Here is a 121,210-nt window from a genome sequence, read left to right as displayed (position 1 = left end):
CCTTTGGCGGCGATTATAGCTTTGAGTCGTCTTGGTTATGTCTGTATCAGCTTTGCACATCTGGATTTTCTCCCATTCTTCCTTGCAGATTTTCTCAAGCTCTGCAAATTTAGATAGGGAGCGGTGGTGGACAGCAATCTTCAAGTCTTTCCACAGATTTTCAATGGGATTCAAGTCAAGGACTTTCATATTTTTGTTCTGAAGCCATTCCACCGTTGCTTTGGCTGTATGCTTAGGGTCATTGTCCGGTTGGAACGCAAACCTTTGCCCCAAGGTCGTTTGCACTCTGAAGCAGGTTCTCATCAAGGATCTGCCTGTGTTTGCATCCATTCATTGTTTCCTCTAACCTTACCAGTCTCCCAGTCCCTGCTGCTGAAACACATCCCCGAAGCATGATGCTTCGGGGATGTGTTAGATGGGTGATGAGCTGTGCCTGGTTTTCTCCAGACATAGCACTTTGCATTCTGGCCAAGGAGTTAAATTTGCCTAATCAGACAACAGAATCTTATGCCGTATGCTCAGTCTTTCACGTGCTGTCTTGTGACATTTTCTCAGGAGTGGCTTCCGTCTGGCCACTCTCCCATAAAGCCTAGATTGGTGAAGTGCTATAGAGACTGTTGTCCTTCTGACTGGTTCTCCCATCTCAGCCAAGGAATGCTTTAGTCCTGCCAGAGTGGTCATTGGGTATCTTGGTCACCTCCCTGACCAAGGTCCTTCTTGCACGATTGCTCAGTTTGTCAGACGGCCAGGTGGACTCCAATCAAGTTGTAGTGATGACTGAAGGATGATCAAAGGAATTGGATGCACCTGAGCTCAATTTGCAGTGTCATAGCAAACGGGTGTGAATATGTAAATGAGAGTTCCGCATTTCATTTTCAATACATTCGCAAAAATGTCAAAAAAAAAATGTTTTCACTGTCATTATGGGGTAGAGTGTAGATGGTTGAGAAAAGTAATCAATTTTTATTTCAGGCTGTAACACAAAATGTGGATTAAGTCAAGGGCTATGAATACTTTCTGAAAGCAATGCATGTTGTATATAGACACTGCAACCTTTTCCCAAGATTGAGTACTTTATATTTTAATTTCAAAGGATATATTACTAAAGTTGTGTCAAAAAACAAATCTTAGTTTAGTCTTTTCTCTGAACCTGTGTCTTCTTGGCAGTTGCTGAGCAGTCAGGGAAAACATGAATCTGTGCAGGGGGTTGCCATAGCAGCAGAGGTTGTTGGTGCACTCTGTATCGCTATGGTAGTAGCCTTTATGTCATACTGGATCGTTGAGCCAAGGACCATTAGAGCCACGTCGAAGACAACACTACACAATTGACAGTTGGAGGATACTCTTAAGGTGGTTTCCTTTCCTAAGTCCTAGTTTTTAATGCTCACTGACCTAAAGGACTAGGTGGATTAGTACAATCTGGCAATAAATTAGCATACCAGTTGACTATATTGCTTTCATCCACACAGCTTATTCAAGTAAATAGCACATGGACAAGGATTTCACCTTCAGTTTTGGGACATGGGCATGGCTGGCTGGTCTAAACATGTCTAGGCTACTAGCCCTTGAGGAGACAGGAAGGTTTTTAAAAGTCCAAAAGATGACTGGCAAATTTCAGGCTGAAATACAAACGCTTATCCATATAAAAATATGTGTAACCTGCACATAGAGCACTGCATGTTTAAATAGTTAATTTCCATTAAGGCAATTAAAGTCTGGTATTGTTATTAGAATTAAGGGTTCTCTTTGTTTTAGGGACAAGTGTCAATGGATGCTATACAATATCTAGTATAATCACAATAATATAACCAAATGTCACAATTCAAAATGACATGTGTATTAGGGTTTCAAGGTCTCCTTTTTGATGCAGTCCATCAAATCATATTTACGTGTTATACAGCTGTCTTTTCCTAAATGTCCCAGTCTTTACAGATATCGGTGTACGTCTTTTATACAAGTGAAATAGAAATTGTCAATTTTTCCTTCATCTGTCCTGCTGCTCTTCAAATTTCGGTCAATTACATATTCACAGACGAATCTGGAATTGAAATGCAATGAAACGGAGAGAAATCATTACTTGATATACAGAATAAACCCTAGCAGCGTTTCAACAGTACATTTGAATATGATAGATGAGGCAGGTCTTCAAATACACAGCTTAATTTTAAAGACATGGATTGAGAAAAAAAATAAATATATATAATTTTTTTTTTTTACTATTAACAGTTTAGAAAGAAAAGCGTCGGCATCTCCCAATCCAGTTTTATTTTGTTTATTCCCCCCTCCTCACAAACCATCTGAGGTGATGCAAAGAACAGGAACCACACACTCCTCTGGTAGAGATTCAAGCAGCTTGAGACATGGCTACCATCTGCTTATTCTTCAGTCAGTGCAACAGTTGAGCAGCCCTCAAATTCATACTTCCAGCCATACAAAGACCAGGGTGGTGTTCAGTAGGGTACAGTAACCAAACATTATGGAACAGAATGATAATCAATCCCATTTTTTCACCTACTGAACACAACCCATGGCAGGCCCAAAACTGCACCTTGAGGTCAACTCACAACCCTTCCTGATCACAGAAAGCGACAAACGATGCAATTCAGAGTTCCAGTGGAGGAAACATTAGTCCTACCAAAACGAAACACTTCTGTTCTATGCAGGGCAAATATACAGTTGTCCAAGTAGATGGTTGCATGTGGGAAAGTATGCCTAAACCTGTAGGATAGTAGAATACAAACTTGAAGTCATGTCAGTTCCTCCGCTGGTTATTCCAGGCTTCGTCAGCGCTCCTTGCTCATGTCAGTAAGGGGGAAAGATGTTCGCCGCCGAGGGGGATGAAGGTGAACAGAAAGTGAGAACGAGAGGTAGGTAGTGGGAATAACACAGTTCAAGAAGTCTGAGCTGATCCAATGACTTTACGGTTTTCAAAATAAAAGGCTGGAAAAACAAAACCCCCAAAATATGTAGGAAACAATTAAACATTGTCAATAAATAATGAAATTTCTTTAGTTCCAGCTGTTATAACTCATCCCCTATGTGGTTCTCTGACTGGTTTCTCTCTGTTGGTTCTGAAAATTGGAAGGAGGAATACAATATTACACTCAAATGTAGCAGCACAGTATTACAAATATGACCAGGTATAAAACCAAAATAAAGACTATAGGACAAGACAACTAAAATGCCTTCCTTTTCATAGTTGCAGACAGTTGCTCTTGCTTGAATGGTATGCCCAATTCTTTTCCTTCAGATGCCCACTTATGTAGCGAGAAATTGTAAAGGCAACTGGGTGCCAATTCACACACGCAAAAAGGTAGTTTCTATGGCAGACACTGTTCCTATGACAGACGTACCTGTACTTGCAGTTTTATCTGTAGGCTGTGATTGGCTGGACGAGTCTGTGTTCTGTCTAGTGGGCTCTTTGATGGGCGGTTCCTCTTGCTGCACCTCAGCGCCCTCTGTTGAATGAAAACAAATGTCGCCAATGAAAAGAGGGGACTGATCAGTGATTAGAATGTTTTTAAAGGTATCATTGACAAGGTCACACATCATGTGAAGTCTGCAAAAACACTTCCTTTGCAAATGACATTCATTACAGATGAAACACATTGCTGAGGAACCCCCTTCATTATGTACCAAACAGAAGAAAAATGGTCAAACAGGGAGGAACTACCTGGATTTGTCCAATAAATGCTCCATAAACTTTTGCTACGTGTGCCTTACTGAACACAACCATATTACATACATTCTATGGCAGACACTTCCTATGACAGACATACCTGTACTTGCAGTTTTATCTGTAGGCTGTGATTGGCTGGGTGAGTCTGTGTTCTGTCTAGTGGGCTCTTTGATGGGCGGTTCCTCTTGCTGCACCTCAGCGCCCTCTGTTGAATGAAAACAAAGGCCGCCAAAGAAAAGTGGACTATGATTACATTTGTCTAAGGGATCATTGATAAGATATCACACGTCATGTGAACAAGTCTGCAAAAGCACTTCCTTTGCAAATGATATTCATTGCTGAGGAACCCCCTTCATTACATACCAAACAGGAGAAAACTTACTAAAACAGGGAGGGACTACCTACAGTCCATACACTCAAATTAGTTTCAAAATGTTTTGCTACGGTGTGCCCGACCTCTATATATGAAGCACATGTTCCATAACAGAAATGTGTTGGTTTTCCCTGCTTCCCACCTTCGTCTTTGGTCTCCTCCTTGGGAAGTATGACTTTCTCTTCCATTTTGCTGCTGTTGGCCTTGCTGCTCTCTGAGGTGGTGCTGTTATTGACCTTTGGCTTGGGCTTGGCAAACTTGGCCTTGTTCAGCAAGTAGTTTACCTCGCGGTCCAGCAAAGCCCACTTGGACTCTATTTCTTTGGACAACAGCACAGGCCGCTCCGTGGGAGAACTCTTCTCCTGCTCAGCTACTGTGTTGTTCTTCCACATCTGTGGAAGAGGGGGAGGTATTGGCGGTTAAAATTAAAAAATAAAAGATTACAAACGATGGCACTCAAAGTGAAACACTTCCATAGATTGTTTTGAACAACGTCATCTCAAATTTGAGCAATAATGGTCAATCAAAATAATATAATTGACAAATGAGCTGAGTAAAACAAAGATGACTTTGAAACATTACATACAGTGGTCTCGTTGATTACTTTTTCCAACGTCTTCAGCTCCACGTCAGTGAAGATTCGGTCATCCTCATGTTCAAGTTTGGCGCTCCTTAAGGAAAAACCACAGAAGACCCATTGTCATACCGATGCATTGTACATCTCATGATTCACCTCTAAAATGTTAAACTAAAGCTAAGCAGGGTCGATCCTGACCGGTCGCTGGATGGGAAACCAGATGCTGCCGAAATGGTGTTGGAGGGCCAGTAGGGGTCCCTCTTTCCTCTGGTCTAAAGAAAGATCCCAAATTCCCCAATCTGGCCACCTAATCATCCCCTGCTTCCAATTGGTTAATTCATCTCTAACTCTTCCCCAGGTCGTTGCTGTAAAAGAGATTGTTTTCAGGCAAGGCACTGCAGCTCAGTGCTAGAGGTGTCACTACAGACCCTAGTTCGATCCGGGGCTGTATCACAACCGGCTGTGAGTCCCATAGAGCAGCGCACAATTTGCCCAGCATCGTCCGGGTTAGGGGAGGGTTTGGCCAGGGTAGGCCGTCATTGTAAAATAAGAATGTTCCTAACTGACTTGCCTAGTTAAATAAAAACTTAGCTGGTAAAATAAGGGTAAATAAAACAGATCTTGGGTCAGTTTTTCCATTTTCCATTCCAGGTTATGAATGGTGAAGGGGAAGCCGATCCTAGATCTCTAAGAGCTGCTTTGACCCACCTGAGGAAGAAGCTGGAGCTGTTGAGCATGCTCTCAAGGGCGGCCAGGTGGCCAGGCCACTTCCTGCGCTCTTCCACGCGGAAGAACATGGCCTTGCACAGCTTCCTGAGATCCTGCAGCTTCTCCCGCAACTCCTTGGTGGACGCAGAGTAGCCATCCTCATCCATCCAGGCCGACACCTGACTCAGCTTGGCCATGATGGCTTCCTTCTCTTCCTCCAACACCACCGCCTGGTACTCCTCCTGGTACATCTTGTCCTAATGGAGGGGGGAGAGAATAAAGGAGGGGCGAGGGTAGGCTTTATATATACACTCACACGTGTGAGAGCCAGCGTGCCAGACAGAGAATATACAGATGTTGTACTGTAAAGGTACTGTTCTAACCTGGGTCTCAAAAAGGAATGCCTCGAGGCTGTTCAGTGTCTTCTCCCTCTCCTGCTTCTCCAGGTCTCTATCAGTCAGGTCTTGGAGCCTGACAGGAAGAAAACAAAAACATTATTGCAACGAATTTGGAGGTAGCAGGGACTCAAACCTGGGTCTATGCATCTGTCAAATAACTTAGCCATTACACCAACAGATTCAAAACCTCTGAAGTCACTAGGTGTTTGACAAGTCACGACACTACATCAATATCGGCATTATTATAGCTTGAAAAATCTATTTTCAACTACCCCGCCATTTGAGCCCATCTAAAATGTCAGAAGGAAAGAGCGACACACTTCTTGTTTGAGGTGGCGATGGCTTCAAAATTAGGGTTAAGGATGTCTTTCACTTGGAGCTCCACTGCGACATCCTCAGAGATCTTGGTTTTCTTCTGAGGCTTGGCTTTCTTCTCAGCCTCAGTATTTGCTGCTTCCTCTGTCGTTTTCGCTTCTCCAGATTTGGCTCCTTCCTTTTCATCCTGTTAAGTAAAATAAAATATTTAATAGTTAATGGAAACTTGGTTTATTCAAGAGAGCCTCATTTACATTACGGTAATGACAGTTATTTAATGTTCAAGTCAAACGGAGAATGAGAAATCCTTCATGTGAGGTTAGTATACACCCCCCCACTCATCTGCTTTATTGACAACATTCTCTTACCAAACATTCCATTCAACATTAACATTTTGGAAAGTTCATTAAACACAAAAGGACTGAATACACCCCAGGGCTGAGCTAAACAAACCAGGGCCACATTTAGAAGGCAAACATTGTGGAATGTTGCAGATAGATATGTCATGAATAGAGCTGTCCGGATTCCTTAAACATGCCAGAGGCATTTTTGTTCTCCATATTTCCATCTGAATATTCCACAATGTGGAAATAGGCACAGCTGAGCTAGGCCCAGCTACATCCCAGGCATTTGTGGAATCCAACTGAGCCAAGCTCTTACCTGTGGGTCAGCCTTACGGTCTACTCCCTCAGTCGTCTCCTGGGTTGGGGCCACCTTCTCCTCCTGCTGTTTCTCCCCAGGCTCCTGCTTCTCTTCCTGGGGAGCAGCCTCCTCCTGCTCCTTCACAGACTCCGGATGAACCTCCTCATCCTGGATTCAGAGACAATAGGGGAGAGGCAGAGAGAGTATGATAGCCATGAACTAGTGTTAAGGAGCAACTCTGGTGCTTGTTACATTAGGATGGTAACTGAGTCAAGGGTTACCTGAACTGGTTCCGTCACATTTGCGTTGGGTTCTGAGGATCCCCCTCCAAACAGGCTGGAAATTGTATTTCCCAGTTCTGACAAGTCAAAAGAGACCGCATTAAGAAATGGAAGCGACTATGATTTAGAGCTGGGACAAAAACCTGAAAATTATCGACATGACCATACAGATCCCTTATCGCAGGCATTTTGCTGATATAGTTCATTAGTTCATGGCCTATACTAGAGAAATGTGAAGCTTGAAATTAAATAAGTATGCTAATATGGGTGATTTTGAATTTGACAATTGATGGCTACAACCAAACTAGTAATTCAAAAGGCAAACTTTTTGCAGCTGCATGGCAACAATTGAACAAGATGAGGGAAAAAGGAAACCGCACACTGCTCTTGATAGTATCACTGATCTTTAATAAGCTTAAGTGTCGGCCTCACGGCCTTCGTCAGAGCCGATACGTAAGCTTAAAGATCAGTGATACTATCAAGAGCAGTGTGCGGTTTCTTTTTCATACAACCAAACTAGTAACAATATTTTAAAAGATCATTTAAAAATTGATGCACATTAATGTTATAAACTTATCGTTCTCGCATCAATTCAGGCAAATTTTGTCTGTCGCCCACCTCTACTATGATTTTGACTAAAGGGGTGATCAGATGTCCAATGATCACAATGTTAGCATAAAACCCACTTGTCAAAGTAGACTCCTCCTCCTCCACAATGGTCTCAAAGACAGACTGCACCTGAAGAAAACAACTTAGTTCAAGCGATAGGTCAAATAAAAAGAGATAACACCACAGGCTAATGTTAACGTCGATTACCCCAAAACAATAGAGTTCAATAGTGTCTAAATCAACTCAAAATAACTTCAAACCAAGCCAATTTCAATTGGGTTTATGTGGGTAGATTTAGGTATTACAAACCTCAGATGGAAACACGATGAGAATGTAGGTTTTACATTTAAAAGTCAATTGCGTTAAACCTTTAATGTAAAAATAAAGTATTATTGATGTATTTTGCAACCATCTTGAAAATGTAAAAAGCCTGATGTGTTTTGTATTTGAGGTTTAGTTGTACTTCCAGAGAGGAGCTCCATAAGCATTAGAGGATTGCACTGACCATAGAGTTCATATAATTCACATTCGATAAGTAATTATATGGTACTCACCCGGTCCAGGAGGAGCATGCCACTCTCGTCCATGTTGAAGTGGGCCTTGATGCCCTTGGACTCAGCACCTGTGTGCTTCTGGAAGCTGCTGCCCACCCCAGACAGCTGCACTGTGGTCAGGTTGAGAGAGCCAAAGACACTGGTGGAAGAAAGGAATGAGATTTATTATTTTTTTTATTTACAATTAAAATCAGACCCCTCCAAGTTAATGCAACAGGTAGGTTGCAGGTAAGTCACTTCCATTACAATTAAATTCAAAACAGCTTTATTTGTTCCCTTAGTGTCTATAGCCCTAATATAAATGGCCTAACGCTGCTATAGCATATCCTTAATTTTCCAGGCGGTCTACATAAAACATTTTCAGACCTTGCCGTTTAGCCGTGTTGGCTCACAGAGTGGGGTAAATCTATGGGCCGATTTCCTGGACACAGACTAAATCAAATCCTAAGCAAAAACAAAAAGTAATGTATTCTCCATTGGACCACTTCTTTACACATACACCCTTCCTTATGCCTTATCTGAAACTCAAGCTACTATATTCGCAGATGATCCTACAATTTATACAGCAAGACGACCGGTTCAACAGGTACAGCAAGCTTTACAAGTAGATCCTGGAAATAAATACACCAAGAAAACCAAGTTTATGTTGGTCTGTTCGGCCAGCAAAAGGCCAACATGCATGGGATACAATTAAGTATTGGGGGGGAACCACAAATTGAGGAAGTGTCAGAAACCAAACTACTACAGGTGCAGCAAGACAACTGCTTATGTTTTTTCAAAAAACGAATGTAAAAAAAACATTCAAACTGCATGCATGATCAGAAGGATAGCTACATATTTACCGGGAAAGATTATTCAGCAAACAACCCAAGCATTAATTGGGAGTCAGGTGAACTACTGTTCTGTGGTCTGAGGACATGTATCAGCAAGTGACATTAGGAGGCTGCAGCTCACACAGAACAAAGCAACAAGGATTGTTTTAAGGTGGAGATATGGTTCTTGTGTTGTAGTCATGCTCAGTGCGCTTGGTGTGTCATCAATCAAGAATTAAAAACGTGCTTATTTTATTTCACAATATACACCATTTAAAACAGCCAAACTATTCACAACAGTATTCAGTTGGTAAGAGACAGACATTCAGTAAAGACTAGGAATAGATTGTCCACCATCTATGTTTTATCCACACAGAAAAGAAATAGGCAAAAGAACATGATTTAGAGCAATAAAGAAATGGAATAACTTCTGCGCAAACCAGAAACCTTCCAATATAAATTCAAACAATACTTTACAACCATTTAAATTGGAAGGCTGTGCAGGACAATGGTAGATGATGGAATCAAACTAATTTCAATGTGTTTATCTGGTCAATATGTCAGCGTTATGTCAGTGTGTTGTATGTGAAAATGTGATCTTATTATAAATTGTATTTTAATGTTTAAGGACTTGTGGAAGATTAGTCCAAATGAAGACTAAAATAGATCCTAAGAAAATAAAATCCATTCAGCATGCTTTAGTCCATGCCTAGGCTTAATCTATGTTCAGGAAACTGGACCTAAATTCCTACCAATTAAACCCAACCTTATTTTGGGTGGTGTTCACCTGAGGTCTTCCTGGCCCAGGAAACTGAGATCTCCGTAGTTGATGTGGAAGGCAAAGTCGTCAGTGTAGCAGTTGAAGGTGATGACCTTGCGCATGGGGTAGGAGGTCATCCTCTGGAACAGAATACGCCTTTTGTGCTTCAGGCTCCTGGAGCCATCCTCCTCCATCTCCCTTGTGAACTCCACCTGGAGAGTGAGAGAAACAAATACAGCTATATGCTACAATCCAACATCAATGTAAAAGATGAGCACCATATGCCATGCAGTTGTGGTACTTAGCTTTTACATTCATTTTGGATTGAGGCAATTCAATTTTATTTTTTTAAGGGGTGGGTTTCAATGTTAAAGAATGGGCTGTGTTACCTGGATGGGGAAAACAGTTGCCTCTATAACCAGGAAGGGTTGGACTTTGAAGGCCTTGCTGAGGGCAGCGGCCTTGTACACAGCCCCCATGGCTGCAGCCTCATCTGCGTTGAGGTTCTTCCCTAGCTCCTCTCTACACACAGAGTCAGGTCAAAATGAAATGTCACTCTAAAAACAAGGTTGGCCAGATACTTTTTCAGACCTCAAAAGCAGGCAAATGGTTTGTATATCAAACTACATGCCTCAACCAATGTTCCTTCGAAGCTGCGGCATAGCCCAAGATTGCCGTGCAGCTCCCCGGGACTACCGCAGAATGGAGAGGCACACGAGAACTTCAATCAACTTTCTAGAGTTTAACCAGTTTGTTAACACCATCGTTTCCCTTTACTGCGGCAATTGTGATCAAAGCAATAGCCACTTTCAATGCAACATAATGTAACAAAACAAACTATGCAAGAGATTGCTGTAGGCAGACCGCGTTGGAGTAGGATGCTATTGCGCCCGTACTCTACACAGACCGGTGCAGCATAACCAATCAGAGCTGCAGTAGGCCTATATGCAAATAGACCATTGCCATATACAGATCTGTGACATTTTTTGAAGTGGACTGTTTACATGAGTAGATGTGCTTGTTTTGAGATCCAAGCAAGAGCTGCACGTGCACACATTTTATTAATATCCTTCGCTAGTTAGTGAATTATTAGCCCAGTTAAAGCCAATTTCTAGTCAGAAATAGGGGTGTCATTACTTCATACAAGAGCACAAAACATGTACATTTCTAGACATCGTTGAAAAGCAAGTCTTAAAAAAGTGTCTGTTGTATTTTGTGTCAGGCTTGAATAAGCTAAGTAGCCAATAGGCAGATGGTAGCATCATTTGTCTGATTCTTTATAATAAATGGTACGGGAAGAATGTAAAGTGGTTTCTTGCATCAACCACCACATTTTCAGTCACCTTGTCTGAAGGACAACTAGATAACAGGTCAATGTCAAGCCCTGCATGTTTCTTTCAATATTCTCATGGAATGTAGGCCTACATTGAACACCACACATTGGCTGCAACTGTAGGCTGAATGATAGAACTGCCATTTCCATGTTCGTGTTATGGGATGCATTTTCTCCATTGTTTTATGGCAGGCCACTCTGGTACAGTGGCTTGCGAAAGTATTCACCCCCCTTGGCATTTTTCCTATTTTGTTGCCTTACAACCTGGAATTAAAATAGATTTTTTGGGAGTTTGTATCATTTGATTTACACATGCCTATTACCACTTTGAAGATGCAAAATATTTTTTCTTGTGAAACAGACAAGAAATAGAAAAGAGAATCAGAACTTGAGCATGCAAAACTATTCACTAAGTCAATACTTTGTAGAGCCACCTTTTGCAGCAATTACAGCTGCAAGTCTCTTGGGGTATGTCCATAAGCTTGGCACATCTAGCCACGGGGATTTTTGCCCATTCAAGGCAAAACTGCTACAGCTCCTTCAAGTTGGATAGGGTCCGCTGGTGTACAGCAATCTTTAAGTCATACCACAGATTCTCAAATTGGATTGAGGTCTGGGCTTGGACGAGGCCATTCCAAGACATTTAAATGTTTCCCCTTAAACCGCTCGAGTGTTGCTTTAGCAGTATGCTTCGGGTCATTGTCCTGCTGGAAGGTGAACCTCCGTCCCAGTCTCAAATCTCTGGGAGACGGAAACCGGTTTCCCTCAAGAACTTCCCTGTATTTGGGGACATCCATCATTCCTTCAATTCTGAACAGTTTCCCAGTCCCTGCCAATGAAAAACATCCCCACAGCATGATGCTGCCTCCACCCTCCCTCGCGTTGGGGATGGTGTTCTTGGGGGATGTGTTCAGTTTCTTTGGACAAAAAAAGCTCAATTTTAGTCTCATCTGACCAGATGCCACTTCTTCCATATGTTTGGGGAGTCTCCCACATGCCTTTTGGCAAACACCAAATGTGTTTGCAAATTTTTTTCTATAAGCAATGGCTTTTTCTAGCCCCTCTCCCATAAAGCGCAGCTCTGTGGAGTGTACGGCTTAAAGTGGTCCTTTGGACAGATACTCTAATCTCCGCTGTGGAACTTGAGCTCCTTCCGGGTTATCTTTGGTCTCTTCGTTGCCTCTGATTAATGCCCTCCTTGCTTGGTCTGAGTTTTGGTGGGTGGCCCCCTCTTGGCAGGTTTGTTGTGGTGCCATATTCTTTCCATTTAATGGTGCTCTGTGGGACATTCAAAGGTTCAGGTATTTTTTTATAACCCAACCCTGATCTGTACTTCACAACTTTGTCCCTGACCTGTTTGGAGAGCTCCTTGGTCTTCATGGTGCCGCCCCAGACTCTGGGGCTTTTCAAAACAGGTGCACGCATATGCGTATACACATATTCAGATCATGTGACACTTAAGTCCACCTGTGTGCAATCTAACTAATGTGACTTCTGAAGGTAATTGGTTTCACCTGATCTTATTTAGGGGATTCATAGCAAAGGGGGTGAATACATATGCACACAACTTTTCATTTTGTAGCATTTCTTTAAGTATTTTTTTTTCTCTCACCAATTTGGACTATTTTGTGCATGTCCATTACATGAAATCCAAATAAAAATCAATTTCAATTACAGGTTGTAATGCAACAAAAATAGGATATACGCCAAGAGGGATGAATACTTTTGCAAGGCACTGTAGGCCTAATACATTATGATCAAATAGCCCTAGTAGCCTACTTGGCAACTTAAAACTTAAAGCAGGCACAGCCGGAAGTTGCACAGACTTTTCACAACATTCAAGTTCACGCTCAGCAGACCTGCAATTTGCTTAGTGCCCAAATTTAAGGGAACATTGGCCTCAACTCTAAATAGATATGAAAAAACATTTTCATATTAATTTACAATTAAGGCATATCTAGCTGATCTTCACAACAAATGGTGTACACCTTAGTCTAATTTCTATTTTTCAGGTCCCAAAACACCTGGCAAAGTTCTGATTTTGGGTCCAACTATCCCTTTATGCCTTTTCATCCCAGATGGAGAATTTCCAACATGTGAGTTACATACCATCACTCTAGTAGATACTACCTGTGACACTTTCAGGTGAAGCTCTTACTCCATTCTTTTGTGTTCCATTGTCTAGGGAGGTTTGTTTTGAATATGACATCTTACAGCCAAAACCCTGGACAATAGGGAGCATTCTATGTCCCTCATGTAGTGTAGAGCCCCAGGTATTGACAGTGTCAAGTGAAACTGTTGACATACTTCCCAACGGCTTTGAGCAGCACTTCTTGCACCTTAGGCACTCGGGTGGAGCCACCCACAAGGATCACCTGCTCGATCTCATCCTGTTGGAAGACAATGTTGGAAGATATACTTACAGTATTTGCAAATAAACAGACGTGTTAGTTCAATCTTTGTAGAAATCTCTGAAGGCTTGACATGCTGAAACATGTCAAGAGTTTAACCCCGTAAGTTCAATGTCCACGCCCTCGTGGCAATCTAATTAGCAGAATACAACAATCCCATAACAATCTTGTCAGTTTAAGCTAGAAATATATTTTTTGCATTGGATGTGTCTCAATCAACCACATCCGCCTGTCGCACTTCTACATTGGCAGTGTTCGTCAGGCCATGCGACATCCCGCAAATCAGTCTGACAAAAGTCTGTAGCGTCCAAACGGGTTGGCCAACAAACTACCGAACAAAAATATAAAACGCAACATGTAAAGCGTTGGTCACATTTCAAAAAAAGATCCCTAAAAGGTGCCACACACAAAGCTAATTTCTCTCAAAAGTGCTAAAATGTGTATATCCCTGTTTGTGTCACAAAACACAATCTCAAATTGAGGGAGCATGCAATTTGCATGCTGACTGCAGGAATGTCCAACGGAGCAGTCGCCAGAGAATTGAATGTTAATTTCTCTAACATAAGCCGCCTCCTTCGTTTTAGAGAAATTGGCAGTACGTCCAACCGGCCTCAACTGCCGACCACGTATAACCACGCCAGCTCAGGACCTCCACATCCGGCTTCACCTGCGGGATCGTTTGAGACCAGCCACACGGACAGCTGATGAAACTGAGTATTTTTGTCTGTAATTAGAGAATCTGTCAGTATGTCCAACTGGCCTAACAGCTGCAGACCATGTGTACAGCATTGTGTGGGCGAGCGGTTTGCCCCATGGTGGCGGTGGGGTTATGGTATGGGCAGGCATAAGCTATGGACAATAAACAACTGCATTTTAAATCGACGGCAATTTGCATGCACAGAGATACCGTGATGAGATCCTGAGGCCCATTGTTGTGCCCTTAATCCACCGCCATGGCCTCATTTTCAGCATGATAATACACAACCCCATGTCTCAACGATCCGTACACAATTCCGGGACGCTGAAAATGTCCCCGGTCCTTCCATGGCCTGCATGTTTGGGACGCTCTGGATCGACAGCATGCTCCAGTTCCCGCCAATATCCAGCAACTTCACATACCATTGAATTGGAGAGGGACATTCTACAGGCCACAATCAACAGCCTGATCAATTCTATGCGAAAGAGATGTCGCACTGCATGAGGCAAAAGGTGGTCACACCAGGTACTGACTTTTTCTGATCCATGCACCTAATCTTTTTTTTTGGGGGGGGGGGGGCGTCTGACCAACATATGCATATCTGTATTCCTAGTAATGAGAAATCAACAGATTAGGGCCCAATACATTTATTCAATTGACTGATTTCCTTATATGAACTAAACTCTAATTAAAATAGTTGAGTTTATATTTTTGTTCGGTATATTATGACCCTCTATGGAAAGTTGCTTGTTTTTCCTCTTCGACCCCCACAAGCGTTTTGGGACTCATCTGATGTCGGTACAGCCGATCTGCCAAGTTCTGTCTGTAGCGTCAAAACAGTTTGGGCTACACACTAATATGACCCCTCTTTGCAAAGGTGAGACTCAAACACGTTGGTTGTTTTGCTCTAGGACGCCCACAGGCCTCAAGACTCGCCTGAAGGTCACCTGGTACCAGTTGAAAAGAAAAAAAATGAATGGAAGTATATGGAGACTTCAGTGCCAAAATGAAGGGGTAAAAAAATCTGTTTCCCAATCTGTCATCTCAGATCAACGACACTTCAGAACAAAAATCCTTTAGTTCTCCCCCCCCCCCAAAAAAAATCTGTTACATTTATTGAATCGGTTATTCAATGCATTTGTATGGGCTGATAGCAAGGCCAAAACTTTTTATTTTGTCCCCAAAAAATGTTTATACTTTAATGAGTCTTAAAATTCAAATGATCCTTGGTATGAACTTAAAACAATTTGATATAGTTAGTAGAACCCCCCCCCCCCCCCAGCTTAGACTCTTATGGGTTTAAGATACTGTTCCACTGAACATTGCACCACAAAGGATATTTAATACCAAACCTACATCAAAGTGCAACATTTTGTTCCCATAGACCTCAGGCATCAACTATTCTACTTTAGTTTGATTTTACTATGCAACTGACAGGAAACAGTATTCTCTGAACATCCTAAGGAGCATAGCCATTCCACAGATCCAGGGGCTTGGGAAGCTCCAGCATGATCTTGTTGATAATGCTGGTTTTCCTGTGACTTTTCATGCTTTTTTCTGTCGTTTGTGCATAAAAAGTCCAATTCTCCCCAAAATGTAAAATAAAGTTAGTGACTGCTTGACTAAAAGATCAATTGACAAACAAGCGTCATGTTCATTAAGCCACTCAATGGGAAATGTTTAACGGTTTGCAACGGAAATCTAAAAATCTACTTATTGGACAAATCTAGGGCGTCCCTTCCTGTTTAAGTCCATTTGGTGCCTAATGAATGCACACAAGCTGCAGTGACTCACCAGGGACATCTCTGCAGAGCTGAGGGCATCCTGTACAGGGCCAGGCACTCTCTCAAAAAGGTCAGCACACAGGGTCTCAAACTCCACACGGGTCACCTTAGCCTTGAAATCCATGTCATCCAGCAGCCCTTCCACCTGAACAAAGAGTGAGTATATTTGGTTTAGATGTACTGTAATACACATCTACAGTAGAACACTATGGGTAACTGTAAAAGTTAAACAAAACTTTTCCCCAGTTGAATGGGTGCTTACTTTCAGCTCCAACACACCTGACAGAACATCAAAGCATAAGAAACGTTACCAAAAAAAGACCATACTTCTCTAAATGTGCAGAACAGTGTAAGACTGGAAGTGACAGGGAATGGAGGGATAAAGAAGCCATGCGATGGCTTCACCTGTGTAATTATTTTACGAGGTTACACATCTACAGTAGAACATTATGGGTGACATGGGAGTAACCGGTAACTACTCTCAACTGCCGCAAAGGTAAGGAGAATGGTGTACGACTGGGGTCAGCGAAGGTCCCGTCACCTGTGCCACGTATTCAGCGTTAGCGCTCAGCACAGTCTTGAGTCTCTGGGCCTCCTTGAGGAGCTTGGCCATGGCGCGGTGGTTCTCCCTCACGTCCTTCTTGGTCTTCTTCTGCTCGTTGAACAGCTTGGCCAGGTGGTCCTGCAGCCGCAGCTCCATCTCAAAGCCCCCCAGAGAGCGGTCAAACCTGACCGGAGACAGAGAACATTGTTAGGTTAGGAACATTGGAGAAATGTGCTTGTCATTGCTCCACAATAAGACATTGAAAATACAAATACCTACAGTGAGCTCTGAAAGTATTGGGACAGTGGCACGTTGCTTTGGCTCTGTACGCCAGTACATTGGATTTGAAAAGATACAATGACTATGCGGTTAAAGTGCAGACTCATGCTGACCAGACACGTCGCAAAATAAATGTAGAAATCCATGTTCTGTGATGCCAAGGGCTAAAATAGAACTCCTATTTCTGAGGCAGATCACGCTGCAAGTCCTGCCTCTCCCATCTCCTCATTGGTTCATATAAGCAGGTACCCACGTGCCATCTCATTGGTTATACCCACGTGGGTGATTAAAAGACAATGTTTTTCCGGTTGTCGTGGTAAAAGTGTAGATGCCAATCACCATATAAGTTCAAAGATGAAAAAGCCTGGGGGGAGAGATGACTAGAAACGATGCGGTTGGCTGTTGTGTGGATTAACTGTCAGAGTAGAGGACCTTGTGCATTTCAGGTAAAATAACAACTTAATGTTTATATCCCAGGACAAATTAGCTAGCAACAGCAAGCTAGCTAAATAGGACAAATTAGCTAGCAAGTGCAAGCTAAATTGCCATACATGTTTAATGCTTTTCGACCTGTCCCCAAATTAATGTCATTGATTCAGAGTTTGTTTTTATATTTTAACCTGTGTGTCGTGATAACATTTGGTATAGGGGGACAAAATAAATGTATGCACAATAGCGCACGCGCGCATTCGGTTTGGGTTCTGTGTAAACTTTAATTTGAGGGTATTTTCAGCCATATCGGATGAACCATTTAGGTATTGGGCCAAATTCACTTAAGGTATATTAAAAAGTTAGGGTTAGGAGCACAAATAAACACTGAAGACATGCAAACCTCACCATTACAATAACAGGGTAGGTTAGCATTTTTTGGGGGGGGGGGGGGGGATATAATATTTTTGTAATAACATTCACGACACATTCAGGATTATCTGTAATCATGGTAGCATCCACATGAATGTCGAAGTGTTTGGAAACATTCTTAGTTACAATAAAATTACACATTTACAATTCATTTCGATTGGTCACAAAATAATCTGAAACAACCTAAACAAACAGTAAAGGCAAACAAATGTGTCTAGTCAAACTTGATGTGGTAATTGCGTACCATGAATACGAGACCAAATACTTAACTACACAACAGAATTAGTCCCAATTCCTTTGGTTCCCTAAAAAGGGGGGGACTACATACAAAAAGTGTTGTAATTTCTAAACAGTTCACCCGATATGGATGAAAAGCCTTAAATTAAAGTGGACAGTCCGCACCTTATCCTCATTTTATCGTTCTAAAGTGCTTGAGTAGAGAGCCAAAACTTTTTTTTATCAATGTCCCAATACATTTGGAGCTCACTGTATATGGAATGAAAACAAAACTAATGATTAGAGCAGAGTGCTAGGCGTGTGCTTTCCCCAACATCCTGTGTTGCAGAGTGTGTGTGTGAGTAAAAGTGGGTATACAGGTCCTTTTGTCTCACCCCACTCCTCGTATCTGGAGCTGTGGCTGGGAACCCGACTCTTTGGTTTTGACCGTCTGGTATGTGACGATGGTTGCCGTTGTGCTGCCTGAACCCATGTCATAGAACATTATGTTCTGTAGCGAGAGAACAGGAATTTAAGACTAGGGTTACACAAAGCAACTTCTGACCCACAAAACAACTTATGAAGCTCATATCAAAAAGACTAAACCTAGTTAAATAAAAAAACGCATGTAAAAGCAGCCTAGTTAGCGCACCTGAGCTGTGCTGTTGATGTCTTTTCTCCTGAAGACACCGTAGTTGAGCGCCACCGCCGTGTTGTCGTTGATGAGCTGAAGGACTTTAACACCTGCCATCTGTGCGGCCTGCAGGACTGCTCTGCGCTCTGCCTGATTGAAAAAGGCCGGGACGGTGATCACGGCATCTTTGATGGGCTGCTCTGTAAGCGAGAGTAAAATGCATTCAGTAAGGGAGGCTTCAAAATAATTGCACAACAATGTTGAAATAGAGAACCTTTCCCCCTACTACTAGTGAACAGACAAACCTGCAAAGTCCTGAGCAAGTCCACGTGAATAGTTCAAAACCATGCCCAGGAGCTCCTCTGGAGAGTACTGCATTTCTCTGAAGGAAAACAGAGTAGACATTACAGGCAAGCACTTTCATATATTTTTAACCCTTTTCTCCACCCCAATTTCGTGATATCCAATTGGTAGTTTGTCTTCTCCCATCAACGCAACTCCCATAGACTCGGGAGAGGCGAAGGTTGAGAGCCATGCATCCTTCCAAACATAACCCAACCAAGCCGCACTGCTTCTTGACACTGCTCGCTTAACCCGGAAGCCAGCCGCACCAATGTGTCAGAGGAAGCGCCGTAGAGCTGGTGACCGAAGTAAGCATGTATGCACCCAGCAGTCACTAGAGCGTGATGGGACAAGGACATCCCAGGCGGCCAAATCCTCCCCTAACCTGGAAGCTGGGCCAATTGTGCGCCGCCTCATGGGTCTCCCAGTTGTGGCCGGCTGCGACACAGCCTGGGATCGAACCTGGATCTGTAGTGACGCCTCTAGCATTGCAATGCAGTGCCTTAGACTGCTGCGCCACAGTGCCTTAGAGAAACGAGGCCCCAGAACCAATCACTCTTATCCACAACTACAGCATAGGACATACTGGATCAATGACATTTTAAACAGCCTGTGACAATGTGCTATTTGGGCAGTACGCAAAAGGAATGTCGTACACTGACAAACAAGTTAATGGGTCAGCATTTTGCCCCATATCGCTAATGGCCCATAGAAGTCAGTATTATTAGTACTCTTCAACAAATCACTTGGCTCAATCACCTCCTGCTAAACAAAGGAAAAGGGACCCAACGAGAGGAAATCAAAAACGACTTACTCTGAGTTGCTAAAGAGAACTGTGCCCCGACTCTCATCTGTCACCAGATGGTGCTCGGGGAAGCGTTTCTGATAGACTGCCACCTGTGGGTTGTCATGCTTCTTGCCAAGGAGGCTCTGAAGATGCCTATAGACAAATTTGGGGTTCTTCACAGACTGCGGGAGAAAGAAAACCAAATCAATGACAGTGTAGATACTAATTCATGAACTTCATTGATTCCCATGGGGGAGTACAGAGCACTAACTATGATAGACATTTTAAAACATGTGACCTGGTAGGTTATGACAATGTGCCTTACCACTCCCAATGCACCGTCTCCAAAAAGTCGCTCATTTTCTTTTAAACACACAGCTACTGGCGTTTTCCTCCTGGACTCCCTGTGCAACACAAAGGATAAGACAGACTATTGAAACATGTTAAAGCTTTGAGAATGCTTTTTTCTTAATCTTAATCATGAACCGACCCTTAGTTCTGCCCATGTTCATTCACTATTCAGCACAGGCCCATTTAGATATTGGCATGTTAACATGCATTGTAAACACTAAAGAACAGCTAGCGTACTCACACATTAGTGATGAGTATGATAATTATGAATACTTATCAAACATGAAATGGAATAGGGATTTCTGTCTAAAAGCACAAAGTCCTAAACCCATTGCGATGACATAGCTAGAGACACTGAAAATGGCAATACTCACTTGTTTAGAGCAATCTCCATTGGCACGCCAGGTTTTACTATCGCTACTTTCATCCACTCACTGCCCAGGTCAACTGACATGACTGCAACAGAGGCTGTATGGACAAAATAATGGGTATGATTATTCCATTACCTGTACTTTTGTAATAACAAAGTGATGATTACAGACTAAGTGAGACAATACTAAAGGTGATTAGCTTCAATAATTTCTCACTGGCTTCAGTGGTATGGTGGCAATGTGAGTGATTAATATCAGTCTTTTGCATCAGTTGACATTGAACTTAATCAATGTTCATCCGTGCATCAGTAAATTCATGTGTAAATAGGTACAAATACAGACCATGCATCATATTGTAATGTGACAGATTAATTATAACCTCTGCACGTGTCCATTTTCTTCTCCCACTCAAAATGGAGGCATTCAGATGTACATTGAAATTTGAATTTGGTGTTAAGCGAATCTGCCGGTGCTTGATGCAGGCAGGTGTCTTGGATGGAATAACCATGTGTAGTGTTAGTACCTGTTTGTGAAGGCAGCAGTGCCAAGACAAGGCAGAAGTGAGCCCATAAAGTCAGCTTCCTCCTCATGGTGACCTGTACACACAAAGCAGAACAAAAACAGATATTCAAACGCTAACAGCAGCCTTCCTGGTGACATGGTAAGTGTGCTGAAGAAAATAATTTGTTGATTATTTTGAGACCTCAAAGATGCATTCTCTGACTCGTTTTTTTCATCTTGTACAAATCCATTAGCTACAAATGTTGTCATTTGTTTTAGAAGTCTTTTTTGGGGATCAAATATCAATTTGGCAGGTGCTTAAAAAAACAAATGCGCAAGAACATCGATTTCTCTATACAATGCATATCAGCAAATAGTAAAAAAGTTCTGTTTCAGAAAGGAAATAGAATGAGCACATCCTCCGGTAGCACATTTTGGTTTTTGCCCTAGCACTACACAGCTGATTAAAATAACCAACTCATCATCAAGCTTTATTTGAATCAGTGCACCCAGGGGGGCCCCAAGACTGATTTTGGGCAAACCCTGCTCTAGAGTGTTTTCACTCAGGCCCCCCTTCCAGAATTGGGGACATCACACACCCCTCCCACCGCACACCATGTCTTTATGTCTTTCTATGGGCAGAAGTCCTGAACGTGACACATTGTTCACACCCCTCTTGTTGGGGGAGAGAACATTTTGCAAGTTCAAAGCTTATTCCCTGCAGTTCTACACATCATCATGCCTAATGTTTATTTATGTGATATTTCTGTGACTCAAACATTCCAACAAAATCTATAGGCAAAAAAACATTGCTAAAAACAACTGACATGGGCTAGTTCAGCTGGACATTTCTAACAAGTTACAAATAGCTCTAAGGTATGCTATGACTGGCATGAGAAGAGGAACACTGATGCACTACCCAACTTCGAAATAGCACCTTGTGAATTCTACTATTACAACTTGAAAGCCGGGTTGAGCTCCAAAAAAACCTTGCGCCCCACAGTTTGGGAACCACTGCTCTACAGCAGCAAGTAAAGTAAAAGGAACATCTCAAAGATGACTCCTGCCCATTCCGTCACCTGCAGTGTTGAACAGGAGGAGAGGTGAAAGCCAAAGCCTGGTGGTCATACACCATATTGCTTTCACCTACACAAAACTTTTCATACCAGCGCAGATGTAGGAAGTGCACTAGAATATTTAGATAATGCTCTGCCATTCCTCTTCAGCACGAACCCAAACCGGCTGCACGCGTGCGCCATCGTGCATAAATGTATTTTGTCCCCCCACACCAAACGCGATCACGACACGCAGGTTAAAATATCAAAACACTGAACCAATTACATTAATTTGGGGACTGGTCAAAAAGCATTAACTTGTCAGGGATAGGGTCTAGTTTCCTGAATTTCCGCCTGACTGACGTACCCAAAGTAAACTGCCTGTTACTCAAGCCCAGTTCCTAAAACTGTTAAAATAATGTCTGAGACTAACAGAATTGATATGGCAGGCGAAAAACAGAAAACCAACCAGAATTCTTAATTTTTTTGGGGGTCCCAGGCTCCATTGTTCCTATGTAAATCCGTCTCCCAGATTGCAATTCCTATGGCTTCCACTAGGTGTCAAGTCGTTATTCAAGGTTTCAGGCTTGTTTTTTGAATAACAAGCAAGAATTTTGTTTTGGTTAGGAGAGCACCGGTACAATAGTCTTTCGGCACGCGAGGAAGAGGGCGCGCGCTTACCAATTTTGCTTTCCTATTGAACATACTACTTTCCGTATGAAATATTCGTTTATTTACATTTTAGAGTACCTGAGGATTAAATAGAAACATTGTTTGGATGAAGTTTAGCAGTAGCTTTTTGGACTGCTTTGTCTGCATGTTGAACGAGTGGATTACTGAAATCGATGGCGCCAACTAAACTGACTTTTTGGGATATAAATAAGGTTATCTAACAAAATGACCATTCATGTTGTAGCTTGGGATTGCAAACAGAGGAAGATCTTCAAAAGTAAGTGACATATTTAGTCGCCATTTGTGATTTTATGAAGCATGTGCTGGTTGAAAAATATGTTGATGTGGGGCGCCGTCCTCAGACAATCGCATGGTATGCTTTCGCTGTAAAGCCTATTGTAAATCAGACAGATTAACAAGAAATTATTAAGCTTTTAAATGATAAGATACTTGTATGTTCATGAATGTTTAATATTCCGATTATTTATTTTAATTGCGAGCACTCCAATTTCACCGGATGTTGTTGGCTTGTGTTCTGCTAGCGGGCGGTATGGCAATTTAGCTAGCTAATTTGTTCTGGGATATAAACATTGAGTTGTTACTTTACCTGAAATGCACAAGGTCCTCTATTCCGACAATTAATCCACACATAAAACGGTCAACCGTATCGTTTCTAGTCATCTCTCCTCCTTCCAAGCTCTCTTTTCTTGACTTTATATTGCGATTGGCAACTTTCATAAATTAGGTGCATTACCGCCACCGACCTCATTCGTCTTTCAGTCACCCACGTGGGTATAACCAATGAGGAGCTGGCACGTGGGTACCTGCTTCTATAAACCAATGAGGAGATGGGAGAGGCAGGACTTGCAGCGCGATCCGCGTCACAAATAGAATTGACTTCTATTTCAGCCCTTGGCAATGCAGATGCTCGTTGGCGCGCGCGAGCAGTGTGGGTGCAATAATTGAATAATATACATTTTTAAATGTATTTTGCAACGCGAGCTGTGTAGTCAGCCTGTAACGGTTCTTCAGACTTCACAATTCCAAACTAGAGTTGGGGACAATATGCCACCTTCACTGTCCAGGTGCATTCAGGCAGTGGTGTAAAGTACTTAAAAACAATTCAAGTACTACTTAAGTCATTTTTCTGAATCTGTACTTCACTATTAATATTTGACAACTTTTACTTCACTACATTCCTGAGGAAAAGTACTTTTTACTCCACACATTTTCCCTGACACCCAAAACTACAAGTTACATTTTGAATGCTTAGCAGGACAGAAATGGTATAATTCACACACTTGTCAAGAGAACGTCCCTGGTCATCCCTACTGCCTCTGATCTGGCAGACACAAAAAACACATGCTTTGTTAGTAAATTATGTATGAGTGGGAGCCTGCCTCAGGCTATCCGTAAATAAATATTAAGTGGCCATCTGCTTTGCTTAATATAAGGAATTTGAAATGATTTTTACTACTTTAACTTGATACTTAAGTACACTGCAGCAATTACATAAAGTTAACAAAGTAAAGTATATTTAAAACCAAATATTTTGACTTTCACTGGAGTATAAATAAAGATAACTTAATAGAAAATGACTGAAGCATGATTTTGGGTACTTTTTCTACCACTATTCAGTTAAGTGGATGTTTCATGACTCATGCCCTTTGATCAGTTTACTTGTGCGACTCAGTTTAGTTGTGCGACTCAGTTTAGTTGTGCGACTCAGTTTAGTTGTGCGACTCAGTTTAGTTGTGCGACTCAGTTTAGTTGTGCGACTCAGTTTAGTTGTGCGACTCAGTTTAGTTGTGCGACTCAGTTTAGTTGTGCGACTCAGTTTAGTTGTGCGACTGTTAATTCAAGTGCTGATGAAAAGTCAGGAAGCATGATGAAAACGTGAGGCAATTATTTTTCTGCCTACGGACTAGGGCACGTGTCGCGAAATAAAGGATATATGCTAGCTAATGTCTATATCAAGTAGAAAACAATAGGCAATCAGCAAGCTAATGGCTTTATAGCATGTAGTTATTAATATTCAAATACCCTGAGCGTGGAAACTTCTAGCCCCATCATGGAGCACTGGCGTACAGTATGAATACTACGGACCGCCCAGCGCAGGTGATGCCTTGACCATTCATTCAAAAACAAAAAGAAGTCTTGGGTTCTGTAAACGGGTTCCGTCTGCTAGTTAGGTAGGTTACTACAATACAAATAATGCTTTTTAGAAACACTACCTAGAATACACCTTTAAAATCCCTCAGCCATTTCATTTGAAATGAGAGACTATGTTAGCAAATAACCGGTAGCTAGGACTGCTTCAATGGATCCCATGAACAACAGTATTTGCTGGTAATTAGAACATAATGGAAAAACAATTACTTAACTAGTTAGGCACATTGCTGACAGAGCAGAAACTTACCTTCTCCACTCCAGCAGTTCAGTTTTTGAAGCAGACTGGTTTAAACAACAATATGAACAAAATGAAAGCGCACGCCTTTACTTGCAGCGAGCTAAACGGTATTATTTTAGGTGATGCTTCTTACTGTTGGCTTGATCTATTAACTGAAAACCTCTTCGTAGCCACTCTAATAAAGATTTCTTGATTTTTCCCTTGCTATCACCTGCTTGTTCTCGCCATAGGGCCCAGAACGCGGCGTGATCTCATTGGATCCACTCGAGTCGGTCGACAGTAGTTACCACAGACACAAAGTCATAAACCCCGCCTATTTCTACAATGTATCTTCTTTAAACCTGACCTTAACCCCAACCTTAACCAAACGGCTAGCCTTATGCATAACCTTAAATTAAGACCAAAAACCTCAATTTTGCTTTCATTAATTTTTACGATATATTCGATTTTGACTTTGTGGTTGTGCTATCTAGTGGAAACCACTAGAGTCGTTGTTCCGCGAGTACAGCGATGACTCTGTTGGTGCTTTCAAGACTATTGGGGACTCGGAAAAAACAAGGTGGAATCAAGACATCATTGATCTTCAGGTCGGAAAGAGGTTCCCTATTTGGGATTCCGAGTTTGATGACGGTTTTAAACGATTTTCACTAGTCGGGGCTCGTTTTTTTTCCCGAGGTCGCAGTTGTTCTGAACGCACTGATGTCGGAAGTCAGAGATTTCCGAATTCCCAGTTGTTATGAATGTGGCAAGAGCCCGTCGTCCACATTCCAAGTACTACAGAGTGATAGGTCCTTTCGGTGAAGGCTGTCGAGAACATAATTTTTGTGAATATGTGATTGGTCCACGTTCAATTAATGGGCGTAAATTATATGACATTGTATTAAGGTGACCTATTGTGTCGTCGAGTACTAGTTGTTGTAGTCAAAACAATGTGGAAGTCAATGTAATTTTTTTAATGTTATTACTGATTGATTGATCTGTTACTTACTGGTACGCGTTTTTCTTGATTTGAACGAGTTCTTAGCTTTACTTTATGTAATTAATGTTTGTGACGCTAAATGTTGTTTTAATATGTGACACAGGGACTGCAGATGAAAATTAGCCAACGGGCAAAATAAATAAGTGCGGGGGGAAAAGACTATTGAATGGGTGATATTTCAAAATGAACATGATCAACAGTTTACCACTTTATTTTGTGACCCTCGCCCTTATTGCCTGCCACCTACATTGATAAACATATTCATTTCGTGTGTTGATTGGCTTTTAAAAAAAAATATATATATAATTTACAATTCTCTTCTTCCTCCTCCCCCTCTCTCACATGACTTGTGATGTGTATCACATGATTTCTTCCCTGAGGATACAGACAGTGCAAAGAAAATGGCCGCGTTCTTACAGTGGAGACGATTTGTGTTTTTTGATAAAGAGACGGTGAAGGACGCTGGAGATAATGGGAAGAACTTCGTCCTCCCCGTTGGCATATCTGCATGTGACTCGGGCCGGGGCCACATCGTTCTTGGAGATATCCTTTCGGTGGTTTCCATGACGTTAACATAGCATAGTTAATTTAGTTTGTCAATTCTAGCTAACGAACGTGCTACCCAGACAAGCAGTCTTGTCATTTTAAGCAAGTTAACTAATAACGTTAATGAAATTGAGTTTATATGCCAAAATTATGCTCATTGGCTAGCTGCAAGTAAGGAAATGATTATTGCTATACATGCTAGTCATACGACTAAGAAGAGTACATATTTACATTGCTTGTATACATTACACTTCTTATTCCTATGGCAAATTTATATACATTTTAAGAGTATTCGAACATGGCCCTGCCTTTGTAATTGTCTCCTCTATCCCTAACCATGCAAATGCCCATTTGTCTCTGATTTAAAATGATGCTTCCTTGAACCAGAATAAATTACATATGGACGGTCAGATCTGGTTTTTGACGCGCTCCCTACAGTTGTCCTCCTTTCAGGCTTACAAGCTGAGAGTGACCCACCTCTACCAGCTCAAGCAGCACAGCATTTTGGTCACGGTTGGGCAGGATGAGCAAGGAATTAACCCCCTGGTAAGACATTTAGTAGGATATATTTAATACTAACTATCAAAAAACAGTATTTTAGTTTCCTTGGTAGTTATTTGTGAACTGTTACTAGAAACCCAGCTGTGTTACTGTTTGCCAGGTGAAGGTATGGAATCCGGACAAGCGTGACAGCGGGAATCCTCTGTGTACCAGAATATTCCCAGCAATTCCTGGGAACAAACCAACAGAGGTGTCCTGCCTCAGTGTACACGAGAACCTAAACTTTATGGCCATTGGTAAGTGGCATTTCTTCAGTACTACCTATGTCACCTATAGTTTAGATTTGGTTTTGACATTTGTGTTTGCTCCCTGTTATAAATTGATAATCCCCATGTCATTGCAGGCTTCACAGATGGCAGTGTGGTGTTGACAAAGGGTGACATAACCCGGGACAGGCACAGTAAAACCCTGACACTGCATGAGGGCACCTGTCCAATCACAGGCCTCGCTTTCCGTCAGCAGAGCAAAGTCACTCACTTATTTGTTGCCACTCTGGAAAAAGTCCATGTAAGTCATTTGAGCTTTTCAAATGTCACTCTGATAAGTGAAGTCCATAGAAGCAAGTTTAAGATCAATTCAGGTTATTCATGTAAATTACAATTCAATATTTGAAAGTGTCATATTTTCAAGGAGGATTTGAATTGATAGATTTGAAATGGCATTGACCCCATGCCTGTCGCCATACTACTTTTCCCTTGGAGCATGAGCACTAACTTGCTTCTATTTCATTTGGTGTTGTTTCCACCCCATGACTAGTGCTACACTTTGTCGGTGAAGGAGTACCCTAAACTGGAACTGGACACCCACGGCTGTGCGCTGCGTTGCTCTGCGCTCACAGACCCCTCCCAGGACTCCCAGTTTATTGTCGCGGGGGACGAGTGTGTATACCTTTACCAGCCTGATGAACGGGGTCCCTGTTTCGCTTTCGACGGGCACAAGCTACTGGCCCACTGGCACCGGGGCTACCTCCTGCTGCTCACCAGGGACACCAAGTCTCCCAACAAGTAAGAACAACTCTCTGATGGTGGCACAGCAGCCATTTCTTTTGAACGGGTCCCCTAAGGTTCAAGGCCAGGGTCAGTATGAGTCCTTATAAAGGTCAAAGGTTAGCCAAGTGTCATTTCCTTTTTTTTATTGAAATGAAACACAAGTCATTTTATACTAAATCAATTTATGTTGACTGTAAGTATAAAGAAGAAAACAGTAAATTGTTTTTTGAGAAGAACACCCCTTAAACATTCAACCAAACAGGCACATTTTTAGGTGATATATTAACTCCTATGACAATGTATTGAACACAAGTTCTGTACTCAGGTCTGAATTTGGGAGTAGAGAGACAACTCCTTCGGAGAAACAAATCTTGACAATCTACGACCTGGACAACAAGTTCATTGCCTACAGCGCTTCCTTTGATGACATCATCGACGTTCTGGCCGAATGGGGCTCCTTCTACATCCTGACTCGGGATGGAAAGATGTTTGTGCTGCAGGAGAAAGACACTCAGACCAAGCTAGAGGTTAGCCTAAAATACGCTGACTGACATCATGCCTTCTTTTCCCCTCCAATGTATTATGTTCAACTCAGCACCAGATTGAACTGGAAACTAGAAGACTACAGGTTTCAGATCCCAAGTATTGTTTACTACCATTGTGCCCTTGAGCAAGGCACTTAACACTTCAATCTGTCTTTAGATGCTTTTCAAGAAGAATCTGTTTGTGATGGCCATCAACCTGGCTAAGAGCCAGCACTTGGACAGTGACGGGCTGTCTGAGATCTTCAGGCAATACGGTGACCACCTCTACGTGAAGGGGGACCACGATGGAGCCATCCAACAGTACATCCGGTATGATATCACCCAGGGGTTGATGTATCTAACTTCATAATAATAATAATAATAATAATACATCCAGTACCAGTCAAAAGTTTGGATACCTACTCATTCAAGGGTTTTTCTTTATTTTACTATTTTCTACATTAGATTTCTTAACTATTCTACGAACTATGAAATGACACATATGGAATTATGTAGTAACCAAAAAAGTGTTAAGCAAATCAAAATATATTTGAGATTCTTCAAAGTAGGCACCCTTTGCCTTGATGACAGCTTTGCACACTCTTGGCATTTTTTCAATCAGCTTCATGAGGAATGCTTTTCCAACAGTCTTGAAGGAGTTCCTACATATGCTGAGCACTTGTTGGCTGCTTTTCCTTCACTCTGCGGTCCAACTCATCCCAAACCATCTCAATTGGGTTGAGGTCGGGTGATTATGGAGGCCAGGTCATCTGATGCAGCACTCCATCACTCTACTTCTTGGTCAAATAGCCCTTACATAACCTGGAGATGTATTTTGGGTCATTGTCCTGTTGAAAAACATGATAGTCCCACTAAGCGCAAACCAGATGGGATGGTGTATTGCTGCAGAATGCTGTGGTAGCCATGCTGGTTAGGTTTGCCTTAAATTCTAAGTAAATCACTGACTGTCACCAGCAAAGCATCCCCACACCATCTCCTCCATGCTTCACGGTGGGAACCACACATGCACAGATCATCCGTTCACCTACTCTGCGTCTCACAAAGACAAAGTGGTTGGAACCAAAAATCTCAAATTTGGACTCATCAGGCAAAGGACAGCTTTCCACTGGTCTAATGTCCATTCCTCGTGTTTCTTGGCCCAAGCAAGTCTCATCTTATTGGTATCCCTTAGTAGTGGTTTCTTTGCTGCTATGTTTACGAACTTGGTTTTACTGAAAGCTACCCACCCTCGTCTTATCCAATCAAGTCCTGTTAACATGATCAACAAGTTGCTTTTTTGCTAATCCTTAAGCATTTAGATTGTCAGTTGGATTCTTGGGGGAGATTTGTGAGAGGTCAGTGTTCCCACTACCGTTGTATAGGCAAGGTGGGGTCTCCCAACTCAATTGCTTTAAATCCAACATGTTGGTGTCAGAGAAAAACAATGAAATGGAAAACCTACCTGTGTTTAATTAAAAGAGAAAATGGGTTTTGTGCTCCAACAATGGGAGTAGATTGGCTGCCTGAAGTAAGTACTGAATGCAGACAGAAGGCAGCACCAAAAGCCTCTGCCGTTGTGTTCCATAAAATGTCAATTGAGAACGCAACCTTTTTCCCCTCCCTCCCTCAGCACAATCAGGAAGCTGGAGCCCTCTTACGTAATCCGGAAGTTTCTGGATGCTCAGAGGATCCATAACCTGACGGCCTACCTCCAGGCCCTGCACCGGCAGTCGCTGGCCAATGCCGACCACACCACCCTGCTGCTAAACTGCTACACCAAGCTCAAGGACAGTTCTAAGCTTGAAGAGTTCATCAAGGTTAGCAATTAAACTGTAAGCCAAGGGTTACTTAACAGTGTGTGCAGGGGAGTTAACTGTGTGTGCAGGCTTTCATTCCGGGGCTTCAGATAATCATGGTCCAGACTAGAGGTCGACCGATTATGATCTTTCACTACCGATTATTGGAGGACCAAAAAAAGCAGATGCTGATTATTTGGACGATTTTTATATATAAATACAGTTGAAGTCAGAAGTTTACATACACTTATGTTGGAGTCATTAAGACTAGTTTTTCAACCACTCCACAAATTTCTTGTTAAAACTATAGTTTTGGCAAATCGGTTAGGACATCTACTTTGTGCATGACACAAGTCATTTTTCCAACAATTTGTTTACGGACAGATCATTTCACTTATAATTCACTGTATCACAATTCCAGTGGGTCAGAAGTTTACATACACTAAGTTGACTGTGCCTATAAACAGCTTGGAAAATTCCAAAAAATTATGGTATGGTTTTAGAAGCTTCGGAAAGGCGAATTGACATCATTTGAGTCCATTGTGGATGTATTTCAAGGCCTACCTTCAAACTCAGTGCATCTTTGCTTGACATCACGGGAAAATCAAAAGAAATCAGCCAAGACGTCAGAAATAAAATTGTAGACCTCCAAGTCTGGTTCATACTTGGGAGCAATTTCCATATGCCTGAAGGTACCACGTCCATCTGTACAAACAATAGTACGCAAGTATAAACACCATGGGACCATGCAGCCGTCATACCGCTCAGGACCGACTACGGTTTGGAACTGCACATGGGGACAAAGATCGTACTTTTTGGAGAAATGTCCTCTGGTCTGATAAAACAAAAATAGAATTAATGACCATTGTTATGTTTGGATAAATTAGACGAGGTACGATCACGAATATCCTACAAACCGGACATCAACTGTAAAAACGTATGTTTCACGGAATTGTGGCTGAAGGATGAAATGGATATTCAGCTAGCGGGATATACGCTGAACCGGCAAGATAGAACAGCACACGACGAGGAGGGGGGGGGGGGGGGGGGGTGGTGGTGTCTGGTGGTGTCTGTGCATATTTGTAAATAACAGCTGGTGCACAAAATCTAAGGAAGTCTCTAGATTTTGCTTGCTTGAGGTATAGTATCTCGTGATAAATAGCATACCACATTTACCACCACAGACGATGCTGGCACTAAAACCACACTCAGTCAGCTGTATAAGGAAATAAGCAAACAGGAAACCACTCACCCAGAGGTGGTGCTCCTACTGGCCAGAGACTTTAATGCAGGGAAACTTAGAACTGATTTATCTCATTTCCATCAATGTGTTAAATGTGCAACCAGAGGGGAAAAAACATTATATCACATGTACTACACACAGGGACGCGTACAAAGCTGTCCCTCGCTCTCCATTTGGTAAATCCAACCACAATTCTATCCTCCTGCTTACAAACAAAAATTAAAGCAGGAAGCGTCAGTGACTCTGTCTATAAAAAAGTGTTCCGATGAATCAGATGCTAAACTACAGGACTGTTTTGCTATCACAAACTGGAACATGTTCCGGGATTCTTCCAATGGAATTGAGGAGTACACCACATCAGTCACTGGCTTTTTCAATAAGTGCATCGAGGACGTCGTCCCCACAGTGATTGTACGTACATACCAGAAGCCATGGATTACAGGCAACATTCGCACTAAACTAAAGGGTAGAGCTGCTGCTTTTAAGGTGCGGGACTAACCCGGAAGCTTACAAGAAATCCTGCTATGCCCTGCGACGAACTATCAAACAGGCAAAGGGTCAATACAGGGCTAAGATTGAATCATACTACACCGGCTCCGACGCTCGTCTTATGTGGCAGGGCTTACAAACTATTACTACAAAAGGGAAGCACAGTCACGAGCTGTCCAGTAACACGAGCCTACCAGACGAGCTAAATCACTTCTATGCTTGCTTCGAGGCAAGCAACACTGAGGCATGCATGAGAGCATCAGCTGTTCCGGACGACTGTGTGATCACGCTCTCCGTTGCCGATGTGAGTAAGACCTTTAAACAGGTTAACGTTCACAAGGCTACGGGGCCAGACGGATTACCAGGACGTGTGCTCCAGGCATGTGCTGACCAACTGGCAGGTGTCTTCACTAACATTTTCAACATGTTCCTGAACACGCCCAAGAACACATATAGGCAACCTGCCTAAATGACTACAGACCCGTAGCACTCACGTCCGTAGCCATGAAGTGCTTTTGAAAGGCTGGTAATGGCTCACATCAACACCATTATCCCAGAAACCCTAGACCCACTACAATTTGCATACCGCTCAAACAGATCCACAGATGATGCAATCTCTATTGCAGTCCACACTGCCCTTTCCCACCTGGACAAAAGGAACACCTATGTGAGAATGCTATTCATTGACTACAGCTCAGCGTTCAACACCATAGTACCCTCAAAGCTCATCACTAAGCTAACGATTCTGGGACAAAACACCTCCCTCTGCAACTGGATCCTGGACTTCCTGATGGGCCGCCCCCAGGTGGTGAGGGTAGGTAGCAACATCTGCCAAGCTGATCCTCAACACTGGAGCCCCCCAGGGTTGCGTGCTCAGTCCCGTCCTGTACTCCCTGTTCACCCACGACTGCATGGCCAGGCACGACTCCAACACCATCCTTAAGTTTGCAGACGACACAAGTGGTAGGCCTGATCAACGACGGTACAGCCTATAGGGAAGAGGTCAGTGACCTGGCCAGGTGGTGCCAGAATAACAACAGATGATTGTGGACTTCAGGAGAAGGAGGAACGAGCACGCCCCCATTCTCATCGACGGGGCTGTAGTGGAGCAGGTTGAGAGTTTCAAGTTCCTTGGTGTCCACATCACCAACAAACTATAATGTTCCAAACACACCAAGACAGTCATGAAGAGGGCATGACAAAGCCTATTTCCCCGCAGGAATCAAAAAAGATTTGGCATGGGTCCTCAGATCCTCAAGGTTCTACAGCTGCACCATCGAGAGCATCCTGACCGGTTGCATCACCGCCTGGTATGGCAACTGCTCGGCATCTGACCGCAAGGCACTACAGAGGGTAGTGCGTACGGCCCAGTTCATCACTGGGGCTAAGCTGCCTGCCATCCAGGACCTCTACACCAGGCGGTGTCGGAGGAAGGCCCTAAAAATTGTCAAAGACCCCAGCCCACCCCAGTCATACTGTTCTCTCTAAGTGCCAAATCGAGGACAAAAAGGCTTCTCAACAGTTTTTTAATTTTTTTTATCCCCAAGCCATAAGACTCCTGAACAGGTAATGAAATGGCTACTCGGACTATTTGCATTGTGCCCCCCCAACCCCTCTTACGCTGCTGTGCTGCTACTCTCTGTTTATCATATATGCACAGTCACTTTAACTATACATTCATGTACATACTACCTCAATTGGCCCGACCAACCGGTGCCCCCGCACATTGGCTAACCGGGTTTTCTGCAGTGTTTCCCACCACCCTCCAACCCCTCTTTTACGCTACTGCTACTCTCTGTTTATCATATATGCATAGTCACTTTAACCATATGTACATACTGCCTCAATCAGCCTGACCAACCGGTGCCAGTATGTAGCCTCGCTACTGTTATTTTTCACTGTCTTTTTACTGTTGTTTTTAGTTCTTTACTTATTGTTCGCCTAATACCTTTTTTGCACTGTTGGTTAGAGCCTGTAAGTAAGCGTTTCACTGTTGTATTCGGCGCACGTAACAAACTTTGATTTGACCTCAATCCTATAGAACATTTGTGGGCAGAACTGAAAAAGCGTGTGCGAGCAAGGAGGCCTACAAACCTGACTCAGTTACACCAGCTCTGTCAGGAGGAATGGGCCAAAATTCACCCAACTTATTGTGGGATGCTTGTGGAAGGCTACCCGAAACGTTTGACCCAAGTTAAACAATTTAAAGGCAATGCTACCAAATACTAATTGAGTGCATGTAAACTTCTGATCCACTGGGAATGTGATGAAATAAATAAAAGCTGAAATAAATCATTCTCTCTATTGTTTTTCTGACATTTAACGTTCTTAAAATAAAGTGGTGATCCTAACTGACCTAAAACAGGGAATTTTTACTAGGATTAAATGTCAGGAATTGTGGAAAACTGAGTTTAAATGTATTTGGCTAAGGTGTATGTAAACTTCCAACTTCAACTGTATACACTTGTAATAATGACAATTACAACAATGCTGAATGAACAATGATCACCTTTATTTTAACTTAATATAATCCTTCAATGAAATCAATTTGGTCTCGAATAAATAATGAAACATGTTCAATTTGGTTTAAATAATGCAAAACAAAGTGTTGGAGAAGAAAGTAAAAGTGCAATATGTGCCATGTAAAAAAGCTAACATCTAAGTTCCTTGCTCAGAACATGAGAACATATGAAAGCTGGTGGTTCCTTGTAACATGTCTTCAATTTTCCCAGGTAAGAGGTTTTAGGTTGTAGTTATTATAGGAATTATTGTACTATTTCTCTCTATACCATTTGTATTTCATATACCTTTGACTATTGGATGTTCTTATAGGCACTTTAGTATTGCCAGCCTAATCTCGGGAGTCGATAGGCTTGAAGTCATGAACAGCACATTGCATCAAGCATTGCTAAGAGCTGCTGGCAAACACAGGAAAGTGCTGTTTGAATGAATGCTTACGAGCCTGCTGCCTACCACCACTCGGACAGCTCTATCAAATATCTAATTATAATATAATAAACACACAGAAATGCGAGCCTTTGGTCATTAATATGGTTAAATCCGGAAACTATAATTTCGAAAACGAAACGTTTATTCTTTCAGTTAAATACAGAACCGTTCCATATTTTATCGAATGGGTGGCAACCCCAAGTCTAAATGTTGCTGTTACATTGCACAACCTTCAATGTTATGTCATAATTATGTAAAATTCTGGCAAATTAATTATGGTCTTTGTTAGGAAGAAATGGTCTTCAAAGTTTTTAGCGGCCCAAACTGCTGCTAATACCCTGACTCTGCTTGCACTGAACGCAAGAGAAGTGACACAATTTCCCTAGTTAATATTGCCTGCTAACATTAATTTATTTTAACTAAATATGCAGGTTTAAAAATATATATACTTCTGTGTATTGATTTTAAGAAAGGCATTGATGTTTATGGTTAGGTACATTTGTGCAACGATTGTGCATTTTTACCCGAATACGCTTTTGTTAAATCATCACAGCGTTTGGTGAAATTGAAGTAGGCTGTGATTCGATGAGAAATTAACAGGCACCGCATTGATTATATGCAACGCAGGACAAGCTAGTTAACCTAGTAATATCATCAACCATGTGTTTGTTAACTAGTGATTATGTGAATTCTTTTTTTTTTTTTTTATAAGTTTAATGCTAGCTAGCAACTTACCTTGCCTCCTTGCAGCCACAAGGTCCTTTTGATGTTGCATTCGCGTAACAGGTGGTCAGCCTGCCACGCGGTCTCCTCGTGGATTGCAATGTAATTGACCATAATCGGTGTCTAAAAAGGCTGATTACCGATTGTTATGAAAACTTGAAATCGGCCCTAATTAATCGGCCATGCCGATTTAATATGTCGACCTCTAGCCCAGACTAAAGTCTGGGAGTAGTCGAAGCAGATGTGTTAGTGATGGCCTGGAACAAAAGCATACACACCGAGTAGCTCTCCAGGATCATAATCATTGCCCTGAGAAGGATTCCAGAGTTTCAGAATACTATTTTGGATTACAAAATGATGATAGAAAACCTATTGCTGTATATGGACAATGAATCGACAGATACTGTATGTATGTCATCATGCACAGAAGGTCTCAACGCTCTGACATCTCCTTTCCCGTTTGACCCCCCCCCCCCCCTTCAGAGCAGCGAGAGCGAGGTCCACTTCGACGTGGAGATTGCCATCAAGGTGCTGCGCCAGGCAGGCTACCACAGTCACGCAGTCTTCCTGGCCGAGAGGCACCAGCACCACAAGTGGTACCTGAAGATCCAGCTTGAGGACCTGAAGGTGAAAGAGACTAGAAAGTAATAGTGGATGTAGTAGTGTTAAGATGAGCCGTCTGAGTTAGATAAATGGACACCGGGTCCCCCCTGCTTACATGGCCTAACTGCCAGATCTCTTAATTTTCTCCCTGATAAAATAAGATAGAGCTTTGAGGCTGTTTCAGGCTGTTGGACAATGTTGAAATGCGCAGCAGTGTCATTTGACTGTGTTTAGATTACTGAGTCAATCTACATTTAAGGATAGTTTAAACATTTATCACATTGAGGGAATAAACACATTTTGCAATTGATGATTTAATTGGACGAAGAACCTCTAATACCCTTGGGTAAAGTCTACCTGATTCGAACGAGCCTTTACTGAAATTCAAACCCCTTTGTCTCCCTCTATGTTCCATACAGAACTACCAGGAGGCTTTGCGCTACATTGGACGACTTCCTTTTGACCAGGCAGAGAGCAACATGAAACGCTACGGCAAGACCCTGATGCACCACGTCCCCGACGGCACCACACTGCTTCTCAAGGGCCTGTGTACCGACTACCAGCCCAGCCGGGATGCCATGGAAAGAGACAGCCTGGACAGAGGTCCGGCAGTGGCCAAGAAGGTCAGCCGTTTAACCTTAACGGGCGACCTCACCTCCCAGGCAGCTGAGCACATTAGTCCTAGTGTTACTAGTCTAGCAGCATTAGTACTTTGGACTTGAGATCCTTTCTTTAATTAAAGTGGCTTTATCAATTACGTGTAAGTAATACAGCTTATATTGATAAGGATGGTACTACTTCTAATGGTAATGATGAAACAATGATGATAAAATGCATGTATCATGGATAATAATGGTGGTAATAGTACTAGCACTCACTGTACTTACCTTTATCTCCCAGGCAAATTCAGAGGAGTTCATCTCTGTGTTTGCTAATAACCCGCGGGAGCTAAGGGCCTTCCTGGAGCACATGATTGAGGTGGAGCCCTTCTCCTCTCAGGGGGTGTATGACACACTGCTAGAACTACGGCTGCAGGACTGGGCACATGAACAAGACTCTGAGGTGATGGGAACACAATAATTTGTATGGAAAACTGCCACGTGTTCACTATCATTCGTTATCATTTACCAAATGTTTCATATTAGATGACATACCTGCAGCCTAAATTATTTATTACATTTTCCGAACAAACACCTTTCCTTACCTTTTTGTCTGGAGTATCAAATGTTTGGTTTTGTCTGGTCTATCTGACTGTCTTCTTTCTATTTTGTCTGGCAGAGGAAGAAGGTCCTGCAGGGGGCAGCACTGTCCTTGCTGAGGAGCGACAACACCGTATTTGACAAGGCCCTCGTCCTGTGCCAGATGCACAACTTCAAAGAAGGGGTCCTGTACCTCTATGAGAAGGGCAAACTGTGAGTATTCCTGTCTCTAAACCTCTCCAGTCCGAAACACATGATCCCAATTCCAATATTTCTGCTTCCCCCTGAAGTTTACACTCATTCACTCCCCCCCAGTGGATTTAAAACCATGCGATTCTTGAGTAAAAGTATAGATACCTTTTTTTTTATAGAAAATGACTGAAGTGAAAGTCACCAAGTGTAATACTACTAGAGTAAAGGTATGGTTTTAAATATAATTAAGTATCAAAAGTAAATGTAATTGCTAAAATATACTTAAGTATCAAAAGTGCAAGTATAAATAATTTCAAATTCCTAACTTCTTATGGGTACCTGGGACGGTAGCGTCCCACCTGGCCAACATCCAGTGAAATTGCAGAGCGCGAAATTCAAAAATACTCAATTCAAATATTTAACATTCTTGAAAATATATGTATTATACATCAAAATAAAGCTTAACTTGTTGTTAATCCAGCCGCCGTGTCAGATTTCAAAAAGGCTTTACGGCGAACGCAAACCATGCGATTATCTGAGGACAGCGCCCCGCATACAAAAGCATGAAAGTCATATTTCAACCAGGCAGGTGCGACACAAAAGTCAGAAATAGCGATATAAAAAATGCCTTACCTTTGATCTTTGTATGGTTGCACTCACAAGATTCCCAGTTACATAATAAATGTTTGTTTTGTTCGATAAAGTCCCTCTTTATAGCCAAAAACCACAATTTTGTTGGCGCGTTTTGTTCAGTAATCCAATGGCTCAAAGGCAGTCACAACAGGCAGATGTAAAATCCAAATAGTATCTGTAAAGTTCGTAGAAACATGTCAAACGATGTTTATAATCAATCCTCAGGTTGTTTTTAGCCTAAGTAATCGATAATATTTAAACCGGACAATAGCATCGTCAATATAAAAGAAAAACAAGAAAGGTGTGCTCTCAGTCAGGGAAAATGTATGGAGGAAAAAGTATGTTACTTTCTGTAGGAATGTTGTAAAGTAAAAGTTGTCAAATATAAATAGTAAAGTACAGATACCCCAAAAAACGATTTAATTGGTACTTTAAAGTATTTTTACACAAGTACTTTACACCACTGGACTTTTTGGACTTTATTGGTGTACTGATATTGTCAATGATGTAATTTGATTGATATAGTTGATGATGTCCCTCTTTCTGTAGGTACCAGCAGATCATGCATTACCACATGCAGAATGAGGAGTATGGCAAAGTGGTGGAGGCCTGCAAGCGCTACGGCGACCAGGAAGTATGCTTGTGGGAGCAGGCGCTGGGATACTTTGCCCGTAAAGAGGAGGACTGCAAGGCCTACATCAGCCAAGTCCTGGAGCACATCGACCAGAACAACCTGATGCCTCCCCTATTGGGTGAGCGTGAGCCAGTGGCTATATTTGCAGTTTTTCTCTGTATTTCTCCTTCTCTATTAATGAAGACTGGGGCTTTCTGTAGAGATGTGCCTACTAATCACTGCTTGAATTATATCAGACCTCATCAACTTAAAAGAAACTCAAACTTTCTTTGGGGTCTTTTGCTTCCACTTCCTGTCATTTGAATGTCTCACTGGCTAGAGTGTTCTATTTTGACGTCACATGCGCAAATCCATGATAAACTTGCCAGGTTAAGTGAACCTTAACCCGGAAGTGCCTTCAGAAAGTATTCACACCCCTTGACTTTTTCCACATTTTGTTGTTACAGTCTGAATTTAAAATGTGTTAAATTTAGATTTTGTCACTGGCCTACATGCAATTCCTGAATTAATGTCAAAGTGGAATTGTTAATTTTTTGGGGAACAAATTCATTAAAAATGAAAAGCTGAAGTGTCTTGAGTCGATAAGTATTCAACCCCTTTGTTATATTCAACCCCTTTGTTAAGTTGCATGGACTAACTCTGTGTGCAATAAGAGTGTTTTTCCAGATTTTTTTTAAATGACTACCTCAACTCTATACCCTGCACGTACAATTATCCGTGAAGTCCCTCAGTCGAGCACTGAATTTCAAACACAGATTTAACCAGAGGTTTTCCAAAGCCTCACAAAGAACGGCACCGATTTGTAGGTGGATAAAAAAAAAAGGCTGATATCCAATATCTCTTAACTTATTAATTACACATTGGATGGTCTATCAATACAGGCGGCCTTCCTAACTCCGATGCCGGAGAGGATGGAAACAGCTCAGGGATTTTACCATGAGTCCATTGGTGACTTTAAAACAATACAGAGTTTAATGGCTGTGATAGGAGAACAATGTTGTTGAGCCAGCCTCCGTTAAGTTACTCCACAATACTAACCTAATTGACAGTGAAAGAAGGAAGCCTGTACAGAATAAAAATATTCCAAAACATGCATCCTGTTTGCAACAAGGAACTAAAGTAATACTGCAAAAAAAATGTTTTGTCCTGAATACAAAGTGTTATGTTTTGGGAAAATACAACACATTACTGGGTACCACACTCCATATTTTCAAGCACGGTGGTGGCAGTATCATGTTATGGGTATGCTTGTAATTGTTAAGGATTGGGGAGTTTTTCAGGATAAAAAAAATAAATGGAATTGAGCTAAGCACAGGCAAAATCCTACAGGAAAACCTGGTTCAGTCTGCTTTCTACCAGACACTGTGAGATGAATTCACCTTTCAGCAGAACAATAACCTAAAACAAGGCCAAATCTACACTGGAGTTTCTTACCAAGAAGACTGTGAATGTTCCTAAGTGGCAGAGTTAGAGTTTTGACTTAAATCTGCTTGAAAATCTATGGCAAGACTTAAAGGGTTGTCTAGCAATGATCAACAAGCAATTTGACAGAGCTTGAGGAATTTTGAAAAGAATAATGGGCAAATGTTGCACAATCCAGGTGTGCAAAGCTCTTAGACTTACCCAGAAAGACTCACAGCTGTAATCGTTGCCAAAGGTGATTCTAACATGTATTGACTTGGGTGTGAATACTGATGTAAATTAGATATTTCTGTATTTAATTTTCAATAAATTAGCAAAAATGTCTAAAATATGTTTACACTTTGTCATTGTGTGTAGATGGGTGAGGAACAAAAATATATTTAATCCATTTTGAATTCAGGCTGTAACACAGCAAAATGTGGAACAAGTCTTTGGGGGTGTGAATACTTTCTGAAGGTACTGTATATGCTCATAGGAAAAGTACTTGGAGCATTATTATAGCTGAGTGGGATCATTTTATTGGGCACTGTTGCTAAGTTTGTGTGTGTGCACGCATGTCTATGCACGTGTTGGTCCACAGTGGTGCAGACGCTGGCACACAACTCCACAGCCACGCTGTCGGTCATCAAGGACTACCTGATCAACAAGCTGCAGAGGGAGAGCCAGCAGATTGAGGACGATGAGCGCAAGATCCGCCAGTACCGTGAGGAGACGGCCCACCTCCGCGCCGAGATCCAGGAACTCAGAAGCAGGTGAGGGACAGGACCATCCTAACCAAAGTCCACTCCTAAAACAACACCTATCCCCTAGAGCTGGGTCTTGTTCACAAGTGGAGTTTCCTCCGTGTTCCATCCAGTTCATCTGACATGTATAAGGGGTGAGAAGTGTCTAAGAAACACAATCTCAATTTGTTTGGTGGCTGCACTTTGATGCAAATTGTTACTGTACAAGGCTCCACATTAACGATTCCCCTGCGCATGTAAAACATTTTTTTGGACAAGCACATTATAGATTTAAGTTGTCTGAATGGACAAAAAAAAACACTCAAATCACAACGACAAACAATTAGGTTCCTCCAATCACAATTGGATCAAAGTGTCCTCCGGATGCAATGTGTTGCACACTGTCCTCCCAATCTCTGCAGAGCGCATCGGAGTAGAATTTTTGTAGGCCTGCATTGACCTGCACGAGCGGTCTTCAATCCTGCAGTCGCAGGATATTTCTTTATTTTTTTGACCAACGTGAGTTGATCATTGCTAGTTAGTGAGTTATTTGCCCAGTTGTAGCACATTTTATGTCAGCACAGAAAATCCTGGAAAAGTCATGGTGTTTGCATCACCTGAGTGTGTGCGAGTGAGAGAAAGAGAGAAAGAGAGATTGCAGCAGCAGGTAAAATATTGGTATACAACAGACTAACTAGATAACCAGCCAAACTACACAATATGCTTTGAATTGGCTGTTTTGCTGGTTAACTATTTAGCTATTTGCATATATTAATGTAATTGTCATGTCCGGTGTCCGAAAACTTTCCACCGGCACTCGTGTATAAGTGCAAATGGCCGACATTTGTGCACGGGTGCACAGTTGATGATACCAATGCTGCATACTCCGATTTGTAAAACTCTCTCAAGCTCTCAAAATTGGGTGTTGAAAATGTGTTCTGACATTGTTATAGAAAGCTGGCATTCTCCTCTATTCAATATGGGCCATTTACTTCTGGCAATGTAAAAAAAAATATTCTTAGAATAGCCTAATTGATTTTCCGAGTGGCACACCGGTCTAACGCTAAGAACACACCGACAGCGTCATTGTATTTTTGTACACCAGAATTACATTCATTTCCAATGAAACGCTGCGTTTGCCAAATATCTTGCAGTATTGCTTTGTAGAGGCAGTTGCAGTGCGTTCGGTGTGGTGCATACATTGGGTTTATCGAACGTATGCGTCAAACTGTATGCGTAGACAGCTTGACAGAAATGGTAGAAGTTGAAAATAAAGGAGAGCCGCACACTCTAAGAGCTCAGATGCAAAAATGTAATGTCCAACGTTTCGACAGGCAAGCTGTCTTCATCAGGGTATGATCACAAACACTGCAGGGTGACTCGTTTATATAGTGTCAAAAGACACACACACAGGTGTCTGTAATCATGGCCAAGTATGGCCTAATATCATTGGTTAATTCTCAAATATTAAAATGACATGCAAAGAACATATAAAAAAACAAATGAATAGCATGCGATCATAGATTCAATTTAGACTACATAAGCCTACAAACAATTATAATGGCAAAGTCACAAGAATGGCTTCAGATCAAAGTCTACGTTGAGACTGAATGGAGCAAGGATCTTTAAATTAAAGCTCCGGGCAGCCTCTCGTTTTAACAATAAGTTATCGAGGTCACCCCCTCTCCTAGGGAGGGTGACTTGTTCGATGCCAATATAACGCAGAGACGAAATCGAGTGGTTTGCTTCAAAAAAGTGGGCCGCAACTGGGTAAGTCGAGTTTTTGCACCTAATGGTGCTACGATGCTCTGAGATACGTACTTTTAATTTGCGCTTTGTTTTACCCACAATTTTTACCACAAGGGCAAGTTATAAGATAAATAACTGCCTTAGTGGCGAACGTAATAACACCTTTGATTGGGGTCTGTTTCCCTGTTTGGGGGTGTTTGAAGGATCTACATTTGTAAGTCCCATTGCATTGAGCACAGCCATTACACTTGTAGTTTCCATTCAGTAGGGGCGCAAATACACGTTGTGCAGGGATATCTTGGGGTGGTAAATCAGTGTACCAATTGGTCTCGGAGATTTCTGCCCCGCGAGAATACGACCAAGGGAAGGTCCGAAAACACATTACCGAGACTATCATCGGATTTAAGAATGTGCCAATGTTTGAACGATTTCCTTAATTTGTTCAGAGCACTTTGAATAGCGGGTAGTTAGAACGCAAGAATGCTTATTTTTACGAGACTGACCTTGAAAAAGGTCATGTTTTGAATTTTCTCAATGGCAGTATTAATCTGATCATTTTTGTACCCCCTCTCCTTGAATTTTCTTTGCGTCTCAGCTGTATTTCTGTCAATCTGATTGTTTTCTGCAAATTCTTCTGATTCGACAGAATTGGCTGTAGGGCAACATTTTTTCAAGGGAAGTGGGTGACAATTGTCAGCCCTCGACAAACTGTTATGATCAGTAGGTTTCCTGTAAAGATTAGTGTATGGAACATTATTTTCACACAAGATCAGAAGATCAAGAAAACTGATTTGACGTGTATCAGATTGCATAGTAAATCTCAAATTGAATGTTGAACTTTTGTTGCATACATATCCAGATGACAATGCGCACTATTTTGCGCAATGACACTATCTGTGTGTTCAAAGCGTAAGGCACTGCATCGCAGTGCTTGAGGCGTCACTACAGCCCCAGGTTCAATCCCAGGCTGTATCACAGCCGGCCGTAACCGGGAGACCAATGAGGTGGTGCAAGATGGGCCCAGCGGTGTCTGGGTTAAGGGAGGGTTTGGCCGGCCGGGATTTCCTTGTCCTGTCTCGCTGTAGCGACTCCTTGTTGCAGGCCGGGTGCCTGCAAGCTGACTTCGGTCGCCAGTTGGACGGTGTTTCCTCCGACACATTGGTGTGGCTGGCTTCCGGGTTAAGCTAGCAGTGCGGCTTGGCAGGGTCGTGTTTCGGGGGAAGCATTGCTCTCGACTTTCGCCTCTCCCGATTTCCGTAGGGGAATTGCAGTGATGGGACAAGACTCTAACTACCAATTGGATATCCTGAAATTGGGGAGAAAAAGGCGTAAAAAGTACCTAAAAGAAAAACCTAATTGATAAGTAACTCCTATGCTGTCAAGGTCTCCCCTGAAAATGTAATATTCTGGCCTTGTAAATATACTGAACAAAAATATAAATACAACAATTTCAATGATTTTACTAAGTTACAGTTTATATAAGAAAATAAGTCAATTGAAATATATTAATTAGGCCTTAATCTATGGATTTCACATGACTGGGCAGGGGTGCAGCCATTGGTGGACCTGGGAGGGCATGTGCCTAGCTCCCCAGTGGGTGGGGAGCCAGGCACATGCCCTCCCAGGTCCAGCCAATAAGAATTAGTTTTCCCAACAAAAGGGATTTATTACAGCCAGAAATACTTCTGTTTCATCAGCTCTCTGGGTGGCTGGTCTCAGCTGATCACGCAGGTGAAGCAGCTGGATGTGGAGGTCCTGGGCTGGAGTTGTTACCCATGGACTGTGGTTGAGTCCGGTTGGACGTACTAACATATTTGATAAAACGATGGAGGCAGCTTATGGTAAAGAAATGAACATTCAATTCTCTGGCAACAGCTCTGGTGGACTTTTCTGCAGTCAGCATGCCAATTGCACGCTCCCTCAACTTGAGACATCTGTGGCATTGTGTTGTGTGACCACTACTCATTTTAGAGTGGTATTTTATTGTCCCCAGCACAAGCCGCACCTGTGTATTGATCATGCTGTTTAATCAGCTTCTTGATATACCACACCTGTCAGGTGGATGGATTATCTTGGCAAAGGAGAAATGCTCACTAACAGGAATGTAAACAAATTTGTGCACAATTTCAGAGAAATAAGCTTTTTGTGTGTGTGGAAAATGTCTGGGATCTTTTATTTCATTTCATGAAACATGGGACTAACACTACGTGTTGAGTTCATATTTTTGTTCAGTATAGATTAACTTGTTTTAGTTAGATACTTTGCTTTGAAGTCGCTCACCTTAGCCATTTGATCCCTGGTTCATTAAATGAGGGAATTACTTTATAAAGACAAACAGTATTTGGTTGTAATTGTAATGTTGCAGGGTGGCCAACAATCCTCCAGGAAAGTCCAGGAGTGCTACTGGGTGTGCAGGATTTTGCTCCAGCCCTGCTCTAACACACCAGATTGTAAAAGAAATCAGCTGCTCAACAGGACCTTGTTAAGCTGACTCGGGTATGTTTGAGCAGGTTTGGATCCTGCACACCCAGTAGCGCTCCAGATGGAGGGTTATATACAGTAGCCTATCAGTGCAGTATTTTACTTCATGGGGGGTTAAGTGCCTTGCTCAAGGCCACACCGGCAGGTGATATAATACATGGGATCAGAGACCAGCAGCTTTCTATTGTCAATACCAGTGATAATAATAATTTTTATTTTGTGAAGTGGTTCCTTGTATCATACAACACAATTTTGTCACCTTTTTGGCCCATGGTTTTACAGACCTTTTTTGGGGAGGAACAAGTGACTTGAGCTTTCGGACAAGTAAAAAATGTGTCCTACTTGTCCAAAGAACAAATGGCTAAAGAAAGTTCATGTCAAGCCCTGTTGTATTTTGAATGCTTGATTTGACCTCACGAAGACCATTACATGAAACTGTTCTGATTTTCTCTTTTCTCTCTCACAGCGCAAAAATCTTCCAGAAGACCAAGTGCAGCATGTGCAACAGCCCCCTCGAGCTGCCCTCTGTTCACTTCCTGTGCAATCACTCCTTCCACCAGCACTGCTTTGAGAGCTACGCTGAGAGTGAGGCCGAGTGTCCCACCTGCACACCGGAAAACCGTAAGGTCATGGACATGCTGCGGGCCCAGGACCAGAAACGAGACCTGCACGACCACTTCACCAGACAGGTGAAACACACACTGACAGCCCTAGTCACTCCACTTTCTTCTTTGTGTGTTTGTTGAGCTGCCCAGTGATACGAGCCTACCAGATGAGCTAAACTACTTCTATGCTCACTTTGAGGCAAATAACACTGAAACATGCATGGGAGCACCAGCTGTTCCGGAAGACTGTGATCAGGCTCTCCGCAGCCGATGTGAGTAAGGCCTTTAAACAGGTCAACATTCACAAGGCTGCAGGACCAGATGGATTACCAGGACGTGTACTGCGAGCATGCACTGACCAACTGGCAAGTGTCTTCACTGACATGTTCAACCTCTCCTTGTCCGAGTCTGTAGTACCAACATGTTTTAAGCAGACCACCATAGTGCCTGTGCCCAAGAACACTAAGGTAACCTGCCTAAACAACTACTACCGACCTGTAGCACTCACGTCTGTAGCCATGAATTGCTTTGATAGGCTGGTCATGGCTCACATCAACACCATTATCCCAGAAACCCTAGACCCACTCCAATTTGCATACCGCCCCAACAGATCCACAGTTGGTGCAATCTCTATTGCACTCCACACTGCCCTTTTCCACCTGGACGTAAGGAATACCTATGTGAGAATGCTATTAATTGACTACAGCTCAGCGTTCAACACCACAGTGCCCTCGACGCTCATCAATAAGTTAAGGACCCTGGGACTAAACACCTCCCTCTGCAACTGGATCCTGGACTTCCTGACGGGCCGCCCCCAGGTGGTAAGGGTAGGTAACAACACATCTGCCATGCTGATCCTCAAAACAGGGGCCCCTAAGGGGTGCCTGCTCAGTCCCCTCCTGTACTCTCTATTCACTCATGACTGCACGGCCAGGCACGACCCCAACACCATCATTGAGTTTGCTGATGACACAACAGTGGTAGGCCTGATCACCAACAACGACGAGACAGCCTATTGGTAGGAGGTCAGAGACCTGTTCGGGTGGTGCCAGGACAACAACCTCTCCCTCAACGTGATCAAGACAAAGGAGATGATTGTGGACAACAGGAAAAGGTGGACCGAGCACACCCATTCTCATCGACGGGGTTGCAGTAGAGCAGGTTGAGAGCTTCAAGTTCCTTGGTGTCCACATCATCAACAAACTAACATGGTCCAAGCACACCAAGACAGTCGTGAAGAGGGCACGACAAAACCTATTCCCTCTCAGGAGACTGAAAAGATTTGGCATGGGTCCTCCGATCCTCAAAAAGTTCTACAACTGCACCATCGAGAGCATCCTGACTGGTTACATCACTGCCTAATATGGCACCTGCTCGGCTTCTGACCGCAAAGCACTACAGAGGGTAGTGCGTACAGCCCAGTACATCACTGGGGCCAAGCTTCCTGCCATCCAGGACCTCTATACCAGGCACTGTCAGAGGAAGGCCATTAAAATTGTCAAAGACTCCAGCCACCCTAGTCATAGACTGTTCTCTCTTCTACCGCACGGCAAACAGGAGCACCAAGTCTAGGTCCAAGAGGCTTCTAAACAGCTTCTACCCCCGAACACCTAATCAAATGGCTACCCAGACTATTTGCATTCCCCCCCCCCCACTCTTTTATACCGCTGCTACTCTCTGTTGTTATCATCTATGTATAGTCACTGTAATAGCTCTACCTACATGTACATACTACCTCAACTAACCGGTGCCCCCGCACATTGACTCTGTACCGGTACCCCCTTGTATATAGTCTCGCTATTTTAATTTTTCTGCTGCTCTTTAATTACTTGTTACTTTTATTTATTTATTTTTCTTATCTGTATTTGTTTAATCTGCATTGTTGGTTAGGGACTCGTAAGGTTTGACATTTGATTTGATATTTTGTGGTAACTGCTGAGGGGGTGACTCAAGTGAAAATACCCTCTTTGCTTGCCTTTTCTTATTCTCTCTCGCTCCCTCTTTTGTGTTCAAGTATGTTTTATTGGCCATGACTTGAAACTACAACAAAGTTTTGTATACTGTAGTAGTCAATAGTCATTCAATAAGACGTAGTAATAGTGCAACACTTAATCTATCAAGTCCAAAGATCAATATAAAGTTCACTACTATAAGAGGAAAGCTAATTTAACACAAAATATCATCTTTTTTTTCAGAACGGTTGTGTACGCTATCATTTCTTTATCCTGGCTCAATTATTTCTATGCATTTCAGCTGCGGTGCTCCAATGATGGTTTCTCTGTGGTGGCGGACTACTTTGGCCGTGGGGTGTTCAACAAGCTGACCCTGGTCACCGACCCGCCGGGAGGCAAGGTGGGGGCGGGAAGCCTGGAGGCAGACCTGCAGAGGGACCTACTCATCCACACCAAGAGGAACGCTTGAGGGCCACAGGGCACAATGGATACAACAGCTTGCAACCGTACACTATTACCCTTTTCACACTATCATGCTGACCCAAACCAAGCTGGCTCTGATATTTTATTTTCAGATTGTCCTTTTTAGCACAGTTGGTTTGTGTGGCTCGGCTTGGCTCAACGCAGTTGTGTGAAAAGGCCTTATGTTCTGTGTTTTACTGTCTGCTGCTCAAGCTAAGAATAAACTACTATACCCAGCTGCAACGGGGTCCCTGACCCATCGTGCTTTGTTCTGTAGTTCAGGATGCCACAATATTTAGTCAAGATGAATCAGTCATGCTCCTGTCGCAACACCAGTAAGAGATGTTGCTAGTTTCTGTTTCTATGCCAGGAGTTTCATGAATGTGTGATCGTGTTCTGATGCATGTTACTTAACACGTCTGTGCATCTGGGTTGTGTTTATTAGGTGAAATGACGGAAAACATTTTTGCAACGTGCAATGAATATGAGCATTACTTATTGTACAGGTAGTTGCTGTTTTCTTCAATTTGGCACCTAATAAACACAACCCTGGTCCAAGCACGGAGCACAGAGGTTCAGAATGAAGGGTTGTTGGGTGAATTTAGTTTTTATGCACTTGATTTATGTGTATTGTGTAATGTCTTTGAGCACTCTGTTTGAAATTTGCAAACTTAACTTAGTTAGAATTTGTATTTTTTAAAAGAAGACTAACTCTTGAAATAAATGTGGCTTATTGATACTGGGAGTGTACAGATAGATGCATTTTATTCCTTGTTGTGCCTTCTTGAAATGCTGTGTGCATGTATTTTTTCCATATGGGATGTGTCATGCCATCTCGTATTTGGATTTTATACCATGGCCTTGTTTAATACTCGTTTCTGATTGGCTTGAAGGGCATTCTCAAGCGTGCATTATTTCCCTATAAAGCACGGTATATCAGCACGTATAATTAAATCGCTATAGTTCATGCTTACATGTTTTGTTTGAGCTGCTTTTGAAACCAAAAGTCGAATTGAAAACATTGGCATTGTTGAATTTGATGTTCATAATAGCAAGCTAGGACTGATGGTTTGGTTAGCTAAACTAACATGTCTGTTTGGTTACCATAGCAACTACTGTGGCTATCTAGTAAACTTACTAGGTACGTCAGTGGATGTTGAACACATTTCTACCAACACATTTCTACTAGTGGAAACTGTGTTAAATTATATCCATGGTTTAAAATGGATAATCAACTCCGGGCTCTATGCATCCTCTGTAAAATATTGCAACTCCATGGACGGTCAGTTCCACTCAGCTAGGGCATAGTGGAACACACCTTACATGTTGTTCATTATCTTCCATAGAACGCATAGCCCCTCGTTGATTATCCCTTACTTATACAAATGTAGTCCATCTCACACTTCACTTTTTAAAGTCTGAATTTGGCTACCCCCAAACATCATTATCAATGTCTTTAATACACTTCTCTTCAAGGTGATTGCCAGAAATGTGCATGTTGTGGCTGGTGAGACATTTTGCCTAGATAGTGTGGTATCAACCAGTGATTCTGTAATGTCTTTGTATCAATCCACTTCTGTTGTATATAGATTTGACCTGCACATTACCTGAATAATGAATGAACTAGCTATATGTCAAATGCTTAGAATTCTAGTTCTATGCATTAGCATACTTGAAATGTCACAAATGAAATTTTGAAAAATGTTTGTGCTTATCTAAATAAATCTGCACAGATATTCAAGTCAATGGTCTGTGTAATCATTGGTACAGCTCAGTGGAGGCTGCTGAGGGGAGGACGGCTCATAATAGCTGGAACGGAGAGTATGGAATGGCATCAAACACATGGATCTATGTGTTTGATGTATTTGATGCCATTACCACGAGCCACCAACCTCCTGTGGTACGGCTAAGATTTGTATACAATTTGTGGTACCATTTCCCATTTCTAACCCCTCTCCACGAGAGCCAACAAAGGGTGGCATCGCGAGACTTGGTATCCCTTGGTGACGGTACACTGGCTTTCATGGATAGAGCAGAGAAACAAAAGGTAACCAAAAACTCAGATTATCTTTCACAAATTCACGAAATAATTGTTCACACTTCATTCTGTACAGAATTGGTATTTCATGCATTCCTCCTTTCATGCTAGATTTGCTCATGTATCCAACTTTTATGGCAATGCTAGCTAGCTAACGTTAGTTAGCTAACAGGGTTTAGTTAAATGTAATTACTGTGGCCTTGTCAACAAGTACTGCCAACAACTCAAGCCACAACTTACATTAGCTAACTGGCTAGCTAGCTATCCTGCTACCCAACGTGCCCAGCTAGTTTGCATGTAGCCTACTACAGTCCTTAACAGTAATGTTACATTCGGATAGTTTGCATGTTGTCAAGTCATTATGTGATTTGTCGCATCTTCAGACTAAGCTCATAACTAACCAGCCCTATGACGAGAGCCTGGAGGTGAACGACTACGAGGAAATCGATAGTGTGTACACCCCGACCCCACGAAGACCAGGTACTAAATGTGTAATTCATGCAATTCAGAAGAAAATTGCGTGATGCTATTTATTAGACCCTATAGTAACCCTAACCCCCATATGAGTTCATTATGGCCTCAATCAATATATCTGGACATGTTATTATGGCACAGTCAGGTGGTAGTGCACTCTCACCATAACCACAGGGTTGCTGCTGGTTCAACCCCTGCTGCGAATGTACCCCCTCATCGCTAACAACATCTCAACGTTCTCCCCTTTACAAGTCTCGAGGAAAAAGAACAGACCGCTGCATGAAATGGCGAACAACAGCAGTGATGAATTTGACGACGATGTAAAGGTGATTATGTAAGGGGCAATCAACAAGGGGCTATGCGTTCTATGGAAAATAATGGTGACGTGGAAGGTGTGTTCCATGACGCGCAAGCAGAGTGGAACTGACCTCCCACGCAGTAACATTATTTCCCAGAGAACGCATAGAGCCCCGAGTTGATTATCCCATTTATACTATGGCTATAATTGAACACATTTTCTGCAAGAAATGTGTTCAACAGCCACTGAAGTAGCTAGCAAGTTTACTAGACAGCTACAGTAGTTGCCCTGGTAACCAAACAGCTAACCAAACCGTCAAATAAAATGTTTACATTTACATTTAAGTCATTTAGCAGACGCTCTTATCCAGAGCGACTTGGAACAACCATTTTACAATAGTGCATCTAAATCTTTTAAGGGGGGGGGGGGGGGGGGGGGGTTAGAAGGATTACTTTATCCTATCCTAGGTATTCCTTAAAGAGGTGGGGTTTCAGGTGTCTCCGGAAGGTGGTGATTGACTCCGCTGTCCTGGCATCGTGAGGGAGCTTGTTCCACCATTGGGGTGCCAGAGCAGCGAACAGTTTTGACAGGGCTGAGCGGGAACTGTGCTTCCTCAGAGGTAGGGGGGCCAGCAGGCCAGAGGTGGATGAACGCAGTGCCCTTGTTTGGGTGTAGGGCCTGATCAGAGCCTGAAGGTATGGAGGTGCCGTTCCCTTCACAGCTCCGTAGGCAATCACCATGGTCTTGTAGCAGATGCGAGCTTCAACTGGAAGCCAGTGGAGAGAGCGGAGGAGCGGGGTGACGTGAGAGAACTTGGGAAGGTTGAACACCAGACGGGCTGCGGCGTTCTGGATGAGTTGTAGGGGTTTAATGGCACAGGCAGGGAGCCCAGCCAACAGCGAGTTGCAGTAATCCAGACGGGAGATGACAAGTGCCTGGATTAGGACCTGCGCCGCTTCCTGTGTGAGGCAGGGTCGTACTCTGCGAATGTTGTAGAGCATGAACCTACAGGATCGGGTCACCGCCTTGATGTTAGTGGAGAACGACAGGGTGTTGTCCAGGATCACGCCAAGGTTCTTAGCACTCTGGGAGGAGGACACAAGGGAGTTGTCAACCGTGATGGCGAGATCATGGAACGGGCAGTCCTTCCCCGGGAGGAAGAGCAGCTCCGTCTTGCCGAGGTTCAGCTTGAGGTGGTGATCCGTCATCCACACTGATATGTCTGACAGACATGCAGAGATGCGATTCGCCGCCTGGTTATCAGAAGGGGGAAAGGAGAAGATTAATTGTGTGTCGTCTGCATAGCAATGATAGGAGAGACCATGTGAGGATATGACAGAGCCAAGTGACTTGGTGTATAGCGAGAATAGGAGAGGGCCTAGAACAGAGCCCTGGGGGACACCAGTGGTGAGAGCGCATGGTGCGGAGACAGATTCTCGCCACGCCACTTGGTAGGAGCGACCTGTCAGGTAGGACGCAATCCAAGCGTGGGCCGCGCCGGAGATGCCCAACTCGGAGAGGGTGGAGAGGAGGATCTGATGGCTCACAGTATCAAAGGCAGCAGATAGGTCTAGAAGGATGAGAGCAGAGGAGAGAGAGTTAGCTTTAGCAGTGCGGAGAGCCTCCGTGACACAGAGAAGAGCAGTCTCAGTTGAATGCCCAGTCTTGAAACCTGACTGATTAGGATCAAGAAGGTCATTCTGAGAGAGATAGCAGGAGAGCTGGCCAAGGACGGCACGTTCAAGAGTTTTGGAGAGAAAAGAAAGAAGGGATACTGGTCTGTAGTTGTTGACATCGGAGGGATCGAGTGTAGGTTTTTTCAGAAGGGGTGCAACTCTCGCTTTCTTGAAGACGGAAGGGACGTAGCCAGCGGTCAAGGATGAGTTGATGAGCGAGGTGAGGTAGGGGAGAAGGTCTCCGGAAATGGTCTGGAGAAGAGAGGAGGGGATAGGGTCAAGTGGCAAATGTTATTGGTCACATACACGTATTTAGCATATGTTATTGCGGGTGTAGCGAAATGCTTGTCTTCCTAGTTCCAACAGTGCAATAGTATCTGACAATGCACAACAACACACACATCTAAAAGTAAAATAATGGAATTAAGAAATATATAAATATTAGGACAAGCAATGTTGGAGTGGCATTGACTAAAATACAGTAGAATATAAGACAGTATATGCATATCAAATGAGTAAAGCAGTGTGTAAACATTATTAAAGTGACTAGTGTTCCATTATTAAAGTGACCAGTGATTCCATGTCTATGTATACAGGGCAGCAGCCTCTAAGGTGCAAGGTTGAGTAACCGGGTGGTAGCCGGCTAGTGATGGCTATTTAACAGTCTGATGACCTTGAGATAGAAGCAGTTTTTCAGTCTCTTGGTCCCAGCTTTGATGCACCTGTACTGACCTCGCCTTCTTGATGGTAGCAGTGTGAATAGGCCCGTGGCTCGAGTGGTTTTTTATTTTTTTTATTTCACCTTTATTAACCAGGTAGGCTAGTTGAGAACAAGTTCTCATTTACAATTGCGACCTGGCCAAGATAAAGCAAAACAGTTCGACATATACAACAACACAGAGTCACACATGGAGTAAAACAAACATACAGTCAATAATACAGTAGAAAAATAAGTCGATATACAATGTGAGCAAATGAGGTGAAATAAGGGAGGTAAAGGCAAAAAAAGGCCATGGTGGTGAAGTAAATACAATATAGCAAGTAAAACACTGGAATGGTAGATTTGCAGTGGAAGAAAGTGCAAAGTAGAAATAATGGGGTGCAAAGGAGCAAAATAAATAAATACAGTAGGGGAAGCGGTAGTTGTTTGGGCTCTGACAGCTGGTGCTTAAAGCTAGTGAGGGAGATAAGTGTTTCCAGTTTCAGAGATTTTTGTAGTTCGTTCCAGTCATTGGCAACAGAGAACTGGAAGGAGAGGCGGCCGAAGGAGGAATTGGCTTTGGGGGTGACCAGAGAGATATACCTGCTGGAGCGAATCTGCCCTCCGATTTGACACACTGAACTCTATCAGAGAAGTAGTTGGTGAACCAGGCGAGGCAATCATTTGAGAAACCAAGGCTATTGAGTCTGCCGATGAGGATGTGGTGATTGACAGAGTCAAAAGCCTTGGCCAGGTCAATGAATACGGCTGCACAGTATTGTTTCTTATCGATGGCGCTTAAGATATTGTTTAGGACCTTGAGCATGGCTGAGGTGCACCCATGACCAGCTCTGAAACCAGATTGCATAGCGGAGAAGGTGCGGTGGGATTCAAAATGGTCGATAATCTGTTTGTTGACTTGGCTTTCGAAGACCTTAGAAAGGCAGGGTAGGATAGATATAGGTCTGTAGCAGTTTGGGTCAAGAGTGTCCCCCCCCTTTGAAGTGGGGGATGACCGCAGCTGCTTTCCAATCTTTGGGATACTCAGACGACACGAAAGAGAGGTTGAACAAGCTAGTAATAGGGGTTGCAACAATTTCGGCAGATAATTTTAGAAAGAAAGGGTCTAGATTGTCTAGCAATAGTGGGGCTATATACATGGGGTACCGGTTCAGAGTAAGTGTGCGGGGGCACTGGTGTCGAGGTAATTGAGGTAATTATGTACATGCAGGTAGGGTTATTGAAGTGGCTATGCATAGATAATATCTGAGAGTAGCAGCGGGGTGGTGCAAATAGTCTGGGTAGCCATTTGATTAGCTGTTTGAGTCTTATGGTAGAAGCTGTTTAGAAGCCTCTATGACTAGGGTGGCTGGAGTCTTTGACAATTTTTAGGGCCTTCTTCTGACACCGCCTGGTATAGAGGTCCTGGATGGCAGGAAGCTTGACCCCGGTGATGTACTGAGCCGTACGCACTACCCTCTAGTGCCTTGCAGTCGGAGGCCGAGCAGTTGCCATACCAGGTAGTGATGCAACCAGTCAGGATGCTCTCGGTGGTGCAGCTGTAAAACCTTTTGAAGATCTGAGGACCCATGCCAAATCTTTTCAGTCATCTGAGGGGGAATTGGTTTTGTCGTGCCCTCTTTATGACTGTCTTGATGTGCTTGGACATGTTAGTTTGTTGGTGATGTGGATGCCAAGGAACTTGAAGCTCTCAACCAGCTCCACTACAACCCCGTCGATGAGAACCCTGGCGTGCTCGGTCCGCCTTTTCCTGTTGTCCACAATCATCTCCTTTGTCTTGAACACATTGAGGGAGAGGTTGTTGTCCTTGCACCACATGGTCAGGTCTCTAACCTCCTCCCTATAGGCTGTCTCATCGTTGTTGGTGATCAGGCCTACCACTGTTGTGTCATCAGCAAAAATAATGATGGTGTTGGAGTTGTGCCTGGCCGTGCAGTTATGAGTGAAGAGGGAGTACAGGACGGGACTGAGCACGCACCCCTGAGGGGACCCCGTGTTGAGGATCAGCGTGGCTGATGTGTTGTTACCTCCCCTTACCACCTGGGGGGCAGCCTGTCAGGAAGTCTAGGATCCAGTTGCAGAGGGAGGTGTTTAGTCCCAGGGTCCATAGCTAAGTGATGAGCTTTGACGGCACTATGGTGTTGAACGCTGAGCTGTAGTCAATGAATAGCATTCTCACATAGCTGTTCCTTTTGTGGATCTGTTGGTGCGGTATGCAAATTGGAGTGGGTCTAGGGTTTCTGGGATAATGATGTTGATGTGAGCCATGACCAGCCTTTCAAAGCATTTCATGGCTACAGACGTGAGTGCTACGGGTCTCTGGTCATTTAGGCAGGTTACCTTAGTGTTCTTGGGCACAGGGACTATGGTGGTCTACAGACTCGGACAAGGAGAGGTTGAACATGTCAGTGAAGACACTTGCCAGTTGGTCATCGCATGCTCAGAGTACACGTCCTGGTAATCCGTCTGGCCCTCGGCCTTGTGAAATTTGACCTGTTTTAAAGGTCTTACTCACATCGGCTGCGGAGAGCGTGATCACACAGTCATCCGGACCAGCTGATGCTCTCGTGCATGTTTCAGTGTTACTTGCCTCGAAGCCGAGCATAGAAGTTATTTAGCTCGTCTGGTAGGCTCGTGTCACTGGGCAGCTCTCGGTTGTGCTTTCTTTTGTAGTCTGTAATATTTTGCAAGCCCTGCCACATCCGACGAGCATCTGAGCCGGTGTAGCACGATTCACAACACAACTGATTGGCTCAAACGCATTAAGAAGAAAGAAATTCCACAAATGACCTTTTAACAAGGCATACCTGTTACTTGAAATGCATTCCAGGTGACTACCTCATGAAGCTGATTGAGAGAATGCCAAGAGTGTGCAAGCTGTCATCAAGGCAAAGGGTGGATACTTTGAAGAATCTCAAATATAGAATGTATTTTGATTTGTTTAACACTCTTTTGGATACTACATAATAATTCCATGTCTTATTTCATAGTTTTGATGTCTTCACTATTATTCTACAATGTAGAAAATAGTAAAAATAAAGAAAACCCCTGGAAAGAGTTGGTGTGTCAACTTTTGACTGGTACTGTAGAACATGTAAGACTGAACTATAGTCATTGAATTCTACCATGCTGATTATATACTGTGAGTGAGAAACAGTGATGCATACGTTAGAATGCCCTTCAAGCCAATCAGAAACGAGTATTCAACAATGCTATAGTATAAGTATTGTTATAAACTGGGTGGTCCGAGCCCTGAAAGCTGTGGTATATCAGACCGTATACCACAGGTATGACAAAACATTTATTGTTACTGTTCTAATTATGTTGGTAACCAGTTTATTATAGCAATAAGGCACCTCTGGGGTTGATGGTATATGGCCAATATACCAAGGCTAAGGACTGTATCCAGGCACTCTGCGTTGCACATAAGAACAGCCCTTAGCTGTGATATATTGGCCATATACCACACCCCCTCGTTCCTTACTGCTTAAATATATCATGAATTGGACTGGTGTTGACAGACCAAGTATATTAGCTAGCTAGCTAGAGGTATCTATTCCAACACATTCAGATAGTCATAAAATATCTATCTTTTGTGTTCTACCAACGACAGCCAAAAAAGAAGGAGCAAAGGAACAGCCAGCCTGGCTTGAGTGAGAATGAGGAAGAAGAGGAAGAGGAAGATGATTCGGATGAGACGGAGTCTGATGAAGAGGAGGGTGAGCCGGGATCCGCCCCGGAAGGGTGAGTGCAGTCAAATCTCAGTGCACACACTGAGTAGGTTATAGACACATATACCGATCCCGTCATGAAAAGTTCTGCACGCAGTTCCGAATCAAAATCTGGTTTGTTTACATGGAAGTGAGTATGATCACATTCGACTTTAGATGCAGCTCATGCAAGTCAGCAAACAAGTAATCAGATGGTTATCGTCTACTACAACATCGCAGATGTCATCGGAAGATTCATTACCTAATAAGCCAGCGAGGCAAGGTAAATGATCACAAATAGAACCGGAAGAATAATATATACTGAGCAAAAATATAAACGCAACATGTAAAGTGTTGTTTTCATGAGATGAAATTAAAGATCCCCGAAATGTTCCATATGCACAAAAAGCGTACTTCTCTCAAATTTTGTTCACAGATTTGTTTACATCCCTGTTAGTGATAATTTCTCCTTTGCCAAGATAATCCATCCACCTGACATGACAGGTGTGGCATATCAAGAAGCTGATCAATGAAATTGTATTGGTCACATACACGTGATTAGCAGATGTTATTGCAGGTGTAGAGAAATGCTTGTGCTTCTAGCTCCAACAGTGCAGTACTATCTAACAAATTACACAACATATACACACAAATCTAAGTAGGAATGAATGAAGACTCTATATATATATATTGTCTTCATTCATTCCTACTTAGATTTGTGTGTATATGTTGTGTAATTTGTTAGATAGTACTGCACATATATATATCAAACACACACACACAGTTGAAGTCGGAAGTTTACATACACCTTAGCCAAACACATTTAAACTCAGTTTTTCACAATTCCTGACATTTAATCCTAGTAAAAATTCCCTGTTTTAGGTCAGTTAGGATCACCACTTAAAATAAAGAATGTGAAATGTCAGAATAATATTAGAGAGAAGGATTTATTTCAGTTTTTATTTCTTTCATCACATTCCCAGTGGGTCAGAAGTTTACATACACTCAATTAGTATTTGGTAGCATTGCCTTTAAATTGTTTAACTCGGGTCAAACGTGTTTTCATGGTCACTCACTGCTAAGTTTGTCATGGTCCCAACATCGGTGTATACTGTAGCTAGCTATCTGCTACGAAGCTTTTTGTTGCGAGTATGCATGTGCATCACTCAAATGTGATGTTTGCTCGTAGACAAAAAATGGCTCTATGTACAGAACTCTGTACACACACACACACACACACACCAGGGTTTCCATTAGGAAAATGTGGCGCTGGACATTTGACTGGCAGCATTTATATTTTCCGGGCATTTAAGAAATTTACCAGATCCATATGCGTTGGTTGCGCAACCTGATTAGGGTGTCCAGCCAAGGTACTCAGAAGGCCAGAAATCACATTTAGTTTATGGTAATTCATCTTAACAAAACATGCAACACCAATGCAATGTCATTCTTACCGACGAGCATTTTGAAGATGTTAGAATACAAAGGCTGTGCATGCATTAGGTTAGGGGAAGCTAGTCTTTCCCTAAAGTAAATGTAATTAAATTGCCAAATGTATATCACCTAAATAGCTTACTCCTGTCTATACAGAAATAAGTAAAATAATTGAAAATGGGCTACTACACCAAAAAGCTGTGGATTGTTTTAAATCACATAGCCTACTGTCGGAAGGGCCTGCAATTTGTGCAGAGCGAGTGGCATATATCAAATAAATGATTGTTGAGTTTCAACTATCAGTGAAAAGCAGAGATCCAGCCAGGCATATTGCAATGTTTTTATTTGTTTAAACTATCGCAGAAAAGCAGTTTGGAAAGCGAAATGGCTATTGCTATAGGCCTAAATGGAAGACAATGAAAAGACTTCAATCTGTCTATTAATTATGACAATTCTCAACTTAATTGAGCGAAAGGCTATCTTATTGGCACCAGCGGAGAACATCAGCCATATCCACGGTGAGTGTGGATATTCACTGTCTTTATCATTGGGTCAATGCCACTTTCGTGTGTTTTTGGACAATAATTTTTCTTCCTCCAGGTTAGATAGATGTCATTGTATTTGTTTCTCCCCTTTTCGTAGGCCAAGAGTAGGCTACCCTGTAATTTTTGCAGTGGTGTAAAATACTTAGTTAAAAATAAAGTACTGCTTAAGTAGTTTTTTGGGGTATCTGTACTTTTACTATTTACATTTTTGGCAACTTTTACTTTTACTCCACTACATTCCTAAGGAAAATAATGTACTTTTTACTCCATACATTTTCCCTGACACCCAAAAGTAGTCATTACATTTTGAATGCTTAACAGGACATGAAAATTGTTAAATTCAGACTTATCAAGAGAACATCCCTGCTCATTCCTACTGCCTCTGATCTGACGAACTCACTAAATACATGCTTCATTTGTAAATTGTGTCTTAATGTTGGAGTGTGCCCTTCACTATCAGTAAATCAAAAGAGAAAAAAAAGGAAATTGTGCCATTTTGGATTGCCTAATAGAATTCATTTGAAATTATTTATACTTTTACTTTTGATACTTAAGTATCAAAAGTAAATGTAATTGCAAAAATATACTTAAGTATATTTAAAACGAAATACTTTTAGACTTTTACTCTAGTAGTATTTTACTGGTTGACCTTCACTTCAGCCATTTTCTATTAATGCATCTTTACTTTTACTGAAGTATGACAATTGGGTACTTTTTCCACCACTGAATTTTTGTCGTATTAAAAAAGATTCTGCTAATGTCTCCAGTTGTAGAAAATGTAGTAGAATTCCATGAAATGTGTTTATGAAAGGCCAACATTTTCCTGTGAAATAGCCTAGGCCAACTCTACACCACTATGTACTGCATTGAACAGTCTTTTTTGCGAACAGAGATTGAGTTATAATAGTAAGTCTGCAAATACGAGGATGCATGGAATGGTTTATTATAAAGGTGCATTTTTATGGTAAGAATAGCTTCCCCAAACTTGAAACTCAAGTGCCGCCTATGTTAGAATAACTGTCCACATTTACTTTTCCTCAGCCATCAAGGCGAGTAACGAACAGTAAAATCACTAGCCTATGTCAATCTACTATCCCCCCCATAGTAGAAACGTTTGTTGTTCTGTGCGAGAATGAAATAGCCTATTCCAAACAGACTCTGGGACAGTTGTGGGATGATAGATCCCAAATTCATACAACCAGTAGGCCTTTAGGCTACATGCAGAAAACATTAAAAAGCAATAAGGCTCATGCGACAGATCAGAATGTTTAGCTTAAAATGTTGATAAACTATATATATATATCTTCTTTTTTTTCACACACACCATTATACCATCATATCACCTCTTAGTAAGGAGGACACAAATTGTGTTTTAAACCCTCAGCTCATTGGATCCAAATTAGACGGACCCACAAAATGTTTTGATGCCAGGGTTCAGGGCCTCAAACTCGCCATGAACATCTTTGAGTTGTCAAATGAAGGTCCTATATGCTCATCATAACTGTGTTCATTTTGTGAGCTGGCAGCCAGAGTCAGAGAGAGTTGAGTATCCTATAAGAGGTTAAAACACATTGGAGGAGAAGGTCCGATTGGAGGGACTTTGGATCTTCTCCTACTATGTGGGTTAAGGAGGTGGTGAGGAGAGAGGTCTTTGAGTTGTTACATGATCCTATATGCTCATTATAATAACCATGTACATTTTGTGAGCAGACAGCCAGGGCCAGAGATGATTAAGTATCTCGATAGGGAGAAGACAACAGAAGATGATCCGAGCTATACGTGCAGGTCAGTTTTAGAATTGAATAAGAGGCAGTTCTATTGAGGCCAGGTGCAGGGAAAAGTCATATTTTCTAATAGGAACAAATCTGAATGGAGGATAACTTCACAAAATGCTTTATGCAGCTACAGTGTCTTCAGAAAGTATTCATACCCCTTGACTTATTCCACATTTTGTTGTGTTACAGCCTGAATTAAAAATTGATTAAATCGATTTGTTTTTCTCACCCATCTACACACAATGCCGCATAATGACAAGGTGAAAACATGTTTTTTGAAATTGTTGCAAATGTATTGAAAATGAAATACAGAAATATCTAATTTACATAAGTATTCACACCCCTGAGTCAATACTTTGTAGAAGCAACTTTGGCAGCGATTACAGCTGTGAGTCTTTCTGGGTAGGTCTCTTAAGAGTGTTCCACACCTGGTTTGTGCAATATTTGCCCGTTTATTATTTTCAAAGTTCTTCAAGCTCAGTCATATTGGTTGTCGATCATTGTTAGACAACCATTTTCAGGTCTTCCCGTAGATTTAAGTCAAAACTGTAACTAGGCCACTCAGGAACATTCACTGTCTTCTTGGTAAGCAACTCCATTGTAGATTTGGCCTTGTGTTTTAGGTTATTGTCCTGCTGAAAGGTGAATTCATCTCAGTGTCTGGTGGAAATCAGACTGAACCAGGTTTTCCTCTAGGATTTTTCCATTGTTTTGTTCCATTCCGTGAATATTTTTTTTATCCTGAAAAACTCCCTCAGTCCTGTGTTCAACATTTATCACAGAAAGATTGTTTCATCCACACACACTTACTGTGCTGTGAAAAAGTATCTGCCCCCTTAATGATTTTTTTCTATTTGTGTATATTTTTGACACTGAATGTTATCAGTTCTTCAACCTAAAATTAGATCAAGGGAAACAGAGTGAATAAATATCACATTATTTGTCATACTTATTTCATTTATTTAATAAACAAAGTTATGCAACACCTAATGCCCCTGTGTGAAAAAAGAATTGCCCCTAACACTCAATAACTGGTTGTGCCACCTTTTATCTGCAATGACAGCAACCAAACGCTTCCTGTAGTTGTTTTTCAGTGTCACATCGCTTTGAAGGAATTCTATCCCGCTTTTCTATGCATAACTGCTTTAACTTCGTGACATTTGTGGGTTTTGGAGCGTGAACTGCTTGTTTCAGGTCCTGCCACAACATCTAAATCGGGTTTAGGTCTGGACTTTGACTAGCCATTCCTAAACTTTACATTTGTTGCAGCCATTCTTTGTTTCAAACATTCTGATTTGGGCAAAAAGGTGTGATGGGTCCGCACTAGACTTGTTTGTGTTTTGGATCATTGTCTTGCTGCATGAACCATCTGCGCTTCAACTTCAGCTCACGAACGGATGGCCTGACGGTTACATGCACACAATAATACAATTATTGTGAATAGTCCGATTTAATAAATAGTTTGTTTAAAACGTTTACATGCTTTGCAAAAAGAATGATTTCCCTAATAAGCCTGTTTACATGGACACATCTGAAATCAGTCTACCTTGCAGAAAATCGGCAATCAAAATAAACATTCTACCACAGCGACCATGTTATTGTTGTGATGCCTATTTGATTCTGAGTTCGGACAAATAAAGCCTGTATGGGAAAACAATTTTTAAGATGCATACTTTGAGTTTTTCCAAAACGAATTTGACTACCACAAAAAAGGAAGCTTGAGCTTCTAATGCTAGCACGTGCACAGATCTAATACACCACTGTAATTCGAATTTAAGGCGTTAACATGTCCTGATCATTTGAAAGATTGCTCAGGAAACCTGTTGTTTTAATAGGCGTATGCTTACTTCGATTATGACCGTACACTGATTTAAGATAAGCAGAGTAAGGTGTTTACATGACTAATGCCGTATTCGGCTTAATGCCATAATCCATTTAATATTGAATTATTAGTGTGCATGTAAACGTACTAATAGAGGGCAGTATCCATAGTTCCTTCAATGATGGAAAGGTCCGGGTCCTGAGGCACCAAACACTGCATTCCACAGTAAGAACCTCATACCAACTGTTCAGCATGATGGTGGTAGTGTGACGGTTTGGGTATGTTTTGCTGCCTCAGGACCTGGATAACTTGCCATCATTGAAAGAACCATAATTCTGCTCTGTATCAGAGAATTCTACAGGAGAATGAAAGGCCATCTGTCTGTGAGCTGAAGCACAACTGGGTCATGCAGAAAGATAATAATCTAAAACACACAAGCAAGTCTACATCAGAATGGCTGAAAAGCAAAAAAAAATATTGTTTACGAATGGCTTAGTCAAAGTCCAGACCTAAACCTGATTGAGATGTTGTGGTAGGACCTGAAACAAGCAGTTCATTCTCGAAAACCAACTTATGTCGCTGAGTTAAAGCATTTCTGCATGGAAAAGTGGGACAAAATTCCTTCAGTGATGTGAGAGACCAATCAACAACTACAGGAAGCGTTTGGTTGCGGTCATTGCAGCTAAAGGTGACAGTTACTTTTTCACACAGGGGCATTGGGTTTTGAATAATGTTAATTAAATAACTGAAGTAAGTATCAACATTTTGTGTTATTTGTTCACTCAGGTTCCCTTGATCTAATATTAGGTTTTGGTTGAAGATCTGATAACATTCAGTTAAAATAGAGAAAATCAGAAAGGGGACAAGTACTTTTTCACAGCACTGTAGTTAATTTTAAATGTAAACAGACGAACATCTCAAATCTGATGCTTTTCTTTGCAGAGCATATGACCCGGCAGACTACGACCACCTTCCTGTCACTGCAGAGATCAAAGAGCTGTTTCAGTACATTACCCGGTGAGTGGCGCCTGCAGCTCAGCTACAGAGCTGTGTGTGTTTATTTACAGCTGACCAAGCTGAATATGCCACTTATTGAAATTTCTACACGGGCTGAAAAACAGCCCTTGCTCCAAGCAACAATTCTGCTGAATTATTATTATTAATATTATTATTATATATATATTTTTTTGTAACATTGTTTGTGAATCTGCAGGTATACTCCTCAGACCATTGAACTAGACCACAAGCTTAAACCCTTTATACCCGACTTCATCCCAGCAGTGGGAGACATTGATGCCTTCCTTAAAGTGAGCATTACCAAGCAAACACATTTTATCTTAGCTTCACATTTATTTTATGGTGCCAATTCTTTCCTTCCCTGCTTGATGGAATCACATCGGTGAAATGTCCAATTTTGTGTAAACTTTGTTTTCTAATCCAATCATGTAATGATCAGTGGTTACATCAAAAGATGCAGGGAGGAAGGTGGAATGTAATAAGTTCTCCGAGCTGGGCTACTGTCAATGACTTTGTTCCATTGTAACCTCAGGTCCCACGTCCCGATGGCAAAGCAGACAACCTGGGGCTGTTGGTCCTGGATGAGCCCTGCACCAAGCAGTCAGACCCCACTGTCCTGTCACTGTGGCTCTCTGAGAACAGCAAGCAGCACAACATTGCTGTAAGTACAACAAGTGCAACACAGTGTGGTTTATAAATCCCCCACAGTCGGGCACATCAGACTGTGCACATAACTATGGGTACTGCTTTCAGACAGACAGACACACACTGCAAATTAATTGATCCCTTCTCTCCGTGCGCTGCACAGGAGGTGAAAGTGAAAAGTGTGGAGAACCCGGAGAAGAACCCCAAAGCCATCGAAAATTGGATCGAGAGCATCAGTGAGCTCCATCGCTCCAAACCCCCAGCCACCGTCCACTACACCAGGCAAATGTTTACTTTACCTCACAGTACTGGTGCTGCTCTAGCCTGGTCCCAGATCTGTTTGTGCTGTATAGCCAACTCCAAAACAAATGTTTGGTATGACAATGACCATAAGAATTGGCTATACAGCACAAACAGATCTGGGACCGGCTAGAACTGGTACTGATATTGTCACAGACTCTGACCATTATCTGATTCTAAGTCAGTTCAGTGATTTTATGTGAAGGTGAATAGATACTGGCTCTGTGCCAAACTCTGTGCCAAATGTGCATACTACTAAGAAGGAAGGAATGTATGCATGTGGTGTGCTAGTATGGACTTTGGAATGTATCCACTGATATGCATGAAACGATGAGTGTATTCTATTGTTCCAGGTCCATGCCAGACATTGATACTCTAATGCAGGAGTGGCCACCTGAATTTGAAGAGCTGCTGGGAAAGGTTAGTCACCAAACCTGAACTGAACCTGCTCATCTATCTATGGAACAATGGATATTTTAAACAGCAAGCAATTTGACCTGCTAGCTAGCTACTTCCTGTCTGTCATTTCCTGTTCAGTGTTGACTTGTCTAATTGCAGCCTTAATTGGACACATTGTGACCAAGGTTCATTTTCATACCCCACATAGGATACTCAAATGTTATTTTATTGGTCGCGTACACATATTTTGCAGATGTTATCGCAGGTGCAGCGGAATGCTTATGTTTCTAGCGCCAACAGTGCAGTAATACCAAACAATACAAAACAGTACACAGAAATCCAAGAAATAAAAATAAGTAAATTACGAAATCAGAACAGGCAATATCAGAATATAGGGGTGGCAGGTAGTCTAGTGGTTAGAGCGTTGGACCAATAACCGAAAGGTTGCTGGATCGAATCCCTGAGCTGGCAAGGTAAAAATCTATCGTTCTGCCCCGAACAAGGCAGTTAACCCACTGTTCCCTGGTAGGCCGTCATTGTAAATAAGAATTTGATCTTAACTGACTTGCCTAGTTAAATAAAAATAAAAAAGATATGTATGTATACTGAACAAAAATATAAATGCAACAATTTCAATGAATTTACTGAGTTACAGTTCATATAAGGAAATCAATCAATTGAAATAAATTCAGTAAGCCCTAATCTATGGATTTCACATGACTGGGCAGGGGGGCAGCCATGGGTGGCATAGTCCCACCCACACCCAATCAGAATGAGTTTTTCCCTACAAAAGGGCTTTATTACAGACAGAAATACTTCTCAGTTTCATCAGCTGTTCGGGTGGCTGGTCTTAGACGATCCCACAGGTAAAGAAGCCAGATGTGCAGGTCCTGGACTGGCGTAGTCTGCGGTTGTGAGGTCAGTTGGACGTACTGCCAAATTCTCTAAAACGACATTGTTGGCTAATTATGGTAGAGAAATGAACATTTCATCCTTTGGCAACAGCTCTGGTGGACATTCCTGCAGTCAGCATGCTAATTGCACGCTCCCTCAAAACATCTGTGGCATTGTGTTGTGTGACAAAAATGCACATTTTAAAGTGGCCATTTATTGTCCCCAGCACAAGGTGCACCTGTGTAATGATCATGCTGTTTAATCAGCTTCTTGATATGCCACACCTGTCAGGTGGATAGGTTATCTTGGCAAAGGAGAAATGCTCACTAACAGATGTAAAGAAATTTGTGCACAAAATTAAGCTTTTTGTGCGTATGGAACATTTCTGGGATCTTTTATTTCGGCTCATGAAACCAACACTACATGTTGCATTTATTTTCGTTCAGTATATATGTACACTGAGTGTACAAAACATTGGGAACACCTTCCTAATATTGAGCTGCAACCCCCTTTGACCTCAGAACAGCCATGGACCCGGCAAGGTGTCTAAACCATTCCACATGGATGCTGGTCCATGTTGACTCCAATGCTTCCCACAGTTGTCTGGATGTCCTTTGGGAGGTGGACCATTCTTGATACACATCGGAAACTGTTGAGCATGAAAAACCCAGCAGCGCTGCAGTTCTTGACACACTCAAACCGGTGTCCCTGGCACCTACTACCATACCACGTTCAAAGGCACTTAAATCTTTTGTCTTACCCATTCAACCTCTGAGCACACATACACAATGCCTCAAGTGTCTCTCGACTTAAAAATACTTCTTTAACCTGTCTCCTCCTCTTCATCTACACTGATTTGAAGTGGATTTAACAAGTGACATCAATAAGGGATCATAGCTTCCACCTGGATTTACCTGGTCAGTCTATGTCATGGAAAGTGCAAGTGTTCCTAATGTTTTGTACACATAGTGTATATGATGGTGTGAATAGACAGTATATGAAAATAAAGGTGTGAACAGCAGTAGTTATATAGGATGAGCGTTGACTAGAATACACTATGTACATATGAAGTGGGTAAATCAGTGTTAACGTTTTATTATTGTGACCAGCGTTCAATGGCTATGTACAGTGGGGAGAACAAGTATTTGATACACTGCCGATTTTGCAGGTTTTCCTACTTACAAAGCATGTAGAGGTCTGTACTTTTTTATCATAGGTACACTTCAACTGTGAGAGACTGAATCTAAAACAAAAATCCAGAAAATCACATTGTATGATTTTTAAGTAACTCATTTGCATTTTATTGCATGACATAAGTATTTGATACAGAAACCTTTGTTTGCAATTACAGAGATCATACGTTTCCTGTAGTTCTTGACCAGGTTTGCACACACTGCAGCAGGGATTTTGGCCCACTCCTCCATACAGACCTTCTCCAGATCCTTCAGGTTTCGGGGCTGTCGCTGGGCAATACGGACTTTCAGCTCCCTCCAAAGATTTTCTATTGGGTTCAGGTCAGGAGACTGGCTAGGCCAATCCAGGACCTTGAGATCCTTCTTACGGAGCCACTCCTTAGTTGCCCTGGCTTTGTGTTTCGGGTCGTTGTCATGCTGGAAGACCCAGCCACGACCCATCTTCAATGCTCTTACTGAGGGAAGGAGGTTGTTGGCCAAGATCTCGCGATACATGGCCCCATCCATCCTCCCCTCAATACGGTGCAGTCGTCCTGTCCCCTTTGCAGAAAAGCATTCCCAAAAAATGATGTTTCCACCTCCATGCTTCATGGTTGGGATGGTGTTCTTGGGGTTGTACTCATCCTTCTTCTTCCTCCAAACACGGCGAGTGGAGTTTAGACCAAAAAGCTCTATTTTTGTCTCATCAGACCACATGACCTTCTCCCATTCCTCCTCTGGATCATCCAGATGGTCATTGGCAAACTTCAGACGGGCCTGGACATGCGCTGGCTTGAGCAGGGGGACCTTGCGTGCGCTGCCGGATTTTAATCCATGACGGCGTAGTGTGTTACTAATGGTTTTCTTTGAGACTGTGGTCCCAGCTCTCTTCAGGTCATTGACCAGGTCCTGCCGTGTAGTTCTGGGCTGATCCCTCACCTTCCTCATGATCATTGATGCCCTACGAGGTGAGATCTTGCATGGAGCCCCAGACCGAGGGTGATTGACCGTCATCTTGAACTTCTTCCATTTTCTAATAATTGCGCCAACAGTTGTTGCCTTCTCACCAAGCTGCTTGCCTATTGTCCTGTAGCCCATCCCAGCCTTGTGCAGGTCTACAATTTTATCCCTGATGTCCTTACACAGCTCTCTGGTCTTGGCCATTGTGGAGAGGTTGGAGTCTGTTTGTTTGATTGAGTGTGTGGACAGGTGTCGTTTATACAGGTAACGAGTTCAAACAGGTGCAGTTAATACAGGTAATGAGTGGAGAACAGGAGGGCTTCTTAAAGAAAAACTAACAGGTCTGTGAGAGCCGGAATTCTTACTGGTTGGTAGGTGATCAAATACTTATGTCATGCAATAAAATGCAAATGAATTACTTAAAAATCATACAATGTGATTTTCTGGATTTTTTTGATTCCGTCTCTCACAGTTGAAGTGTACCTATGATAAAAATTACAGACCTCTACATGCTTTGTAAGTAGGAAAACCTGCAAAATCGTCAGTGTATCAAATACTTGTTCTCCCCACTATATAGGGCAGCAGTCTAACAATAAATCTTTCTTATCAACTTCTGCTGTCCTTCATGAGTTGCAGTGTTCCCTTCCCTTTGCACAGAATGCAAAAGCCCAACCATTGTCAAAACTGTTTTCTATTTTCTCCTCTACCTCAACCCTACCTCGCCTTTTTCTAGGTTAGCCTACCAACGGCCGATATCAATTGTGATCTGACCGAGTACATTGAGGTCATATGTGGTGAGTTTTTCACCATCTCTGCACACAATGCATTCAACAACGTCTGTCTGCTTGTGTAACACATTTGGATAAAACGGGGTGGGACAATCTGGACTCCTCTGAAATGCCAATTTCTGTGTTTTTGTTGTGCCTTACTGAATACAACCCTTGTTTTTTCCACTCTCAAAGGCATCCTCGACATCCCCATCTACAAGAGCCGGATTCACTCACTCCATGTGCTGTTCACTCTTTACTCTGAGTTCAAAAACTCACAGGTACCACAGTATTTACTCGCCTAACTTTCAGTTATGTAGGGACCATTGGGATGACATTGTCATCATCCCTGCTGTGATTGTCATGTTCTTTCAATAGTTTTATTCTGACAAAATGGTTATGAAGCCAATTTTGCAGAACAGCACCATAAACATAAACTATAAATAGCACAATCTGGTGAAATGTCCATAGTAATGTAACTTATTAAGCTATTTTTCATCTCCTTGTTTCAGCATTTCAAAGCCTTAGCGGAGGGTCAGAAGTCAGACACTCTGTCAGCTCCTCGCTCCACCACTGGAGAGCCAGAGACACTGGCCTTCGACTGAGGACAGACAACTAACTCCTGTTGAGTCAAGGACATGTTGCCTTCATTGTCCACCATCTGTGATTACTGTACTTTGTGGAAAGGAGGACAGAAGGATGTATATAAATGTTTGTAAATATTTATACACTTAACTTTATACAAAGTGGTTTTCTAGGATAGACTTACTGTTATGCGGAAGAAATTGCATTGTTTTATATTTCAAGTAGTCTTTGGTGTGTTGAGTTTCATTAAGTACTTACTATTATTAAATTAATTAATATGTTTACATGGTAGAACCTGTGTTTATTATCTGTGAATAATATATTTTTATAGTAGTTTATCACTCACTACTCTATATTCCACTTAGAAAGAAACATTTCAGTAAGGAGTCCTGAAGTTAAAAGTATGTCCATTGGTGGAAAATCTCACCATTTCCAAATAATAAAGTGTAAAGGACTGTTCAACACTCTAAAATGTAGAGGTGAAGGTCAACTGAAATGTGTGTCCTTATAAGCATGGCTTAACTCATTTTCCATACTCAGTATTCCATATGAGTATACTCGTATATAATTAGCTACTTTAGGATTGTAGAACCAGTTTAAAATATAAGCAATAAGTCCAATGTTCCAGCTCATAACAGTTTAACCCATGTATTATAATCACACATCTATATGCTTTAAAAGGAAGTCTGATGACTCTTCTTGTTTTCTTTAAAGCCAACAAACAGCAAACTCTCACATCTCTCTGTGGTTTGTGGTAGGAAAAAGCACATCATGCTTATGTTGAGCTAGCCACTGCACCTTACACTTGTGTGTTTGACAGTCAAACTTTTGATCGGTCCAGCAAGCTATGGCATGATGTTAAACTGGCTGATTTTGATGAGCAATTCCACAGAAAAACAGTTCTCCTATTGCCCCTGTGCACCACAGCAAATTCAGGTAAATTTCTTTGCTTGAATGTTGGGCTGTGTCTATTAGGTCTTTATCAATAAAACGTCACAGTAAGGTGCAGAGCTTTTGGTTTACCTGCCCGGGGGACAAGGAGAGCCCAGCTCTGCTAAAACTATTGACAACAACTGCGTGATATAAAAGTGAACTACAGTGCCTTCAGAAAGTATTCACACCTCTTGACATTTTCTACACTTTGTGTTACAGCCTGAATTGAAAATGGATTATGGATTCGCTGCCTACACCAATACCCGATAATGTCAAAGTTGAATTATTTTTTTCACAGTTTTTACAAATGAATAATAAATGCAAAGCTAAAATGACTTAAGTATCCAACCCCTTTGTTATGACAAGCCTAAATAAGTTCAGGAGTAAAAATGGACTTAACAAGTCCCATAAGTTGCATGGACTCACTCTGTACAATAATAGTGTTTAACACTATTTTTAAATGACTACCTGTTTCTACCACACACATACAATTATCTGTAAGGTCCCTCAGTCAAGCAGTATATTTAAAACCGATTCAACAACAAAGTCCAGGGAGGTTTTCCAATACCTTGGAAAGAAGGGCACCTATTGGGTAACATTTTTTTTTAAATAGAAAAATAAAAAAAGCAGACCTTGAATATCCCTTTGAGCATGGTGAAGTTATTAATTATACTTTTGATGGTGTATATACTGTAAATAAACCCAGTCACTACAAAGATACAGGTGGCATTCCTAACTCAGTTGCCGGAGAGGAAGGAAACCACAGAATTTTCACCATGAGGCCAGTTGTGACTTTATTACATTTGCAATCGCAAAAAAATTATCTGCTTAGACCCCAACCGAGAATCATGAAAAGTCGTGCTATAAATTCTAAGACAACCCAAAGATTCCTAGATGCTCTTCCAGACTCCCTCCACCTACCCAAGGACGTCAGAGTACAACAATTGGTTGACCACCTAACTGAGGAACTAAATGTAACCTTGCGTAATACCCTAGATGCAGTCGCACCCCTAAAAAAAAGAAAACATTTGTCATAAGAAACTAGCTCCCTGGTATACAGAAAATACCCGAGCGCTGAAGCAAGCTTCCAGATAATTGGAATGGAAATGGCGCCACACCAAACTGGAAGTCTTCCGACTCGCTTGAAAAGACAGTATTGTGCAATATCGAAGAGCCCTCACTGCTGCTCGATTATCCAATTTTCTGATCATCCTATATCGCTTGACACATTCATGAAAATAATCATGGCCTCTAAACCTTCAAGCTGCATACTGGACCATATTCCAACTAAACTACTGAAAGCTGCTTCTTGTGCATGGCCCTCCTATGTTGAACATAATAAATGGCTCCCTATCCACCAGATGTGTACCAAACCCACAAAAAGTGGCAGTAATAAAGCCTCTCTTGAAAAAGCCAAAAATATTGACCTATATCGAATCTCCAATTCCTCTCAAAAAAAATTAGAAAAGGCTGTAGCGCAGCAACTCGCTGCCTTCCTAAATACAAACAATGTATACGAAACGCTTCAGTCTGGTTTTAGACCCCATCATAGCACTGAGACTGCACTCGTGAAGGTGGTAAATGACCTTTTAATGGTGTCAGACCAAGGCTCTGCATCTGTCCTCGTGCTCCTAGACCTTAGTGCTGCTTTTGACACCATCGATCACCACATTCTTTTGGAGAGATTGAAACCCTAATTGGTCTACATGGACAAGTTCTGACCTGGTTTAGATCTTATCTGTCAGAAAGATATCAGTTTGTCTCTGTGGATGGTTTGTCCTCTGACAAATCAATTGTACGTTTCTGTGTTCCTCAAGGTTCTGTTTTAGGACAACTATTGTTTTCACTATATATTTTACCTCTTGGTGATGTCATTCGGAAGCATAATGTTAACTTTCACTGCTATGCGGACGATACACAGCTGTACATTTCGATGAAACATGGCGAAGGCCCAAAATTGCCTACCCTGTGTTTCAGACAAGGAAGTGGATATAGGCAAATGTTTTAAACTCAGACAAAACAGAGATGCTAGTTCTAGGTCCCAAGAAACAAAGAGATCTTCTGTTAGATATGACAATTGTTCTTGATGGTTGTACAGTCATGGCTGGGCCACTCAAGGACATACAGAGATTGTCCCGAAGCCACTCCTGCATTGTCTTGGCTGTGTGCTTAGGACTGTTGTCCTGTTGAAAGGTGAACCTTCGCCCCAGTCTTAGGTCCTGAGCTCTCTGGAGCAGGTTTTCATCAAAGATCTCTCTGTACTTTGCTCCGTTAATCTTTCCCTCAATTCTGACTAGTATCCCAGTCCCTGCCGCTGAAAAACATCCCCACAACATGATGCTGTCACCCATGCTTCACCACAGGGATGGAGCCAGGTTTCCTCCTGGCATGACGCTTGGTATTCAGACCAAAGAGTTCAATCTTGGTTTCATTAGACCAGAGAATCTTGTTTCTCATGGTCTGAGTCCTTTCGGTGCCTTTTGGCAAACTCCAAGCCGGCTGTCATGTGCCTTTTACTGAGAAGGGGCTTCTGTCTGGCCACTCTACCATAAAGGCCTGATTGGTGGAGTGCTGCAGCGATGCTTGTCCTTCTGGAAGGTTCTCCCATCTCTGCAGAGCAACTCTGGAGCTCTGTCAGAGTGACCATCAAGATCTTGGTCACCTCCCTGACAAAGATCCTTCTCCCCCTATTGCTCAGTTTGGCCGGGTGGCCAGCTCTAGGAAGAGTCTTGGTGGTTCCAAACTTCTTCCTTTTAAGAATGATGGAGGCCACGGTGTTCTTGGTGACCTTCAATGCTGCAGAAATGTTTTGGTACCCTTTCCCAGATCTGTGCCTCGACAATCCTGTCTCGGAGCTCTACGGACAATTCCTTCGACCTCATGGCTTGGTTTTTGCTGTGACGTGCACTGTCAACTGTGGGACCTTATATAGACTGGTGTGTTTCTTTCCAAATTATGTCCAATCAATTGAATTTACCACAGGTGGACTCCATTCAAATTGTAGAAAAATCGAAAGTATGATCAATAGAAACAGGATGCTCCTGAGATCTATTTCGAGTCTCATAGCAAAGGGTCTGAATACATATGTAAATTAGCAAACATGTCTAAAATCTGTTTTTGCTTTGTCATTATGGGGTATTGTGTGTAGATTGATGAGAGACAAAAGTTATTGGATCAATTTTAGAATACGGCTGTAACGTAACAAAATGTGGAAAAAGGGAAGGGGTCTGAATACTTTCCGAATGCACTGTATCTGTGCAGTAGCTTTCCCTGGTGGAGATGTCCTTACATTCACAAAAGTACACATCCCTCTCTCTCCGAGACTCCTCGCTCTTTCAATGGGACACCCCGCTAAACATCTATTCGATGGCTCCCCTAGCAGTCAAAGCTGAGCGATACACATCACTCTCTCTTGGAGATGCCTCGGTCTTTCAACGGGACATCCAGGTGCTCTGTACGGGATGTCTTCCATATAGAGTTATAGCTGCCTCTCTCAAATTGGCTAGCTAGCTAGCTAATAATACGTCAATATGGTCAATTAACAAACTAACTTCCAGGGAATAAACTAGATGGCTATATCCAAATATTGTTTGATTTGCTTGCCATCTATAGAGGTGATGACAGTAGTCTGACTGACAACTTTACTAGAATGAGAACTTGTGAATGTCAAGCTCTTTCCAAAAGCATAATCTCTGATGAAGCAGCTAAATGACATGTTGTCTGCTTAGCTAGCTAGCTGGCTACATGCCAAATAGTTGGCTACCCTCACATATCTGAAATGACATGATCAATTGATGTTTACTGATCATGAAATGCATGCAGTTACTTGTTGTATAATTCTGATTCATCGCCTCATCTCTGTGGTAGGCTAAGTGAATAACGTGATATGCCTCTGCCTGTAATATTCGATTTTTATTTCTAAAAGAAAGTGAAAGGGGGATACCTAGTCAGTTGTACAACTGAATGCATTCAACTGAAATGTGTCTTCCGCATTTAACCCAACCCCTCTGAATCAGAGAGGTGCGGGGGGCTGCCTTAATCGGCATTCACGTCATTGGCGGGGTCAAGGAAGTTTACCGTTGAAGCTGCTCAAATGTCTAAAAACATGTTTTCACTCTCATTGTGAGGTATTGTGTATAGATGGTTGAGAAAAAAACATATTTAATCAATTTTGAATTCAAACTGTAACACAACAAATTGTGGAATAAGTCAAGGGGTATGAATACTTTCTGAAGGCATACTCTTAGAAAAAAAATGTTAATTGGCTGTCCCCATAGGAGAACCCTTCAAATAACCCATTTTGGTTCTAGGTAGAACCCCCTTTCCACAGAAGGTTTTACATGGAACCAAAAAGGGTTCTATATGGAACCAAAAAGGGTTCTCTTATGGGGACAGCTACAGAACCCTTTTGTAACCCTTTTTCTATATAATTACATAGATACAGACACATTACAGAGATACAGACGAAAAAGGTTGTACTGTTTACACATTAACCAGCTTTTGACATTATTTTAAGAAGTGGTTATGGTTGGTATGGCTTTGAGTTTCTGTGGTAGTTTGTTCCACTCAACAGCGGGGGAAATATAAAAAAATAAAATCTTACCAGATAGACTCTTATATTTAAGTCTCTGGCGCTGCTGGTACTATGCTGATGGACATTTCTAACAAATGGAAAATAGTTGGATACTGTAGGTACCTGGGAGCTGAGTCCATGATAATTCTGTGGACCAGACCAAGTTGAATATCTTTTTTCCACAAATAGCCAGCCTAGCTGCTTAAAATGTTCGACCTCGAGAGGAGTATTGGGGGGGACCTGTCTATAGCCAGGTTTCCATCCTATTGGCGACAGATTTTCATGTGAATATTCTCAAATCTGCATAATAACAATATGGGCATTTTCTCATCAGAGTTGTGTTTCCATCAAATGTACTTGTTGAGGATAAAAGTCTATATGTGTAAATATGTAGTGCACATCAAAATAACTTTTGCGGTTAAGTCTGTAGCCTAATAAACTGCATGCTTTCCCATGATATCGGGACATATTTTATCCGACATGTACTTTAGTTTCATAAAAAGTTTGGATGGAAACCTGGTAAATGTCAAGTCATTTTGAGGATGCTGGAATTGTATTTTGAATGAATGTGCACATGCCTACAGGAGACTTTTGAATTAGCCTAATCAGATTAACATGTGACTGGATGTGTTTATGCCATACATAAAAGGTCATTTTAAAAGTAAAATTACTAAAAAAAATTCACATACACCGGATAGGTGTAGTGAAATGTGTTGTTTTACAGGGTTAGCCTGCAGGGGCCAGTCGTGTATAGCCAGGGCATGATTTTGGTGACCTTATTTGACCTTTTCTGCCATTTTTTGAGACATGGTTCAATCCCATCTAGGGACACGTAAGTATTTACAATACTTGTTACACTGTACTTAAAACATGAATCATGATAAAATGTTACTCTGTTTATTAAAATAAACATGAGTGTTTATATTCCCTCAGAAGTTGGTACTCTGTACTTAAAACAATAATTACATTACATGTTTTGATAAAGTTGAATCAGTTTATGGAATTTCTTTGTCTTCAATTCTTTATTATAATAATGTTTATTCCCTCGGACCAAATAGTTTTACAGGAGAGGAGGGGGACCCACTGTGATTAACTCGTTTTAGAAGGAGAGCAGGGGACCCACTGTAATTAACTGAGTGCCTCTTCAGAGCAAGGAAACTATATCATGTGAGATGTAAAGTAAAACAAATCTTAAAATAAATGCATAAAATGGAATGTTCCACTTTCAATATTCTACCTCGGCAGTTACATGCGTCATGATCAACACCTATTTACAGTATTAATTTCTTCATGCAACAAACCTAGATAGTTGTTTTATATGTCAAATCAAATCAAATTTATTTATATAGCCCTTCGTACATCAGCTGATATCTCAAAGTGCTGTACAGAAACCCAGCCTAAAACCCCAAATATGTGAATGTAAATACATTGCTTTTTATTTTCTTAAAATGGCACTAGTCTCCATTTCACCTCATGTAACACCTGATTGACTTAACAAGAGGCACATCTCCATAGGTGGTCCAGGTAAGTCATGACATAGCACAAGTAGGGGCTTTACCTTTTTGTTCTCCATTGTTCTTCGGTTGTTCCTCAAGTAAGATGACATCACAGATTCCCATCAGACCAACACCTTCAATGCCTAAAATCTGTGTCTAAAAACTATTTTGTAAAATGTTTATTTTTTAGTCTTTATAGTTGGGATATCACTTTTCAAAAGTAAAAGTTCAGACATCGTTGGAGGTCACCTTGCATTTGGAGGATGTTGCATTTGCCATTGTGATGCATATAAAGACAATATTAAAAAAAACAAGAGAAGATTGCTTTACGTTGAGGTTTACTTAAATGAAATCAAAGCCGTATTTATGATAGTGTTGGAGCACAATCTTTTGTACAACAAACTTATTCACACACTAACTATAGAAATTGGGTTATAATACAGGACATGTTCACCACGATTAGAATAAAATGTTGGTCTTTGTGCAACATTTACACAAAATAGCCATGAACAATAATATATACACATATGTGTACAGTAATGTAAAAGAAAGAATGGACAGTACCTGTGAAATAAATACAAAACAAACAAGAGTCCAAGCCACTTCCATCAATGGAAATAGATTTTCAGCCCCTATTTATTTCTGTGTATGTGTGTTTGTGTGTCTGTAGTCACTCCCATTCTCCACCATCCATCTTTACTTTCCAGTCTCATAAAAGGCAGACTGTTGAGGCTCCCGTCAATGTCCTGTGCCAGGTACAGGGAAAACACTTTGGCTAGGCAGTAGATCTTTTCCTGCCACTCAAGGTAAGCCGGTATGTGTGTGAGGGCTGTTGGGGCCTTGTTTCAGCGGTTAGTGGCAGAACCTGTACAGACGGCCAGAAGAATGCTGCTCTGAGGATTTTCTCTTTCCTCAGTTCGCTCAATCCTCACTGCCTCCCTCTGCTTCGAGGCCTCCAGCTCCCATTGAAAGAAGGCAGCGACAGCAAAATCCTCAGATGGCATCCTTGAATTGGTGAGACTTTCTGCTGTGTAAGTGCAGGTGGTAGAGGACGTGACTGGGACACTGACCGTTTCACTCTCTGCAGTAACATAATGCCACAGCAGTGTGTCTTTAGGAGCTTCTCTGGGCTGGGTTTAAGAGCTAAGCAGATCCACCCACTTCAGGATCTTTGTTGACGAGATGCTCATGTCTCCGCCCTAACAATGGGAGTCATTGTCCCAAAGGCAGGAAGGCAGGCGACAACAATAGTGGGCAACTGCAGCACGCAATTCCGGGTGTTTCTGCATCTGGGCATTCCTCTTCAAGCATCCCATTGGTTCCTTCATAACGACCCCCGATCACGACATCTTCATGCTTGTGTGACACTTTTAAATGTGGGTCAAAAGGGAAATAAAATATTATCTGAATGTCCTTCGCTTTTGCCTGCCCTCGCCGTCATTTACAGAACTGCAGGAAAACAGTGCCTGACAGATGGGAACGAAGGACACTGGTCTACCGGTCGCCCCCGCATCATGCTAGCACAGCAGGCATGTGAAAGCTAACTCGCCCCCGCCTGTGCACGGGAGAAAACCGTGCCCGTAAGGCGGGTGCAAAGGACACTGTCTACCGGACGTCCCAACCATAGCAGGCAGGAGGCTTGGGCGACACCATGTACTAACTAGCTTGATAGTTAGCAACACTGTTTGCTAGCTAGCTAGCTCGCGGTTTCGCCCCCGCCTGTTGTGTACAGGAGTCCTCCTTAGGACTAGCTATGTAAGCTAGCACACAGTGTCCTTCGCTCCCACCTGCCGAACACCTGCCCTCGCCGGAGTTAACAGAACTTTGGGAAAACAGTGCCTTTAACAAGGCGACACTCCGCATTTACTGGATTGGTTCAACAGTGCAGAAGAGAACCTTCACCGACAGTTTTTATCTCGTCAGGACCAGAATGAAAAACGTCTGCTACGTTCGGTCAAAGATGGTGGATAAATGAAGATAGTTAACTCAGGCCGTTTACCTTTGAAAAAAATTACATTCAGTTCTGGTCTACTTAACTGGTTGTGTCTCCCATTGACACCAATTTTTAGGTTACAGCCTCATTGGTTACAGCCAGGGGAAATCGATCCTTTGTCTGGATAGGCCAGAAAATGTGACGTTTTGCTCCCTATGCAAATGAGGTGTCAGATATTACATACTGCATCTCGGATGAGAGCAGAGAGTTGAATGCAAAGCGGGACAACCACATCTATCACGGAGTGCACAGCAATTGATGTAGCGCCATTCACAGTGCGCTCTGTAAACAAAAACAAAAATGGCGATCGGAACCGGACCAGAACTGATCAAAGTCACCTACATAGGGGACTTAACATTTAAAAGGATAAATCCCATGCAGGCGAACCCTGGAATATTTAATGTAATCTACACCTCGATTAGACTGATAGAAATCCTCATTATTTTGTTTAATGATTTTCAATTTGAGGGTCATTATTTCTATATAGCCTACACTTTCTCGTTCAGAACTTCTGGCGCGAGTGGGGCATATGTGGCTTTGTGACAATGACCACACAAGCAGTGGCTCACTGATTTGACAGCTCCAATGCAGTTACACCTCCGACATATAACCTAAAGAAAAACAATAATCTGCTATGCAGGTACTGGTTATTACGGGTTAACACTGAACTGATTGAATCTAGGCCTAGGTCTAGGATATGAGTTGAGGGTTAAACTACAGTACTTGGACACAACTTCCTATTCAAGGGTTTTTCTTTCTTTTTAGTATTTTCTACATTGTAGACTAATAGAGAAGAAGTCAAAACTATGAAATAACACATATGGAATAATGTAGTAACCAAAATGTTTTTGAAAAAAATCTAAATATATTTTACATTTGAAATTCTTCTTAGTAGCTACCCTTTTCCTTAATGATAGCTTTGCACAATCTTGAAGGTCTGTCAATCTGGAAAATGTCAAGAACTTTGAAAGTTTCTTCAAGTGCAGTTGCAAAAACCATCAAGCGATATGATGAAGCTGGCTCTCATGAGGACCGCCACAGGAAAGGAAGACCTAGAGTTACCTCTGCTGCAGAGGATAAGTTCATTAGAGTTACCAGCCTCAGAAATTGCAGCCCAAATAAATAAGACACATTTCAAAATCAACTGTTCAGAGGAGACTACGTGAATCAGGCCTTCATAGTCGAATTGCTGCAAAGAAACCACTACTAAAGGACACCAATAAGAAGAAGAGACTTGCTTTGGCCAAGAAACATGAGCAATGGACATTAGACCAGTGGAAATCTGTCCTTTGGTCTGATCAGTCCAAATGTGAGATTTTTGTTTCCAACCACCTTGTCTTTGTGAGACGAAGAGTAGGTGAACGGATGATCTCTGTATGGGTGGTTCCCACCATGAAGAATGGAGGAGGTGTGATGGTGCTTTGCCAGTGACATTGTCGGTGACTTCTTTAGAATTCAAGGCATACTTAACCAGCATGGCTACCACAACATTCTGCAGCAATACGCCATCCCATCTGGTTTGCACTTAGTGGGACTATCATTTATTTTTCAACAGGACAATGACCCAACACACTGTGTTAGCCCTGTATAAGGGCTTTTTGACCAAGAAGGAGAGTAATGGAGTGCTGCATAAGATGACCTGGCCGCCACAATTACCTGACATCAACCCAATTGAGATGGTTTGGGATGAGTTGGACCACAGAGTTAAGGAAAAGCAGCCAACAAGTGCTCAGTATATGTGGGAACTCCTTCAAGACTGTTGGAAAAGCATTCCAGGTGAAGCTGGTTGAGAGAACACCAAGAGTGTGCAAAGCTGTCATCAAGGCAAAGGGTGGTTATTTTGAAGAATCTCAAATATAAAATATATGTTGGTTACTTTTTTGGTCACAACATGATTCCATATGTGTAATTTCATCGTTTTGATGTCTTCGCTATTATTCTACAATGTAGAAAATAGAAAAAATAAAGAAAAACCGTTGAATGAGTAGGTGTGTCCATAATTTTGACTGGTTCTGTATGTTTCACTGTATTGCTTCATACAGCATGGCAAAGTGCACACGTTGGCCAGTTTTTTAGGTACACCACCCCATTCAGGAAAATTGTTCGCTCCTACAGACAGTGAGTCATGTGGCCATGGCTTGCTATAGAAAGCAGCCAGACAGGCATCAAGGCATTTAGTTACTGTTCGATTGAATGTTAGAATGGGCAAAACGAGTGACCTAAGTGACTTTGAGCGTGGTATTATCGTTGGTGCCAGGCGTGCTGGTTCCAGTATCTCAGAAACAGTCGGCCTTCGGGGCTTTTCACACTCGACAGTGTCTAGGGTTAACCGAGAAAGGCGCGATAAACAAAAAATATCTAGTCAGCGGCAGTCCTCTGGGTGAAAACAGCTCGTTGATGAGAGGTCGAAGGAGAATGGCAAGAATTGTGCAACAAAATCGGCCACAAAATGACAAATAAGGGCGTAGTACAAAAGTGGTGTGCAGAACGGCATCTCGGAACACACAACTCGTTGGTCTTTGGCACGGATAGGCTATTGCAGCAGATAACCACACAAGGTTCCACTCCTATCAGCAAAAAACTAAAATAGGTGTCTCCAGTAGGCACGTGATCACCAACACTGGACAATTAAGTGGTAGAAAAATATCACCTGGTCCGACAAATCCCTGTTCCTGAGTAAGGATTTGGCATAAACAGCATGAGTCCATTGCCCCACCCTGCCTGGTGTATACTGTACAGGCCGGTGGCGGTGGTGTAATTGTGTGGGGTCCCTTGACACCAATTGAGTAATGTTTACATGCCCCAAAGAATTCAGGCTGTTCTGGAGGCAAAGGGGGCCCCAACCCGGTACTAGATGGGTGTACATTGGTCATTGATTTAAGATTTCACGGATGATGTACTACAAATAATCCCCCATATCCATTCATTCATTGTAGTACACAGAGTTTTTACTGGACAATGACAATGGAGTAGGCATGAGCGCTAACAGATCTGGGACCATGCTCGGTGGAAGGAACTACACCACCCCTTTAGTTGATAACAACAACAAAAAAGGTTAAATTAACCCCAAGGAACGTGCCTACAAATAGCACAATCAAATATCTGTTTGAAAATCCTTTTTGTTACCTATTTGCATGTTATTTTGACATTAAGACGTGTCACATATCAGTTTGCAAACAATGTAAAAAATATAAAATAATAATTGAGTTAATAAAGCCACATACAAACTTGGTCTCTTTTTTTCTTTCTTGAGTAAGGCAGCTCCAAAATGCAGGTGTTTCAGTCTAGCTCAGTGCTTTCTGTGGTGGTGGGGCAGCCAGCGGAAAATACGGAGCATAGGGGTTGGTAATGTTCTCCAGTTGCGCCGTGATTGGATAATGTTCTCAAGTTGTGTCGTGATTGGGTAATGTTCTCTAGTTGCGCCGCGATTGGCTCAGTGTTCTGTCACTCATGGGGACAGAGCTAAAAAATTCAAGCCCCTTAGGTGCTGCCATAGAGTTACATTAGAGGAGCCCATCCAAGAAGGCTTAAGGTCATTGGTCACAGATAAAATAACATCAAATCACGTTATATCTACAGTAGCTTTGATAGGACATGACATCATACTTTCAAAATCTTAGCTAGCAGTCATCATTATGAATCAAGTTGAAAATCTACTGGCAAATGCTTTTTAATCCTTGTCATATGAAGAGAAATAATGAAGAGAAATTATAGATATATATAATTTATCTGTGCTCATAGGTGATTGGACATGAACATTACACAACCAGTTGGAAATTGCAAATTCAACAAATGGTTTGGAAGGAATTAGTGGCTAACTGCAAGCATTGCAAAGCAATCACTAGCTTGCTATTCAGTGGAGTGTGTTTGTGGTTCCAAATCTGGGTTTAAGGGTCTCTTTTCTAAGCTTAAAAGGATAAACATTCAACATTGGCCATGCTGTCAATCCAGCATAATTTCTGCCGTGCTCAAAATAACAGGAAACTCAGAACGGGGAAATCTGACTTCAGTGAGTTCAAGACAACTGGGAACTCTTAAAAAAAAATCTAGCTCTGACATGGAAAATACGTTATGAACGGTCATCAAACTCAGAATTCGAAGTCGGAAACTCGGGCTTCTTTCTAGAGCTCCAACATGAAAATATCTGATGTCATAATGATTCGACCTTGTTGTTTTCCGAGATCCCAGTTGTCTTGAAAGCACCATAAATCCAGAGAATGCCAGACTTTGATGACAAAGTTTGATGACAAGATTTTCCCACGAAGGACCGCCCTGCGCCACCTTCCTGTTCAAGTGAGCACAGCACAAGGTGAGTCCAAAAATATCTTGTATGCTGCTGCATAAATTATGTAATATGCCAGGGAGATATGTATACTGTAGCTAAGAAAGTAATGCTAAGTGTATGTTGTGTAGTAAGCTGTTAGTAGCCCATGTGCCTCATCCTAATAATTTGGTCCCTTTTCCACCTCTTAATTTTGCCTACTGTTCGGACATGGTGGAGCACATGTAGCCTATAGACTGTTTTAGAGAAATGCAATCATTGAATATTGTAAAAGCTATCATTATCTGCATAATACGCCCCCTTTATTTATCCTACGGTTCTGACTTGGTGTACAGGGAGAATACTGTAAGAACGGCCCATGTTCTCAATTCTGTCGCTGTACATTTCAAAAGTGCTGAACAAATAGTTATATTGACTATGTCCGTCCTAGCTCGCTCATTAAGATCTTAATCGAAATTACAGATTGCCTCTTATCCGCTCGTCGTCCCCTTATGCCATAGTTTGCATATCTCAAGTGTCAGTAGAAACCACATTTGTTTAAGCATGTCAGCCATATCAGCTATGTTTTTTTAAAGGCAGTAAATGAGGCTGAATGACCTGTTTCGCTGCCAGACAAGACTCCGTTGATAGCCAGGTGTAGCAGTGTTAAGGTGTTGGGACTGCTGCTGGGACTCTGCTGTTGGGACAACTTTATGTAGGCTCTAATAGTTTGTGGGCACTGTCTGTCACCGTTATAATGCATCGAATGTATTGTTTGTGTTCTGTAGTAGCTTTGCTGGCATGCATCTAAAATATTTATTGGGGGTTTGCCCCACCAAGATTTACAGTTGAAATCGGAAGTTTACATACACTTAGGTTGGATTCATTAAAACTCGTTTTTCAACCACTCCACAAATTTCTTGTTAACAAACTATCGTTTTGGTAAGTCGGTTAGGACATCTACAACAATTGTTAACAGACAGATTATTTCACTTATAATTCACTGTATCACAATTCCAGTGGGTCAGAAGTTTACATTCACTAAGTTGACTGTGCTTTTAAACAGCTTAAACAGGCTAATTGACATCATTTGAGTCAATTGGAAGTGTAACTGTGGATGTATTTCAAGGCCTACCTTCAAACTCAGTGCCTCTTTGCTTGACATCATGGGAAAATAAAAATAAATCAGCCAAGACCTCAGAAAAGAAATTGTAGACCTCCACAAGTCTGGTTCATCCTTGGGAGCAATTTCCAAACGCCTGAAGGTACCACGTTCATCTGTACAAACAATAGTACACAAGTATAAATACCATGGGACCACGCAGCCATCATTCCGCTTAGGAAGGAGACGCGTTTTGTCTCCTAGAGATGAACGTAATTTGGTGCAAAAAGTGCAAATCAATCCCAGAACAACAGCAAAGGACCTTGTGAAGATGCTGGAGGAAACAGATACAAAAGTATCTATATCCACAGTAAAACGAGTTCTATAGCGACATAACCTGAAAGGCTGCTCAGCTAGGAAGAAGCCACTGCTCCAAAACTGCCATAGAAAAGCCAGACTACGGTTTGCAACTGCACACAGGGACAAAGATCGTACTTTTTGGAGAAATATCCTCTGGTCTGATGAAACAAAAATAGAACTGTTTGGCCATAATGATCATCGTTATGTTTGGAGGAAAAAGGGGGAGGCTTGCAAGCCAAAAAACACCATCCCAACCGTGAAGCACAGGGGTGGCAGCATCATGTTGTGGGGGTGCTTTGCTGCAGGAGGGACTGGTGCACTTCACAAAATAGATGGCATCATGAGGGAGGATAATGATGTGGATATATTGAAGCAACATCTCAAGACATCAGTCAGGAAGTCGCAAATGGGTCTTTCAAATGAACAATGACCCCAGGTATACTTCCAAAGTTGTGGCAAAATGGCTTAAGGACAACAAAGTGTAGGTATTGGAGTGGCCAACACAAAGCCCTGACCTCAATCCTATAGAACATTTGTGGGCAGAACTGAAAAAGCATGTGCGAGCAAGGAGGCCTACAAACCTGACTCAGTTACACCAGCTCTGTCAGGAGGAATGGGCCAACATTCACCCAACTTATTGTGGGAAGCTTGTGGAAGGCTACCTGAAATGTTTGACCCAAGTTAAACAATTTAAAGGCAATGCTACCAAATACCAATTGAGTATGTAAACTTCTGATCCACTGGGAATGTGATGAAAGAAATAAAAGCTGAAATAAATCATTCCCTCTACTATTATTCTGACATTTCACATTCTTAAAATAAAGTGGTGATCCTAACTGACATAAGACAGGGAATTTTTACTAGGATTAAATGTCAGGAATTGTGAAACTGAGTTTAAATGTATTTGGCTAAGGTGTATGCAAACTTCTGACTTCAACTGTACATGCAAAAATTGCCACTGGTGTTGTCAACAAAACTCCACATTTTAGAGTGGCCTTATATTTTACCCAGCACAAGGTTCACCAGTGTAATGATCATGCTGTTTAATCAGCTTTTTGATATGCCACACCTGTCAGGTGGATGTATTATCTTGGCAAAGGATAAATGCTCACTAACAGGGATGCAAAAAAATGTGGGCACAAAATGAGAACAATTTGCTTTTTGTGTATATGGAACATTTCTGGGATCTTTTATTTCAGCTCATGAAACATGGGACCAGCACTTAACATGTTGCGATTTATACAAATAACACTATGGTCCCATTTAATATAATCACTGTCAGTCATTTGTAAGTACATCATATTACCCTTCTAATCCATTCTTGTCTGTCCCCATCTTTCTACCCAGCATTTCCTGCTGTGCGTCAGATTCAGTTGTTACTCATTCCGTAGATATCTTGACATCACTAACCGATAAATCCAGATGCTTTATAATGTGTTGTGTAATATGAGCCACTCTCTCTTACAAATAGGCTTATAATGTGATGTCTCTATGCATCCACTGTCTCCAAATGCCTGTTTATTCGTCGGGTTCATGCATGCTTATGACAAGTTGTACAATGCATTATACCTGTAAAGTGTTATCCCTTGTATTTGTACTTCTATGGACAGAAGTCCATCCTTTCTATTTCTTTATTTTCCTGTCGATTTTAACAGGACTTTGCAACAAGGAGCAGCACCCTGTCAGAAACAGGAAAGTTTAAAGAAAGCATCTAATTTAAAGAAAGCATCTAATTTAAAGAAAGCATCTAAAGAGTCTGAAATGTAAAATGCAGGACCTAACATTCAATTAAAACCGATTGTTTTTAGGAAGGAGAAGAGAGACACCACTGTGACAGAGAATCATGTGTATGCTGAGATTGGAAATGAACTGGTAAAATAAATACAATGACAGTAACAAAGGGTCATTACTTTGTCACTCAATGAAGCAGTGTGGGACATTGTTAATGCCTTAACTCAGTGCATTGTGTGTTTGTCACCTCTAGGAGCAGCTTGAACAAGAGGTGAACCCATTGCCATACGTCTACACAGACTTCCTTCCAAACAAAACGAACTGAGCCCCTGGAGGACTTTGGGTACTCCACCATCGGGCCAGCCTAAGAGCCATTTTATGCTTGATCCGAAAATGTGGTCGGAGGCACCGTTTGGATGGTGTGACACAATAGCGAAGCCTCCGGAGGCATGCATAGGCCAAATTGAGCTCCATTCTGCATCACCATGCGCCTCCCAAATGTTGCTACAATGCGGAGGTCTCTGTATAGCTCTGCATTGACATGATTGGTTGATGGTAGGTGAGGGCGGGAGGTCCTGTTTAAACACAAACTCACTTCCTTGACAACTTCCTTCACAACAGCTCTGCCACAGACAGAACAATGAGACACATATTTCACCGGATGTACTTCCAAATCGCGAGAGGAAGCCAAGTGTCCAGCAGTGGGAGAAGATGGAACAAGATGGATTTTGGCCAACATTCTGATAATTTTCTCATCGATGTAACATTTGATCTCAATACAGTTCTGTTCCCAAAACTAGAATCTGTTACGAACAGAGTGGACTAAGTTTTGTAGACTTTACCCTTTGCCAAAGTAAAAAAAAAAAAAAATGTTGTTTAGGATTGCAAAGGCGAACTGACTTATTGCACACGCGCACTTCACAGAGTAGGCGTTCCCTAACAGAGATATGCAAATTAAGATAGAATGTGCCTATAGGATCTCGCTAGCTCATGCTTGGCTCTGCCCACCTCCTTGCTTGTTCTGCCCACTAGGACTCGTTTGCTCCCATTTGAAACGACAGGCTGTGGTCCATCTTGGTTTAGTTATACAAATCCTTGGCTCTGTGCTGCTCGTCGAAGCGCAAGAAGTATGAATGCCCTGACTTCTGCAGAGCCCATATCATCGTAAATGCTGCACGGCCAATGCAGACGTCAGAATGACCATGCAGCGCCTTTAAGTGGCGTCACAGTGATCCAAAGATTTATTGGGGCTAATAAGGGTTAATCAAGTGGTTAGGACATAGACAGTCAATTTCCACTATTCACATCCCAGAATGAGTGGAAGACGAAGAGAATTGTCACATACATTTCTTCAAAACTGCATTAAAGTGCCCATTATGCTAGATTTCCCCCAATTTAGCCAGATCAAACAGTTGGAGCGCCGTGCTGCAACAGAATGCTTATGTTAACATTTACGTTACACTGGTAATTGTTTAACAGATTCCAGAAATCACACTTTGATGTTGAAGAAGAGACTGTGGTGAGATGAAAAGGTTTAATATAGGTTACTTTAATAGGTGTTCAAGGAATAATAGTTGCGTCAGCAGACAGTGTTATGACATGACTCAGTGAAAGGGGCTGAGGGCGATGGCTAAGGGATCCCTCACTAAGCAGGGGCTCCAGTAAGGCAAGGCTGCATTGAACAACTGGGCTGTAACAATCAAGTCCATACATGTCATGATACAGTACTATTGACATAAATAAGATTGAGCACACATTATACAAGCTATCAGAGGAAACATACTTAAGATCTGGCGTCATCTCTTCAGAAGAACAAAAGGGAAGCCGTGATCTACATTCCTGTAAAGGGAGAAAGTCTATTTTTTTTTTTATCTGGGTGCATATTCAGTTTTTCTATTTTTGTAACTAAATGAACAGCTATAAAAAAGAAATTGTAATAAATAAGCTTGAATACAGAGGGTTTGGCAATTGTTCTTTGTAATTGCATGAGTGTCCCTGGTTTCACCCTTTCCTGAAGTGAGAGCCTCATTGAACTGCAGAGAAGAAACAAATAAAACCGTCCGGGGTGACACTGTCCCTTGCAAACAAAAAAAATCTCTCTCATATATATAACTTTAACAGACGTTGGCAGGTAAGTCACAATGACTTACAACTCCACACACCTCCACAGAGTTCCCAGCACAGCAGCTGAATCGTCATGAGGACCATAGGTTGTAACAAACTATTCACCTGTGGAAACAGTCCACCATCGCATACATACACAGTAGAGTCAAGACCTAAATTGAATTAGAAAAATACATGTACAAAATCGATTACATTCAAGAGACAGTACTAGCACAAAAGGATATAGTCTATAGTCATTTCAATAACTAATAATATAGGAATTTTATAGAGGCATCTTCTAAATAGAAAAGGTTGAAGGTGATATATTATGGCTGTTTTTGAAGATGTGTGGGGTTGGTTACCAACTTGATTCTAAAATGCTCAAATTAGATCAAAATACTTCAATGCATAATGTCATAAGATGGACATAAATACCTGTGTAATCTTTTAATTTCACTTAATGATATTACATTTTTAAGATCATCATGATATCATTTTGGTTTGGATCATAAGGTGCAAATATTGTCTATTAAAAGAGGCATTGAAAAGGTGCCAGTACAATGTACACCACTCCCACTTGGGGTTTTAGTCTTAGGAAACCCATCAGATATATAGGATCAGTTGTGCTGATATAATACATTTGTTACCTGAAGATCTATACACCAAGAAAATGCAGTGCAACCGCTATGCTAACCTTCGTTATCAACAGAATTTTCATTTAAAAGACAACTTTCCCTTTTCTTTGGCAAATGTCTCAAAACCACTAGTTACAAGCATGTACATCGTCACTCTTTTTGGGGAAGACAATTGCTTCATTTGTGTGAAAGAACAACACTGATGTCCATCAGTGGAAGAACTATGTGTAGTTTACTGCTTGGATGACTTTAGTCACCCTTCAATTTATTTTCTCTCAAAAATGTAAAATATATACAGTATATCTAAGTCTTAAATGTTTGTTTTAAAGCTTTCCTTCAAGCTTGGAGTTCGAAAGTCATGATTTAGGTCTGCTTGTTTACAGTCTGTTTGCCCGCTTTTAGGGATAAATAAACGAATGCAGCATTGCTCGTATCCCTACAAGTCAGTCCAATCCTGACTTGTAAGGATATATTTAATATAGTTTCAATATATTCTACTTTGTGGCATTATAATCCCTTGGCTAAAACTAAGTACCACCATTGGACAATAAGAGGGTTGCACTAATAGCCTTTTTTAAAAGTTCATGTTGTGCCCTGACAGCACACATCATTCAGACGTAGCCCAGAAATGGCAATGCAGTTGCTTTAAGAATACAAACTCCGGAAACTACAGGTGGAAACTACACTTCTAGAAGCAGTGCATCTCATCTCAGTGCTCATTTGCTTAACAGGTACAGTAAGCATTGATGCATTATTTTGTGTATGAGCTTTTTGACAACAGTCTTAATCCAGTAAACTAGGCCTCAGGAAAAGAAAACCGAGGTTGTGAACACAAGATAAAAGCAAAAAAAAAAAAAAATCTAGTTCAACAGCATCATAATACACTTAAGTGAAGGAGAAGAATCGAATATAAAAAGAGCAATAAACTCAAAGAAAAAGCAACAGCGAGAGAAGCGTGACTGACTGTAAGACCTAAGAAAAAGAGCATTGGTCAACTTAGAAACAAAAGAGTCAGAATAATATAGCATAATGATAATTTCATGGAGGACATATCGTTGGGGACTCTTCAACCTTGGAACTGGCTTGCACTACTTGTATAAGCCTGACACAGCTTTTTCCATCTGATTAGCTTACACCCAGTGCAGACGTCAAGAGTCCCCCAACCCTACTACAGCTCACACATTGTAAACAGAAGAATGGACACAAGGATCAGCTATTTGGATATGGAATGGATGCTAGCCTGTTCTACCTCGGTTAGAACATGCAACATTTTTTTTTTAACAAAATAAAAAAAATAAACAAAGCATTAAAAGCAATTGTCTTGTTACTGAAAAACAAATGCGTTGAAAAGCAAAACCTTAATTATTCTCATTGCCTAAGAGTGGACCGTTACTTGGCATAAGAAAATCTCAAAGGCTAGTAGGAAAAACAAATAGAGACCAGGGAAAACACATTGCCCTACTAAGAAAAAGTTACATCTTAAAAGCGCCTCCTACGTTAGTGCAGTGTTCTTTGTTAAAAAACTATCTTAGGAAACTAGTAGCACACATTTGGATTAGCCTTGTAGATGCTACGCAGACTGCGATAAGATCAAGTATTGACACAAAATGCATTTTCATCATTCAAGTATATTCAAACGGATGTAAGATTCATGTGAATGGTTGCGCGGTGGATGGGATGGCAGTGGTTGAGGTACGGCTAATGTCGTAATGAGCGAGTTAAGGCCATGGAGAACCGTCCATACGGTCAGTAACTTTGCTTCTCATCAAATTGAGCCCCACTGTAGGGGACCAACCGCCAGGTAAAACAGGCAGGTTAAGACTTACAATATACTAACCAAAGACCTCCCATCTAAGCTTAAACGTAAGCTTAAGTTCAAATGCAAGAGCCTCAATGTGTTGAGTTCAAACTGACAATGAAGGTTAAACAGATCACCGTAGTAGCAGTTGCTAAGCTGGTGGGAAGGCAAGGGATAGAGTAATATGGAATACTTGACCATGGTGTGGAAGGTTAAGAGGTCTGCTTTATCTCTAGACCACACTAAATAGGCAAATCAAAATGAGGGTACCACATGAAATAAATCACAAAGGACTATCTACCAAGCTGTGTCAATTTGTTCAAGCAGGAAGGTGTGCAGGAAGCCACAAGATTCGACTCATCCCTACATTAAGGTATGCTAGGTGGAAGGGACATTGCAACAGTGTGTGAAAGGGGGAAGATGTTCTCTTACAAGTGGTCAAGCTGACTGTGTGTAGGTTTCCTTTCTTTTTTTGAAATGCAATTTTTGTTTGCAAAACTTGACCTTAAAATGGCGTAATATCGGACAAAGATTACACATTAACGTGAACACAACCTGCCTTCCTCAGGGTACTCTAAGTAGGTAGGACCGTACAGGAAGAGGAGGGAGGTGACATCCTACTGCCAAGGGAAGGGTTCAAGAGAATACTTAGAAGGTGAGTGGATGGGAGGAGGTTGGGGGGGTGGTCTCTTACCCCACTTTCCCCCTCAGACCAGAGCTCTAGCTAATTCACCACAGAGGAGGGATCCATCCACAAGTCACGTTCCATCTCCTTCCTTCCAGAACAGGATGAGGAGTCGGAGGTTAAAAGTTAAAATGCACACAACACGCAAGCGTCCATTTCGTTTTGCTGGAGGCAGGAGGGCGGCTGATCCACTTCATTGGTCAGCGCAGGAGATGAGGACAGGGGTCTGGGCCATTTCCTTCTGGCTGTCGCCAATCACACGCTGGCCTCTGGTACAGGAGGAAGAGAAGGCGGTAAAGGTCAACCAATCAAGGTATGCACTTTTTGTTCTCTGCATTTGTGTTCGGATGTTTTTTTGTCTGGTTAGTGAAGTTGTGTTTTGGCTCCTCCATTGTACTTGATTGATAATTTAAGGTCATTGATTAGTTATGAAACTCCCTGGTTATCTAAGGACACAAATTGAAAGAAAATAAAACGTAGCGAATTCACGTTCAAAGCGTACAGAGAAAAATGTAACAGTGTTTAAACAAAAGATGAAAAGGAACAGCTTCCTTGAAGCAAAGGTGAGTCCCTCTTCCTATATTTCTGGCTGCCTACCTGTGAATGTTCTCCATGGCTGCCACCTCGGCAAGGGCAGACAGGCTAAAGAATGCGGGCAGGACTTCGGGTGCACTGCTCCTATCTGCTTCCTCCTGCTTGGGTGCACTGTAGCACCCTGTTTCGTTGCATAAAGTCTCTCGGGGTAATGGCTTGTCGTCCTGCTCCGGGGTCAGGTCCCTGACTTTGTCCTCTGTGATAAAACGGACCGAAGCAGATGCCATGAGGCTATTGCCTGTCATTCAAAATGGCCTCTCAAAATGGCATGGACAGAACATCCCTCATTTGGCGTTTTCCAGCTCACATACAGTATACAGAATAAACTATTACCTGTTAGGAAAGACTTACCCTCTGCTGGGGACACCCTGCCGTCAGCCGAGCGCACCAGGTGGGTTATTTTGCTCTTCCTAGCCTTCCTCTTCTGGCTGCCCACCGGCATGCTAGCGCTAGTTCCCATGGCCTCTGGGAAAAGCGTGGCGGTGGCACATGGGGCGGGGGTCTGCTTGGCCTTGGCAGCCGAGTCTGACATAGGGGAGTCACTATGCATCGCTATGTCTGAGAGGGGATAACATTTGAAAAGACCCACTCATTATAACTTGAGATCTGGGCACCTAACTCCAAGATAATTAATGCGTAAATCATGAATTGACTGCAAAAATGGATTCGGCCAAGACCCTTTTCTGCTAGATGGCTCACTTTTTATTTACTCCTCTCTTTGCAGTTTAAAACTTGTTCAACAACTAAAGAGAGAATATTTTACATGTGTCTAAATTCAATGTGAAATAAAAACACATGGTACTTACATGGTCACTTTTTTACATTGCGTAATGTGTCCATTTATCTCCAACTATGTGTAAATACCATGTCAAGAACATTCACAACTGGATTACAATCCACACACGTTACAAGATGCTCTAATTCACCTTTGTCCACAGTATTGGGTTTCTCCTTTTTCTGCTTGTACTTGCTAACAATCTTGTGGAATAAAGTCTTTTTCTGAGATGGAGATGGACCTGATATAACAAAAAAAGATAAACAAAAAAAGAAAAAAAGCATTGCATGCCATGTTAAATGGTAACAATGTGGTAAAGTTCCTGAAAGCGAGGAGCAACAGGAGCGGTATGGGATGCGGAGGGATGGCTTCTGTCAAAACATATTGAAATGTTTGGTGAACATTCCGGTAACATTCTCTGCTTACCCTTGGCAGGTTTTGGGGGTTGTTCCTCCGGTGCGCTGCTAACGTCTGTTTTTTTCTTCTTGGTGATGGTGGTGCTTTTCTTGTCGAATGTCAGAGGGCTGTACTGCGGCAGGCTGTTGAACTTCTTCTCAAACTCCTCCTCCAGTTTCCCCAAACTGCAAAGGTATGTTGTTGATTAGATACGGGTGGGAACATGCTCAACTCCACTTTCTTCATTAAGGCTTTTCATCTTGCGGAAATGCGTTGTCATTTGTTTGTCACTGTTGTTTTTAATATTTAGATAGAAATGCCAACACAATAATAGCTTTTCAAGTTCCCTCATGCGTGTTTTAAGTGTGCCTTGATCGGATAACTAAGACCAACTGTTGCTATGTTCCTCGATTACTGAGTCGCTATAAACCCTTTTACGAAGTGGCTTATTATCCATGTCATTCAAGCAGGGTTTGAATTAAACATTGACTCTTGGGAACCCCTAAAAATATGAATGGGATGAACAAACCTTATTGTTAACGCTTATGGAGGTGCCCACATTAAAATTTCAAACACTTGTGGGAGTGCCCATAACCTAACCTGGCCTATTTGCTCTCTTCAGGGATTCCTCAAAGTCAGATGTTAACTTGAACACAGAGGACCCGATTACACCGCAAAGAAAGCGGAGCTAGGTAAATAGACACTGAAAGAATAACGTATTTTCCACATCCAACAATTCACTAATAGTCTATAAATAAAACAGACTTGCTGCGTAAATGCAAAGAGCCTCGAACCACGAGCGCACTTAGCCAATCTCCACTGCCATTCACTTCCATTAGTACAAACGTGACTCCTTGCATGATGGACGTGCCCCTTGTCAAATGGGCTTATTGTTCGTTCACTATATTCTGCTCCCACTAGTCATATTTCATTCAGTTTTCAGTGATAAAACCTAGCACTTTTTGGGGTAAAATGTTCTTGGACAGGGGACTCACCCTGGCGCCGTCTCGTCTTTGGATTTTGACTTCTTTAGCTTCTTGGGATTAGTGGGTCCCATCTGTGAGAAAGCCCAGGTCTCGTCAGTCCAGCCCCCTTCATCAGATCCACTTCGAAAAGAGCCTCTTTTGCCTGATTGTGTGTGTGTGTGTCAAAAACAGAGTTTAGAGGAGCCACCAGTAAAATTAAAACACAGGGATTTGCTCGGAATGGGTGTAAAATAACAGCATATTGATAGTCATTGTGGAGATAGGGCAGGGGGGTTACTAATACATACCTCTGTCCACGTTGGCCCTCAGTGAGGTCAGCATCCCTTCCGACACCAGGGTCTTGTACAGCGCCCCCTTGCAGCTTCTCTCAGACTTCCTGGAGCCACACCCTTCGGCGTTGGCCTCCGCTTCCCTCTGCTTCTCCTCGACTTTGTGCTTGATGTGCGGGGGGCTGGGAGGGGCGGTGTGCTTCTCCGTGCTGCCCAGGGGGTCCGGGGTGCTGCCGATGCTGGCCTCCTCAGCCTCTGTCTTGGGGCTTGCTAGATTCGCTACCGCCTCCACTGTCGATGGCAGCTCTTTGCACCTTCCATCCTCTTTGTCCTCCTCTATCTCGGCCTCTTCCTTAGCCTTCAGGAGCCTCTTGGCTTTGGACTTCTTTTTGGGTGAGCTGGGCTCTCTCGGAATGGTAACGACGGCGGTGCTGGCCTTCTTCTTGGGTATATCCTCCTCGGCATCGCCCCAGGCCCCTTTAGCCACGGACTCGATAGTGTAGAGGAGGCTCTCCAACTCAGACTCAGACGATGGTCGCTTTTTGAGGGTCTTTTTGGGCGAGCCCGGACGAGGGATCTTGTCTTTGTCCACCGCTTTGGGTGGCTCCCTGGCAGTAGCTTCCTTCTTCTTCTTCTTCTTTTTGACGCTGGCCGCTTGGCCGCTGAGCGGTGGGGGACTGGCGTTGGTGGGCGTGGAGGAGGAAGAAGCGGAGGAAGAAGTGGAGGAAGACGGGAGAGAGGAAAGAGGAAAATCGGGGATGTTGCCCCCAGTGTCCTCCTTGACCACCATCTCAGTTTTGATGTGTGGGGCACGGGTATCGTCCTGTGTCTCCATCTTCCCTGCCTCAGAGGCCAAGCACATCTATACCAAACACAACAGTGCACATAAATGAACATTTCAGTAGTCACATCAATGTGAAAGTGCTGGAGATAACTATTAGTAATTTCCACTATAGGGATTTTGAAGATTTCAGTAATATCAAATGGGCTTAAATGGACCCTTAAAGGTTTTGTGATGGAGGGCCTGCAGTACCTCAGCGAGCTGGAAGAGAGCCGACTGGCTACACTGCTTTCCCTCCGGTGCAGTCGACTGGCTTGAATCAGAGGAGATCTGCTTTAATAGACAACAGAGGATAATTAGACAAAACTATAAAGCGCATGTAGTTGTGCAGAGTGGCAGACTTGAGACAGTACCTCTGCCAGTTGAAAAAGAGGGGACTTGACGTTGATCTTGGGTACGTCAGACTTTCCCTGCTGTGAGGTGCCAGACCACGTCTGAGGAAAAATGGGAACAAGAAAGGTGGAATGGATAAAGATCCTGGGATTATGTACCGGTATGTTCATATTTGTTACTTGTGTCTACTAAATAGTATGGTAGGTATATACCGAATGCTTTCATTTCTGCCCTCCCTTAAGGCATGCCCACACATTAGGAAGAGCCAATAGTGGAAGTATTGGCAGATTTGAATTTTGTTGATGTGGATTTCAGTAAGCAGGAAGGTACCCCACTCGGTTTAAAAACCAACTACTTAATAGCACATTAAAATACCATGTAGAATGATAAAAGTACATACTCATGCAGTATGTAAGCATGCTGAGCAGTTGGCACCTCGCCTATGAATGTTACAGGTCAATAACATTGAGCCAAATCATGTGGTCACAAATAGCCTTTCCTGAGAATACCTACTTCTGCCTGGTCCCTCCGACTCAAGGGCTTCCCCTCGCCAGCTGTGTCTGTTAAACTGGGCTGAAGCGTGCTGGAGGAGATCTGGAAAGGGACACACAATTGAGGGTTGGCTGACCCATTTCAACAGGAATGAGCCTCACTTCCTTTTCCCTATTGCAGCTTGATGTAAAGTCAGTGCAAGATAGATCACAGAAAAGGCATAGTAGTGCCATCATTTTAGGGAATGTTATGATTGTGGCATATGTGGTGTGTTGGGTATGGTAGGGTTACTTTAAGAGCAAACTGAACAATTTCTATGCAAATAGATAATAAATGTAATGTAGGCAAAAAAATATATATATATATCAATGCATATTGGCATAAAATCAACAAACTTGTGTCAGACTGCGGTTGCCATGACAGGCCTACTAAATAGTGCTACAAGACGTTAAAGAGAACCATCCCATTCTAGGTGGTCTTACCTCAGCAAGTTGGAATAGGGAGGAGTTCTCAGGGTGCTTAGTGACATCTGTGGCTCCAGACTTTGAAGAACAGGAGGAAATCTGTGGAGGTTCAATTCACACATTCACCACAAACATTTGAATAACGTGATCTTTGAATTTGCATCTCACAGTGCTTTTCCAACAAATGAGAGAATGACTTAAGTCCTTCAGATATATTTTCACTAAAACAATGATTTCTAGATTAAAGTTGTTGCACAACATGGATAGACTCAGTTTGACGAGTTGAAAAACCACTAGACTGGGCCTTTACATTATTTCATAAACCCATATAACTCTGAGGTCCCCTGGTGGTGAATTGCTGCACTACAGCCCAGGACTTATACTGAACAAAAATATGAATGCAACATGCAACAATTTCATAGATTTTACAGAGTTACAGTTCATTTGAGGAAATCAGTCAATGAAATAAATAAATTAGGCCTTAATCTATGGATTTCACATGACTGGGAATACAGATATGCATCTGTTGGTCACAGACACCTTAAAACGAAATGGGCCTCAGGATCTCGTCACTGTATTTTTGTGCATTCAAATAACCATCGATAAAATGCAATTGTATTTGTTGTCCATAGCTTATGCCTGCCCACCATGGGGCGGTGGGGTTATGGTATGGTAGAGAAAATATCATTCAATTTGCTGGCAACAGCTCTGGTGGACATTCCTGCAGTCAACATGCCAATTGCACGCTCCCTCAAAACTTGAGACAAGACATCTGTGGCATTGTGTTGTGTGACAAAACTGCACATTTTAGAGTGGTCTTTTATAGTCCCCACTACACCTGTGTAATGATCATGCTGTTTAATCAGCTTCTTGATATGCCACACCTGTCAGGTGGATTAATTATCTTGGCAAAGGAGAAAAGCTCACTAAAAGGGATGTAAACACATTTGTGCACAACTTGAGAGAAATAAGATTTTTGTTAATGTGGTAAATCTCTGGGATCTTTTATATCAGCTCATGAAACATGGAACCAACACTTCACATGTTGCATTCATATTTTTGTTCAGTGCAGTATGATGTGACATACCTCTCTGGCAGTAAGGGCATGCTCCCCAGCCAACAGTAGCATGCTTAGGCCACCCATCTTTGTGGGATCTGGGAAGGCACAAAATGAAGGCAAGTTGGGATGAATCTTTACTAATTTGACATTAATTCAGTGGCAGCTATGCTGAGACATGACATTCATATTTTATAAGCTGTTTTACCCAGAAATGTGTCACTTGACGCACCTGCCATGGCGAAATTAAGCTGTGGTGTGCTGTCAGTCTTGGGCACTTTCTTGGCAGTGGCACAGCCCTTAGGGGAGTTGGAAGGGAAAGACCACACTTTTTTGCGTGCGTTGCTGACATTGTGGCAGGGGCTCTTGACTGGCTTGTTGGTGGTGGGGCACCACTTGTAGCCTGGGTTAGCCTTCATGAAGGCATCCTTATACTGGAAGATGACACAAAGCCAGAATGGTTATCAGCAAAAGAAAGACACAGCAATTAATACCTACTCTAGCAAAATGCAGAACATACTGAAGAGGTGTTGTCTCAGTATAGTCTTTCAAATTAGTTTGCTTGTGATCCAGTGTTGGAGCGCTTGATCTGCTCATTTGCTTGTCACACTGCACAAATCAAGGTTCATTCTCTCTGAACTCTGCCAGTCCATGAGGAAAAATGATCTGAATTTAAAGTACTCTCCTCAAATGACTAAATCAAATGGAATGGTCTGTTTAGAGAAACAGAAAGGGGAGAATCCTAACTTAAGTCAAATTTTAACTTAGTCATACATTGATGTAAAAATTATACTTAAATGAAGTTAGGATTCGCCCCAAAGAGAATTAAAAAAAAAAAGTTTGACAGTTCCAGAACAGGGTTTTGGTGGTGCTCACCTCCTTGGCCATGTCCGTGTACTTCTGTTTCTCTTTGGGCTCCAGCACAGCCCACCAGTCAGCCAGGATCTTGGTGGCACCGCGGTTGTCCAGCCGAGGGTGCTCCTGCCTCACCAGTGAACGGTGGCGCTTGCAGAAAAGCAGGAAGGCGTTCATGGGCCGGCGGGCCCGCTGCTCTGAAGAGTCCTCCTCCACCTCCATGGGCCCCCCGCATGCCACCTCCGGCCCCCGGCTCTCCCTGACCAGCAATGGCTGTGGACAGATGCATCAGTGATAGATATTTCAATCTTTATCATCACTACCCCCACCACTATCATCATCAACAACATCATCATCATAACAATGGTAAGGCTCGATTGTTTCAGTTGATATTTCTTTGGGAATAATTCAAAATGTCCTTTTTGGGTATATCCATTGGAATTCAATCACTTTTTGACAGCATCCCTTTTGATTTAAACCAAACTTTCCATACCTGTTTGCCAATGGAAAAAGTGGTCAGAAAGTGACTTTTTGGACCTGAATGGCAAAATATTCAGGAGATAACAATTCTCAAAGTTGACCCATTTTGCATACCCCACCATACCATGAGACATCCATGTCTTCATCATTTGAAAAGTTAAATGGTTGACTTTGATATTTAAAAGCTTTCAAACAGGGTTCTCAAACTATTTAATTTCTTGAAGTTATAAAAATTACTTAACTTTAAATGTAAATGATACGTTGTAGCTTATACCCTACTTTACATCATCTGCTCTTGATTACAGGGTGAGTGTCATTTCAAATCATAGAAATAGATTTCATAGAATGGACCTATCCCTTCAGACCACTGTAATTTAGTACACCATTGAAATATAAATTGAAATTTTGACTTCTAATTACTACCACAAAGATGACAACCGTTCCACCCACTGTCGAATGTCAACTTAAAATGGTCACGTCTATTGGATAATCTATATTTCTAGGATTGACAGTATAATTTAAAACATATAGTCCCATACAAGTCAACATTCTCTGGTGTGGACCTCCATCGATCTTTGTTGTACCATTTGAGCGTTGAAATGTACATTTTATTCCCATTTTAGTAAATGTATTAGCCAAAACATAACACCCACCCTGTATTCAGGAGCATCTCAACCTAAGGCGGGCAAATCACAACCTCAGATCTAAAATAAGGGTCTAAGCTACAACATATGCAAATATGCATCATTATTTTATTTTAAGGTAAAAAAAATGACAATTTGTTAAACTTTTTCAAGAAATTATAAAATAGTATGACAATACTGTTTGTAAGCTTTTAAATTATATACATCTCAACCGTTTATCTTTTCCAGTGGTGAAGACATGGATGTCTCATATCATGGTTGAGTATGCAAAATAGGTCAACTTTGAGCACTTTTAGCTCTTGAATGTTTTGCCATTCAGGTCCAAAAAGTCACTTTCTGAGCACTTCTACAATGGGAAAAGATTTGGGCAATGGTTTCATTTAAATCAAATGGGGTGCTGTCAAAAAGTGATTGAATTCAAATGGATTTACTTTTTTTTTTTTATATGACAGAAAATGAAAGTGAATACTTCTAGACTACATACAAACCTAGTTATCAAAAACTGTTTCAGAAATTAAGTAACTGTTGAGTGAATATCTCACTTAAAAAGTCCATATTCTGTTAAATCATACACAAATAATGGTTGTTGACACATCCTATACTCCTTTGTGGCAAAAGCATAAGTTGGAAGGGGGGGAAAAAAAACACTTAAAAAACCCTACCCCAATCTTGTATTTTAAACAGACCTTTTAAAGGTATCACAACCTGCCGTGATTGGGAGTCCCATAGGGCGGCACACGATTGGCCCAGCGTCTTCCGGGTTTGGCCGGTGTAGGCCGTCATTGTAAATAAGAATTTGTTCTTAACTGACTTGCCTAGTTAAATAAAAGGTTAAATAATTTTTACCAAAAAATAAATAAACAAATATAGCTCCAATGCAGCCATTTTTATCTCAATATCATTTCTGGATCACAATTAAGTACCTTACTGATTGTTTTTAAATTGTTTAATTAAAACAAAAATAGCTTCTTAGCAAAGACCAATTTCTCAAGCAAGAATTTTGCTAGGACTGTCTGAGTAGGGAGGGGAAAACAGGAAACCTGTGGTATTGGCAGAGATCACTTTTTAGACTGCACTGGGGCTTTAAAAATGCTTGCCATTTCCTCATAGAACATGATGATTGTGTTGGCTCATTGGCTGAGCTGGCCAATCAGCGCTCTACTCGCATCAATATTTAGGTAATATTTCATAGAAATCTGGAAACACTGGACAGTTACGTTAATGTTTCAATCATATTTTACACAAGGTATTTGGGTCGTTCCACAGAATGAGTGCCTTATGTCCCTGTTTGATATTTTAAGTAGAAATTGTGCACAAATACTTTAAAAAAAAAACCTCTCTCTCATTTTAAGGTCAACCCTGTTATGTGAACTCAACTCTCGTTTTAATATGGTTGAAACTATTGCTTTTTAAAATATATTTTTCAAAAGAAACATTGAACATCTTATAGTCAAATCATAGCGTAAAATCAGTTGAGCTAGTTCTACTCTTTTTGGTGATTTTTCTGGTGTTGTGGAAAACTGAGCGGGTCGACCACGTCAACCCTGTTACCCATAGATAGACATGCTAGAAGAAATGTATTAACAATTACATTCTTGCCCCTCCCTGTTGCAAACAACAAGCTTCCATTCCCCCAGTCACAAGAGGTTTTATGGATGATTTAAGATGAAGTCGTCAACCCTGTTACAGTCAGCCCTGTTACTTTATTTGGCACTTAATATACTAATCTTTTTATTTAACCTCTTGAGATGGGAAAACATGTTTTTTATTAAGTTCAACATGTGCTCTTTATGACAGAATGTAGAAATCAGGTGAAATAAAACTTTTTTCACCAAGTTACACTACTCAAAAGGCACCTAAATTGGTGGAACGACCCACTTAGTGTTCAAAACATTAGGAACACCTTCCTAATATTGCGTTGCACCCTCTTTTGCCCTCAGAACAGGTTAAATTTGTCAGGGCATGAACTTTACAAAGTGTCAAGTGTTCCACAGGGATGCTGGCCTATGATGACTCCAATGCTTCCCACAGTTGTGTCAAGTTGGCTGGATATCCTTTGGGTGGTGGACCATTCTTAATACACACGAGAAACTGTTGAGTGTGAAAAACCCAGCAGCGTTGCAGTTCTTGACACACTCAAACCGATGCGCCTGGCATACTACCATACCCCGTTCAAAGGCACTTAAATATTTTGTCTAGCCCATTCACCCTCTGACTGGGACACATACACAATCCATGTCTCAAGTCTTTAAACTCCTTCTTTAACCTGTCCCCTCCCCTTCATCTACACTGATTGAAGTAGATTTAGCAAGTGACATCAATAATGGATCATAGCTTTTACCTGGATTCACCTGGTCAGTCTATGTCATGGACCTTAATGTCCTTAATGTTTTGTATACTCAGTGTATATCAAATTGAATGGGAATTAATCAGCAATTCCCAATTCAGAATTGACCCCTAACCCAAATTGTTTTAACATGATCAGAAACAATGGGGGACTTCAAATCCAATGGCTGCAGCAGCCTCGCACATCCTTTCAGACCAGCACTGTCTGTCTGCTCCCACATCCAGCCAGGGAGAGATACTTCATAGAGGGGGTTAAGTACTGAGGCTGATGGTTCTATACTGGAGTCAAAGGTCACTGCATCATATACAGTGAACTAACAAATAGACTGTGTACATGTATCATGGAGCAATAGTCAAGTGGGACTGTGGCAAGAGATTAAAGACTGGAAGTCCAGGGTCATGATCAGTAGGTCTGAAACTATCTGTACTTGACAAATAACAAATGGCTTTTCATTTCAAAACGTGCCTACTGAATGCATCCCCGATCTGCAAAAGAAGACGCTCACCTTCTCCAGTTCTTCTTCGTCCTCCTCCTCTTCCTCCTCCGAGAAGTCCAAGGCCTTCTTGGAGAGTAGCGGGTGCCATTGTAGACACTTGCGCTTGGGCCGCTTGCCGCTCACCTCCACCTCCACAGGAGGCTCCTTACCCCTTCCTCCACCTTTCATGGCGCTGCCAAGCCTGGAGGGGGGAGAAAGATAGTCAGAGTTCACTCACAATTTATTGTGGCATAGGATCAAGCTCCATTTAGACACTGATTTTGGGTCAGTTTTCCCCATTAATGCTTAAAGCTGAGATCTGCGAAATAGCGCCACTGACCACCCCACCACAGTTATTGGTTTTGTTGCCGAGCTGAGCATCACGCAACATGCAAAAAAAAAAAAATGCAATACATAGTGTGCTCTATCGCCCGTGCAACAGTATTTGTTGTTTGCAGTAACTTCTTTGTTGTTGTAATATCACAAATGGACACGCAGTTTCACCAATATGGATTGACGCTTTAAGGTTAGGATTGGGGGAGGGAAAGCAGATGCCAGATCTTTACCTAGGGAAAACTCATGTCGGAGCATTTGGGGTTGGGTTTTGTTGAGCGCACTGATCAATGACTTTGTAAGTAGCACTATACAAATACATTGGATTGATTATTGACTGAATTCTTTAGTCTCTTGAGCAACTGCTGGTGTTGGCCATAGTAGTAACAGAGACTAAAGGTTAAAGGTCATGAAAAAGTGATCCCTTTAATTAGGCACCCTGACGAGGGCTCAAACGATGGTCCCTGTGACTGTCATTCCAAAACCAAAAGGCCAAAATTATACCAAAAGGCCAAAAATCGCTTGGTAAGGTCACTAGGTTTTGTACTAAGATACAGAATTAGCAGTAAATTGAGGCTGCCATTTCAAAAGTACTTTGAGACTGAACACCAGACTGCCCATGTCTCTAATTGGCTGATGGCATCATCACTTGGCCAGGGTGTGGTCAATGGAGTGCACAATTCTAAGTGTAGATACGCTTGCAGAATAGTTAAGATTTCTTACGTGTGTGTGGTGCAAAGCCATCTAGCCGACACTTTTATCGAAAGCAACTTAGTCATGTGTGCATACATTTTACATATGAGTTGTTGTGAAATTGTTAGATTACTTGTTAGATATTACCATATGGTCAGAACTAGAAGCACAAGCATTTCGCTACACTCGCATTAACATCTGCTAACCATGTGTATGTGACCAATCAAATTTGATTTGACAACCATTAGATTCTACACTTGGGTATAGCAACCTCAAATCTGACAAAAGAAGACAAGTCTGTGTTTTAGGGCAGGTTGTGATACAACAGCATTTGATCAGATTAACCCACATCTGTGTGTATTTACTCTATGGTAAAGGGTATGCAGCATCTATCCTTCAATTTCTGTAAATGAACTACTGTATTCAATACTTAGGGGAAAAAATGCGTAATTGATAGCTGGGTCCAATGCATTTCAAATATTTTTTTCACTGCACTCAAATATTTTATTAATAAAAAATGTATTTTTTTGTTAAAGGTCAATTCCGCCACTTTTCAACCTCATTCATTATCTACAGCACCATACCAGTGTCTACATACAGTGCGGTCCAAAAGTATTTGGACAGTGACCTGTTGTTTGGCTCTGTATTCCAGCACTTTGGATTTGAAACGCTACAATGACTGAGGTTTAAGGTGCAGACTCTCAGTGGTGGAAAAAAGTACCCAATTGTCATACTTGTGTAAAAGTAAAAGATAACTTAATAGAAAATGACTCAAGTAAAAGTCACCCTGTAAAATTATATTTGAGTAAAAGTCTAAAAGTATTTGGTTTGAAATATACTTAAGTATCAAAAGTAAATGTAATCGCTAAAATATACTTAAGTATCAAAAGTAAAAGTATAAATAATTTCAAGTTCTTTATATTAAGCAAACCAGATGGCATAATTTCCTTGTTTATTTTAATTTATGGATAACCAAGGGCACGCTCCAACACTCATTTACAAACAAAGCATGTGTTTAGTGAGTCATCAGTACAGAGGCAGTATGGATGACCTCTTGATAAGTGTGTGAATTTGATCAATTTCCTGTCCTGCTAAGTTTTCAAAATGTAACAAGTACTTTTAGGTGTCAGGGAAAATGTATGGAGTAAAAAGTATATACATATTCTTTAGGCATGTAGTGAAGTAAAAGTTGTCAAAAATATAAATAGTAAAGTACAGATGTCTCCAAAAATGACTTAAGTAGTACTCTAAAGTATTTTGTAAGCACTTTACACCACTGCAGACTGTCAGCTTTAAATTTGAGGGTATTTTCATCCACATCGGGTGAACTGTTTAGAAATTACAGCACTTTTTGTACATACTATAGTTCTCGCCCCACCCCCATTTCAGGGAAACAAAAGTATTTGTTTCAAATCCAAAGTGCTGGAGTACAGAGCCAAAAACAAAAAACACGTGTCACTGTCCAAATACTTACCGTGACCGTAATGTTACTGTGACCGTATTACCACCACAACAACGGTCACGAGTCATTATGGCAGTCTAATTCGATGTGACCGTTTAGTCACTGTAATTAGGCTTCTCCAAGCTCTGATGTGGCTGATGGTCATTAGTAGCCTACCAAACTTGCTAACTACCTGGTACTCAGCACTCTATTGTCTCTCTAATCACTCTGACGTCAATGCAAACGTAATCAAAAATCTAATCAAACACTTCATGAGAGCCCATGAGCTCACGTTGGGAAACATTTCTATAGGCCAGTGATTCTCAATCCTGGTCCTGGCTACCCAAAGGGGTACACATTTTTGCTTTTGCCCTAGCACTTCACAGCTGATTTAAAATGCTGATTAAAACGATCAACTCATCATAAAACTTTGACTTGAATCAGGTAGTGCTTGGGCAAAAACCAAAATGTGCACCCATTTTGGGTCCCCAGGACCAAGATTGAGAACCACTGCTATAGGCTATGCAATTGCGTGAGAAAAGAGTGATGGGCCTCAATTAAAAAGAGGATCCCATCAGCTTTCTATAGGCTAGGCCTACTATATTTATTTCTCAACCTTCCTAATATTAAGCAATTGGCTTCTCTTTAAAAGAGGAGTATAGTCTACCTGGCTGGCATGAAAATAAATCACGGGGAAAAGCGTCCTCCATTCACTATTTAAGTTATTCTACAATGTAGAAAATAGTAAAAATTAAGAAAAACCCTGGTTTGAGTAGGTGTGTCAACTTTTGATTGGTTTTATATATCTGAGAGAGAGAGACTCTTTATAGCTTACATTTTATTCTCTGTTAGTCAGCACCTCTACACTAAATAATTCTCTCTGGGTGTGCACCAACTCATGCTTTCAATGATGTCATCGGGTAGAACTTTTAAGCTTAATATTTTTTGGGAAATGCACCGTTTTCACATATGTAGACACTTGTATTGTGCTGGAGATAATGAAAATGAGGTTGAAAAGTGGTGGAATTGCCCTTTAAAAATAGTAATACTCAAATACCTATCACACTATACATTTAGCATATACAGGATATATTTCAAACTTCATGTGTAGTAAACACTTTCGTATGACTTTAATAATTTTATCGATAGCAGTAGAAAAAAAAAGGTGCTTTTTGATAAGCACACCAAAGACGTCAAGAATGATACGCATAAATAAAAGGACAACACTTCTAATAGCTTATTTGCAGGATAACTTTTCTTTCACATTGATTTAGACATTTAAATGTGGCACTGACTTGCTCTTGGTTTGTGGTTTCAGAATTGTCTCAATTAAGAGTTTGGTGTTTGACTCGCTGGGCTATGCACGTGCGGTTACAAACCTGGCTTGCGTTAGTGGCAGGTACAATATCAATATCCACCTTCCTAAAATGGATGAAGCCCGAGTTGGAATGTGAATCTGAAGCTGGCTAGCTTTTTAAAAATCCTGAATAGATCTAGCTAGCATCGTAGTATACACCTCAGGACTTTGATAGATACTTGCCTCTAAGTTCCTTAATAGGAGCAATCCACAGTTGAAACAATAAGAGAGCAGGCTTCCCACCAGTCTTTAACACCAGTCTTTCAGTAAAATGCTGAGGGACTGGGTGGGAGAAATGTAACCACTCAAATGCATGGATAGAGATAGATGCATTGACCGACCATCCATATCAACATGGATGGTCAGTCCATTTTGAGGCTTTACAGTGTTTGTTTACATTTACTTTGTTTACAAACATTGGCGTAAAACATGCTAATATTTTGGGTTCTGATGGGGGACGACAGTTTAACTAATCTCATGAGGCATTTATGTTATATTCTTCAAGAATCAATGGGTATCATTGATTAAAGTCCAAAATGTAGCAATGTAGCAACTGCAGATTGTCCCATTAATCCACCATATAACATCTTGATTAATTTCTCAGATATCATGTGGTGTAACAAGGTGATAAAATAAACAAAAAGACATTTGCCTTTAACAACAATGATTAGAGTGCTAGTAAATCAGACAGTTAAAATTGTCTTCATGTGCAATGTTATCCCTCATTACTACTATAATTGACATCTCGTGCTATTTGCATGTGGAAATGTTGCATGTACAGTCCCTTCAAAAAAGTATTCACACCCCTTAACTTTTCTACATTAAATGTTTTCATTATGTTACAGCCTTTTTGTTGTGTTTTGTGTTACAAAGTGTAATTATGTTTTTAGTGTTTTTTTGGACAAATTAATTAAATGAAAAGCAGAAAAGTCTTGAGCCAATAATTATTCAACCCCTTTGTTATGGCAAGCCCAAATATACTGAACAAAAACATTAAATGCAACAATTTCAAAGATTTTACTTACAGTTCATTTAAGAATCAGTTAATTGAAATAAATTCATTAGACCCTAATCTATGGATTTCACATGACTGGGAATACAGATTTGCATCTGTTGGTCAACAGATACCTTAAAAAAGTAGGGGCGTGGATCAGAAAACCAGTCAGTATCTGGTGTGACCACGATTTGCCTCATGCAGCGCGGCATCTCCTTTGCATAGAGTTGATCAGGCCGTTGATTGTGGCCCGTGGAATGTTGTACCACTCCTCTTCAATGGCTGTGCGAAGTTTCTGGATATTGGCGGGAACTGGAACACACTGTCGTACACGTCGATCCAGAGCATACCAAACATGCTCAATGGGTGACATGTCTGGTGAGGATGCAGGCCATGGAAGAACTGGGGCACTTTCAGCTTAGGAATTATGTACTAGGAATTATGTACAGATCCTTGTGAAATGGGGCCGTGCATTATCATGCTGAAACATGAGGTGATGGTGGCGGATGAATGGCACGGCAATGGGCCTCAGGATCTCGTCACAGTATCTCTGTGCATTAAAATTGCCATCAATAAAATGCCATTGTGTTCGTTGTTTATGCCTGCCAGTACCATAACCCCACCATGGGGCACTCCGTTCACAACAGTGACTGTTGTTTAATGATCATGCTGTTTAATCAGCTTCTTAATATGCTATGCCTGTCAAGTGGATGGATTATCTTGGCAAAGGAAAAATGCTCACTAACAGGGATGTAAACAAATTTGTGCACAAAATTTGAAAGAAATAAGCTTTTGGGGAATATGGGAAATTTTGGGGATCTTTTTTTTTTTCAGCTCATGAAACATGGGACCAACACTTTACATGTTGTGATTATATTTTTGTTCAGTGTAAGTTCAGAAGCAAAAGTGTGCAATAATAGTGTTTACCATGATTTTTCAAATGTCTACCCCATACATACTATCATTTGTAAGGCCCCTCAGTCGAGCAGTGAATTTCACACAGATTCAACCAAAGACCAGGGAGGTTTTCCAATGGCTCACAAAGAAGGGCACCTACTTGTAGATGGGTAAAAATAAAAAAAGAATCAGACATTGAATAACCCTGGTGTAGTTATTAATTACACTTTGGATGGTGTATAAATTCACCCAGTCACTACAAAGATACAGGCGTCCTTCCTATTTGCAATAAGGCACTAAAGTAATACTGCAAACAATGTGGCAAAGAAATCAACTTTTTGCCTTGAGTGGCACAGCAGTCTAAGGCACTGCATCTCAATGCTAGAAGCGTCACTACAGACCCTGGTTCAATTCCAGGCTGTATCACAACCAGCCGTGATTGGGAGTCCCATAGGGCGGCACACAATTGGCCCAGCATTGTCCTGGTTAGGGTTTGGCCGGGGTAGGCCGTCATTGTAAATAAGGATTTGTTCTTAACTGACTTGCCTAGTTAAATAAAGGTAAAAAATAAATAAAACATAAAAAACAGTTTGGGGCAAATCCAACAACACATCACTGAGTACCACTTCATATTTTGAAGCATGGTGGTGGCTGCATCATGTTATGGGTACGATTGTCATCAGCAAGGACTAGTTTTTTGGGGGGGGGGTTTGGATAAAAAGAAAGAGCTAAGCACAGGCAAAATCCTAGAGGAAAACCTTGTTCAGTCTGCTTTCCAACAGACACTAGGAAACAAATTCACCTCTGAGCAGGACAATAACCTAAAACATAAGGCCAAATACACACTGTAGTTGCTTACCAAGACAACATTAAATGTTCCTGAGTGGCCGAGCTACAGCTTTGACTGAAAATCGACTTGAAAATGGCTGTCTAGCAATAATCAACTTCAATTTTTTTTGTTTCATATAATAATGGGCAAATATTGTACAATTGAGGTGTGAAAAGCATTTGAGTATTTTGTATAGATTGTTGACCCACAAAAAAGGTCCCACTTTGTAACAACAAAATGTGGAAAAAGTAAATGGGTGTGAATACTTTTTGAAGGCATTGCATAACCTTTAACTTTGTTCAAACTGGTTTGCAGTCTCTTTTACGCAGTGAACTTCTGAATCTTTGCATACTATTAAACGTCAACTACAAATCATGTACTAGAGTCGGGCACTGAGTTTTTCCCTTACCAAGTGACCTAACAAGGGCCCTGAGTTTTTCCTGGTCAGGTTGGTCAAGACAAGCTCAGAGCCCTATGAGGGTTGTGCTATGGGGGAGGCATGCATAGTGTGCACACACACCTGAGACCGAGTCACACTGTTTCACCATTGTTGAAACAGCTCGTTAGTGTGCAGGTTATGCAACCACAGGATTGTAGGAATTACTCTTAAATAAAGAAATGATGTAATTTGGAAACATAATCATCTTAATTAGAAGGCTATATCTCAATGACACTGCGCAATTATTGACATAAGCATAGAAATGATTATTGTGCTTACTCTCAAATCAGGTATGACAATCAATTATGTAATATTAATATGATGAGACACAGGATATATTGTTAATGAGGATATAATAACATGAGGCATTATGGCATATCAATGAGTGGATACCATGGGCAATTGACAAATAGGTAAACAAAAGAGAAGAAACCTTGACCTGGAGGATATGGGATGGATTGCAGGCATACTTACTTAGGCACAGACTATGGAAAAGCTGTATCTGAAAGATGAAGATGAATCTGTCAGTCAGGCTTTGTCATGCGATGATGATGACCTATAAAATACAAGACACTGCTCTCAGTCAAGCGATACATTTGCAATGCTTGGTTAACGCACCAAACAACCACAGAGGCTAGGATTCTAGTTTTATTCTTCAGTAGCCATAGTAAACATGTTTATTAATCATCACTGTGACAATAACTTAAAACGGGTGTGTAGTCTAGTCTTCGATATGTGATAAGGCTTCGAACTATTGTGGGACATCATTTGTTGTTGTTGAAACACGGTGTCGATTCCAAATCTGTGCAGTCCATCGTACATAAGCGCTTTTCAGAAACCCAGGAACGTAGAAAATAGAGCAGTTAACTCTCAGTACATAATAAAAGACCTAATATCAGGTAAATACAGTTCAGTCGATAAGATTGGCTAAACTACAGTATTGTAGCGGTTAATTTCTGGTAAGACCGGTGCTGACTGTAAACCCGATTAGGCTGTCACGGAATCAATAAAGTGAACCCACCGTAAACATTACATGACCAACATTGTTCATAAATTACTATAAAACTAATATTTTGTTTACCTAACCCAAAGTCCTTAGTATAAAGCTCACATTAGCATCTATGCAAAATGTCGATCTAGGGTCTGAAAGGATAGACAAGCGAATGAGAGTCCATCTTGCTTTGGGGAAAATGAAGTATAAATCTCACTCCTGTCAAACTCGTATGCATTCATTGACAAAGGTATTCCGCATGGACAAATCGGCACCTTTCATTACTTAAACTAGGGATTTTCCGTCCAGATATTTGCGGCAATACGTTTAATGGGCATCATAGTCACCATTTCCTACCAGTTACTAGGAATAAAAGTAGCTTGTTAGCTTGCTAGCTCTCAGACTCAAATTGCTCCAGCCCGCCTGCTGAACGTGTCGTATGCAAAACATGCAATGGTTCCAAAAGGCCACGAGCGACTATAAGTGACAAACATCCATGGAATTGTAACCAAACTTCACTAATTTGATTGTTTTCACGCAATCGAACGCTGCCATCATTCGTTTAGTAACAATGTAGCCGTGCATTTCATAGGGGTAGTGCTCTCGTTTCTCAGAGGAATGCAAATACTCGCTTTACCATGTCGTACATGTTGTCTTAGTCTTTTGCATGGTCGTTTTTTACCGAACAGTGACTTAAAATGTACACCAAACGGCTTTGAGGGATGGAATTTACGATTATAACAACACGTTTATAAATGAAAGCCCATTGATGACATTAAATAATTCACGAAAAACAAAAAAGCACCACGCTGACCACTTCGAGAGCGGCGATACACAGATGCAAACCTCACACTGGATGACTGAGTGGTTTAGGTGAAAACGACACTGTGATTTTGATAAGGGCTAAAATACCAACAAGTTCTCTGTCATGACGGCATATAGCCTAGGCTACATATTCAAACATACCTCTGATACCCAGCTCGAATGCCAGGGCCCTCTCATCCCCAGCTGCGTCCACCTTAAAACTTATTGACACATAACAGTTCGGCACTGGCTGTACAATAACACAAATATGAACTCTCTTCACCGGATGAACGCTACAGAGCAGCACAATGATCTGAAATCACCAAACTAAATATGAAAATTCACGAATTATATTGAAATCAGATAAATGATCAGTTACATTAGGTCGCAGTGGCGTACTTTCGTTTTCCTCGAACAAATTTTGCATCTTCTCTAATCTACCCTCCCCCGTTCGAACTGTTCTAGGGCTATGGTCTTCTAAAGCCTTGTGCAGTATGATGTCCATAGCCAAGCACTGACTGGCCTAGCCGTGTCATCACCCATTCAGATTCTGGCCTTACAACACACATATTTTAAACAAACTTTCTCTTTGCAACGTGCTTGAAAACGTCACTGAAAAGATGTGACTAGCGAGAAAAATAGGACTGTTTTTAAGCAGAAAGTCACTGCCTGTGTCTCAGTCGTGTGTGACTACTTAATATAGCTTCCTGGGTGTTGCGTTACAGTGAGGGATCGGAGTGTTTGGAAAATAAAGTGTAACAGTCAAAGTATTCCAGCACTCACCTGCAACAGGCCACCCAGAATGTAAAGGTAACCAAAGCGTGGTGCTCCAACTGAGCCGTTGTCAACCTCATTCACCCTCGCTTAGTGTTCTTCTCTGACCAGAACCGTTTTTACAACATACAGAGAGTACTGTACATACAGAGTGAAAATAGCCTTATCATGTAAGGCTGATCGTGATTGGAGGATGGCTTGAACGACAGCCCGAATCAACCAAACAGAGAGAACATTACAGTTGTGTATTGTTCTGAGACAGCAAGATATGTCTTCATAATGTTCAGGACATGTACAGTTACACTGTACAACCAGGTAGGGTAGAACGAAGAAAATGCACACCAATTATTCAGAAGCCATACTCGCACATGGAATCTCATTGTAAATTAAATGTACACAGTATAGGCCTAACCATGATGGCACATAGCCTACAAATTGACACTACCGGCAGCTATAATGTTTCACGGAATAAGCGCTTCAAATGAAGTCACATGTTTAAAGCTAGAATCATTAGTTGCTACATCAATTGTTGGACTTACAAATTAATGATATATAGGCCTAATAATTGATTATTGAAGAATATAACTTGTCTCATAAGCATAGTTCAACTATCGTACCACATCATAACCCCAAATATACGCTTGTTTTACTCCAATGCTTGTAAACAACGTGCATGTAAACAAACACTGTATAGCCTCAAAACATGGTTAAAACTATTTGATATCATGGATGATCAGTCCTTGCATTCATAGGTTTGTCTATGAATGTGAGAATGGTTACATTTTTTTCAACTCCCATCACTCAGCTTTTTAGAGAAATGGGGCGGAGAAACCGACGTCTGTGTGCATCTAACAGTAGGCAATATCTTCCTCCACTGTCCCCATACCAGGCTCAAACCATTGATCCTCTTTTTGCAAACACACGTGACCGTCTTTGAAACAAACCAACCTTATTGAGCTATAGAAAATGATCATATTTACTAGCTCCATTGGCAACATTTCTAGCTAGCTGTGGATTGAGTTTACGGAACTTGCTTAACACTATTACACTCACCCTTTCTAAAATAGCTACACAACGAGCGATGCCAGTGAAACCCGCATACGTGTGCTGCTAACTGACCGCATACAGTTAACTAATTTACTGCCTGGTGATTTACCACCAACACTCCATCCCACCAAAACAAGCTGAATTTCAGGCGGTCTTTTCAAACACTAAAAGGGCATTATAATTATGTTCTTAATTTTAACGTACTATTCCATCATAATAGTGTGGAAATATGTATAAAACACCAAAAAATCACGTTGTTGACTGCACTGGGGCTTTAAACATTTGATAAAATTGGTATGGCCTAACTAAGCCTTGTCCGAGCCACAAAACAGGATCTCCTGTTTCTGTAGTATGAGCAGTGGTGAACCGTCATTTTTTTTTTTGGGGGGGGGGGGGGGGGCTGTTTTGGATGTTATTTTGGAATTAATACGTGTCACATATCAGTTTGCAAACAATGTAAAACAAATAAATAATAATAATTAATTGAGTTAATAAAGCCGTGTACAAACTTGGTCTCTTTATTGCTTTCTTGAGTAAGGCAGCACCAAAATGCAGGTGTTTCAGCCAAGCTCAGTGCTTTCTGTGCTAGTGGGGCAGCCAGCAGAAAATACAGGAGCATAGGGGTTGGTAATGTTCTCTAGTTGCGCCGTGATTGGCTCAATGTTCTGTCACTCATGGGGACACTATGTCACCAAAAAATCTATGGGTAGAGCTTGAATATTTAAGCCCCTTGGGTGTTGCCATAGAGTTACATTAGAAGTGCCCATCCAAGAAGGCTCAAGGTCATTGGCCACTCATAAAATGATGTCAAATCACATTATATCTACAGTAGCTTTGATTGGACATGTCATCATCATACTTTCAAAATCTTAGCTAGCAAGCTAGCAGTCATCAAATCAAAGTTTACCGCCGAATACAACAGTTGCAGACCTTACAGTGAAATACTTACTTACAGGCTCTAACCAACAGCGGGACACAATGCAGATAGCCCGGTTTGCCAATGTGCGGGGGCACTGGTTGGTCAGGCCAATTGAGGTAGTATGTACATGAATGTATAGTTAAAGTGACTATGCATATATGATAAACAGAGAGTAGCAGCAGCGTAAAAGAGGGGTTGGGGGGCACACAATGCAAATAATCCAGGTAGCCATTTGATTACCTGTTCAGGAGTCTTATGGCTTGGGGTTAAAAACTGTTGAGAAGCCTTTTGGTCCTAGACTTGGCACTCCGGTACCACTTGCCATGCGGTAGTAGAGAGAACAGTCTGTGGCTGGGGCCGTTGACTATTTTTAGGGCCTTCCTCTGACACCGCCTGGTATAAAGGTCCTGAGTGGCAGGCAGCTTAGCCCCAGTGATGTACTGGGCCGTACACACTACTCTCCGTAGTGCCTTGCGGTCAGAGGCCGAGCAATTGCCGTACCAGGCAGTGATGCAACCAGTCAGGATGCTCTCGATGTTGCAGCTGTAGAACCTTTTGAGGATCTGAGGACCCATGCCAAATCTTTTTAGTTTCCTGAGGGGGAGTAGGCTTTGTCATGCCCTCTTCACGACTGTCTTGGTGTGTTTGGACCATTCTAGTTTGTTGGTGATGTGGACACCAAGATACTTGAGTACTCCCGGCCTCCTGCCTGGTGGCATCGGTAGTGTGGGAGCTGGACGCGGACATTGAGCAGGCATTACGTGCAGAGCCTGCTCCCCTCCAGTGTCCCACTGGGCGTCTGTACGTTCCGTCTGCTGTCCGTGACCGGTTGATCTATTGGGCCCACACGTCACCCTCCTCTGGTCATCCTGGGATCAGTCGGACGGTGCGCTGTTTGGCTGGGAAGTACTGGTGGCCTACCTTGGCCAAGGATGTGAGGGTTTATGCTCGGTGTGCGCACAGTGTAAGGCTCCTAGGCACCTGCCCTGAGGGAAGCTACACCCCTTACCCATTCCACAGCTGCCTTGGTCGCACCTGTCGTGGATTTTCTTACTGATCTCCCCTCTCACAGGGAAACACCACGATCCTGGTCGTTGTGGATCGGTTCTCTAAGTCCTGCCGTCTCCTCCCTTTGCCCGGTCTCCCTACGGCCTACAGACTGCGGAGGCCTTGTTTACACACGTCTTCCGGCACTACGGGGTGCCTGAGGATATAGTGTCTGGTCGAGGTCCCCAGTTCACTTCGAGGGTTTGGAAGGCGTTCATGGAACGTCTGGGGGTCTCGATCAGCCTTACCTCTGGGTTTCATCCCAAGACTAATGGGCAGGTGGAGAGAGTGAACCAGGATGTGGGCAGGTTTCTGAGGTCGTATTGCCAGGATCGGCTCGGGGGAGTGGGCAGCGTTCGTGCCCTGGGCCGAGATGGCTCAGAACTCGCTCCGCCACTCCTCCACTAACCTCTCCCCCTTCCAGTGTGTACTGGGGTACCAGCCGGTTCTGGCGCCTTGGCATCAGAGTCAGACCAAGGCTCTTGCGGTGGACGACTGGTTCAGGCGCGCGGAGGAGACATGGGACGCCGCCCATGTTCACCTCCAGCGGGCTGTGCTGCGCCAGAAAACCAGCGCAGACCGTCACCGCAGTGAGGCCCCGGTGTTCGCACCGGGGGACCGGGTCTGGCTCTCGACCTGAAACCTGCCCCTCCGCCTGCCCTGCCTGAAGCTGGGCCTGCGGTTTGTGGGGCCATTTAAAGTCCTGAGGAGAGTGAACGAGGTTTGTTATAGGTTACAGCTTCCCTCCGATTACCATATTAACCCCTCGTTCCATGTGTCTCTCCTCAGGCCGGTGGTGGCTGGCCCGCTCCAGGAGTCTGAGGTGGGGAGGTTCCTCCGCCCCCTCTGGACATCGAGGGGGCCCCGGCGTACTCCATTCGCTCTATACCGGAATGGAGGCGTCGTGTTAGGGGCCTTAAGTACCTCGTGGAGTGGGAGGGGTACGGTTCGGAGGTGAGGTGCTGGGTTCCGGTGGAGGACGTGTTGGACCCTTCAATACTGCAGGAGTTCCACCGTCTCCGTCCGGATCGCCCTCCGGGTCGTCCCCGAGGCCGGTGTCGGTGCGCTGCATCAAGGGGGGGTACTGTCACGACTTCCGCCGAAGTCGGGTCCTCGCCTTGTTCAGGCGGCACTCGGCGGTCGGCGTCGCCGGTCTTCTAGCCATCATCGATCCACTTTTCAATTTCCATTTGTTTTGTCTTGTTTTCCTCACACCTGGTTTCAATCCCCTCATTTACTTGTTGTGTATTTAACCCTCTGTTCCCCCGATGTCTTTGTGTGGGATTGTTTACTGTAGTGCTTGTGCACGTTCCTCGTCAGCGCACGACGGGTTATTTTGTGCCCATTTATGTTGTTGTTATGGTTGCCGTTGGTTTTGCTTAATAAATCTCCGGTTATTACCCAGTTCTGTTCTCCTGCGCCTGACTTCTCTGCCGCCCAGTACGCACCCCGCTACAGTGCTCTGCATTTTATCACAAGACACTCTACTTCAGGTGAACAAAATCTAGAGACTTCCTTAGATTTCGTGCACCAGCTGTTGTTTACAAATATGCAGACTGCCCCCCCCCCCCCAGTGTGCTGTTCTATCTTGCCGGTGCAGCGTAGCTGAATATCCATGTCATCATTCAGCCACGATTCCGTGAAACATAAGATATTACAGTTTTTGATGTCCCGTTGGTAGGATATTCGTGATCGTACCTCGTCTAATTTATTGTACAATGATTGCACGTTGGTGAGTAGTATTTACGTTAACGGCAGCTTTCCCACTCGCCTTCTGCGGATCCTTACGAGGCACCCCGCTCTGTGTCCTCTGTACCTGCGTCTCTTCCTCTTGCAAATAACTGGGATGTGGGCCTTGTCGGGTATTTGGAGAATGTCCTGTGCGTCCTGCTTGTTGAAGAAAAAATCTTTGTCTAGTCCGAGGTGAGTGATCTCTGTCCTGATATCCAGAAGTTATTTTTTGCCATAAGATACATGAATCAGGTCGACAATCTACTGGCAAATCCTTTTCTATCCTTGTCATATGAAGAGAAATAATGAAGAGAAATTATAGATAAAACGTATTGGTGCTCATCGGCCATTGGACATAAACATTACACAACAAGTTGGAATTGCAAATTCAACAATGAGTGGCTTGGAAGGAATCAGTGGCTAACTGCAAGCATTGCAAAGCAATCACTAGCCTGCTATTCTGTGGAGTGGGTGTGTGGTCCAAGTTTGGGTTTAAGGGTCTCTTTTTTCCAAGCTTAAAAGGATAAACATTCAACATTGGCCATGCTGTCAATCCAGCATGACTTCCACTGCACTCAAAACAACTGGAAACTCAGAACTGGGAAGTCTCAAACTTCAGTGAGTTGAAGACAACTGGGAACTCGGAAAAAAATTGCTACGACTGGGAAAATACTTTTTGAATGGTCATCCAACTCGGAATTGCAAGTCGGGAACTCAGGCCTCTTTCTAGAGCTCCAACCTGAAGATCGTTGACATCATAATGATTCAACCTTGTTTTCTTCAGAGCTCCCAGTTGTCTTGAAAGCACCATAAATCCAGTGAATGCCAGACTTGGATGACAAAATTTGCCCACGAAGGACTGCCGCGCCACCTTCCTGTTCAAGTGAGCACAGCACAACAAGGTGAGTCCAAAAATGTGTTGTATGCTGCTGCATAAATTATGCAATATGCCAGGGAGATATGTATACTGTAGCTAAGAAAGTAATGCTAAGTGTATGTTGTGTAGTAAGCTGTTAATAGCCCATGTGCCTCACCCTTATCATTTGGTCCCTTTTCCCCACATAATTTAGCTTACTGTTCTGACTTGGTGGTGCACATGTAGCCTATAGCCTGTTTTAGAGAAATGTAATCATCAAATATTGTAAGAGCTTTTATTGTCTGTGTCGCAACTGTCGGAAGGAGCAGACCAAACTGCAGCGTGTGTGTAGTTCCACATATTTATTTAGGCTGTGAAACTTAATGCAATACAAAAATAAACTGAAATGACAAAACAATAAACCGTGACGCAGAGGAGAAACAAAACACTACTTAAAAAATAATAATCACCCACAAAAACAGGTGGGACAAACATCATACACAAAACAACAACAACCCCCCCCAAACAACACCCCCCCAAAAAACACAAAGGGAGGGTAGGGTGGGTGACTAATGTCTATGGCGGCTCAGGTGCAGTACCCAGAACCTTCTCATCCAGCGCATCCCCCAGTGGAGGAGGCGGCTCGGGTTCGGGGCGTAACCCCCGCGCCACCCGCTGATCCCTCTGCTTCTGTACCACCGGACTGTAGATCATACCCCAAATTACGGCTGCGGAGCGTCGCTGGAGGCTCCGGGCTGCGGAGCGTCGCTGGAGGCTCCGGGCTGCGGAGCGTCGCTGGAGGCTCCGGGCTGCGGAGCGCCGCTGAAGGCTCCGGGCTGCGGAGCGTTGCTGGAGGCTCCGGACTGGGGAGTGCGCAGGAGACTGGGTGCGCAGAGCAGGCACAGGGTATACTGGGCCGTGGAGGCGCACTGGAGGTCTGGAGCTTAGGGCTGGCTCACCCCGTCCTGGCTGGATGGTTATTTGAACCCAGCAAGGGCGGAGCGCTGGCAGCGCTGGCACGAACTGGGCTGTACTGGTGAACGGGGGGTACCATGCGTAGAGCAGGCGCAGGATAACCTGGGCCGAAGAGATGCACTCGAGACCAGATACGCTGAGCCGGCGCACTTCTTCCTGGCTGACGGCCAACTCTAGCACGGCAACGGTGAGGAGCTTGCACTGAGCACACCAGGCTGTGAATGCGCCCTGGTGACACAGTGCGCATCACCGCATAACACTGTGCTTGCTCTGTCACTCGCTCCCCACGGTAAGCACGGGGAGTTGGCTCAGGTCTCCAACCTGACTCTGCCAATCTCCCCGTGTGCCTCTCGCACTTGCCTCTTGGTGGATATAGCGCCTTGTAGTATCGCCACTCCGCTCTTGCTGCCTCGATCTCCTACTTAGGACGGCGATACTCCCCAGCCTGCCTCCAGGGTCCTTTCCCGTCCAATATCTCCTCCCAAGTCCATTTGTCCTGCTGATCCATACCACGCTGCTTAGTCCTTTGGTGGTGGGTGATTCTGTCACAACTGTCGGAAGGAGCGGACCAAACTGCAGCGTGTGTGTAGTTCCACATATTTATTTAGAGTGTGAAACTTAATGCAATACAAAATAAACTGAAATGACAAAACAATAAACCGTGACGCAGAGGAGAAACAAAACACTACTTAATAAAAAATAATAATCACCCACAAAAACAGGTGGGACAAACATCAGCTTAAATATGACCTCCGATTAGAGACAACAACGACCAGCTTCCTCTAATTGGAGATCATACCAAACAAAACCAACATAGAAATACAAAACTAGAAACTGAACATAGAAATACAAAACGTAGACAAACACCCCCTGTCACACCCTGACCTAATCTACCATAGAAAATAACAACTTACTATGGTCAGGACGTGACAGTCTGCTTATATGCCCCCTTTATTTATCCTACGGTTCTGACTTGGTGTACAGGGAGAGTACTGTAAGAACGGCCCATGTTCTGGTCACGTTGGTAACAATGGTTCGGGAGACAGGCACAAGAATGCGTAATATTTTTTTAAATCATACCCCAAATTACGGCGTGCCGTGTAAGGGCACGAAGACCAAACAAACACGTACACAAAACACAAGGCTGAAACAAAAGAGCGAGGAGTACCTCGAATAAATACACACGTGCACAATGATTAACACACGGGACGAGACCCGTAATCATCTGCGCAATTCACAATGGCACGAAAGCCAAAACACACAGCATAAGTACTCACACTCACCAACGGACATTGTAACAATAATTGACCCCCAATGGAAACCAAAGGGCACATATATACAAATAACTATCAGTGGGAATAGGGGACAGGTGTGCATGATGAAAGTTCCGGAGGGATCCGTGACAGTTCTAAATTCTGTCGCTGTACATTTCAAAAGTGCTGAACAAATAGTTATATTGACTACATCCGTCCAAGGTCGCTCATTTATGTCTTAATCGAAATTACGGGTTGCCTCCTATCCGCTCAACATCCCCTTATGCCATAGTTTGTACATCTCAATTGTCAGTAGAAACCACAATGGTATAAGCAAGTCAGCCATATCAGCAATGTTTTTTCAAAGGCAGTAAATGAGCCTGAAATAATTTTTTGGCTGCCAGACAAGGCTCGACTGATAGCCAGGTGTAGCAGTGGTAAGGTGTTGGGACTGCTGTTGGGACAGCTTTATGTAGGCCCTAACAGTTTATGGGCACTGTTTGTCACCGTTATAGTGCAATTAATTTATTGTTTTGTGTTGTGTAGTGGCTTTACTGGGGGGGAGTTTGCTCTTTGCTTCACCAAGATTTACATGCTAAAATGGCCACTGAGTATGAGGTAGCTTCATGTACAAGTGTACCCCCTGGACAGGACGATAGTTCATTGCACAGAGATGCATGAAAACGGATACTCATTCAGAATTGTCTGTTAAACGTTAAACATTGCATACACTCGAAGGCCAACATATTGCACATTGTTTTGACGGACAATCATCTCCATTCTCCATAATCTGTCAAACTGAAAACCCACTGGCTCAATCCATAATTTTTGGACACAGAATCTCTGTTTGGGCATAGCCTTACCCACAATCTACAATTGACAAAAATATAATCGCAACATGCAACAATTTCAAAGATTTTACTGATTTACAGTTCATTTAAGGAAATCAGTCAATTGAAATAAATTCATTAGGCCCTAATCTATGTATTTCACATAACTGGGAATACAGATATGCATCTGTTGGTCACAGATACCTTAAGAAAAGGTAGGGGTGTGGATCAGAAACCAGTCAATATCTGGTGTGACCATGATTTGCCTCATGCAGCGTGACATCTCTTTTGCATAGAGTTGATCAGGCTGTTGATTGTGGCCTGTGGAATGTTGTCCCACTCCTCTTCAATGGCTGTGCGAAGTTGCTGGATATTGGCGGGAACTGGAACATGCTGTCGTACATGTTAATCCAGAGCATCCCTAACATGCTCAATGAGTGGCATGTCTGGTGAGTATGCAGGCCATGGAAGAATTGAGACATTTTCAGCTTCCAGGAATTGTGTACAGATCCTTGTGACATGGGGCCGTGCATTATCATGCTGAAACGGTGGATGGATGGCACGACAATGAACCTCAGGATCTCATCACGGTATCACTGTGCATTAAAATTGCCATCGATAAAATACAATTGTGTTCGTTGTCCGTAGCTTATGCCTGCCCATACCATAAGCCCACCGTGG

The 121,210-nt window shown here is 42.2% G+C and overlaps 4 protein-coding genes across 11 annotated transcripts; 2 read left to right on the top strand and 2 right to left on the bottom strand.

The window, feature by feature from the left end:
- Positions 1-2,256: 2,256 nt before the first annotated feature.
- On the bottom strand, positions 2,257-25,606 carry LOC106567637 (hypoxia up-regulated protein 1). Of its 3 annotated transcripts, none has more exons than XM_014137166.3 (25): positions 24,966-25,606; positions 20,842-20,914; positions 20,322-20,415; positions 19,922-20,000; positions 19,624-19,778; positions 18,773-18,849; positions 18,486-18,667; positions 18,229-18,344; positions 16,475-16,661; positions 15,944-16,078; positions 13,349-13,431; positions 10,098-10,230; positions 9,736-9,920; positions 8,137-8,275; positions 7,660-7,711; positions 6,974-7,050; positions 6,711-6,860; positions 6,056-6,237; positions 5,721-5,808; positions 5,338-5,594; positions 4,639-4,723; positions 4,195-4,444; positions 3,780-3,884; positions 3,354-3,458; positions 2,257-3,071 (listed from the first exon to the last, which is right to left on the bottom strand). In XM_014137166.3, the coding sequence occupies exons 2-25, from the start codon at positions 20,906-20,908 to the stop codon at positions 3,022-3,024; spliced, it is 3,033 nt and encodes a 1,010-aa protein (XP_013992641.3). In that variant the 5' UTR covers positions 20,909-20,914; positions 24,966-25,606; the 3' UTR covers positions 2,257-3,021. The 3 variants fall into 3 exon arrangements, with proteins under 3 accessions (XP_013992641.3, XP_045549447.2, XP_045549448.2); XM_045693491.2 differs by lacking the exon at positions 24,966-25,606 and adding an exon at positions 24,590-24,631; XM_045693492.2 differs by lacking the exon at positions 24,966-25,606 and adding an exon at positions 24,590-24,631 and having other exon boundaries at positions 7,660-7,705.
- On the top strand, positions 24,647-50,150 carry LOC106567638 (VPS11 core subunit of CORVET and HOPS complexes). Of its 2 annotated transcripts, none has more exons than XM_082960285.1 (17): positions 24,647-24,664; positions 26,383-26,482; positions 26,883-27,027; positions 27,143-27,278; positions 27,386-27,549; positions 27,799-28,046; positions 28,357-28,558; positions 28,734-28,885; positions 30,186-30,372; positions 36,239-36,382; positions 36,778-36,981; positions 37,259-37,420; positions 37,637-37,770; positions 38,932-39,134; positions 41,019-41,190; positions 45,857-46,079; positions 48,249-50,150. In XM_082960285.1, coding segments are annotated over exons 2-17 (2,646 nt in total). In that variant the 5' UTR covers positions 24,647-24,664; positions 26,383-26,480; the 3' UTR covers positions 48,417-50,150. The 2 variants fall into 2 exon arrangements, with proteins under 2 accessions (XP_082816411.1, XP_082816410.1); XM_082960284.1 differs by having other exon boundaries at positions 26,323-26,482.
- A 180-nt stretch (positions 50,151-50,330) lies between these two features.
- ift46 (intraflagellar transport 46 homolog (Chlamydomonas)) lies at positions 50,331-69,925 on the top strand. 2 transcript variants are annotated; one of them, XM_014137164.3, is made up of 13 exons: positions 50,331-50,456; positions 50,831-50,927; positions 51,174-51,247; positions 57,230-57,360; positions 61,016-61,090; positions 63,845-63,919; positions 64,116-64,209; positions 64,452-64,580; positions 64,728-64,846; positions 65,218-65,284; positions 69,023-69,083; positions 69,252-69,337; positions 69,569-69,925. In XM_014137164.3, the coding sequence occupies exons 1-13, from the start codon at positions 50,433-50,435 to the stop codon at positions 69,659-69,661; spliced, it is 1,125 nt and encodes a 374-aa protein (XP_013992639.3). In that variant the 5' UTR covers positions 50,331-50,432; the 3' UTR covers positions 69,662-69,925. The 2 variants fall into 2 exon arrangements, with proteins under 2 accessions (XP_013992639.3, XP_013992640.3); XM_014137165.3 differs by lacking the exon at positions 61,016-61,090.
- Positions 69,926-87,623: 17,698 nt separating this feature from the next.
- Positions 87,624-112,023, bottom strand: LOC106567634 (HMG box transcription factor BBX). Of its 4 annotated transcripts, none has more exons than XM_014137157.3 (17): positions 111,881-112,023; positions 109,777-109,858; positions 102,350-102,521; positions 98,395-98,646; positions 97,751-97,952; positions 97,549-97,616; positions 96,480-96,560; positions 96,019-96,099; positions 95,526-95,606; positions 95,365-95,445; positions 94,350-95,193; positions 94,072-94,204; positions 93,107-93,261; positions 92,832-92,921; positions 92,257-92,463; positions 91,909-92,101; positions 87,624-91,580 (listed from the first exon to the last, which is right to left on the bottom strand). In XM_014137157.3, the coding sequence occupies exons 3-17, from the start codon at positions 102,506-102,508 to the stop codon at positions 91,505-91,507; spliced, it is 2,703 nt and encodes a 900-aa protein (XP_013992632.2). In that variant the 5' UTR covers positions 102,509-102,521; positions 109,777-109,858; positions 111,881-112,023; the 3' UTR covers positions 87,624-91,504. The 4 variants fall into 4 exon arrangements, with proteins under 4 accessions (XP_013992632.2, XP_045549444.1, XP_013992633.2 ...); XM_045693488.2 differs by having other exon boundaries at positions 95,365-95,442; XM_014137158.3 differs by lacking the exon at positions 111,881-112,023 and adding an exon at positions 111,260-111,611.
- Between the last annotated feature and the right edge of the window lie 9,187 nt (positions 112,024-121,210).

Source organism: Salmo salar, chromosome 13 (genome assembly GCF_965601325.2).
Source record: "Salmo salar chromosome 13, fSalSal1, whole genome shotgun sequence".
Taxonomy (NCBI): domain Eukaryota; kingdom Metazoa; phylum Chordata; class Actinopteri; order Salmoniformes; family Salmonidae; genus Salmo; species Salmo salar.
The sequence above is the reverse complement of the archived record's forward strand: the minus strand, read 5'-3'. Positions and strand labels throughout refer to the sequence as shown.

Excerpts from the sequence above, each read along its gene's own strand:
- LOC106567637 (XM_045693491.2), bottom strand. The coding sequence starts at position 24,619 with ATGATGGGGCTAGAAGTTTCCACGCTCAGG. Across the intron at positions 20,416-20,841 it reads ACTGCTGCCTTCACAAACAG|CCTCTGTTGCAGTCATGTCA; the intron begins GTACTAACACTA and ends TTGTCCATACAG. Across the intron at positions 19,779-19,921 it reads GAGACGGTGCATTGGGAGTG|TCTGTGAAGAACCCCAAATT; the intron begins GTAAGGCACATT and ends TTTCTCCCGCAG.
- LOC106567638 (XM_082960284.1), top strand. The coding sequence starts at position 26,337 with ATGGCCGCGTTCTTACAGTGGAGACGATTTGTGTTTTTTGATAAAGAG. Across the intron at positions 28,047-28,356 it reads GACACCAAGTCTCCCAACAA|GTCTGAATTTGGGAGTAGAG; the intron begins GTAAGAACAACT and ends TTCTGTACTCAG. Across the intron at positions 28,886-30,185 it reads GCCATCCAACAGTACATCCG|CACAATCAGGAAGCTGGAGC; the intron begins GTATGATATCAC and ends TCCCTCCCTCAG.
- ift46 (XM_014137164.3), top strand. The coding sequence starts at position 50,433 with ATGGATAGAGCAGAGAAACAAAAG. Across the intron at positions 63,920-64,115 it reads CTGTTTCAGTACATTACCCG|GTATACTCCTCAGACCATTG; the intron begins GTGAGTGGCGCC and ends GTGAATCTGCAG. Across the intron at positions 64,210-64,451 it reads ACATTGATGCCTTCCTTAAA|GTCCCACGTCCCGATGGCAA; the intron begins GTGAGCATTACC and ends TTGTAACCTCAG.
- LOC106567634 (XM_014137157.3), bottom strand. The coding sequence starts at position 102,508 with ATGAAAGGTGGAGGAAGGGGTAAGGAGCCTCCTGTGGAGGTGGAGGTG. Across the intron at positions 95,194-95,364 it reads CTCTCTTCCAGCTCGCTGAG|ATGTGCTTGGCCTCTGAGGC; the intron begins GTACTGCAGGCC and ends TGTTTGGTATAG. Across the intron at positions 92,102-92,256 it reads CAGGGTGTCCCCAGCAGAGG|AGGACAAAGTCAGGGACCTG; the intron begins GTAAGTCTTTCC and ends GTTTTATCACAG.